The 144,179-nt window shown below is 37.2% G+C and overlaps 2 protein-coding genes across 6 annotated transcripts in view; one reads left to right on the forward strand and one right to left on the reverse strand.

Moving 5' to 3' along the window:
• Window positions 1–38,538: 38,538 nt before the first annotated feature.
• On the reverse strand, window positions 38,539–102,511 carry GABRA4 (gamma-aminobutyric acid type A receptor subunit alpha4; the record flags this gene model as incomplete). Of its 5 annotated transcripts, none has more annotated exons than XM_082837787.1 (9): window positions 38,539–39,072; window positions 73,696–73,955; window positions 81,149–81,301; window positions 82,986–83,129; window positions 85,782–85,864; window positions 86,037–86,257; window positions 87,221–87,288; window positions 101,879–101,997; window positions 102,483–102,511. In XM_082837787.1, the coding sequence occupies 9 exons, from the start codon at window positions 102,509–102,511 to the stop codon at window positions 38,539–38,541; spliced, it is 1,611 nt and encodes a 536-aa protein (XP_082693913.1). The 5 variants fall into 5 exon arrangements, with proteins under 5 accessions (XP_082693913.1, XP_082693912.1, XP_082693914.1 ...); XM_082837786.1 differs by having other exon boundaries at window positions 102,415–102,500; XM_082837788.1 differs by lacking the exon at window positions 81,149–81,301.
• Window positions 102,512–137,300: 34,789 nt separating this feature from the next.
• GABRB1 (gamma-aminobutyric acid type A receptor subunit beta1) overlaps window positions 137,301–144,179 on the forward strand; it is a gene marked incomplete at its 5' end in the record, with an annotated part of 390,560 nt that continues 383,681 nt past the window's right edge. The window contains 3 exons of the mRNA XM_082837795.1: window positions 137,301–137,380; window positions 137,544–137,635; window positions 138,061–138,128. Coding sequence (XP_082693921.1) covers window positions 137,301–137,380; window positions 137,544–137,635; window positions 138,061–138,128 — 240 coding nt within the window. The remainder of the gene's footprint in view (window positions 137,381–137,543; window positions 137,636–138,060; window positions 138,129–144,179) is intronic.

Below are 144,179 nucleotides of genomic sequence, written 5' to 3' on the forward strand. Positions count from 1 at the left end.
GGAATCCCCATAAGGTTAACAGCTGATCTTTCAGCAGAAACTCTGCAAGCCAGAAGGGAGTGGCAGGACATATTGAAAGTGTTGAAGGAGAAAAACCTGCAAGCAAGATTACTCTACCCAGCAAGGATCTCATTCAGATTTGATGGAGAAATTAAAACCTTTACAGACAAGCAAAAGCTGAGAGAGTTCAGCACCACCAAACCACCTCTACAACAACTGCTAAAGGAACTTCTCTAGGCAAGAAACACAAAAGAAGAAAAGGACCTACAATAACAAACCCAAAACAATGAAGAAAATGGGAATAGGAACACACATATCGATAATTACCTTAAATGTAAATGGACTAAATGCTCCCGAGAAAAGACACAGATTGGCTGAATGGATACAAAAACAAGACCCATATATTTGCTGTCTACAAGAGACCCACTTCAGACCTAGAGACACATACAGACTGAAAGTAAGGGGATGGAAAAAGGTATTTCATGCAAGTGGAAACCAAAAGAAAGCTGGAGTAGCAATTCTCATATCAGACAAAATAGACTTTAAAACAAAGACTATTAGAAGAGACAAAGAAGGACACTACATAATGATCAAGGGATCAATCCAAGAGGAAGATATAACAATTGTAAATATTTATGCACCCAACATAGGTGCACCTCAATACATAAGGCAAATACTGACAACCATAAAAGGGGAAATCGACAGTAACACATTCATAGTAGGGGACTTTAACACCCCACTTTCACCAATGGACAGATCATCCAAAATGAAAATAAATAAGGAAACACAAGCTTTAAATGATACATTAAACGAGATGGAGTTAATTGATATTTATAGGACATTCCATCCAAAAACAACAGAATACACATTTTTCTCAAGTGCTCATGGAACATTCTCCAGGATAGATCATATCTTGGGTCACAAATCAAGCCTTGGTAAATTTAAGAAAATTGAAATTGTATCAAGTATCTTTTCTGACCACAATGCCATGAGACTAGATATCAATTACAGGAAAAGATCTGTAAAAAATACAAACACATGGAGGCTAAACAATACACTACTTAATAATGAAGATATCACTGAAGAAATCAAAGAGGAAATCAAAAAATACCTAGAAACAAATGACAATGGAGACACAACGACCCAAAACCTGTGGGATGCAGCAAAAGCAGTTCTAAGGGGGAAGTTTATAGCAATACAAGCCCACCTTAAGAAGCAGGAAGCATCTCGAATAAACAACCTAACCTTGCATCTCAAGCAATTAGAGAAAGAAGAACAAAAAAACCCCAAAGCTAGCAGAAGGAAAGAAATCATAAAAATTAGATCAGAAATAAATGAAAAAGAAATGAAGGAAACAATAGCAAAGATCAATAAAACTAAAAGCTGGTTCTTTGAGAAGATAAACAAAATAGATAAACCACTAGCCAGACTCATCAAGAAAAAAAGAGAGAAGACCCAAATCAATAGAATTAGAAATGAAAAAGGAGAGGTAACAACTGACACTGCAGAAATAAAAGAGATCATGAGAGATTACTACAAGCAACTCTATGCCAATAAAATGGACAATCTGGAAGAAATGGACAAATTCTTAGAAAGGCACAACCTGCCAAGACTGAATCAGGAAGAAATAGAAAATATGAACAGACCAATCACAAGCACTGAAATTGAAACTGTGATTAAAAATCTTCCAACAAAGAAAAGCCCAGGACCAGATGGCTTCACAGGCGAATTCTATCAAACATTTAGAGAAGAGCTAACACCTATCCTTCTCAAACTCTTCCAAAATATAGCAGAGGGAGGAACACTCCCAAACTCCTTCTACGAGGCCACCATCACCTTGATACCAAAACCAGACAAGGATGTCACAAAGAAAGAAAACTACAGGCCAATATCACTGATGAACATAGATGCAAAAATCCTCAACAAAATACTAGCAAACAGAATCCAACAGCACATTAAAAAGATCATACACCATGATCAAGTGGGGTTTATTCCAGGAATGCAAGGATTCTTCAATATACGCAAATCTATCAATGTGATAAACCATATTAACAAACTGAAGGAGAAAAACCATATGATCATCTCAATAGATGCAGAGAAAGGTTTTGACAAAATTCAACACCCATTTATGATAAAAACCCTGCAGAAAGTAGGCATAGAGGGAACTTTCCTCAACATAATAAAGGCCATATATGACAAGCCCACAGCAAACATCATCCTCAATGGTGAAAAACTGAAAGCATTTCCACTAAGATCAGGAACAAGACAAGGTTGCCCACTCTCACCACTCTTATTCAACATAGTTTTGGAAGTTTTAGCCACAGCAATCAGAGAAGAAAAGGAAATAAAAGGAATCCAAATTGGAAAAGAAGAAGTAAAGCTGTCACTGTTTGCAGATGACATGATCCTATACATAGAGAACCCTAAAGATGCTACCAGAAAACTACTAGAGCTAATCAATGAATTTGGTAAAGTGGCAGGATACAAAATTAATGCACAGAAATCTCTGGCATTCCTATATACTAATGATGAAAAATCTGAAAGTGAAATCAAGAAAACACTCCCATTTACCATTGCAACAAAAAGAATAAAATATCTAGGAATAAACCTACCTAAGGAGACAAAAGATCTGTATGCAGAAAATTATAAGACACTGATGAAAGAAATTAAAGATGATACAAATAGATGGAGAGATATACCATGTTCTTGGATCGGAAGAATCAACATTGTGAAAATGACTCTACTACCGAAAGCAATCTATAGATTCAATGCAATCCCTATCAAACTACCACTGGCATTTTTCACAGAACTAGAACAAAAAATTTTGCAATTTGTATGGAAACACAAAAGACCCCGAATAGCCAAAGCAATCTTGAGAACGAAAGAAGGAACTGGAGGAATCAGGCTCCCAGACTTCAGACTATACTACAAAGCTACAGTTATCAAGACGGTATGGTACTGGCACAAAAACAGAAAGATAGATCAATGGAACAGGATAGAAAGCCCAGAGATAAACCCACGCACATATGGTCACCTTATCTTTGACAAAGGAGGCAGAAATGTACAGTGGAGAAAGGACAGCCTATTCAATAAGTGGTGCTGGGAAAACTGGACAGCTACATGTAAAAGTATGAAATTAGATCACTCCCTAACACCGTACACAAAAATAAGCTCAAAATGGATTAAAGACCTAAATGTAAGGCCAGAAACTATCAAACTCTTAGAGGAAAACATAGGCAGAACACTCTATGACATAAATCACAGCAAGGTCCTTTTTGACCCACCTCCTAGAGAAATGGAAATAAAAACAAGAGTAAACAAATGGGACCTAATGAAACTTAAAAGCTTTTGCGCAGCAAAGGAAACCATAAAGAAGACCAAAAGACAACCCTCAGAATGGGAGAAAATATTTGCAAATGAAGCAACTGACAAAGGATTGATCTCCAAAATTTATAAGCAGCTCATGCAGCTTAATAACAAAAAAACAAACAACCCAATCCAAAAATGGGCAGAAGACCTAAATAGACATTTCTCCAAAGAAGATATACAGAGTGCCAACAAACACATGAAAGAATGCTCAACATCACTAATCATGAGAGAAATGCAAATCAAAACTACAATGAGATATCATCTCACACCAGTCAGAATGGCCATCATCAAAAAATCTAGAAACAATAAATGCTGGAGAGGGTGTGGAGAAAAGGGAACCCTCTTACACTGTTGGTGGGAATGTAAATTGATACAGCCACTGTGGAGAACAGTATGGAGGTTCCTTAAAAAGCTACAAATAGAACTACCATATGACCCAGCAATCCCACTACTGGGCATATACCCTGAGAAAACCATAATTCAAAAAGAGTCATGTACCAAAATGTTCATTGCAGCTCTATTTACAATAGCCCAGAGATGGAAACAACCTAAGTGTCCATCATCGGATGAATGGATAAAGAAGATGTGGCACATATATACAATGGAATATTACTCAGCCATAAAAAGAGACGAAATTGAGCTATTTGTAATGAGGTGGATAGACCTAGAGTCTGTCATACAGAGTGAAGTAAGTCAGAAAGAGAGAGACAAATACCGTATGCTAACACATATATATGGAATTTAAAAAAAAAAATGTCATGAAAAACCTAGGGGTGAAACAGGAATAAAGACACAGACTTACTAGAGAATGGACTTGAGGCTATGGGGAGGGGGAAGGGTAAACGGTGACAAAGCGATAAAGAGGCATGGACATATATACACTACCAAACGTAAGGTAGATAGCTAGTGGGAAGCAGCCGCATAGCACAGGGAGATCAGCTCGGTGCTTTGTGACCGCCTGGAGGGGTGGGATAGGGAGGGTGGGAGGGAGGGAGACGCAAGCGGGAAGAGATATGGGAATATATGTATATATATAACTGATTCATTTTGTTGTGAAGCTGAAACTAACATACCATTGTAAAGCAATTATACTCCAATAAAGATGTTAAAAAAATTAAAAATAAATAAAAAAAAAAAAAAAAGGAACAAAACTGGGTCATTTGTAGAGACATGGATGAATCTAGAAACTGTTGTACAGAATGAAGAAAGTCAGAAAGAAAAAAACAAATATCCTATATTAACGCATATATGTGGAAACTAGAAAAATGGTACAGATGAACCGGTTTGCAGGGCAGAAATTGAGAAACAGGTGCAGAGAAGAAATGCATGGACACCAAGGCGGGAAAGCGGTGGGGAGGTTGGTGGTGGTGGTGTGATGAACTGGGAGATTGGGATTGACATATATATACTAATATGTATAAAATGGATAACTAATAAGAACCTGCTGTATAAAAAAATAAAATAAAATTCAAAAAAAAGTAATTTAAATTTTAATGATTCTTTGTGCAACATGGATATAGGCATTTTTGAGATTTTAAAATAATAAGCATAATAATTATTATAATAGCTATCATTTGTGAATTATTTGCTATGTCCCAAGTATAGTGTTAACATCTTTATCCAGCAGAAATGACAGAAAAATCATGTAAGGGATGTGTGGGAAATAAAAGATTTCCTATAAAAAGTCCAATCCTCCTGCCACATGAAAATGAATTCATTATAAAGTTAGGGAATCCTTTCTTTCATTTCTCTTAGAAACATTTTCATACATCATAGGATTAAATCTGTAGCCATTTGCTTCCCTAATGATGGCACTAAATGCTCTGATCCAGAAGGATAATAAAATTTATCTCCTCCAAAGCCAAAGGGTTACATTCTACCATAGGTCTGTTAAGTACTGGGTGAAAGCACTGAGGGGAGTATTCCTAGGTATTTACATTTCAAGGAGGAATGAGACCCAGGACTTAGAGACATCTCTCAGTCTGAGACACACAAGGCTCTCTGGCTTCTGGGGAGACTTTATTTACATACAAAAGTATTATAATTATGAATCAGGCCCATCATGTTTCCAAGGAGACTCTTTCAGGAGGGGAGGAAGACAGCTACCTCTTTACCACTTAATAAGCGGAGAAAAAAATATGTTCTTTGCCTACAGACAGTTTGGCTACTTGAGTGGAACAACTGACTTGGCTCTCATTGTGTCACCAGAAGTATAAGGCAAAGGGCAGAGGTGGGGATGGTGCTTTTATTATTAATAAAAATCTGTCACTGATACAAAGTATCCCAAGGGCTCATTCAGAATAAAATTTATAAAGATGAATGTTAAAAACCCAAAACTCAACATGATGTGACTTTACAGTCTTGGCAGTTCTAAACACTCAGGTGTACAACATATAACTTACTTTATTTCTATGTCTCATTATTTCTGCTTCTAAAAACTTAGCCTAACACAAAACTTTTTAAATTTAGACTTTCCTGTAATTTCACACTTTGGTGTCAGAAAAGGTATATATAGAATTAAGGCATCAAGGGTGGTATGCATATGATCCTTGCTCATTTTTCTGGAGATATCTTGTGGAGATATAACTTGCATATATTCCCTCCACACAGCTATTAAACATAGATTGCTACTGAGCATGTATTGAGTGTACTGAATGGTGATGTCCTTGCTGACTTGATTCCCACCTCAGTTATGAGACACAATATAGCATCTGAAATTTCAGTTCAGTCACTCCATTGTCCTTATCATGGGCTTCCCACCTTGATGGAGTTGGAGGTGAGGAAGGTCAATAATTGGCACTCCTACTCAATTTTTGAAGAACTAAGAAATACAAATTAGTTGGCTTATTGGGAGATCCAAATATTACCTTTGTGTCTGATTAAAGCAGATGGTGGAGAGTGCGGTTTATCCATTAACATGTTTTCTAGCACTGAATCCAAAATTATGCTGTTTCCCTTTTAGTCTCAGTAATACGATATGGAGACAGTCCTTCACCCACCCTTGTAAAATGGAAGAGCAGAGCAGCTTCCTGAGGACAGTTCAATCCCAAGAACAAGCGGAGATAAAGGGGCTCCCAGTTTCTTCTTCTCAATTCAACAATCAAATAACTCCCTGAACTACTTAGGAAGAAGTTGGGTTGAAAGGCCAGACATGTTATGACAATGGACCTTAAGGAAACATCAGAGGTAGGGAGGAAGCATTCTACAATCCCTCCCATACACCAATATTCTCTAGCATTCTGTTCTCTTAAACCACTGAGCTTTATCATTAAGCTTCAGCTCAGCTAGGGGAGTGGCTTCCCCCGAGAGAAAGGAATCAGCAGCCTATCAAGACATTCCTGCTCCCATCACTGAGTCACCCACCCCAACTATGATTCTGGGTATCCTTCTGGAACCACTGTTGGCAGTTTAGATTTTTGAGCCCAGAATACTCCAAAACAGGTCAAAAAACCACATTAACTAAATTAAATCTGTAGTCATTCTAAATCTAGAGCTGAAAATTTATTCCCAATTCTATTTCTTATTCCAAATTTTCTATCAGAGGTCCTGCAATTATATCAAATGGCTTAAATTCTAAGAATAAAATGCTGACATTATAGACATATCCCAAATTTGAAAGTAACCTCTTTAAATTATTAAATTCTCAAGGAGAAATTAAAGTCCAAATATTAGATCACCTTGAAAGTTCAAATACAAAAAACTTTAAGGTTCAAAGGAATTAACGTCTATGGTCAAATTCTCATGCCTTTGTGAGCTGCAGCTTGAAAATGTTAAAATCAGACTGTTAGGAGAAAGTCCAAAACTCATGCTGATGAATTTCTTTTTCTGCTTCCTCTCAGTCAGAGGCATTCCCAGTATCTGAAATGGGTATAGTTCCTTCAGGGATTCATAAATTGTATCATATCAAAGACAGGTTTTTACTAGCCACATTTTAAAGAGCCCAAAGGATAGTCATCTGGAAGAAAATAAAGTTGAATCTATATCATATTCCACGACCACTGATAAACTCAAAAAGAATCAAAGATTTAAATATATAAAGGAAAAACAATGCAACCACAAAAGTACTAAAGCAGATAAATTCCTTTATAAACTTGGAGAAATACATTTCTAAATGTGACTCAAAACCCGTAAAAGAAAATGTTGATATATTTTACTATATTAAAAAAATAAGCAGGGTCAAAAGACAAATGACTGACATGGGAAGAAACATGTGAAACTCACATCAGAGGCAAAAGGTCCATCTCTCTCATATAAAAAGAACAGCTAGATTTCAAACAGAAATAAAACACTAAAAGTTCCCTAGAAAAAGGGCAAACGACAGCCAGTTCACAGAAAAAGAAATTCAAGTGACTCTTAAACAAATGGAAAGATATTTAACTCATTCGTATCTTATTATTAAATAATAAATACAAATTAAAACAACATTGAAGTAACACATTTCACCTATCAGATTGGCAAAAATCTCAACATTTCATAATACTCTGTTAATGAGGCTATGATGAAGCGTATTGTAAGCAGAATGCAAAATGGTAAAAGACTTATGGAATTTGGTAATATATAAACAATGCTACATATGCATTTGTCTTTTTTTTTTTTTTTTTTGCGGTATGTGGGCCTCTCACTGTGGTGGCCTCTCCCGTTGCGGAGCACAGGCTCCGGACGCGCAGGCTCAGCGGCCATGGCTCACAGGCCCAGCCGCTCAGCAGCATGTGGGATCTTCCCGGACCGGGGCACAAACCCGTGTCCCCTGCATCGGCAGGCGGACTCTCAACCACTGCGCCACCAGGGAAGCCCCACACTACTATTTTTAATTGTAAAAGAGTGGAAATCACCCAAGTGTCCATCCACAGGGGAATATTTAAATAAACTATGATACATTCACATAACAAAATATTAATACTACAGCTATATTAATATTTTATACAATGAAAAAGAATGAGAAGCTCTGTACATATCGATATGGAAATATTTCCAGAATTCGCAATTAAGAGAAAAAAACAAGGTGCAGAACAGTGTATAAAATTTGATTTCCTTTGTAGAGAAAAGTAAAAATTAAGAATATATATTCATATTTGCATGCATTTGCATTTAAAAAATGACACAGGAGACATACATAATATAGGACCTACTAAAGAGTTTACCTAACTAGTCTGACTCAAACCAGACAGACTGGGTCTGTCCCCCTTACAAATTAATTAAACTCTTTGAACCTATCTATAAAATAGGAATTATAGGAATTCTTACTGCACAGGATTGATACATAAATACATAAAATAAATAAATACATAAAATAAATGAGTCAACATTTGCAAAGGACATAGGACAGTATTGGGCATTTACTAAGTATTATAGAACTGTTTAAATAAGTAAAACTTACAGGGGATAGAACAGAAGTAAGAGCAAAAACGGAGAAGTGGAAGCAAAATGCACTTAGCATACCATTGCCTCTCTGAAAGAATGACATTTGAAACATTCCTGCCTTCCAGAAAAGTTTAAAAATTTGCACTCAAGATCACCAGATTTTATTTGAAGTACAATTTTTCCCTCTGCGACATATTTTAAAAACCTCTTCATTTCTGTTCCCTTCTTTAACTCCCAGTTTCTGGCTCTCTGGTACTGCTGGAAGTGGAGATTCTAAACAAGCCCTACTATCTCCAGGAAGCAGATACTTTCAATCCTATACCACAGTGACTCTTTCCACTGCCTCTTGTTATAGAATTGCTAAGCTGGTGAAACCTGCCTCTCAGGGATGGCTTCTTTCTTATCCCATTTGTTTTGGCTGGAAAATCACTCTCAACAGATTCTTGAACTGAAACTGCAATTGATGCTTCTGAAGCCGAGACCCTACGGGCCCAGGGAGAACTAATACCCCTTCCATATGCTCCTGTAGGCAGTGTCTTTCACCACTGAATTGTTCAGACCTTGAATAGCATTTTTTTCTGCTACATATTTTTCTGCAGCAATGAAATACGCCTCTAGTTTTTATTTTCTTCTCTCCTTCTCCTATACCTTTCATAAAGTTTTAGTTAATTTTTTAACCATTTAATCTGTTTAGGAAGTTGAGTTTCTAATAAGCTTACCCTGCTTATTAATTTGCTCTCCTCTCCAAAATATAAAGGATTATTGCTGTTCGCTGGAAATGAATACTTGCCTTCCTTTTTATCTTTTCTAGACATCAGTTTTTTCCTCATTTTTTCCTCTGTTTCTTAAATTCCAAAATCATTTCTACCATCAATGATGAAATCACTAAATTCTGAGTTTACTGAAAGTATCCACTGTTTAAACAAATCTCTTTTCCTCCACTTCCCTGAGATGGATAATTCCACAAAAAAACTTTTCTCCCAACAGACTGATACCAAACCCATTCAAGCTTAACCTTAACTCATGTTTTTGCCTTGCCCCTTTCAGTATGCCTTATCTTGCTGAGCCTTGTCTTGAGTCCTAATTCTTGGGCATGTTCCTTTGAGGCACAAACTATACCTCCCTGCAAACCTACAAAAACTGTATTACCTGAAAATCACATAATCATACTTGGTGTATTCTACATATCTTCATAGTTTTCTCACTGTTTACGATTCTGTTCTAATGCATTTTACATCATTTCTTATCTGTGACCTCTCAATGGTTTCCTGTTCCTTGACTCTCTTTGAAGGAGTCATACCATTTGAGATCTTGCTTCTTTCTCTTTTTGATTAATTTGGGACCTGGGGATCCTATTTCAATCTAGTAACAACTAAACACCTCTCCCTTTTCCAATACTCTGTTGTACAGCATTTAGATCCTCTTGAATCTCCACTTCTCTCTTATAGATGTCTACTGGGACTTCAAAGTGTCATTTCCTATGTCACCTTTGTCAATTCACTCCCTAATTTCTCAGGTTTTCTTCTAAAAATGTTTTACTTTCCTCCATCCTATTTTCCTTTTTGTTTCCACTCTTCCATTGTTCTATATTAACTTGAAGCACAAATTTTAAATTACTCTAACATTGCAAACTCCTAAGCAAAATCCATTATTAGAACTAGAGCACCCCAAGAGCAAGCCTTTATGACCTGCTTTCTTAGCCACTGTTTTTGCAATAATTTTATTTAGTTGTTTCTTATTCTGAATTTAAGAAGAAATTATATGCTCTGTAGAGTAAGGGTCCCCATTTTTTTTTAATTTTGATGTCCATCAACCTCCTATGGGTAGAGTCACAGTTTGAATCTCAGCAGTGAAAAGTCATGGTCAGATTGTATAAAATTACCAAATTTAGAGCCACCTGTGATCAAGAGGTAGGAGCAACTTTAAAACTTACCAACAAGTCACAGGATTCCTCCAACGTTCCCTCTTTTGACTCTGAAGGAGACTCAAAATAATATAAAACGGGGGGCCTCCCTGGTGGCGCAGTGGTTAAGAATCCACCTGCCAATGCAGGGGACATGGGTTCGAGCCCTGGTCCAGGAAGATCCCACATGCCACGGAGCAACTAAGCCCGTGCGCCACAACTACTGAGCCTGCGCTCTAGAGCCTGCGGGCCACGACAACTGAGCCCGCGTGCCACAACTACTGAAGCCCGCATGCCTACAGCCCAAGCTCTGCAACAAGAGAAGTCACTGCAATGAGAAGTCTGTGCACCGCAATGAAGAGTAGCCCCCGCTCACCGCAACTAGAGAAAGCCGCACGCAGCAACAAAGACCCAATGCAGCCAAAAATAAATAAATTTATTAAAAAAAAAAAAAAATATATATATATATATATATATATATATATATATAGGACTTCCCCGGTGGTCCAGTGGTAAAAAATCCACCTTCCAATGCGGGGGACTTGGGTTTGATCCCTGGTCAGGGAATTAAGATTCCACATGCCACAGGGTAGCTAAGCCCCCGAGCCACAACTACAGAGCCTACGCACCCTGGAGCCAGCACGCCACGACTAGAGAAAGAGAAAATCCACACTCCACAACCAGAGAGAAGCCCATGCACAAAGAGGCCGCGCACCACAGCGAAAGATCTCGCATGCCTCAACTAAGACCCGACGAAGCCTAAATAAATAAATAATTAATAAATCTTTAAATATATATATATATAAAGATAATCACAATTTCAGCAGACTTTCTCTGTCACCAACCTAAGCCTGGCACTAACCACGTCCTGCAGATACGGCTGGATACAGCAGAAACACTTTGAGACCTAAAAACGGCCACTACATGAAAAGACTCTCTATAATTAAACCCTTGTCTCAGAGAAGGCTTCTTAGAAAAATCAGGTATGCAGAATTTATGGTCAAGCAGCAGCAACTATTTGGCTAGGATGCATTTAATAAGGACATCACAGCGGTACTGGTCAGATTTTGCTTGCTGAGCCTATCAAAGCTTTCCTGCCTTTGCTTACAGCCCAGAGCCTGCAGACTTGCCTCTACAGAAATCAGTGTTTGCTTATATAAAACCGGTCACTCTCTTGTAAACAAAATCGTCACAAACTGCAACAACCCACTACAGCTGAAAATATGTGGTCAGCGCCTAGTCCAAAACTATCCAAGTTTAACACCTCCCACTCCAGCCATGCCATAAGCATGCCCAAAGTTTTACTCCATAAGCACTCTACAGCACAGAATTCCTCTTTTTTTGTTTTCTCTCTATGCCCACTTTACATTCTAGATGTTGTGGTGTGAGGAGGGTCGTGCGAGTAACGTCTCTCTTTTACCCAGGGTGAAATGAAAAACAAAAGAAAAGAAATAACGTAGCAGGAAAAGCAAACTATTTCCTTATAAATGCTAGCGAAGATGTTTAAGACTCTGGCTCATAACGGCAGGTTTGCTCATACTAAACTCCAGAATTAGACAGACTTACCAACTACGGCACAGACAGCAGCCAACGGCAAGATGGCGCACAGGCAAATTCCGCACTTGTCAACTTCACTGCCGGCCGGGGGGCGGAGTAAAGTGGGCACTTTCTAGAGACCGCTCCTCCCTAAGACGAAAGGAAGGGGCGGGTCATACACGCAGACTTTCTTTCAAAACTGACCAATCAAATAGCTGACTGCCGGCTCCACGGGAAGAAGTAAAAAGACGGAGAAGCTTTAGGCGTGTTGTTCTCATATATGTCCCTCCATAGTGAAGGAAACAGCATTGCCAGAGGTGTTCCCGTTCCTGTACATAATGTATAGTCTCGCTGGTGGGAATCTTTTCCCTCCATATCACAGCAATCTTTTGGCAAACTCACTATTTCTGTCTTTCTGTTACATCTTAATCCCCCTGGGCCGCAAGGGAACTTTTCCTGTAACCAGAGACTGAGCTACAAGTCTTGTAGTGTATCTGACCTCTCCTAAACATGCCAGGTTGTTAATTATGGTAACCATATAATGTTTTCCAACCGATGCCCTTGAAAGTGAAAGGGGGCAATAAAATTATAAATTTTGGAGATTTTATATTGATGGATTTATACAGAGGGCAATTCAAAATTCATTTTGTAAAATAAAATTATTTCTAAAAATTAAAGCAGCTATATTTAAGCAAAACTTTTTTTTTTTTTTTTTTTTTTTTTCCGGTACGCGAGGCTCCCACTGCTGTGGCCTCTCCCGTTGCGGAGCACAGGCTCCGGACGCGCAGGCTCAGCGGCCATGGCTCACGGGCCCAGCCGCCCCGCGGCATGTGGGATCCTCCCGGACCGGGGCACGAACCTGTGTCCCCTGCATCAGCAGGCGGACTCTCAACCACTGCGCCACCAGGGAAGCCCTTAAGCAAAACTTTAAAATGTCTTCATTATAATATGAACATTAAAAATAACAGAATTATAATTATTCGCACATATTAATGTATTTTAGTGTTTCAGCCTTTATCGCCCATAATAGTCACTAATATTTTTCTGAAGAATACATTTTTAATACGGTGTTATTGTTTTTAAATTTTTTAAACTGCCTACAGTCTTCTCAAATATGTATTTTATGGTTGATATATAGGAAATTTTGACATCTTTCCTCTTCACTGTGGATGATAATACTTTAAATTAAGAAAAACTCAAAAATTATGCTAAACAAAATCTCATTCCTATTTTTTCTTAAAATATGTAAATTTTTTCAGTCCAAATATTTTCCCAAGTGCTGTCTTTCTGCCTCTACTCAAAGTAACAATCTTCAGCAAACATTCGTAGGACACAAGCTTCATAAAATAAGTTTTCCATTATTTATGATACTTTTGAAGGTTTTGCCAAATTTAGATGCTGCAAATTGGAAAGACTTTTTTTTTTTTTTTTTTTTTTTTTGCGGTACGCGGGCCCCTCACCGCTGCAGCCTCTCCCGTCGCGGAGCACAGGCTCCGGACACGCAGGCTCCGGACGCGCAGGCCCAGCAGCCATGGCCCACGGGCCTAGCCGCTCCACGGCATGTGGGATCCCCCCAGACCAGGGCACAAACCCGTGACCCCCGCATCAGCAGGCGGACTCCCAAGCACTGCGCCACCAGCGAAGCCCCTGGAAAGCCTTTTAAAGTTCATTTTATTTCTCTAAGAACGTGAATTTATCCTGTTATAATAGGAGCGCCATCAAAAGATTCTTCACATGGGTTAAAATATCCCAAGGAACAATTAGAGAATTTCAAAATTAAATTTTATATTGTTAGGGGAATCACTGACTGAAACCGCCAAGCCCTGGCCAGGCACCACAGTAATCACGGCATGAGGTCCCGGTAAGGAATGCAGAACTAACAAGCTATCACCAACCAGAAGAATTCGGGAAAGGTCAAAAGGAGAGAGGAGATGCCAGTCCATATGTCCTACCAACCTCCCAGAATCCTCGCTGGAATCTATCTTGAGGGAACGATGCGCGTGCCACCAGGAAGTACCCTGAGTCAGAAAGATTGAAAGTCAGAGATAACCGGAAACTAATACCATCACCATATAACCTGGGACTGCAAGCCATGGAACAGAGCCGTCGTCCTCCTCCTCCTTACGGTAAGAGAAGCCGACGGTTCTCTTACCGTCCTGCTCTCCGACCCGGTGACCCTTCCCAATAACGTCTCTTGCTTTGTCAGCATGTGTGTCTCCTCGAACAATTCATTTCTGAGTGTTAGACAAGAGCCCACTCTCAGGCCCTGGAAGGGGTTCCCCTTCCTGCAACAATATTATACAAAATTTAAAATCCACTCGAACTTGTTTAGGTTATTCCTTGATTTTGTAGAGGTAAATTTAAATGTCTTTCTTGTGTCACAAGGAAGTTATTTTTTTCAATAACTGCAGTCTACAAATCTTCAAAACCTGAATTTTATTAGCACAATTTTCAATTGTTTAATTAAAATTTCTAAATGATTTTAAAACAATGCAACAAAATTTTGTTTATAAAAAATTGAGTAGCTCTGTAGACCACTGAAATTTATTTACAAAATGTATTTGTAAAGAATTAAATATTCATAAAATCCTATTTAGAAGCAACCAAAGAGAAAAAACATATGCTGTTATGTTTGAGTCTTTTTTTTTCTTTTTTTTTGTACTCAATTCTGGTTTTATCACAGAGTTTTGTAGTTTGGTTCATCAAATTGTTATATACAGTAGTACCTTGGTATCAACGGGGAATTGGTTCCAAGGACCCCTCCACCCCGAAAGAATACCAAAATTCATGGATGCTCTAGTTCCTTATATAAAATGCCATCGTATATGCATATAGCCTAACCTATGCACATTCTCCCATATACTTTAAATCATCTCTAGATTACTTACGATATCTAAAACAGTGTAAATGCTATTTAAATAGTTGCCCGTGCACTGCAAATTTAAGTTTTGCTTTTTGGAACTTTCTGGAATTTTTTTTTTCAAATATTTTCAGTCTGTGTTTAGTTGAATCTGTGGATGTGGAACCCGCAGATACTGACGGCCAACTATATACAGGCATACCTCGGAGATATTGTAGGTTCAGTTCCAGACCACCGCAATAAAGCAAATATCGAAATAAATCAAGTTGCACAAAATTTTTGGTTTCCCGGTGCATATAAAAGTTATGTTTACACTATACTGTAGTCTGTTAAAATATGATAGCATTATATTTTTTAAAAACAATGTATATACCTTAATTTTAAAATATTTTATTGCTAAAAAATGCTAACCATCATCTGAGCCTTCAGCAAGTCATAGAAGTAACATCAAAGATCACTAATCCCAGATCACCATAACAAGTAAAATAAAATGAAAACTTTGAAATATTCCAAGAATTACCAAAATGTGACACAGAGACATGAAGTGATCAGATGCTCTTGGAAAAATGGCTCCACTAGACTTGCCCCAAAGAGAGTTGCCACAAACCTCCAATTTGCCACAAACCTCTACAAAACGCAATGGCGTGAAACACAATAAAACGAGGTATGTCCGTATGCATTATAACAATATTTGTGAAGTTTGACAATTACAGTTTATAAGTCAATTGCAGTTTGGATGCATTTATGAATTATGTACACACCACAGGCGATTTTGCAAATGTAGTCATTGCATACATTTCTCAACAAGAATTTTTATTTTTTACTATGACCTTATGCCCTGCCAAATTTAAAGTCATATTACTGCAAGTAACTTTATTTTAAATATAATCCTTTTAACTTAATACAAAATAACATTCACAAAAATAGCAGACATTTTACTTTTGAGGAATGAATTTTCAAGTTGTAATGTGATTCCATGAGCTGAAAGGGGGAAAAAAAAGCATGGGAAGTTATTTAACTTATTTTCTTCTTGAAGCATCTGATAGCAACAATATAAAACTGGCCTTATTTAACAGCCAATGTCTCAAACTACATGCACTAGAAAATTGGGGATTAAAAATAAGAAAAACTAACTAGATGAATAGTCATTTACTCTAAAGGAAAATGTCTATTTCACAGTGTTATATGCAGATGTACCCTCTGCAATCATGTGTGTGTTAATTTCTTATCTTACAGTACACTCTTCTTAAAATAACCACTAACCTTTGAAGTAGATGCTGATGATTCTTCTGCAAGTCTATGTCTTCCGGTTTTCATAGTGATATCACTAATGTTCTCATGGTGGATGATAAAGAGTCACATATTTTGTGTACTTATTATTATTTGTGTACTTATCAACTCACTTAAAAACAGAAATTTAGTATCTAAAATCTCATTAAACATGAACTTTCCTTTTTTTCAATCTCATTGCTCATAAAAAGGCTTATTGCCAAATTTAAGTTTTACTGAACAATAAAATACTTATGTATTTATAGTATATAGTAAATGACAGAACAACTATAAGAAAATTCAGCTTACTATGTCTGAGCTCAAGAGTAGTATAAGTTAGCCTCAGCTGTGCAGGCATGTTTTGGGTACCCTTATCTGTAGTACTAGTTTCACTGAGCCCACCTTTTGGTATCTTAGGGACGCCCCCTGCCTCTCAAAGGCCTGTGCATGAACCAGGCCACAGCTGGATGGTACCCCAACTGGACGGTAAGCAGAACGGCATCAGATAGTTTGCTCACCACGACCAAGCTTTCCTAGCTGTCCTGAGCTGCTAGTGTCCCAGACCAGATTGCTTTATTAGTGAATGTCTTCCATAATGTTCTTAAGAGAAAGATCCTGGTTATGTTGGGTCTGGAAAGATCAGAACCAGAGCCAATCTGCTGTTGGGTTGTCTTTGAGGTTTGACCATGTGTTAACATCAGAATTTTGTTTATTATACATGTTTCATACATTTCTAAATGAGATCATGGCAGAAGCCAAAAGAATAAGGTCAAGAGCTAACAAATCCACCCTGACTTATTTTAATGCAAATGTAAATACTATTTTTCATCAAAAATTAAAAATCTGGGATAAATACTATATTTGACAAGATGCCAAGAAATAGGATATACCTTCTTTGGTGTGGCATGCTTCTGTGAGCCTGACACCTTCAGAACTCTCCAGATAAGGAGTGGAAGTGAGGCCCATTTGAGAAGATCTTCTCTAAACAAACTACATATATTTTGTTTACTTCCCTCCCTTGACAGTTATTTCTGACTACACAGATTTTGTTTTGTTCAGTCATAGAGCTGAATCTCAGAAGTGAGAAGCGGCACACTATGCTTGCCTCTCTTCTTTTCCCATAACTCTCTCTCCTCTATCTCTGAATACCAACCGCCCCTCCCCACTTCTCAGTTTAGATCCCACTCAGAAATCCATGTTGGGGAGAAGGAGTGATTGGAAATCTCTAAGGAAAATCTTGTCAATTGCCAGATTGGTTCTTTGCTTCATAATGGAATATGAGGAAGAATTCAACTAGAGAGCTAGATGGAAAACAGTAAGGGTAAAACAGATGAGAAGTGCATGATATAGGTCTTGGGGAGGCATTTATGGAGAGCTTTGGAGGCAGGGATAAGGGAATAACTGTGGAATATGGGGAAATGGATGGGACATAAAAGGGAATTTTAAGAAGTGTTCATTTCTATATATGCATACACTTCAAGGTGTTTAAGAAATCCAAGTGAATAAATTAATTTACTTGGAAATTGATTTTTAATTGCTGTGCTGTGATTCTACAACCATCATACTGCAATTGTATGATTTCAATAGGATAAAAAAGGAAACAAACAATGGAATTCAGGAGAAAATGTCATAAAATAATGTCTTGGTCAAGAAATGATTCAAGTTTAGAATAATTATCTAACTATATTAGCACTTGTAAGATGTGTTTAGTCTATTATACCAAGCTACACAGCCTTACAGCTTGACCATCCACACACAATTTCTTGAGACATTCTATGCTTCCTGACAAGTTTTTGTTTTTTTCTTTATAACTAATACTTTGCAGGTTATCTGACAGAACTGACATCTCCATTTATCTAGATCATATGAAATGCTTGTCTAAATTTGTGATACTGCACTTCAAAAACTAATTTAAAAATTTCCTTGTTTCAAATTGCCACTTAACTGGCTCAACTGCCTGCTCACTAAGGTCTGGAGTCAATTAGCTAAATAAAGGGATGGTTAAGGGGAATGGTTTAATAGCAGTAGAAGGCTATATCTCCACGTCACAGTCCCAAAGCTTGGAGTCCCTTTCCTTAATTGTACTGCCATTTTTAGCTAAGGTTTAGGAAGAAGCCACTCTGCCCTGGTAATTCTTTTCCCTGGAACCTGAATGACCTCTAATTTTTACACCCTGCTGAGAGAAACATGTATGATTCTCTTCACAAACTTGTTCCATGTGCTGTAAGTGTAGAGACATGTATCCTCTATGGATTTTATTGAAGGACAAATGTTTCTTCCTCTATGTCCTGTCCTCTGGACTGATTTTTGGCTGTTAGGTAATGGCAGTGCACACACCAGCACACCAAATAACACAGGTCAAAGGGGAATAAGGCTGGGGTTATTTTTTCATAGGCCGAAATTCTGTACTGATTATAAATATAATTATCCAAATACTGTGTTTTTTAAAATATCTCAGTGTGGTGAATCTAGGGCAAATGTATCTAAATTCCACAGAGGTTATCGACTGCCAAGAAGTAATGAAACATTGGTGTTCATTAAATAGGCCACTGAATAATGTTAATATGCATGACAGACTAAAGTTGCCTGCAATTGTTTGACACTCCTCCCATTGAGAGGTAAGGTCTGAGTCCCCTCTTGTTGAATCTGAGAGGACTCTCTTTTGACCTATAGAGTATCGCACAAGTGCCATATCTGTGCCAGTTTGTAAGATGGACATTAATAGACTTGCTGCTTCCACTTCCTATCACTGAATGCTTGCTCTGGGGAAAGCTAGCTGCCCTGTATGAAATGTGACTTATGAGACTGCCATGCCATGGGAAGGCACAAGGTAGCCACATACAGAGAGAAATCCTCAAATAGCCACGACTGTAGGCCTCTCAGCCCATACATCAGGCCTGTGAGTAAAAAAAAGTTCCTGTGACTCCATCCTCACCTGCCACTTGACTGCAACTCCATGAGAGACTCCAAGTGAGAACCACTCAGTTGAGCCAAGAGAACAACAAAGAAAAATAACAAATTATGGTTTTAAGCCACCAAATGTGTTGGGGAAGTTCATTAAGTCTCCATTGTTAACTGGGAATAAAACCCATCATTTATTGAGCATTTAACTCTGAGCCAGGTACTTTTCAAAACATATTCATATGAATCAACTCATTTAAACATCAAAATCACTCTTGAGGTAATTAGCCTTATTTGACTGACGAGAAAACTAAACAGCAGTGAGATTAAATAATATGCCTAACGCCACACACTACTAAGTGATATATGAACCTAGAGCCCCTAGACCAGCACTATGTTAACCTACCTCTAGGTAGTATGTTGTCACCTTACATATCTCAGTTTGTTGTTTCTCATTTACAGTATTATGCGTTTGTGTATGTGTGTGTGCATGCCTGCCTAATAATTTATGCCAGCATGCATTGAACTCGTTGAAAATACTTTCAGCTTCAACGTATCAGATGGCAAGATGTATATAAACTATGAAGACACTATAAAGATTAAATTTAAAAGTAAAAGCATTACTATTAATACAAAAACATATCTATATCATATACATATGTTTCCATTACTTACATAGTACCAGACATGCTTCTTCCCTCAAATGAGAAAAACAAGTGAATAAGAATCACTGCTATATAAGCTCTCATCCATATGTATATCATGTAGTCTTAAGAGTAATACTGAAACATTGAAAGTAAAATAAAATACTAGATCACATGTAGTCTGTTCTTGAAGCATTCGTAGCCAGGGGCAGTTAGAATTCCCAAAGATGAGGGCATGTTGACACAAGGAATACAACAGATCACTTTTTAAATTAAAAGTGTTAATTTTGCTTTTATGTACCTCATATCCTCAGAGTATTTCTTCCCTTACTCTGTTTTTATTCCCACAGTTTCTTTTCTATCTTCTTATCTTTTCTATCTTCAATTTGTATTCTAAGAAAGTCATTTCTTGCCATCAGGTAGGAGAAATGACGGATTTATTTTTGCATTTATATCCACAAAACCAACCAACACTAGATCAGCAACAAAAATGGTATCCACAGCACTAAACACCTATGATTGTGTCCACACCACTAAACACCTATGTTTCTGCACAAACAATTCAGAAATAAGAACAGCAGCAAGCTTGAATATGTATCACATTACATTAATTGAAAAAGACTCTTCTCATTCTGTCTTCTCCAACTTATTATTGTGGCACAAGGTTAACTTTTAATTGTATAAGATTTGAAAACTGATCTAAAAGTGGTAGAATGGCATCCCTTCTTTGTAAAGTATTTCTTTTCACTCTACTCCTGGCCAACTTTAAAAACTATTGTGGAACTTCTTTCAAAATACTTCTTACCACTGTTTCTAATTTTTCTCACTCTCTTATCTCCTTGATACCATTTTTCTCTTCCTACTCTCACCGTAGGAAGGAGTTTGGTGCGCGCTATGAGCAATGCACTAAAGTAAGGTTTTCGTAGAATGACAATGTAATGTCAATGTTCTACTTCTGAAACCAGTGGAACCGATTCTAACCATAGTTACTTATCAGACAATTTATTGCAGAACAATTTGTATTGTCTGCGTAAGGCATGGCTTTAACTCAAAGAATGATTATTGTCAAAGAATCACAAATGAACACTTAAATGGCAAACAAAAGTTCTCAGGGGATATAAAAAGTTTTCAACCATGATATAGTGTGAAGCTTATCCTTTTTGTTTTCTATAAATATGCTCTTACCAAGTGGCAAGTGGGGAAAAGACAGTCAAGAACAGTAAAGCTATATTTATTATTTAGTAAAAATATACAACAACTTTGAAATACACAGATCTGAGTCTCTGTCCAATTGCTACCAAGTAAATGTCAGAATTATAATTATAGAATCAGGATAATACCTTTAATTAAGAGCATTTTAAAATGGTTGTTTTGATCTTTTGCATGTAGCTGTCCAAACTGGACTACTCTCTCACATCATACACAAAAATAAATTTAAACTGGATTAAAGACTTAACTGTAAGACCTGAAACCATAAAACTTCTAGAAGAAAACATAGGCAGTAAGCTCTTTGACATCGGTCTTAGTAATAGTGTTTTGGATTTGTCTCCTCAGGCAAGGGAAACAAAAACAAAAAGAAACAAATGGGACTACATCAAATTAAAAAGTTTTAGCGCAGTGAAAGAAACCACCAACAAAACAAAAAGGCCACCTACTGAATGGGAGAAAATATCTGCAAATACTATATCCAATAAAGTGTTCATCTCCAAAATATACAAAGAACTCATACAACTTAACATCAAAAAACAACTGAATTAAAAACTGGGCAAAGGATTTGAATAGACATTTTTCCAAACAAGACATACAGATGGCCAACAGGCACATGAAAAGATGCTCAACATCACTAATCATCAGGGACATGCAAATCAAAACCACACTGAGATACCACCTCACACCTGTCAGAATGACTATTATCAAAAAGACAACAGATAATAAGTGTTGGCTAAGAAGTGGAAAAAAGGGAACCTTCCTGCACTGTTAGATGGAATGTAAATTGGTACAGCTGCTATGGAAAACAGTATGGAGATTCCTCAAAAAAATAAAAACAGAATGACCATATGATCCAGCAATTCCACTCCTGGGTATTTATCCAAAGACATGAAAATAATAATTAGAAAAGATATATACACTCCTACGTTCACTGCAGCACTATTTACAATAGCCAAGACATGGAAGCAATCTACATGCCCATCAATAAACAAATGGATTAAGAAGATATATACACATACACACACACACACACACAGTAGAATATTACTGAGTGATAAATCATAAAAAAGGATAAAATCTTGCCATTGGGGACAACATGGATGGACCTAGAAGGTATTATGCTAAGTGAAATAAGTCAGACAGAAAAAGACAAATACTATATGATTTCATTTATATGTGGATTCTGAATGACAAAACAAACAAACAAACATAACAAAACAGAAAGAGTTATAGATACAGAGAACAAATAGGTGGTTGTCAGAGGGGAGAGACATGGGGGGAGAAAAGAAATAAGTGAGGAACATTAAAAGGTACAAACTTTCCACCTGCAAAATGAGTCATGGGAATGAAATGTACAGTATGAGAAATATAGTCAATAACTTTGCAATATCTTTGTATGGTGACATAACCAGACTTATCACAGTGACCATTTTGAAATGTATAGAAATATCGAATCACTATGTTGTATAACAGCAACTAACATACATTATAGGTCAATTATACTTCAAAACAAACAAACTCATAGAAAAAGAGAGCAAATTTGTGGTTATCAGGAGTGGGGAGCGAGGTGGAGGGAGAATTGGATGAAAGCAGTCAAAAGGTGCAAACTAGGTATAAGATAAATAAGGTGAATAAGTACTGAGGATGTAATGTAGAACATAATAAATATAATTAACACTGCTATATGTTATTGATGAAAGTTGTTAATAGAGTAAATCTTAAGAGTTTTCATCATAAGGAAAAATACTTTTTTTCTATTTCTTCAGTTTTATATCTATATGAGATGATGGATGTTCACTAAAATTATTGTGATAATGATTTCATGATGTATGTAAGTCATCATTATGCTGTACACCTTAAACTTAAACAGTGCTGTATGTCAGTTATATCTCAATAAAACTGCGGGGGGACCTTTCCACATTAAAAAATGGGTGTTTTAATCATAGTACACAATCTTAAATTGGAATTGTATGAAGGAATTTGTTTATGCTACTTCTTTTAAATAATTATGTATTATTTTATCAAAATGTATAAATAAAGTGAAAGCAATTGTTGGCATACTGTCCTCTTTAGCAGTCAACTAAATTCAAATTATAAAATAAACTAAACCTATAAACAGCCAAGTACTATGCTATGATCCTCAGTTTGTTATAAGGCAATGGGCAAATTAATTTAATCTTGTTAAACTTACAAGATAAAACTGAACTTGTGATCAGGGAGCATAGTCCCTTTAATGATTATCCAAATATAGTCACTTCACAGATAAAAAACAAATGTTATCAAATAATTTCATATGAAAGTTACTACAAAAATAGATGTAGGAAACATGGGGAAATGCCATGAGTTAATTCTACTAATGAGAATCAGAAATGCACTCAGTGAGTGGGGATATTAGTGCTGTGATTTATAGGAGTTCGTCAACAAGACAAGAGTAGAAGAAAGGCAATCACAGCAAAGGATATAGGTTGAAAAGACACCAATGTACAGTCATGCATATGTTCAGAGAATTTCATGTTGTCCTGAGTTGCTAGATGGTAGAAGAGGTGGAAGGAGGGGATGAAGGTGACATCAGAGTTGGATTGTGTTGGGCCCTGAATGTAATGGTCAGGATTAATATTTATTCCAAAGGTGATGGAGAACCAACCAACAGAGACTTAAAGGTAAGTGTTAAATGAACCGAAATATTCTGACATCAGTATGTAGAATGGGTGGGGCTGGAGATGCGAGATCAAGGAGCTTAAATAAGGCCACCACTTGAGCAGAAATGCAAGGAGTAATTGTGTAATGAAAAATGGATTACATATCACTCAACCTACCTTAAATGTGAATGGATTAAATGCTCCAACCTTTATGATGCATGCCAGCATTTTAGATCTGCTCTTTGAAAGATGTATTTGAATAATTCAGTTAGCACAGTCTCTACAGGGCATTTTCAATTCTATGGTTTATTCTTAGAGTGGCCAGAAGGTATTATTCTATTCACAATGCTTCCTTTTCCTAAATAAAAAGCAATAGCTTTTCCCCTCACATTTGCTTTTCTGCTAAAAGAAACATTAGACTGAGCCTTACTTCTGAGTCAGAATGTATTGTTCTCATTTATGGGGGAGTATTATATATTATATGATGGATTGGTTAGAAAATTATGCACTTGAAAATACACAAAAATAGAATGATGACTTTACCCTTTCCATTTTGCATTCAGGAGAAGAGAGGATTTTTCATTACTTTCTCTCCATGACACTGGTAGGAACACCATAAACTATGAGGGAAGGAGTTTTGTCACCATAAGTTTACACTAGTGAGTGAGGAGGCAAAATGCAGGAGACCGAAGGAAGAAATGGAAATGTATCAGAGTGCTGGAATAAATGCCAACTGAGATATCTCCCTCTGTTAAGAGTACACATGTATCAATCTGTTTAGTTTTCAACTGATAAATGCACATGGCACATCTTGACAATAATATTCTACAAGCAGACATATGGGCCTTACTTAATAAAAGATACCACTGATTAGCATTTATCTTAATGGTAATGATACAGATTCCTGAATTCGTTTGTCTAGAATACCAGGTTGATGCATGTTACTGAAGAGTTTTTAAATGAGAACACAATCCAAACAATGTTAAATGAATGACATTATTTATATCCTCCAGAATAAAATGAGAGGGATAACATTTAAGAATTCACATGATGGATGAATATTTGACATCAAGAAAACATACTGGAATATAATAGCAAGAATTTCATATAATTTACCTCAGGAGAGTGATTAATTTTCAAAATGCACAGAGGATGATAATACAGATTAGGTAACATTGTAAGCAAGTTCACAATTACTGAACCAGCCCAGGGTTTATTCTCATAACCAAGTGGCCAGCATTGAGCTTCTGCTACAAATTAGAAAGAAAATTAATGTTTAAATATGAGCTATGTAGAAGTTATTCATAGAAGTTTAAAACAAATGAAACTAGGATAATTTAAATAATTGATATAATCCAATTTGAAAAGTCACAATACCTCTATATGTTCCATTAACTTATTTTTCTTACCTCTCTATTCATGCTTGTGTTTGAGAATAGCTTTGTTTGATGTTGACTTCAACTTTCTTCTACATTAGCTACACCTCTCTATTATCAAAACTGACAATAAAAGGCAGGTACTTTCTAACTAGTATTCAGTTCAGTTGGAAATAGGATCTGGTGATCAGTGAGACTTTCAGAAATTAAAAAAAAAAAGCACAAATCACTACACAATAAAGGGGCTATATACTTTAAATATTGAAAATTTAATAAAAATATTTGCATAAGAGTAGGGAATTGCCATACAATTCTGCAGCCTGTGGAAAGAAACCACATTCACAGAAAGATAGGCAAAATGAAAAGGCAGAGGACTTTGTACCAGATGAAGGAACAAGATAAAACCCCAGAAAAACAACTAAATGAAGTGGAGATAGGCAGCCTTCCAGAAAAAGAATTCAGAATAATGATATTGAAGATGATCCAGGACCTCAGAGAAAGAATGGAGGCAAAGATTGAGAAGATGCAAGAAATGTTTAACAAAGACCTAGAAGAATTAAGAACAAACACCTAGAAGAATTTAAGAACAAACAAACAGAGATGAACAATATAATAACTGAAATGAAAAATACACTAGAAGGAATCAATAGCAGAATAACTGAGGCAGAAGAACAGATAAGTGACCTGGAAGACAGAATGGTGGAATTCACACTGCTGCAGAACAGAATAAAGAAAAAAGAACGAAAAGAAATGAAGACAGCCTAAGAGACCTCTGGGACAACATTAAACGCAACAACTTTTGCATTATAGGGGTCCCAGAAGGAGAAAAGAGAGAGAAAGGACCCAAGAAAATATTTGAAGAGATTATAGCCGAAAACTTTCCTAACATGGGAAAGGAAATAGACACCCAAGTCCAGGAAGCACAGGGAGTCCCAGGCAGATAAACCCAAGGAGAAACATGCCGAGACACATAGTAATCAAATTGACAAAAATTAAAGACAAAGAAAAATTACTGAAAGCAACAAGGGAAAACAAAAAATAACATACAAGGGAACTCCCATAGGGTTAACAGGTGATTTCTCAGCAGAAACTCTACAAGCCAGAAGGAAGTGGCATGTTATACTTAAAGTGATGAAAGGGAAAAACCTACAACAAAGATTACTGTACCCGGCAAGGATCTCATTCAGATTCGACAGAGAAATCAAAAGTTTTACAGACAAGAAAAGCTAACAAAACTCAGCACCACCAAACCAGCTCTACAACAAATGCTAAAGGAACTTCTCTAAGTGGGAAACACAAGACAAGAGAAGGACTTACAAAAACAAACCCATAACAATTAGGAAAATGGTAATAGGAAGATACATATCGGTAATTACCTTAAATGTGAATGGATTAAATGCTCCAACCAAAAGACACAGGCTTACTGAATGAATACAAAAACAAGACCCATACATATGCTGTCTACCAGAGACCAACTTCAGATCTAGGGATACACACAGACTGAAAGTGAGAGGATGGAACAAGATATTCCATGAAAATGGAAATCAAAAGAAAGCTGGAGAAGCAATACTCATATCAGATAAAATAGACTTTAAAATAAAGAATGTTACAAGAGACAAGGAAGGACACTACATAATGATCAAGGGATCAATCCAAGAAGAAGACATAACAGCTATAAATATATATGCACCCAAAATAGGAGCACCGCAACAGAAAAGGCAACTGCTAACAGCTATAAAAGAGGAAATCGACAGTAACACAATAATAGTGGGGGACTTTAACACCTCACTTACACCAATGGACAGATCATCCAAAATGAAAACAAACAAGGAAACACAAGCTTTAAATGACACAACAGACCAGGTAGATTTAATTGATATTTATAGGACATTCCATCCAAAAACAGCAGATTACACTTTCTTCTCAAGTGCATATGGAACATTCTCCAGGATAGACCACATCTTGGGTCACAAATCAAGGCTCGGTAAATTTAAGAAAATTGAAATTGTATCAAGCATCTTTTCTGACCACAACGCTATGAGATGAGATATCAATTACAGGAAAAAAAACTGTAAAAAATACAAACACATGGAAGGTAAACAATACGTTACTAAATAACCAAGGGATCACTGAAGAAATCAAAGAGGAAATCAAAAAATACCTAGAGACAAATTACAACGAAAACACCAGGATCCAAAACCTATGGGATGCAGCAAAAGCAGTTCTAAGATGGCAGTTTATAGCAATAGAAGCCTACTTCAAGAAACAAGAACACTCTCAGATAAACACTCTAACCTTACACCTAAAGGAACTAGAGAAAGAAGAACAAACAAAACCCAAAGTTAGTAGAAGGAAAGAAATCATAAAGATCAGAGCAGAAATAGATGAAATAGAAACAAAGAAAACAATAGCAAAGATCAATACAATGAAAAGCTGGTTCTTTAAGAAGGTAGACAAAATTGATAAACCTTTAGCCAGACTCATCAAGAAGAAGGAGGATTCAAATCAGTACAATTAGAAATGAAAATGGAGAAATTACAATGGACACCACAGAAATACAAAGCATCCTAAGAGACTACTACAAGCAACTCTATGCCAAAAAAATGGACAACCTGGAAGAAATGGACAAATTCTTAGAAAGGTACAACCTTCCAAGACTGAACCAGGAAGAAACAGAAAATATGAACAGACCAATCACAAGCAATGAAATTGAAACTGTGATTAAAAATCTTCCAACAAACAAAAGTCCAGGACCAGATGGCTTCACAGGTGACTTCTCTCAAACATTTAGAGAAGAGCTCACACCCATCTTTCTCAAACTCTTCCAAAAAATTACAGAGGAAGGAACACTCCCAAACTCATTCTATGAGGCCACCATCACCCTGATACAAAAACCAGACAAAGATAGTACAAAAAAAGAAAATTACAAAAATACTAGTAAATAGAATGCAACAACACATTAAAAGCATCACAGACTATGATCAAGTGGGATTTATCCCAGAGCTGCAAGGATTCTTCAATATATGCAAATCAGTCAATGTGATACACCATATTAACAAACTGAAGAATAAAAACCATATGATCATCTCAACAGATGCAGAAAAAGCTTTTCACCCATTTATGATAAAAACTCTCCAGAAAGTGAGCATAGAGGGAACGGACATCAACATAGTAAAGGCTATATACGACAAACCCACAGGAAACCTCATTCTCAACGGTGAAAAACTGAAAGCATTTTCTCTAAGATCAGGAACAAGACAAGGATGTTCACTCTCACCACTATTATTCAACATAGTTTTGGAAGTTCTAGCCACGGCAATCAGAGAAGAAAAAGAAATAAAAAGAATACAAATTGGAAAAGAAGTAAAACTGTCGCTGTTTGCAGATGACATGATATTATATGTAGAGAATCCTAAAGATGCCATGAGAAAGCTACTAGAGCTAATCAATGGATTTGGTAAAGTTGCAGGATACAAAATTAATGCACAGAAATCTCTTGCATTCCTATACACTAACAAAGAAAGACCAGAAGGAGAAATTAAGGGAACAATCCCATTCACCACTGCAACAAAAAGAATAAAATACCTAGGAATGTACCTACCTAAGGAGATAAAAGACCTGTACTCAGAACACTATAAGACACTGATGAGAGAAACCAAAGATGACACAAACAGATGGAGAGATATACCATGTTCTTGGATTGGAAGAACCAATACTGTGAAAATGACTATACTACCCAAAGCAATCTACAGATTCAGTGTAATCCCTACGAAATTATCAGTGGCATTTTTTTACAGAACTAGAAAAAACAATCTTAAAATTTGTATGGAGATACAAAAGACCCCGAATAGCCAAAGCAGTCTTGAAGGGAAAGAATGGAGCTGGAAGAATCAGACTCCCTGACTTCAGACTATACTACAAACCTGCAGTCATCGACAATATGGTCCTGGCACAAAAACAGAAATATAGATAAATGGAACAGGATAGAAAGCCCAGAGATAAACCCATGCACCTAGGGTCAACTAATCTATAACAAAGGAGGCAAGGATATACAATGGAGAAAAGACAGCCTCTTTACTAAGTGGTGCTGGGAAAACTGGACAGCTACATGTAAAAGAATGAAATTAGAACACTCCCTAACACCATACACAAAAATAAACTCAAAATCGATTAGAGACCTAAATGTAAGACCAGACACTATAAAACTCTTAGGGGAAAACATAGGAAGAACACTCTTTGACATAAATCACAGAAAGATCTTTTTTGATTCACCTCCTAGAGTAATGGAAATAAAAACAAAACTAAACAAATGGAACCTAATGAAACTTAAAAGCTTTTGCAAAGCAAAGGAAACTACAAACAAGACGAAAAGAGAGACCTCAGAATGGTAGAAAATATTTGCAAACGAATCAATGGACAAAGAATTAATCTCCAAAATATATAAACAGCTCATGCAGCTCAATATTTAAAAAACAAACAACCTAATCCAAAAATGGGCAGAAGACCTAAACAGACATTTCACCAAAGAAGACATACAGATGGCCAAGAAGCACATGAAAAGCTGCTCAGCATCACTAGTCATTAGAGAAATGCAAATCAAAACTACAATGAGGTATCACCTCACACCAGTTAGAATGGGCATCATCAGAAAATCTACAAACAACAAATGCTGCAGAGGGTGTGGAGAAAAGGGAGCCCTCTTGCACTGTTAGTGTGAATGTAAATTGATACAGCCACTATGGAGAACAGTATGTAGTTTCCTTAAAAAACTAAAAATAGAATTACCATATGACCCAGCAATCACACTACTGGGCATATACCCAGAGAAAACCATAATTCAAAAGACACATGCACTCCAATGTTCAATGCAGCACTATTTACAATAGCCAGGTCATGGATGCAACCTAAATGCCCATCGACAGATCAATGGATAAAGAAAATGTGCCACATATATACAATAGAATATTACTCAGCCATAAAAAAGAACGAAATTGGGTCATTTGTGAGACGTGGATGGACCTAGAGACTGTCTTACAGAGTGAAGTAAGTCAGAAAGAGAACAAATATCATATATTAACACATATATGTGGAAGCTAGAAAAATGGTACAGATGAACCGGTTGGCAGGGCAGAAACAGAGACACAGATGTAGAAAACAAACATATGAACACCACGGGGGGAAAGTGGCAGGGGTGGTGGTGGTGGTGGGATGAATTGGGAGATTGGGATTGACATATATACACTAATATGTATAAAATAGAAGACTGATAAGAACCTGCTGTATAAATAATAAAATAAAATAATTTTTTTAAAAAAAGAGTAGGGAATTACCTTAGTCAGTTCAGGCTGCCATAACAGAATACCATAGACTGGGTGCCTTAAAGGACAGAAATGTATTTCTCACAGTGTGTAGGCTGGAAGTGCATGATCAGGGTGCCAGCATGGTTGGGTTCTTTCAGGTTGCAGACTGCCAGCTTTTTATTGTATCTTCATGTAGCAGAGAGCACAGAGAAGAAGCAAGCTCTCCTGACTCTAATAAGGGTACTAATCACATTCTTGAGGGCTCCACCCTTATGACCTCATCTAATCCTAATTATCTCCTCAAAGCCCCATGTCCTAATACCATCACATGGTGGGGTGGGGTTTCAACATATGCATGTTGGAGGGACACTAACATTCAGTCCATAACAAGAATTATGTTGAACTGAACAAATACAATTAAGTATGAAGGGGACTTAATTAATATATCATAAAAGTGAACAACAAAAAAGGAAACTACTTACACTATGTAATTTATTGGTGTGCATCATACACAAACGTGTGTATGTTGTGGAAAATCTGTGGTCAACTTTTTTTCTCTCAGGTATGTTCTCTGTTTTAAAGATATAAATCAAAAAGCTGAATTTTTCTTCAGAAAACCATTGTTTTAGAACAAGAAAGGTTACATTAAAAATGTTTCATGGTACATTATAAAATATTTTTAAAAAAACACAAAATTTTCATTAAAGACCATCAGAAATGTTCAAAGTGCTTCATCTCATCAAAATAATTACACTAATATTCTGAGCTAGATATTTTAAAACATAAGCTCACAGATTTTTATAAGTTAGCATTCTTCAGTTTCTCAGAACTTTGGTTTCACAAGTTAGGATTAAGTCATAGATATCTATACTTTATTCATTTTGACTCATCAGAAAAGAAATTTTGTATATATATATATATATATATATATATATATATATATGGTACACACACAATTGATACCCCTTTAGTTAATCAAAACCACATAAAGGCTTTTATTGTATCACATTAGATGTCATGGGCCTTAGAAATTTTCTTCATCCACATCACCCATAAAGAAATTTCCCAACCATGAGAATTTTGCAAAACTACAACCTAGATGATGGTATTGGTCATGCAGGGAATTAAAGGTAAGTAAAAACAGAGCTTCAAACGTGAAATATTATGTCAGAAACAATACTGCGACCAATTTAAAGGAAGGATATTTATATGCAGAAAAGGAAGTTCTTAAGCTCCCCAAATATTCCAAAGATATTTATGTTTATTGTTTGAAATTGAAAAATTGCATTAGATGGATACAATGTTTGTATTTTAGTGATTCCAGAGTTTAGCTCCAATATATGTACCTTAAAATATAAGTATCTGTGATCAAATTTTATGGAAATTTTAATCCTTATTACCTTAAATACTCCTTCTCCAGCAGAAGTTGAAACGTGAATTATTTCCCATGCTATGCTCAGGTATAAATTTTGTTTCTAAGAAGCAAAGGAAGTTCATTACCACCAGTAATAGTTTAACTTTGAGAAGGGAAGTTTGCTTAAAGAGATAGAATTTTAAAAAGCACTTTCTGATGAATTATTTAAAAATACTAAACCAACATTTGATAATATCCCTATTTTCAAAATAAATCTGCCAAAACAAAATCATAATGACTATGTGCTCCTCATTATAATTTACCTCATTATAATTTATAATACTCTTACATAGAATAAAATCATCAATTTCAGGGAGGCAAACGTGATTGCTATAAGCCCCAGAAATGTGTAATTTGTAAGAAAACTGTATCCCCATGAAATCAAAACACCTGTATCTCTTACCAAATTTTGAACTGTTTAAATATCATACTTTATTATCTGCTTTCTGATTGAGCAAGAATAATGAAGCTCAAAGGATGACAAAATTAGGTTTTATGATATAATAAAATATGTATAATTATTATTCTTTACTTTCATGATAAGGAATATTTTCAATTGTACAATGAAGCAAACAACTTAAAATTATTCAGAGGTCAAGCAGATAAGATTTTATTCCTTGGTTTGTGAAATATTCCACTTGAAAATCCGAACAGAATACTATATTTCCTCTTCAGTTTTCAACATTTTTAGCAGAAAATTGTTAAGTTTTCATCATTAAGGATAAACCAGAGGAAAATTTAACCTCTTATTTACTATGGCCATTCAATGTCTTGTAACATAGAGCATGGCTTTGCATGAAAACTTTGGATTTTGATTCAATTTACAGTGAAACTTGGTAAAATCATAAAGCCTTACCTCATCAACCAGCAATAATTTGTATGTATCTTGAAAAACAAAAGCCTGGATTTACTGTATGTTTGAACTAGGAAACAGTATACATAATAGTAAAATGACAACAAATATGCTCCATTATATCAGCAAACATCTGCAAAGATGGAAGGCAGACTACCATTCACAGATACAAATGGCTGAGAATATGTCAGCCAATGGTTAACTGCAATAATATTAAATCTTTATTTTCTATTATTATAGTTTCTTTTCCTTCCCCAACGGGGAGTCCTTTCTATCAATTGTATTATCACAGATTTAATCCAGTTTTAATACCTGATTCCAATGACACCTGATAAGCAGAAGGGAAAAACCACATAGCTCTCGTTGTTAGTAAAAGATATCAGCAAAAGATAATCTGGTCAACCTCGATCTAATGGAAATAAAAATGGCAGATGAATTCAATTTAGAAGGGTGAAATAAAAGCATTTAAAATTCACTCCTCTGCTATGAAATCCCTCCAAAAATAGCATAATAATGAAAAATTGGGAAGAAAAATGAAAACCATATCTGTAATTACAAGTAATTGACCATAAACTATAATAAATAGCTTTCAAATGAAGAGACATTTGCACTAACAGGAGAAAGAATATTGACTGGCATACATATCCTGATAGGATATAGATCTTACTGAGTGTTAGGGTCCTGAGATGTTCTCCAAAGACTGAAGCCACCATGACACGGAGTATGAAAAGGCAAGAGAAAAGCATAGGTTTCCAGTTATTTATTCCCAAATGGTAGAATATGGGGGTAAAGAAAAAATTGCCAGTGGACTCTACTTGATAGCTGTGAAACAGCCTGCTGAATGATACGGATTACTGGTGTTACAGTGGGAAAGTTGGAAGAAGTGGCAATAACCATTAAAGCACTAACAACGCAGAGAAAGTAAAACCGAGAGTTCTACACCGTGAGCCAAATAGACCACCCAAATGTCAACAAGAGAGAAATAACATGGTCCCTGGGCAGAAGATAAAACAGATTTGGGGAGGTGGGCTTGAAACCTGAAATTTAAATAGCTGCTGTGGGCTGATCTGATTCACTCTCCCATCACTTCCCACACTATAGTTCAGTAAATAGCTGGCTTCATTCAGTGATTAATAGAAAGAAACCAGCCTGGAACATAGGCAAAGGACAAAAACACAATGGAAAAGCAGATGAAGTTCATACCAGGGAAAAAATTTTTTTCACGAAACAGAGGAAAATTTTTTATAAATAGTTCTCTGTAGTCTCAAATAAATTATAGACATGATCTCATTAAGAGAGTGAGAAGCTCAAAGAAGAGATATTTGAATGAAGAGATTATAAAAACAAGCAGAAAGAGATGAAAAAATGAAGTGGCGCAGACCAAGAAAGCAAGGGAAAAGAAGAAGCCCATTATGAAGATGAAAATTATTTTAGAGGTTACAAAACAGAGTAAACACAACTGAAAACTCACTTGGGTTATGGCTGACAAAAGTTGACAACAAGTTTAAAAACATAAAAGTGATTGTAGAGAATACTATAAGGAGATATGGAAACAAAAGAACATTCTGAAAAAAATCATTTAGACACATAATAGGAAAAAAATAATTCCTGAAATAAAGACTGAAATCTGGGATAAAAAGACATGGTGTCCATCAAATCTTCTGCTTTGATTAAACACTATAAAAATTTCAATAATTTCTTAAGTTTTACCCTTATATTTTTATCTTAAATTTAGACAAAGGTAAATTTAATGCTTTAAAATTATTTAACAGCATTCATATATGGCATATTTGGCTCCTAAATTTACAAAATTCTGTCTTTTAATCAATCAGTCTGCTTTTCAAAACAAACATCTATACAAAAGTATCTGGCATGATACTCATGAAATATTAACAATTTCTCCATGGTGGGATTTTGAGACTTTTTTTAATTTTCTGCAATACCTATCTTTATTTTTAACAATCTCATAGCATTTTTACAAATGACAATGAAATCACTGGGATTAAAAAAAGAATTAGAAGGCAAAGATTAATTGAGAGGGAAAAGAAAAGTTAGACATCCCAATTTTTGTACTACCTCAAGATTCATGGCCCTCCATTCCATAGCTCATACAGCAATCAAATGATTTCTCTAAAACAGAAGCATAGCATGTTCATTTTCCTCTTATTAACCTGAAAGATTTTTAATAAATTGCCACTAATCCAGGATCACGTCTAATCTCTTAGGTAATTTACACAAAACTCTCTCTAATCCACCCCAGCAGGTCTTTCCAACATCAGCAACTCTCACTTCCCACGTTCACCTTCCCTCCCAATACCTTGAACTATTTGTAGTAAGAGTTCCCCTTGAAGTTCCAAATATGTATCTCTTTTCAAGCTTCAGATGGCGGTACAAATGTGCTTTTGTTGCTTGTGGGAGTAGGCAGAGGGGCAAGAACTCCCAGTCATTCTACAAAATTCAGTTACTATCTCTGTGGAGCCTTCCCTGCCATCACTCTTTTTGCTCCACATCAACAGTCATAAAATTACATGCATCCTTTTTTTCCACCATCTATACCAATGCCATGCCAAGTAATATTAGAGCCTGATGCAAAAGGAAAAATTATTAATACTGATCCCATATTTTTTTAAAATTTGGGTATTTTGTTCCTCAACAATTTTTGCATAAATTTTGATTTTTTTAAATGATTGAAAAATGACCTTTCAAAGTTCATTCCAGCTCGGTGCTTTTATCCTTGTCACTAACTTCTCTATGATTCATGTCCATCTGTGAAAAAGGGTGACTCTACTCTCTGCCGACTTGAATTCAAGATTTGTGAGGTCCAATTTAAAGTACACATTATTCAAATGCTCTGTATATACACAAATGCAAGTCATTTTCAACTGTGGATTAATCATGTAAATATATTATCATCCCTAGTCATGCCTGGAGGAAACTAGAAGTTATTATGTAGCAGTTAGTGGCCAACTTGGAATTGAAATCTAGAATATAGATCCTGGTACTAAAGAAAACAATTCTGAATTTCATCTTTAAAAGATAGAGACATACATGGGCTTCCCTGGTGGCGCAGTGGTTGAGAGTCCGCCTGGTGATGCAGGGGACACGGGTTCGTGTCCTGGTCTGGGAAGATCCCACATGCCGCGAAGCGGCCGGGTCCGTGAGCCATGGCCGCTGAGCCTGCGCGTCTGGAGCCTGTGCTCCTCAACGGGAGAGGCCACAACAGTGAGAGGCCCGCGTACCGCAAAAAAAAAAAAAAAAGATAGAGACATACAAAGGTATCATTCTCAGCCATTCTTCTTCACAAATTGCCAGGATTTAGGCTCTAATAATGACTCTTGTGACATTTTCTCATAGTGAAAAGTGACTGGTTCTTCACAAAAGTGTTCCATTTAACGCAGCTCTGAGTTATTGAAAAGATAGAAATGGTGCCCAAAATAAAAAACTTAGTTTTGAATTCATTTGATGGAATTGAGTTAAGGAAAGCAAACTATGCGTTTTTATTACTAACGCTGTGTGCACTTGAAATAATTTCTTTTCATACGAATGAGTAAACATACTGGTCAATTTATTCTTCCAATTCAGAATCCCTGGTTAAGTTTTGTCCTTTCTCTTTGTTTGGCCACCTGATTTATTTTAAAATCTTTTTCTAATACAAAGGTAAGGAAAAAACTGTGAATCCACCTGTATCACTGATCTACAAATCTAAAATCATTTATTTTTATCCCTTTAAAAATCTGTAAAAATTTACAGAAGAATTTCTTTTTAAAAAAGGAAGCCAATGAACTATTTCTTAAGAATAGGCTAACAGACAAGCAAGGAGTATATTCCTTACCAAAGAAATAAGGTCATTTTTTTGGAATAAAGACCAATCATAGCTTCCAACCACAATTTCAAACACTGTCCTCAAGGCTAGAAATCTACTCACATTCATGAAATAATTTATTATCAGCTTTTTTGTATAAGTACTTTTTATTAAATATATACATATATACAAATTTTACTGGGCTTCATATTACTGGCATCAATTTGTAAATGAGGGGTTTGGATTGGATGATTTCTAAAGTATTCTTCAGCCTTAAAATTATTGATGATTCTAAGAAATACCTAGAGACATAGCCAAGAAGGAATTCTCAGATATGACCCACAATTAATATTTGGCGTTTGCACATTTTACAGGTCTCATATACAACCATTCCAAGGCAATGCAACAACTAAAAAACTAATGCCAATTAATTAATATCATTTCTTTTCTAAAAAATAAAGAGATCCTGTTTGCAAGGTGGCCATTTCTACCAAAATGTTCCCCAAACACCCAGAACACATTCATTCACCTACCCCAGATCAGGAAGAGAGAAGTACAGAAGAAAAATCTTGGAAGTAACACAGTAAAAAACTAGACCCAGATTTAGTGGCCTAGGACTGCTGCAAGAAATTCAATTAAGTTGTTAAGCCTACCTAATGAAAAAGAAAAATCAGCTCATGAAAATCCTGATAAATTGCATAACAGAGTCAGCAGTATTCTACGCCCTGGCTATAATTTTTTTTCTTTACTCCAGGCCTTTGTTGTTCTTTTAAAATACTCACCTTCATTATGAAACTATACAAAAACTCCCCCCTCCAAAATAAACACAGAACTGCCCAGAAATACAGAACTATGGACACAAAAACTCCCTAGAAGCTTAGCATTTCACCAGTTGATATAGATCTATGTTGGGAAAAGCATCTAAAAAGCCTTGTACTGGATTCCTAATTCTGATGATTCTGTGATTCCGATCAAATTATATTCTGTGATTCTGATCGAATTTGAGACAGGTAATCTATAAGGTCTTACAGTGCCCAGATTTCTACTTTGAGGTACACAGTGCTTTTCACTTAGAGAACAATCTGTACCACATTTTCGTTATACTCTGAAGTCAATTGGTGAAGTTGTGCTAATGTGTACTAATCTCAAAAGTGGCTCTATGAAGAATACACTTGTTATCCTCTATCAGTATAGGAGAAACAAATATTTTGAATATGTCATCAGACTCTAAATAAATTTCCTCCATTAAAGAATGCAGTGTCTGCTGCTAGTTGATGGTTCATTAGCATGCATTGACTGTTCTACTATTTGAGTAACATTGCAGGTAAAGGTGAATAAGCTTATCTAGAGAGACAGTGTCTAGCATAGTGCCTGGAACGTGGTAGGCTCTGAATAACTATATGTTGAAAGAATACATAACTGAATGAACTATTATCAAAAGGAATTCATACAATAAGTTAAACTTTGGCTCAAAGCACAAATTTTCAAGTCAACTGTTAAGTCCTGTTTGGCCAACATGCAGGGAACACATTTTCCCTGGTCTCTGTCTTTGTTGCAGCAGAGGTTTCACTCTATTGGTCAGTATTTGTTGTGTTCCATTTTCCTTTTAAAAATGTTTCATTTAACAGGGAAAGTCCTTTTCTTGAAGATACTAAGAGGATCTCCAAAGGTCACCGCATATCATATCCGATAATTCTGATTAAGGGCAGTGCCACTGGGAAATTTAGGGTGGCTGGTTGATATTCATAGTGTGTATTAGAAAATGTCATAGTCTGTTTTCAAATTTCAATGCATAACTATGCACCATGGATCTCTAATAGCCCTATTTTTCTTGTCCCAACTTTCCAGGATGGTCTGTATCCTGTCTAATTTGAATGTTGAATTGATTCTATTTAAATCATCTTTCTGAAATGAAAGATGGCTCACTTTCCCTTCACTGAGGAATTAATTAACTCTCCCAATGACTGGCTTGAATTTTTTAAATGGAAAACTTACATGGAATTTTTATTTTAGTGAAGAACAACTGTTTATCTTTAAAAACATTTAAAAAGACATTCTGCATGAAGTTCATCATCTTTTAGGAAATTATTATAGCAACAAAATTACATTAGACTTTCTGATTTCTCCATAGTGTCCTTAGATAAGTAAACAACCCAATAGACCATATTAAAAGCCCCAAATGTTACTGGAAAGAGAATGCGGGCATATTTGTCTATTTTACTTGTGCCAGATCCAGAAGGTGGTGGAGCCGAGGGAGCAGTAGTGGCTGACAACTTCCCAGAAGCCCCTATGCTATTAACTGTGGTCTTAATTCGCTCCAGTCTTGATCCAAACACATGCTGGGTAGAAGCAGATCCAACTGGAACTTTTCGGGGCACGTACCCAGTTCTACTAGGTGGAGAAGGAGAAGCAGGTGGAATTGCTCTTGCGGCGGATATAGTTTCAGCTGCATTTGCATGGCTGAATGGGTTTGGACTGGAAGCTAAGTAAGACTGTGGTGTGGCTTCAGAAGATCCTTGAACAACCGTGGAAGACTTGCTCGAATGGTTTCCCACCTCAGTTCTGTTGCCAACATCAGATTCAGAGTGAACCAAGGCATTGGCTCTTTTTCTCATGTTCAGATTGGCATTTGAGTTCTGAAAAGGTATATTAAAAATTATATTGGCTATGTAATTTTATGTAGAGTTACACAAAATTTAAATGGGTCAAAGAGTTACAAATTAGCTGTTTTCATAAAATAAACCTTTATTAATACGCTATAGTCACTCAACTTGATGTAAAAGCTTAAAAATACCTAACTAAAAAAGGACATACATACATATATGTGAAACTCTGAATCAAACATCTGCTATTTCAAAATATTATCCATTCTTATAAATTATTAGAATTTAAATCTATAGAAAGGTTAGGCTTTTAGGACTATAAGCTAGAGTTATACTTGATTTGACTTTAAGAATTCATGATGATAGCTGTACAACTTCTTTGTTGAGTTTTATTGTAAATAATATTCTCTGATATGCTGTATACATTTCAGTGAGTTTTGTACATGTTTGCTTTATAAACAGGAAGAACTATATCTACTTTGGGCACAGAATAAAAACAATAATAACCATCCCCATGTGTATAACATTCCTTTAAAAATGACAGAAGCTCCAAAAGCTTTAATTTCCAAATCCCTGGGAATTATTTTCATAATCTTACATAGACATTATTATATAAAGTCTAGAAATCCTCATGCATTTTAGTTTTTCACCACAATTAGTAATGCAAATACAAAGGAAAATCATTTTTGGGACTTCCCTGGCGGTCCAGTGGTTAAGACCCCATGCTTCCAATGCAGGGGGCGTGGGTTCAATCCCTGGTCAGGAACTAAGATCCCACATGCCGCGTGGCGCAGCCGAAAAAAAGGAAAATCATTTTTAAATTAACTGTTGTATCATACATATAAACAGCATCACCATATCATTGCATAAATATCTGAGTTCAAACTATTTACCAATAAAGAGTATTTAAATCAAAATGGAATTCACTATTTTCCATAAAATTATTTTATCTGTAGAACGAGACTGCATTTGAATACAGATGGTCAGTATTAAAATTAATTCTTATATTTTGACAGGCATGATAAATAACCATATAGCCAACCATATAGACTGTCCATACTAATAAAGGAAAGTAATTGCTCAAATGATTCCCAAAATAATCATGTCTGTCTTTAGAAGACACTATGATTTTTTGCAACCATTTTTCCGCCTTAATTGTGTTTATTCTGAGTTATATTAAGGGTATACTGTAATTGCTTTTTCTACCCTCTTCCTCCACCATTTTATGAAATAAATGGTGGGTGAGGAGATGGAGAAGTAGGGGAGGGAGAGAGAGAGGAAGAACAGCTCACAAGTGGGTGATTCAAAGGAGCCAGTCTGCAAGGAATTTTACGGATAATATTATATACAATTAACTGTAAACTCCCTTACAGAGAAGTGTTTATTCTACAAGTAGAATCTCTTTTCAATACTACACTTATCAAGCAGGTTGAAAGTGTTCAATCCATATCTTATATACTCGTGAACTATGGCTTCAAGTTCCCTGAGTAGAGAAAGAAGAAAAGGCCTCACAACATGCAGAGCCAAAGCAGGTTCTGAGAGGTTTAGAACGTATTCCTCATGTCAGCCTGAAGTATTCATCTAAACAGTTTGCAGCTGAACTCATGAGAAACTGTAGTCTAAAATATGGCAGCCAATTTAGGTGGAGACAAGTGAAACCAAAATTGACATCCACCTAAAAGTTAAAGGTACCATTATTTACCCTGTACTTTTCCTCTACAAAGCACATTGTAAACACCACCTAATTAATCCTCAGATTTTGAGTCCCTCTTTACAGAAAGGGATAATCAATTAATTAGAATTAATTCTAAAATGTTATACACATGGTGAAAAATATAAAGAAGGATAAGGTATATCCACAACATTTAAAGAGTTTACAATATCACTAGGAAGATAAAATGCACACCCACACACGACACAATCAAAAATATACAAAAAGTAAAACAGAATGATGGGTCAAACTGTGGCAAAATGCTAAATATACCAAGAAGAGAAGGGAAGGGAGTAATAAAGGACCAACTGGATAAGCAGGAGAGAAATATATATTTTCAAATATAGTCTGATATTTGCATATTGCCCTCTTCCACCAAAAGTTGGGTTGCCCATAATCTTTAGAAACTCATATTTTCCCTCAGACTAAATTCTAAGAAGTGGAGATTTCTACTTCTGGCCAAAATGGAGTAACAGGGACTGAATTTACTCTCCTGCACGAAATAACAAAAAAACTAAAAACATTTGTAAAACAACTGTTTTTGAAGACACTGGACATTAGACAACATAGGACACAATCATTGAGAGAGAAGAAAAGAACTTGAGTTTGCATGCTGTAGAGCGGGAAAGGAGAATCCAGGAACAATCTGACAGACTACCTAAATTGAGGAGATGAAGCTGAGAAGGTGAGGAAATCAAGGTGGCTAGAGTTCACAGGAAAAGGTACCAGAGAAGGTGATGCCAAAAAGAAAAGTCCAAAAAATCTGAAGAGTCCCCACTGAGAATTTTGCTAAGCACAGATCCATTTTTGAGTGTAACTACCCAAGGCAAAAAGAACCACCTGAAAGGATTAGAAGAAACGGTACCTAGCACATACCAAGCCAGGAATAGTGCATTTTCCCACCAGACATAATGGAAAATCTCAACATTCATGTAGCATTTGGTAAAGTCCTCAGAAGGGCCCTGCCTCAGTAATATGGAATAATTACCCCCTAAGACTGCTCTAATCCTGCCTACTGAATTTTAAAAGTACGACCTTAACAGATGAAACTAACTCTAAGTGACTTAGCTGCACCCCAGAAGGAAGCACAAGAACACTTATAGGACCCTGTCTTCCTTCCCTCCAGATCAGAATCCTTCTGGAACATCCTGAAATCCCAACTGTGAATGATGTTCTAATACGGCTGATTGAATACAAACATGGTACCAATTTGTCCTCCCTCTCCATATTAATGCCCCTTGTAAAATGAATTTCCCCTTCTCCTCCCATCAAGAAATGGACTCTATTTCCCCACAGACTTCCTATGACTTTCTTTGGCCAACTGGTTGTGGTGGAAGTGGGGGTGAGTTATTTCTGAGTCTTAGCTTTACGAGTCCTTGCTTGCTTCCACTCTTTCTCAAAACACTGCCACCAACACCACAAGAACAAGCTTGGGCTAGCCTGCTGGAGAGATCCTTTGGAGCAGAGCCAGTCATCCTAGTGAGGCTATCCTACATCGCCCAATAGATAGCTGACCACTAGACACCTGTGTTTGTCCCAGCTCAGAAATGATGAACTGCTGAGCCAAGCCTAATCAAGATCAACAGAACTTCCCAGTTGACTCAGACTTGAAAACAAATGTTTTTTTTGTAGTTGTTTGGTTATGCAGCATTAGCGTGGCACTAGACAATGTATATAGACCAATTAAATCAAGGGCCTAACAGGAGCTATTGCCACACCTCTTGTCAGGGGAAGTTTCTCAGACATTCTAGGATAATTAGAGAGCTAGTCTGTCCAGAATTCATCAAAGACCATTAGGGGACCCTATTGTCTATTCCATGTTATTTTAAAGGACCAAGATATTCTGCCCTTTATAATTCCATTCTTAAAGAATAACCATACTGTAAAGCTAGGAGAGATTCTAGCGATCAAATTATTCCAGTTTCTCATTTTACGGTAGAGGAGAATAACAGCAGAAGTGTTATGGTAGATGAAAGTCATAGAGTGAGTGACCTACTGAGTGCTCTGCCATGTTGCACAGCCTTTGGATGCACAAGTGTGGACGAGGCATTAAGGAACTTGATAAACTACACCTATATAGTTGAGTCAGTCAAGTATTTGTAATAGTCAAGTATATGTTAAAAAATTATGCAAGACTTGGAAATCAGAAAGGAGTACAGCGTGTCCCTGCAATGTCAGTATGGAGTATCGTTTAAAAAGTCCACCCAAGGATTATTAAGTCTCTAGGGGAAGATACTTGAGTTTGAGTTTGCTGTTTAATATTGGATTTGACCCCAAACACTGTGAAGTTGCATATTAACTTATAGATTCCTGTTCAGTAGAGAAGAGCCCCAAAGGTTATGGTTTTGATGCCCTGAAGGATATTAACTACTTCTGTATCTAATCTGGTAATCGCATTCTAGTATCCTTTTTTGAAAAAAATTTAATGGCTACTTATAGGCATTTCTCAAAAAAGATTTTGAACCGTTTTACTATTTAATTACTCCTTAATTAATGAGTTAGATAAAACTTTGATACAGGTTCATTCCATATTTGCATGACTCACGTTTTTCATGGTTTGAAAATTATATTCCGACAACATCCACTGCTACACAAGTTACAAGTATCAAAGAAATGTACGCATAGACTTGAAGAATATGTCTGGAGAAAACAGTGATCCCAAGTCAAAGAGAGAGGATCAGTCTAAGGTGGCCAGAAAAAAGAATCCATGAAGCACCAGACTTTATGAAAATGGAGGGAGCAGTATGAAGTGTGCCACTAGGATTAACACTTGAAAACAAAGGTCAAATCTTTTTATTCCCAGTTTTAAAGTATTAGTGAACTGCTAGAGTGTAAAACTATCTTATTAATCATTGCAGGCTAATGCACACAGCAGGCACCTACTTCATTTTTTAATAAATTTCACTGAAATGGATATAATACAGAGTCAAGATTCTTTTTTCAAATTAAAGAGAAAGTGTCAGAAACTTTCTATCCGACCTTCAGATTACTATTTCTTTGTTTATGGGCATATTTCTAGAATATCGCAGGTAGTACCTAAATTATATAAGTTATCCTGACTCAATCCCAAGGCTGACTAAGAATGCCTAAGAAGTCTCAACACTCTAAATATCATAACCTATATATGGAAAAGAGAATTAGACTGATTTGAGGCTTAAATCTTTGTTCTCTGCCAGGCAGCCCAATGCTACTCAAGTTATTTTACACTGATGTCTCAAGGTCTACTATGTAAAAAGTAGTTGTCATTTTCCATGATGACAAACTATGAAAGGATTGAAAAATCTGCTGAGCTACCTGGCACGGGACTCACTGGGAATAATATTCACACAGCCTTCAAGTTTTGGAACAACAAATGCGACAGTCAGAGTGATGTTATGTTTCACACAGAGTGTACAGTGGCTCCATCAGTATTCAGCAGACACACAGTGGTTCCAAACAAGAAAAGCACCTAAGCTTAATTTGAATTTTAAAAGATGATTTAGTTTGAAATCATTTTGTCATTAGTCACGATAGTCAGATGCAAGGGAAACTGGTGGGATAGAGATGCGAGGTGATAGATTCAAACATTAACAACAAATTAAAGCAGCAACAGGCAAACAGGAGCAAATCCAAGTAATTCGTAAATCATGACTGTGATCTGACACGATTTCTAAAGAAGTCTTATCAACTGCAAAGAGAAAACTCAACTCAACTAATTACTCTAGCAGCAGTGAGATAAAGTGACTATGACGAGGTTTGCAGAACGCCAAGCTACATTCATATTGCTTGCTTGAGAAGCTAATGAAGTTTAATAAAATGTAATTTCACCCTTCTAAATTAAAAACAAACAAGGCTAATAATGAACAGGTTTATCTTCTAGAATATCAATGATTTACATACCAAAAAAAAATCCAATAATGCAAAGACATTTATTCAAGGCTGTTCTGACAGGGCTTCAGGGGTTAGCCACACATCTTATTTAATAAGGAAATAAACAACTATGGTAGAGCAGCTGGAACTAAACCCCAAGGTAATGATTTACAGAGGACCAACAGTAGTGTTTTTAAAAGATGCTACCACATAGAAATGAAAAACATCCCCTACAAATAAACATGCTAAATATTTCATCAATTGTTACACACTGAACAACAAAGTGTAGAAATGAAAACGCCGAGTTCTCTACTGTATTTCCTTTCCTCCCAATGTTAGCTTTTAATTCAACATTTGGATTTCCATAAGCTACAGAAATATTACTTTCAATATCTGGCACTGGGATAAGAAATTTATGTCTTCAATTTGGAATTACCAGAGAACAATGTCTTACAGAATGCATTCATTTTGTCTTTACATATTTAGAAGTTGAAAGTTTAAAATAGTAGGGTTTCTTGAAGATATGCGATTCTGTAGTTAGTTTTGCTTCATAGTGATTCCTAGGGCTTCTTTTTATTTGCCAAGGCTTTGTATAAATACATGGCTCTAGGAGAGGAAATTTTTTTGTCGGAGACTTCACCAGTCAGAGCAGAAGTTCTCAGCTTGATCAAGCAGACTTGGACTTGACCAGAATGCTACCTGGAAATGCTCCGGGAGCTATGTTCACCAAACGCTACCAACATAACACTGGAGAGGGTAGAGGGCAAAGCACACTCCACTCACTTTCTCCAAATGCAAACACTGAGCTGGATGAATCTTCTCTCTCTCAAGTAGCATTACAGTCACACCAAGTGTTTATAAGAATAACCTGGGATCAGTCTCAGCGCCTTTTTGGAGGAAGTCTTAATTATTAGTTATGCTATTGTCAGTCATCAGGAATCAGAAGTTGGGAAACATTGGCTAAATAGTTAGGATTGTGGACCGTCAAATCAGACAGACTTGGACTCGAATACTGAATTTGCCATTTACTAGCTGTGGGATATCTGACACGTTGGTCGACCTCTTGAAACCTCAAAGTCCTTGTTAAAACAGGAGTAATAACGGTAGCTCCTCATAAGGAATAAATAAGATAACTCCTGTAAGGTGCTTAGTACATAATACACATCAAAAGAACATTATATAGAAATAACCAGAAGGCAGATAACAAGATCCTTCCTCCAAAATAAAAAAGTATGTCACTCATGAACAAATCATTATAGACAAGATTTTAGAATATTTTTTCTATCTTTCTATAAAAATAAGGCCACCGTTTTGAATAATCAGAAAGGTAGAGGACCACTGAAGCAAAGGACAGTCTGTGGTGAAGTCAGCCACGAAAAGAATGTTGCTGGCTAAAATAAGAATAAACACAAGGAAATATAAAATTCAATTAACAAAATTAAAGTACATTTTAGACATTGTAAAGGTAAGGATTAACACTAGAGTAAATCCTATAACTGATGGCGTGAGACAAACATAAAAAGCTCATCTAGGAAAAAAGCAACAGCAACAACAATGGTTAATTTTTAGTGAGCGGTTCTTCTGCACCCAGCACCCAGCTCACATGCTTTTAACTACCCAGCTGCCACAACCATATGTCAAAGCTACACGGAGGAAATAACCTACAGCCACAGGTATTTCAATGTCCAGAAGAGATGTGGGTTGTCTAAAAAAGGCATCTCATTGTATTAATGTATCACATCACTGATCTCTTTCCGGAACTTTCCACCTATCAGTGAAGTCTAGAAACTGGCATCAGGGAAACAGCAAAGACGGGAGGAACTGTTGTAATCCAACCTACAGGATGATGTTCACACCTCAAGATGCTATGAAAAGACATACACAGAACACTGGTTCACAATTAGAACTTCAGCAACTCAGTTTGGCTGGCCCACTTTCTAAATGTAATGGAATGTTAAAAAGAATTGTATCTGTGGTTATATTGGTCTGGCATTATTGGTCTGGCACTCTTTTTACTTTATCTCTTAGTTCAATTACAGTAGCCAAAAGGACTTTCTTCCACATTTAAATTGGAAGTAGGAAATGGGACAATGAAGGACACCAGACTGGGGATAGTACAAGGCAACAAATGTCAAAGAAGGTTAAAAAAACATTAAGAGGTTTTCATTATTGCTATGGACTGAATTGTGTCCCCTTTTGAGGGAGGGTACTATACTGGAGATAAGATCTTTAAGGAAGTGTGATTAAATGAGGTCATAAGAACGGAGCCCTGATTAGATAGACCTAGTGTCCTTATAACAGAGGAAGAGACGCCAGAGAGTTTTTTCTCTGTGTCATATGAGGACACAGCAAGAAGGCAGCAGTCTGCAAGCCAGAAAGAGCTCTCACCAGAAACCAAACCTGCCAGAACCCTGATCTTGGATTTTCTAGCCCTTAGAATTATGAGAAAATACATTTCTGTTATTTAAGCCATCCAATCTATGTAATTTGACTACGGCAGCCTGAGGAGACTAAGACAATCATCTAACTTTAATATTAAATTTAAACTTAAGACACAATTATCTTAAGATTTTTAAATAGTGAATGTTAACCCTCTCATAGGAAAAAAATAAAACCTAAACAAACTTGCAGCTTTCTCTGCTCAGATATTTTCTTTGTTTCTAGTCTGTTCTCTCTTCTCCAGTATCCTTTTCTGATAACCCCAAATCCTAGGTAGAGTTAAGATACTAGACACGTAGAGAAACTGAGATACTTTTGACAGGAATTAAGCATTGATTTCTTTGTAATATTTTTACTTGTCCTTGGTGAATGAAAACACTTCCATATATCCACCAGGGGGCATCTACATCATCTTTCTAAACTGTCCAAGTTGCCTGCATATAAGTTCTCCCAGGATACCTCTTGAGTTCCTTTCAGCTTTTCTTCACCCAAATCAGAGGACTTCAGTTAACTGGGATTTTCATTTAACCTTCTAATTTGGACTTAGCTCCAGATCCTTCTTTAACTACCCAATATTTTTTCCCTAAATATTTTTGCCTCCCTTGCAGATTATGACTTTTATGTCACAGTGTGTGTACATGTGTTGTGGATTTCAGAGCATGCGTTTGTTTAAATATTGGAAAAATGTCATTAATAGCAATTTATAACTTCTGTTCACATTTTATATTAAGAATATTTTTTAAATCCTTAAAAGTAGGGGTAATATAAGTAGATATCTGATAAAATATTGCAAAAGAAATCTTACTACGTTTCTGAATTCCTAACTTGGGTGTCCAAATAAATTCATTTTTTAAAGCAATCATCCTATGGAAATGATTTGTTTCAGCCTTAAAATATTCAGAAAATTATAGTTGAACTTAGAAAACATTTGGACAATGTTTTTTTCTTAATATAGACTTGATATGACTTGATCATAATGAAACTGTGCTATAATAAATAGCCAACCAGAAAAATTCAGATCCCTGCCAACCCTATAGGAGGCTGGCGTAGCAAGTAGTCTGAGTCATAATTTTATCTGCATCAGCAAAGGCAACAGGGACAATGTCTAAAAAGGAACAATTTATCAAGGCCAGATCTTCGTTATACTTCTGCTTGGGGGGAAAATTCCAAAGCTCAAGAATTATCATCCAAGTCATTTTGTAAAATCATAGCTGTGCTGTGTAAGGAAGTCTCTGATGAACTACGCATCTTACCTAAAGGGGGCTGAATTTCTTTGAAATATTAGATAATGTTTACCTACTGGATCTAAACATTCATGATAGCTTTAATAGATTTATTTTTAGGAAAAAAGGCTCAAGTCCCATGCTTCATCTCTTGCCGGAAGTGAGTAATAGAAGATCCACGTTTAAGCTCAAAAGCAATGAAGGACTTATGAAAGGTAATGATTTACCCAATTCATTCATTCATTCAACAATATGTATTGAGTGTCCAATTTTTCAAATTACTTTGTTGAAACTGGGAATACAGAGGTGAAAAAGTATAGGCCTTGCAATTTCTTCCAGGAATTATTAAAAAGTTATAACAAGCGATAAATGCTATCAAGGAAACTTTTTTTAAGTTAGGGAGTACACGGCATAGCCTGATTGCTGGGAGAGCCTCTTTGTGAAAGTGACACATAAGCTGAAATTCAGGGATCAGTAAGGGGGAAGAGGGACTGTGGGGAAAGGGAACAAAGTGCCTGGTGGTAGGGGAACAATTTTCAAAGATTTCCCTCAGTGGCACAAGGATAAAGAAGACCAATAACTTTCCTTGTCAATTAAAATTTGAGATACCTTGAGGATGTTCTAAAATCTTCCTTTTCTTTTACATTTTTTTGAAATAGACTGTTAAGGCAATGCTTCCCATGCAGGGGCTACTCTAAATAATTAACATCTGATATTAGCACTTGCCAGACAGAAATCTTGAATCTTTATCGATATCTCTACAATGCATTGAGCACTCACTATGGACCAAGCACTACACTACATGGTTTTCACAAATAACCTCACACACCATCTACAACCACCCAGGAAATAGTATTAATATTCTCATTTTTCCAATGAGGACACTGAAGCCTAAGAAAGTTGGGTACTTCTCCTAAGGTCAAACAGTTAAGATGGGTTCGAGTCATGATTTGCATCCCAAACTAACAATTTTAGCCACTCAGGAAGCTCCTTACAACAGCAAATATGTTAATTTGCTATGTTAAAAAGCTACACTAATGGGATTCAAAGAAAGCAAAAAAGAATTTACCTGAAAAATGTCCACACAACCCAAACCAGATTAAGTGACATTTATGAACAGCTTGGTTTTTCAGATTTGGATTTTAGTTACATTTACTTAGTTTCTATTATAAGGTAAATACGGTACTACTGTTTGATCCACATTATCCCGTGAAAAATCTTCCTCTGATTAATCCTTCCTTTCCAGTATCTGTAAAAATTGTAGAGTTTTTATGAACTGTTCTTGCGCCTGTTTTTCTTGATATTCGTTCAATATCTTTGGTGCTTAGTTATCATAATGTGCTTATGGATATGACTTTGTATCCCATATAACTTCTACATTCAGGCCTAAATAAATATTTATAAATAGGTCCACATTTAGATGATTTATTTTACAGAAAATTTTATCTTAACCACGAATGGAATCTAGCTGTGCAAAGTTTCTTTTTTAATTGGAGAAAACTTCTCTTCAGGTTGTTTGAAAAATGAACCAGCATCACCACTCAAAATACGCATCTTGGGCTTCCCTGGCGCATTGGTTGAGAGTCCGCCTGCCGATGCAGGGGACACGGGTTCGTGCCCTGAGTCCGGGAAGATCCCACATGCCGCGGAGCGGCTGGGCCCGTGAGCCATGGCCACTGAGCCCGCGCGTCCGGAGCCTGTGCTCCGCAACGGGAGAGGCCACAACAGTGAGATGCCCGCGTACCGCAAAAAAAAAAAAAATTCATCTTCTATACGATAAATACATTTTTATGAAGTTTTTCTACAAGAGGGAAGCTGTGCCCCAACTTCCTTCCGCAGACTTCCCCTTAATTTTGAATATAGAATTTTCAAAAGATGTTTACAAAATTACTACTCAAATATATGGAAAAACTAAAGCACTCCCCCACCATGCATAGGAAACTGCAATTTCAACTTTAATTGTAACCCAGGGAAGATATCAACATAAGCACTAGCTCTAGTTTCTGACTTGAAAATGATTCTTCAAACATGTAAGTATCTACAAATAATTGAAGTTAATGAAGTTCAGCAACGCGTGCGCCCAATTATGTATAAAGTTAATGTGCGTACACATGTGTATGTAGCAGAAAAGTACTCATTAAGCACCTTTTGTGCATGCTCTTATATTTTAAAAATCAATCCCGTTCCCTAGTCTTTACAAGTGGAAGCACAGTCAATTGGTCATAAAGCCTATGTTGAATTATCCTGTTAACACAATTCATTACAAATCTCCATCCGTAGTAAAACAACATATTAAGTCAGTAGAAGAAATTGATATTCCACCACACCAGTTGTCAAACAGACAACCCCCTAAACAGCTGAAGCCATTTTGATTTTCTCCAGGAAATCATTTGACTTGTCCTGAGGAGTAAGTGTCATGCTGTCAGCTGTAGTTTCCGACGAGGCATTAGCAAAACCAGTCGACATTTAATAAGGCTCTCGTGCTGAAACAGCTGTTCCTCCAAAGTGAAAATTTTAAAACTCTCTCTGAGCCTAGATAATTTTACTTGAGCTAGAAAATAAGGTATTAGACTCTTTTGCATGTTCTACCACTTTATGACAAGAAAGGAAATTTTGCACTTCAGTAAAGGCAGATTGCAAATTTAGCAGGAATTAAACCAGTAGCTGAGTTGCAATTTATGGCAAATGGCTCATCAGCACATTAATGTATATCACCAATGTAACCACTTCAGCCAAGCAGGCCAGAAACTAAGACACAAGTATCTGGTAGGCAGGAAGAGAAATGTGCCCTCCGTAGACACCAATAAAATGAATCCTAAAACCAAAAGCTACCAAATATCTGTCTTCATTTTCATCCTTATTGGCAGTATACTGATAGTTAAAAACCAATGTCAGAACCATAGGTTCTAAAATCAGGTAGATTCAAGCCTTGGCCTCTGCTAAATCCTAGCTGTGTGGTCTTGGGGAAGTTATTTAGCCTCTCTGTGCTACGTATTTCTCCTGGGTAAAATGAGGATAATAATGATAACTACTGAGTTATTGATGAATTACTATTCATGAAGTGCTTAACACCCTACCTGAAGCACAGTAAGTGATCGATACTTGTTCAATATTATTTTGATATTGTTATCCATAGTCTAAGACAAAAATGTAGATAGTCACTGTGAAATAAAATATAATAGAAGTTTCCATTATTTCTATACTCAGCTATTCATTGTATTTTTTCAACAGAACTAAGTGTTAAATTAATACTGTATCTATCCACCTCAGAAAATGCTGGGAATGTGTGGGAACCTTACATTTTGTGCTCTCTTCAAAATTCATCTTACTTTCTATTCCTAGGTGAAAATAATTAGCTCCACTCCTTGCAGCAATGCTAAGAACTAGCTAAAACCCAACTTGCCCAAATCTGCCAACTGTAGGAAGAGATAATTGAGGATTCCCATTTAAGAGGTTTCCTTCTAGGCTGGTGGATATTTGAAGAGAGCATAAAGTCAATAATCCTGTGGATATTGTTCTACTTAATCATATTAGCAATTTAAAAAATATTTGCACTTTCTCAACATATAACATACCAAAACTTTTCTCATATTACAAAGAAGGAAATGAAAATATCAAGTCCCACAACTCCTTAACCTTTGACCCCTTCCAGCTACCACTCTTTCTATCACTGCCAGTTTAGGGAAAAATTGTCTACACTTAATGTTTCCACTTCTTCACCTGTCGTTTACTTTTCAACCCATTGTTATTTATTTCCCTTCCCATCTTTCCCTTGGAACTCTTTGTGGATTAATCCAGTAGACACTTTTTAAAATCTGCATCTTATATACTGTCCTGGCAGCATCTAACACTGCTTATCACTTCTTCCTTCTTTAAATTGGTCCTATAAATTCCATAATCTAGGTATGTTCCCCTTACCCTTCTCAGTCTCCAGTATGGAATGCTCTTCCTCTACCCAATCCTAAATTGTCACCTTTCCACAGGGTTCAACTCTCAGACATCTCAGTTTTTTCAGTCTTCAGGTAAATAAACAAACCTGTCCAGTGGCTTAGATTTACCATCTTTACATTAATATCATAAAATCAATGTCTGCTTCCCAAATTTTTCTCCAACCTGAAGACCCATCTCTCCAGCAGGACATGTACTAGGGGTATAACAAACTTTTAATTCATTCATTCATTCATTCATTCGATTAGTCAACAAATATTTATTGAGTGCCTATTTGTATGTCAGGCACTGTTCTTGGCTCTGGTGATACAAAAGTAGGGGAAGGCTTCCCTGGTGGCGCAGTGGTTAAGAATCCACCTGCCATTGGAGGGGACACGGGTTTGATCCCTGGTCCGGGACGATCCCACATGCTGCAGAGCAACTAAGCCCGTGAGCCACCACCACTTAACCCCATGCGCCTAGAGCCCATGCTCCGCAACAAGAGAAGCCACCGCAATGAGAAGCCTGCACACCGCAAGGCAGAGTAGCCCCTGCTCGCCACAGCTAGAGAAAGCCCGCGTGCAGCAACAAAGACCCAACGCAGCCAAAAATAAATAAATAAATAGATTAATTTTAAAAAAAGGTGGAGGGAAAGCCCCAAATTCTTAACCTTAAGGAACCCTTTTGACCAAAGTCAAATCTACGTACAAATTTATTCATATCCAATGAACCCAGTACATTTATCCAAACAAACATGCTAGATCTTAGAGGCTAGCACATGCTCCAGTTAGCTTTGCAAGCCACAAAACTTCAATGATTCTTGCCTCCTTCTGCCTTATTCTTTTTCATCCAGCTTCCTCAGTATTTTTCCAATCTTCCTATTTTTCTTCAAAGCCATGGAAAGGCATTCAACATAATCTCACTTAGCTATTCAGAGGCTATTAAAGTTCTCAGACCTCATATCCTTATGAACATTCCCTCTCTCTACTCTCTCTTCTATTATGTGTAAAATAATATTTATACAATGTAACATCAATAATGCCACTTCCTTGTTTAAAGTCTTTCAGCTGGCATGCTATTGTTTTTCTAAACATACACACACCTACATGACGTAACATTCTACATGACTTGGATCCTGCCTTCCAGTCCAGCTACATCTCCCCTTTACTCCCGAACCCTCCTCTTAACCACTCTGGGTACCCTAGTGTAGCATATGCTATGAGTGCCTGGTCTGTATTCATTTGGTTTACCCAGACAGACATCACTCCAGACAGGCTGTGTCTTACCAGCTTTTTCTCCCCTAAGGGGAGCTCTGTCTACAGGAGCTTGACTGGAATGGGAGAGAGGGTTTGACCAGAAGTAGAAGAAAGTTAACATCTCCTGAATAAACATAATCAACAAGAGATAAGAGTTGATAAATAAGTACCTCAACTTCTCTGCCACCCAACGGGACAATTCTGAGGTGGGTTCCACACGTATTCTGAGAGAGTCTCTGGCGCAATGAGCACACAGTGGTAAATCTGCTCATTAGTAACACTTTATTGGATTGTCTTCCTTGCCATCTCACCTTCCTCACGGTGATCTTGGGATCAGTTCAAATATAAATTGCTTGCACACAAATCCTTGCAACAAAGTCTGCTTTGGGGGAAACCCAATTAAAACACCTGGGTTCTAGCCAGGATGTCTTCATTTAGCTCTACAAGGATGAGCTGTATTGTCTTGCTTCAGGGTCTTGTCACATCCTCTTCTCACTCACTCCCTTTCCTCTATCACCTTTGCCTCCCTTTTGCGTTTTCTGAGATAGTACTTAGCCATCGCTTCCTCTGAGAAGTTTAACCGGACAGCCCCTCCACCCTCATCAGAATCTCCCACCACAGAGACGCTAATCTGGACTGTGACATCTTCACACAGTATCCTATGCTTCTTCCTAGCCTAACATCCAGCACGCTGCGTGAGTGCCCCTCCCAATTGTGAGTTTCTTTAGGGCTGCAACACTGCCTTACCAGTTTCCTTTCCCCACTGACCAGCACAGTACCACAAACTAAGAAGCATACAATCAAAATAAGTCCAATAACTAAATAATATTTAAATAAGTGATGAGTAAACTGTATTGAAATAAATCAACAACAAAATCATTCACTCCTATACACTCAAAACAGCAAAAATGAGTCTCACACAATGTGTCCCTAGAGATAAGTAGTTGGCAAAGCTATATAGCTAAAAGCAGCCCATTTAAATCCACTTGAAAACCAGATGACAGTCATTTATTCTATCCAGATTATACTTCCTGGGCCACTACAGTAGTTAATGGACTGTTTAATGAGTCAATCCTGGAATATTAACTGATAACCAGAATTAAATGTCTTTCCTCTCCCATTTCATGCATTTGCCTGTTTAAAAGTATGGCTGAGCGATCGTTATGGAGCAAAAGAGAGTCACCTCCCGGATCTAGCCCCACCTTCTTCGTGCCCTCTGCTGCCACACAGGAAATGCATGAGGCCCACGGGCACCAACCTGCCTCTCTGGGAGCAAAGTGATGAGGTTGTAAGCCACTCTTCCTTCAAACTGCTTGAAACACGGAGCCAGTGGCTGAAATAGCTTGTTTAACAAGGACTGGATTTTTCCTCTCAATCACAGTTCTAAAGCTATCAGTTATTGAAAAGCTGATTTTCAAAGCACACACCAGAACAGCTTTTCTGTACAGCTGCAATGCTATTTAAATCTTCCATGAATATATCCACAAACCCAAGAAAATTCTAAGCTAAAATATTGCTCTTAGAGAGGACATAGTAAAATAAGACCCTAGGGAGGAAAAATCCAGGAAATGAAATCTGATCATTAATTTTAATACTGAAATTGTAAAATCAGCCATATGGCTTCGACTCCTCAGAGCTAGAACACCTGAAATCACTATTTAGAACAGTCAGTCTAGAAGGCTTTTTTGTGAGGCTCTTTGGTGGACATTAACTGTCTATTTCACAGTCATTCTTTTGCAGGTCTCAGAAACGTGGATAAATGCCTCAGCTTCTGCTGTGATGAGGTTGGGAGTGGATGTAGAATAAGCAAGAAAGGCCATGCATTGGAGACACTAAACAGCTTAATGAAAGGCAAGATCATCCTTGGAAAGAACTGACTCTTGAATCCAGGCTTCTGTTCCACAGTGAATCTCAAGTCCTTATCTCCAGCACTACTGTGGAAGAATTCCCAGGAGCCCATTGGTAACACTGGCAACACCGAGGTCATGCTTTAATCTCACCTCACCAGCTGTTTCATTCTCCTACTGTGATCAAGCGGTCCCACTGCAACCATGTGGGCTGCCTTTGCAGCATCCGATAATGTCGATACTTCTTTGAATTTCATCAAGGTGGAAACTTTTAAACTCTAGCCAGCTATATTGCAGTCTGAATTTCCTTCATTTAAGACATTCATTTTCATCAAATTACCTACCAAATGAAATTATATTGAGCATGAGTCGTTATCATAAATGTTTTGGAGCCATTCACTTGGAAGCTGGCGATGAAAACAAGCTGACTGTACCTAGGAAAATTCACCAAAATCACTGACCAAAGAAAAGCCATGATGAGAACTGTTCTGTGCCCCATCAAATATCACGCAGCCATGTGGTTCATTTCTGCTATCCCTTGGCTCCAATATAATAGGCTCTCCAGGCCGGGGCTAAATGAATGTTTTCTAAATTATTGATTCACTTCAAATAAAGAACTACCACAATATCCCATGGATGTGACAAGATGATGATAAGACATAAGGCAAAGGGTCTATGTAGCCTCAATAACCCAGCACAATGCCTGGCACAAATTAGACACTAGACAAATATTTGTTGAATGAGTAAACAAATGAACGTGCGTAAGCTGACGTCCTAATGTTTCTGAAAGACCTACTACACCCCAGGGCATTGAAAGTTCCACACAAAATGTCTGGAGTCATCATTTGACCACAAAGCATGAATAAAAAGCTCAGCAGGGCCAAAGCAAATTTGGATCTCATCCATATTCTAAAGCACTGTGGAATTAATAAATGAAAATTTAATGCCATTTTGAGTTCTGGTTCTGTTGTGAAAGGCTGCTGGCCCCTCAGTTTTAAAATACTTTCTCAGCATACTAAAATCAGAACTCTTTTTCTCATGTTGTTCTTTCCTTTGTTTCCATAGGAAACAGTGACTTCCAGGCATCCAAGATGACACAACATAGATTGCCAAATTGCATGCCACCCTGCAGTTGCCAAGGAGATAATGTATGTCATTCCTACAAATAACATGTTGCTCATGCCTTCATTCCCTTTATCTAGCTCTTTAAGATATTCTTCGCCTGAACTGAATTCAGATAATGTTCACTGTGAACTGATGGAAACATTTCCTTTTTTAAAAATGTATTTACCCCACTCCCCCAAGGCACTTGATCACACCACACACACTGTCTGTGGAAGGTCTGAGCATATTTTATGGCGATTTTGGAACAAGTGATTCAGCAGTTTTCACCGAAAAAAAAAAAATGCCTCCTGAATTCTGTCTGCTTGCATTCTAAGTAAAGGTCCAATTAAATCCACACCTGGTACTAACATATTCCAGTTTAAAATGGCCTACCACAAAAGCAGCTGCACTCCATTGAATTTACATGGGAAGGAAGGGGAGGAAAGGAGTAAGCAAGCAAAAAAGGAAAAGATGGAAGGAAGGAAGGAAGGAAGGAAGGAGGGAGGGAGGGAGGGAGGAGATTGGGGAAACTCATGTTGATTGAGCACCTGCAGTATACCAGATTAAACATCTGTAAGATGAACAAAGAGAATTAGAGAAATTTGAGATCTTGGCTGACATTATCTCATTAGCAGCAGGAAGAGTCAGTATTTGACTTGAGTATGTCTGACTTAAAAGATGTGTTTTCCAGCCATCTAGTGATGCATAACAAATCACCCCAAATGATCATGGCCTTAAACAACGGCAATCATTTTAACACCATCTTTCGTGGGTTTGGAGGTTGGCTGGACTCAGCTAGGCAGTTCTCATTCATTCCATGTCTCTCATGTGGTTTCAGTCAAAGCAGCTGGTACTGGAGTCACCTCCCTCATATGCCTGGCCATTGATGCTGGGACTGTCAGCCGGAATATCCTACCTGTGGTCTCTGTATGTGGCCTGGGCTTCCTTATAGCATGGTGACTGGATCCAAGAAAGCAGTCCTGAGTCGCCAGCCTCACAGTCATAAAGCACTACTTCTACTGTGGTCATAGGTCCACCCAGGTTCTAGGGTGAGGGAACAAAGAGTCCGCCATACATTGTAAGAAATGCATGTGGGATGGATAGCCTGTGGCGGGGTGGGGTGGGGGTGGGGTTTCTCATTGCAGCCGTCTTGAAAAATGATTTCTGGCACAACACAATTTTTGCAATATTCATTAATTTCTTAAAAAGCCTGGGAGCCAGGCTTCACAGGCTCTTTTTCTCTGCTTGGTGGAGTAATTAGGGAGGGAACAGTTAAAATGATCAGTCTAAAAAGAGGACTGGAGCAACTTTTAATGTCAGCTTGCTGAATTACTGAAAAAAAACCCCAAAACTGAACACTGAAATTAAACTTTGGAATGAGTTTCTGATTAAATTTTTGTCCTTAACAGAGAGTCCCTTTTTACTCATGCATTGTCAGCTTTCGAAGCATTAGGGTATCATAAAAACTGGCTTTGCACTGAAACTAAATTTATTGTGGCATATTCATATAGGTTGGCACAATACAGTATACCAAAAAGTGCTTTTACCTAATTTAGCTTTTTGGTTCTTTTTGGTACCTGGATAACTGGGATTTTCCGACCTGAATTACAGGTATATCTGCTCAGCATGGGGAGTGCATCTATGGAAATGGTAGCACCGAATGAATTGTTACAAGGGGTAACACAGTCCACTTGGACATATGTTCTTGTTATCTTAATCTATCATCTACCATCAGTATATCAGGAGGCTTCTGGCTAATGTCTTTATCATCTCAGCACCCTTTAAAATGGTTCTAGTAGTGAACCTAGCTGGGGCCTAGGCCATGAACACAGCTGGCTGATCTGAAACAGCCATAAGACCGCCACTCCACTTCCAAATTGTACTTGAACCATTAAAAGAATCACACTTGTTTATCCTTTGGAAACCTATCAAACTATTATCATAAATAAAGAGAACCTCAGCCAGAAAACAGGATATTAATGACATGAAGAAAGAACACCACGGAGTAAACACGATAATCAGACTGCAGAAAGCATTCAAACTGGGGAAGCACATTATGGCGAGCTAGTGAGAAAACAACAACAAATTCTGTCTCATTGCTTGCCTTGCTGAGAGTGTATGATTGTGCTAGCTCTACTGTGCTGGCAGATTGGCCTGGAATAAACATATACAATGTTCATATTTAATGTAGCTATTGCTGAGATGAACAGCTCTATAACGAGTCAGGTTCTACTACTCAGTGCAAAATCAGTTCGATCCAGCAGAATCCCAAATAACAGCAGTGTTCTATCCAGAATGTGACAACTGGATTTGTACCCTCTCTTCCCAGTACAAGTCCAGCATGTATTCTCATTCAGGCCAACATATATGCTGAAACTTTAGGATTTCCTCGATTAGTGCTTCACAGAAAAAAAACCCTAAAAATTGAAGTGCTTAGGTAATACACAAAACAGAGCCCAGCAAGTAACACAGAAGAAGAGATATCTTATTCAGTATTTCTCTTCTAACTTTGATACTTCTGATTTCATCCTACATATTTCTGCCCAAATTTTACATCTTTCTGTATCTTTTTTTTCCAAAATGAGGAAGACACTCCAATAATAAAATCTCTGAGAATAAAACAACAGTATCTAACTGTTCTACATTATAGAACAATGCGCCCCTACTTTGCACAAACAATGAAGATTTGAGATCCTTTTTACTTCTCTGTTTTCTTCAAGTTTATGAGTCTTGGAAGTTAGACACTAAGATTTTACATAACTTAGATGCTCTAATTTCTAATACTGTGAGTGGCTAGTTCCACTTAATGGCTACAGAATGACTAGATAGTAACAAGGAAGTTAATTGTAGCAAATAATTAGATTGCCTCAGGAGGTTCTGAAATTCCCTATGGATTGTAATTTTAACCTTTGACTCCATTTTAGCATGCATATTACAGTCATATACATTCAGATTGTTATCTGGAAAACATTTAACTGAAATACTTTAGCAAATTTTCAGTGCTAGAGGAAGACTTCTGCTCCATCATTAGGGTAACCATACACTCCATTGGTCAAGCCAGGATGTTTTGTCCAGAACAAATGTTTACTGGTAGGTCAACAGGCAGAAACTTGTGTAGTTACAGGCAAAGAGAGCGTCAACCTATCCATCATACATTAATTGAAAAAAATAACAAAAATTTCCAATTTGCTAGGAACTTGAAGATCACATAGAAAATAACTGCATGTTCCATTTAAAAAATTATTTTTAAATCATCCCAAATTCTACCTCATTTGATGCTTCCATACATGTCTTTAAAGTATATGCAGTAATGAGTTTGATAAAATAAATTTGGCTACGGTACAAACCCGTTGCAAATGTGCAAAAATGAGTGATTTATGGAGTTTTGAAAGATGAATGCAATTCAACAAATAAACACTGTGGAAAAATAAGAGAAAAAGAGCTTAAATATTGAAAGCTACTAAAGGAGAGAGTTTTTTTTTAATAAAAAAAAAAACAGGATTCACCACATAAAACCTCCTCTTTTTATGAATTGCTTAGGGATACTAATATAACTTTCTGTCAGCAGATCAAGCCTCCATTGACCATAATCTATTTCTGTCCTGAAATGTATTCTTGTTCTGTGGATAATAGGTAACCTCCTTGGTGCCATTTTTAGATCAGCCCGATGGCAAACATTAAGCAGAAAGCATGTTAACATTTTTCAGGATCAGCTAAGGCTTTAGCAAAGTGGGTTTCTTGCTTGCAGAAGCAGCAAGAATGAGCTCAGCACAGGAGAAAGTGCCTGTTGAAGCTCCTCTGGCTTCAAGTCAAAATTAAATAAACAAACCAACAAAACAATCCTACTGAGAGCATTAAGATGCCCACAGGGGACGTGCCCCCACCAGGCACCAGGAGTACAGCTCCAAAGTTTTGACATTCTCAGCTCCAAAATCAATCTTTGTCTTGAAAACAAATAAACTAACTAATAAATTTTAAAATGCTAATCACTATAATCACTAGCACAATTTCTTACTAATTACCTGTTTTGCTGTCAAAAAGAGGCAGCTGATAAAGGAAATTAAAAGTCAGATCTTGGCCTCATCTTCATTTCAAAAGACCAGTTTTGACTTTCTAAAAATTGTTTTTAACCAGCAAAAATGGTGTTTTTACATGGTTCAACCAAATAAAACCTGGCTTTTCTCAAAACAAATCACAGGCTCATTGCTTCATGGAAGGGGTAGCCAGGGAAGGTCAAGTGCCCAGCTGTCCACTCATGGCTGCTGTCGACATTTCTTCAGTTAAGGATCTGCTCTGAGAGTCTAACTACCAAGTTACTAAATGGTTATCCAGCTCTCTCACTTTCCAGGGAAGCACCTTTCAAGCTCCACAGTGGCTTCTTTTTTTTCACCTTCCAAGCAGGATGCCCTTCCCAGAGCTTCTCCATTCAAACCAGTTCTCAGAAGACTATCGATTAGATCCTTTTTCCACATGCAACCAGAGAACATTTTCTTGTTTTCTAGATATAGCCTCAACAGCAGAGTTGAGCATGACTCTCATCTCCCATCTAGTAGCTCATCTATGTTAAGACACAGAGATAACCCAAACAACAAAACTAAGAGTCAAACGCACAGACAATGAAAAGGCAGGGATAAGCAGTTCCTTCCTAGGGAAGAGTTCCAAAGAAATCAGGTAGGTTCAGGTTAATAAAAGAGTTATCTAGATTTCCTTCAGTAATCCCAAAGCTCTGTGTGGGCCTCAAAAATAAAAACGCAGTGCTGGAATGGGTTTATGGGAGTTTTCTCTGTTACTGTTGTCATCTAGGACTTCTCTTTCCGGTCATTATTATTAGTAGTAACATTTCACAGAGACCACATTGCATTCATTCTTTTATTCATTGATTCAGTCAACAAATATTGGAAGGGCATTTATTGGGTGCCAGGCTCTGTGTTAAGCATTGGTCTTACAGTTTGTATTCTTCAAATTGCTTTCTTTTAAAATAAAAATCTGTTCAACAGACTAATAATCCCAGATATACACAAGTGTTCACAGTTGGATAAGCTGGAGACAATAATACACTCATTTTGTATATGAAGAGTTGACTTTCTGCTCTTTGGATACAGAGTTCTCACCACCTTTTGCCAAGAAATGTTGGAAATGTTAATCCTCAAATGCCAACAACCTGGCCAAAGAAAAAGTGCAGATGTGCTAAATGGCGGGCGTCCTTCTTATTCCCTACCTCCTTCCCTTTATCTAAAATTTTCATGGTACAATTTTTTACCTTCAAGTGACCCCTCGATATCTACATTAAACTTATTGGACTTAGTAAAAACTTTTTAGGGAAGCAAAAAATAGGAAGCATTCACAGGGAAACTAACCCCCAACCTCATCTTCACACCCCCATTGTCCTCTTTGAATTCCCTAAAGACAGACTTTTCTCTGACTATAGAACCTACAATTGTTTTCAATTAGCCAAACAAAAAGTAAGTAAAAAAGTCTGCTTTAGCCAAACTACTCCCAAAAGAGAGAGAGTTTGAGAGAGAAGCTAAATTCACTGGACTACATCATTAGGGAGTCATGACGCTGGAGAGACTAAAGAAACGCCCATGCTAGTTGTCTATATGAAGACAGTAGATTTTAAAAATTAAAGTCAAAGTTCAAGAAAGAGCTAATGAAGGAGAAAGAATAGAATCCTACAGTATAGCTAAGCAAGAGTAATGTGAAAATTCAGGCTCACAAATAAAAGCCGCAAAAGAGGGCTTCCCTGGTGGCGCAGTGGTTGAGAGTCCGCCTGCCGATGTAGGGGACACGGGTTCGTGCCCCGGTCCGGGAAGATCCCACGTGCCGCGGAGCGGCTGGGCCCGTGAGCCATGGCCGCTGAGCCTGCGCGTCCGGAGCCTGTGCTTCGCAACGGGAGAGGCCACAACAGTGAGAGGCCCGCGTACCGCAAAAAAAAAAAAAAAAAAAAAAAAAGCCGCAAAAGAGACATTGTGAAAGAATATGATGTATTATTCAAAGTTAAGCAGGGTAAGAAACTCCTGGAAGGTGAGATACTAGAAAATATTAAGAAAAACACACCATGCCATACAATCTGAGTAGAAAATGCCCTCTCCTTAAATTGACCAAAATACATAATAATCTCCTTCTGCCAAAGACATTTTTATGCATAATATCCTCTGATTTTATTTAAATGAAATGAAATAAGTAATACCCGAACTCATGCATCTTGAAACTTCTAAATTATCTGAGGCTGAGAGAAAAGCTGGAGATTTAGCGATGTATATTATGTTGTGGGAAAATTAGCCCCTCAAAATAGCAAAAGGGAAATTGGCAGCTTAGCCAAATAAACCAGAAGGAATGAATAATCTTACTCAGTAGCTTAGGGAAGAGAACTTGCTGGAAAATATAGCTAAACATTGAGGGAATTTGTTTCAAGTGTCTGTATATTTTTGAAGCTGACTGAATTTTTTTCCCCTCTAAAAAGAAGTGCTGGCCCACTCACATTGCTAACACAGAAAAAGATCACCAAATTAATAATAATTCGAAACACCATTAAGAAAAAATTTTCATAACAAAAATTTCACCTGGGGAAACGTACAGTTCCTTCATATACTGCTATCCCTGACAATTGAGCATCTATCTCAGTTATAGGAAGAATGAAACCAATCAGTAGGTGTTTCTTGAGCAACTGCTAGATTCTTAGCAAATTTGAGCCAGGTGTGCTGGAGAAGGAACAGAGTAAATGGAGAAGTAATAAAAATTCCAACAATGCGGTAAAAGTGTATTAATTGTATAGCAATTCTAGAGTGATCCTCAAGCTAGCCCATAAAAATCACAAACCAAACTAATGATATTTATAGTAATGAGTTGGCTTATTTCCTTGCTACTCTCCTTTGTCTGCTGACCATCAGTAAAATACACCTCACTGCCAGACTGAGTTCTCCTACCAGCTCCTCCCAAAGTTCAGCACATTTTTTACATCTCTTGGTCCCTACAGAATACCTATTCCTTTTGATTATTTACATCAATATACTGTCACCTGACACAGTATAAATTCATTTAGGGCAAAAACTATCTTTTGAAATTCTTTAAAATTTTTCTCACCACCTTGACAACAGAATTCTTTTGAACATATGTTGTAAATAAATATTGTTGACTGAATATATTAATGCATGTCAGATCGGTTATTTCAAGACAAAAAGAAAAGAAATTCTTTTTAACATTTTTAGATGTTTAAAATGTCAAAAAATTGGGAAAACTATGGATTGGTCTACAGTCAAAATGACCTCAATCAATTGGTGATTTCTAGCCTTGAGAAAATCCACATATATTTTATGCAAAACTAGAAATTTGGAGAGTGTGGCTAATTTTTTGAGATTTTGGCTTCTATGTAAGCTGAACCACCAGCTAAGGGATAGGGCTTGTTTATGAATGGGGTAGAGTTTTATAGTACGGCTTACACTTTCAACAATGTGAACATTAAGACAACCTTCAGAAAAATGATGAATGGGCTGGGGAGTGAGTATGTGAGGGTAGGCACAGCAGAGGCTCAGCAGTGTGGGATGAGGTTACAATGGAGGGGTGGCAATTTCTAGGGGCTGTAAACCTAGACTTTGGAGCCAGACCATCTGGGTTTAAATCTTGGTTCAGTTACTTAGGAGGTGTGTGATTGGACAAATCACTTAGGCCACTCTGTGCCTCAATTAGTCATCTATAAAACAGGATGAAAATGGGACAGGATTGCAATGCCAATTATATAAGTGAATATATGTAAAATATTTAAAATACTCTCTGGTGCATACTAAACACAGGATCAGTTGATGCTCTTATTGCTGTTGGAACAGTATGGATTTTTGCTGTGTAAGTGAGCATAAAATAATCTGAATATTTAATTTGACCTGTCTCAGTGAACCCCAAAAGAACCATCCTCACTAGAATCCATTCTTATGAAAGTAAGCATATGTTAAAGAGTATAAAGCAAGATGGCATTAGTTATAGATAGTGGATGAGCTTGTAGTAACAGGTTTTTAAATTAGAAGGGAATTTGGATATAATCTTGCTTAACTTTGTCATCTAACAGAGAAATTCAAACTCAAATATTGGGTTGTGTGATCAAAGCTACACTGGAAAACTGAGAGTAGAGACAAAATCCCTCGATGCCTGCCTGTTTTCTCTAGGTGAGAGACAGCACAGTGCATCTGAAAGTGTCCAAAACACTTCACCAAGGCTCAGTGTTCTCAACCATAAAACTATGTGTATAACAACACAACAACTCATCTCAGGGTGTATTGTGGAGATTAGAGATAACACATGTAAAGCAACTAGCACCATATATATATATATATATATGGCACGTAGAAGACAATAAATAAATAACAATGATGGTGATGACAATGATGGTGACAAGCTACCTCCCCCAATCTATGTACTATGTAAATACACTTCACAGCTTCTTCCTTTGTCATATTTGTAAACACAGAATACATGAAAATAAATGGACACGTTTACTATTAATCTGTATCTATATCACACACCCACACACTCTTAAACTGTGTTATACTAGGTTTACAAGATGCCTTACTACTTCCTTGAACACTAGCAATGTATCAAGCCTTCCTGATGCAGCACTGAAATTATGGCATTCCCCCTTCTGGAGGAGAAAATAGCCATTCAATTATGATGCTAATGTTGGCATTTTTCTTCCCGTGTGATGTTATTACCAACAATTACCAAGATATGCACAATATTGCTTCAATAAGCTACTAAAATTGATCGTTTCTCCTCCCTTTGTCATTTTGAATGACATCCCTTACCTTGTCACTTTTTGCATTTCAAAGGCTAATTTGAAGTCTCAAATTAACTCTCTGATATAATTTATCATGACCCTCTCTACCTCTCCTTCATAGCATTTTTCACATTTATCATTATTTAACTATTTGAAGTTAATTGTTGAATGTCAACTTCCCCATTACCCTCAGAGTAGTCTCAGCCTACTGTCACTTGATAGGTATTCCATAAAAGTAGCCATAAATAAAATAGGTTCCCAGTATGTAATTGGATATATAGATCTGTATTTCAGCACATAGGTCTAAGGTAGCAGTGAATACTTGAGAGTAAGATTATACTGCTATAAGCATGCCTGAAGTATTCTAAAACCAAGATTCAGACCATACTTCTATATACTACGTATAGTCACTTTCAAGATTAATAACCTGTCTCCTTCACTAGACTAAGTGCCCAGGTTTTGTCTTCTTTGAATCCTCAGTGCCTTGCATGGTGACTAGTACATAGTAGTTGCTCAGTAAACACTTGTTAAATTAACTACCTGAGATTTGCTCTCTTGCCTTAGCAAAATGACGATTTCTCACGAATCAGCATGTGACACATAACAAAACTACCATATGAAAAATATGGTTGGAAATGAAACATAATTCTGATATTCCTGACACTTAAATCACCCAGTTTAATAATTGTGCAATTAAACAATTACTCATTGCCTAAAGAGCATTACTAACTACAGAACATTCTGTACTGAAAAAGGTATGGCTTCCGGGAGGTACAATTTATATGGTTCAAAGAACGTCATTAAACTTCTGTCACCAGCACACCGAAATGTCAAGTGAACTGACAATACTTCATCATGTCCTTGTTCAAACTGCCAAGGAAAGAGATTTTAAACTAAGTTAAGAAATGAGAGAAATAAGGATAAATGGAAAAATGAAAGTTTTTTGCATGTTAGCTTAAACTATTTAAAGCACAGCATTTCTAAGAGGAGTTTTGAGAATGACTGAAATGAAAATCTGAAACTGACCTAGTTTGTAGAGCCTGTTAGAATGGAATGAAGCTTGTGTATTACCATTTACTGGGATATCACTGTATTTAACACTGGTGTCAAAGGCACTGATACCTGTGTAAGTGAGGTGACTAAAATGACCCAAGGACAACAAACTATGCTTTTCTCATAATGCATAGCTGCACTTGTAGATTTACAGAGGCTTTTTGTTTTGCTTTCTTTTGTTTTTCAAAGTGTCGTCCTCAGTTCCCTGTTGTTGTCCACTAGCAAAGTCCAACCGCTGACAAGTGTGTCTCAGAATGAGTAGCTGCTGTTCACAATCCTCACAGTGACCCAGCTCTAGCTCACTACTTAACATCCACCTAATGTTCACATTTACAGAAGAATTTTACATAAAATACAAATGTTTTTGGAAATTGTTGATAAATATATTGGTTTTTAGAGGCCCCACATTTCCTATTGTTCGATTCCTATAGTCGGCTCATTATAATAAACAACTGTGACTATTAAACACTGTGCTATGGGCTGTATGGGAAGACAGAATGAAGCCATAACCAGTTTTATTAAGAAGCTCACCATCTAGGTAGGTAAATAGAGCAATCACATATGAAACAATTTATGCAAAATACTTCAGGATATTATAAGTGATAAATTATGTGATGCAGACTTTAAATGTTGAAGATGCTTAAGGAAATAAAGGATAATAATAATCACAGCTACAGTAATCATCAGGGAACTGCAAATCAAAACCACAACGAGATATCACCTCACACTTGTCAGATGGCTATCATCAAAAAGACCACAAAGGGCTTCCCTGGTGGCGCAGTGGTTGAGAGTCCACCTGCCAATGCGGGGGACACGGGTTCATGCCCCAGTCCGGGAGGATCCCACATGCAGCGGAGCAGCTGGGCCCGTGAGCCATGGCCGCTGGGCCTGCGCGCCTGGAGCCTGTGCTCTGCAACGGGAGAGGCCACGACAGTGAGAGGCCTGCATACCGCAAAAAAAAAAAAAAAAAAAAAAAAGACCACAAATAACAAATGCTGAAGAGGGTGTGGAGAAAAGAGAACCCTGTACACTGTTGGTGGGAATATAAATTGGTGCAGCCAGTATGGAGGTTCCTCAAAAAACTAAAAACAGAATTACCATATGATCCAGCAATTCCGCTCCTGAGTATACTTCCAAAGAAAACAAAAACACTAATTTGAAAAGATACACACACCCCAACGTTCATAGCAGCTCTATTTACAGTTGCCACAATAGGGAAGCAACCTATGTGTCCATCAATAGATGAATGGATTAAAAAGATGTGGCATACATATACAATGAAATACTACTTACCCATAGAAAGAATGTTGCCATTTGCAGCAACACGGATAGATCTGGAGGGTATTATGCTTAGTGAAATAAGTCATACAGAGAAAGATAAAACTTTATGTTATCACTTATATGTGGAATCTAAAATATAAAAAAAATGAATGAGGGACTTCCCTGGTGGTCCAGTGGTAAAGAATCCGCCTTCCAATGCAGGGGACGCGGATTCGATCACTGGTCAGGGAACTAAGATCCCACATGCTATGGGGCAACTAAGCCCGTGTGCGCCAAAACTATTGAGCTCACACGCCTCAGTAAGAGAGCCGGCATGCCGCAAACTACAGAACCCATGCGCCCTGGAGCGTGTGCGCCACAGCTAGAGAGAAACCCGAGCAGACCGTGCGCCTTAATGAAAAGATCCTGCATGCCTCAACAAAGATCCCATGTGCCACAACTAAGACCCAATGCAGCCAAAAAAAATAAGGAAAATAAATAAATAAAATAAATATTAAAAATAAAAACAAATGAATGAATAGAACAAAATAGAAACAGACTCACAGGTATAGAGAACAAACTAGTGGTTACCAGTAGGGAGAGGGAAGCAGGGAGGGGCAAGATGAGGGTAGGGGATTAAGAGATACAAACTACTATGTATAAAATAAGTAAGCTACAAGGATATATTGTACAAAACAGGGAATATAGCCATTATATTATAATAACTTTAAATGGAGTATAATCTATAAAAATATTCAATCACTATGTTTGTACAAATGAAACTAATATAATATAGTAAATCAACTGTACTTTGATAAAATAATAATCACAGCTATTATTTACTGGGTACTAAGCACTGTACCATGTACTTTACATGCAGGATGTAATTTAATCTTCATTATCAGTCTTTCTGGCAGATTCTATTATTATTTTGTAGATGTGGATACTTGACACCATATCCTTGGCATCCTTAAGTTCTATCAAAATGATCCTCATCTGGGAAATAGGGCTAGAGTTTGACTTTGAAGAATGGATAGTAAAGAACGAGATTCTCATGAGTACAGTTGAATTATTGAATCCAAGGTCTATCTTGAATTATCTATATATTCTTTTTTGTATCATCTTTTTGTTAAAGACTCTAAGCAGAGCAAACAGCTCTTTAATTTTACAAATACCCTTGTAAGAATCTATGAACGCTTTAATATTGAGAAGTCTATGAAGAATAGTTCAGTAAAATGGAAATAGACAAAGAAATTAGGTAGATGGGAAAGGAAAGGTGCACAGTGGAGAAATGCACTTGTAGTTCGAAAAAAGTAAGTCATCGTTATCATGGGATAGAAGAAAATGTCCCACTCTGGAAATTTCCACGTGTCTAAACGTGAACTAATTAGCTTCTTCATTAAACGTGCTTCACTGCTCTTCTCTATTCTATTTGGTCTACCATTTCTAGTTATGTTACCTTGATTACATCACTTAACAACTTCAAGACTTAGAGGGGTGGGATAGGGAGGGTGGGAGGGAGACGCAAGAGGGAGGAGATATGGAGATATATGTATATGTATAGCTGATTCACTTTGTTATAAAGCAGAAACTAACACACCATTGTAAAGCAATTATACTCCAATAAAGATATTAAAGAAAAGACTCAGTTTCTTCATCTATAAAATAGATGTGAGCTTGAAATTAAGTAGCACATGTAAAGCATATCACATAGTACCTGACACAATTTAGAAGTCCAAGTAATTTTAGTCATTATATCATTGGATTTTTTCACAACATACAACATACATACATTAATGTATACTTTCTGACTGAACAAGGGCTACAGAATATATTTTCAAGTAAGTTTTAAGTATGATTTTATTAAGAAATCTCCACGTTTTATTTTATAGTTATTTATTTTCCAAATCATCCTATTAATCCAAATCACCTGAGTCAGTGAGCGAGTAGGTACTCTAAGAAGTAGTGAGGGTTTGGAAGGATAGAACCACGGGAATAGAGCTCAACTTCAATATTGGAAGGACAGAGTCAAAGGCAGAATTATGGTGATGTTGAGCAGAAGCAAAACAGCTGCTTTGCCTCCTGAGATGCCTAAAGACATACCCAAGCTGCCCATAGCTGCTCTTAGAGTCTTCCAGTTGGCCTATTTCTCCTTGCTTCATGAATATTCCATAAACCATAAGCTTTCCAATTCCCAAGAAATAAAAATGGTCACCATGAACCTCTGCCAGGCCATTAACAGTCCATAGGTCACATATGCTGACAATGAATCAAACCACTAGTGAGCTAACCCAAAGGACTATTGAATTATCAAGTATTGTGCAGACTGAAGGCAATTTCAAATGAGGAGTTTAAACACAGTTTAAACAAAGCAGCATCATTCAAATCAGCAAATAGCCATACAAGTTGGAACACATTAGAATAAGCACATTTCAGCTGTTTGATTAGAATCTCTACTGAAACTGCAAACTTCGTAAGATTACTAGAATATTTCCTTCCAGTAACATGTTTTAAAATTTTGCTCTTAACACACTTTTTCCCCATCTTGATTTCCTTCTCCCTATTTATCTCTATATATTTTTTTCTCTCTTTCTCTCTCCCTTCCTCAATTTTAATGTGTTCTCAACCTTCAAAGTTGAACTATTCAATGACAACTGACGCTCCAAAGCCAGCTGTGCTCTGGCAGCAATATGTACTCTGGAGGATGTGTGGGCCAACCCATTAATCACTGTCCTTAGAACATAGATATTCTTCAGGAAGCTGCCGTGGCAATCTAAGTTATGATACATATATGGTTACATACCATATAGGACATGAAACATATGATGAATATTTTGATGAGATTTATTATAAACTTCTCAACCCTTAAATACTATGACTCTATGCCCTTCACAAACAAATTTCATCTTCTTAATCTTGATTATGCCATTTGCACCCAGCATGTGGCCCATGCTGCCAAAAGTGGACTTAGCCAACTGGATGTACTCAACCTACCACTCACCAGTGATGCTGTAGTAGTCAAGAGATATGTTTCCAGGAACTATTAGTTCTCGTCCCACCTTTGGAAATTCTGCAGAATGGTCTTTCGCTGATTAAGGGGTACTTTCAAGTATTTATACTATTATAACACTAGTGCAAGGAGCCTTATCACCTTGCAAAAATGAAAAGGGAACTACATCAACTCATTATAAAGAGAAAAAAAATTTATATATAAAATATTTCCAAATGCAGACTCTTTAGACTTGAGCAATCCTGGGGTTGGGGGGAGTTAACAGCTACATGGAAGAGTCAGTATATGTTATAATTTCAACACTATTAGAAAATCGTAAGTTACAATATGTCATTTTAAAGCTTAAAGATAACCAGTGGTTATATAATAATATGATATATAGCTTCCAAAGTACATGAGAAAAGAAAAAATAGGAAAATTTAGCAATAAAAATATACTACAAAAGTTAATATTAAGAAAGAATAAAAAAATAATAATAAAATCAGATCAAATAGAATTCAAGGGGCATTATATGGAACCTCCCCAAAAAGGTTATTTTATGATTAAATTAATAGAGTGATATGAAAATAGAGCTGTTATAAATCTTTACATGTTGAATATCAAAGCATCAAAACACATAAACCAAAAATAGTTAAAATGCAAAACACACTAACACAATCTCATAATATTTGTGGGAGAATTTTTCATAACTTTCTTGGTATTTGAAAGATCAAGAAGTGACTTATTAAGAGGGTGAAATAAAAATGTTTTAGGTAAAATTAATTTAATAACTAACAGTCAACTCCTTTAAATTTCCATCAAACATTTATAAGCTTTTAGCATAACTCAGGGCACAATGAAAATATCAACAACATTCAAATCTGTACAAGTAACATTTCTGAACATAAAGTGATACAACGAAAAATACAATGGAGACAAATAAACAAAATCCCATTTGGAAACTTTAACATTATCTTCCAAATAATTCTGAGCTTGTAGAGAAAAATAGCAGCATAACTGCAGTATACCTAGCAAATAATTACAATAATATAACGTATCAAAAGTTATGAATTGGCTAACGCTATATGCAAAGCAAATCTCATTGCAATAAAGGAAACTTTATTATTAAATAAGAAACAGTGAAAATAAATGAATAAGAATTAAACTCAAGAAGCTAAAAAAGAGTAACAACATTAACTTGCAGAAAGATGAAATTAAAATAAATCTTGTCAGTAATTAGAAAAAAAAGTAAAGTAAACAAGTAAATACAAGATAATTTTTTTAAAGGGAGAGTAAATAGAATTCTTCTACCAAGGCCTCAACACAACAAAGCAAAGCAAATGAAACAACAGTAAAAGGCAGAAAGGGCATAAAATTACCTATGGGGAATTGGAAAGGGGATAAAACTGTAGATAATCAGGGGGGTTTTTTTGACTGAAAATAGTATACAAAATTCATTCTAATAATTTTGAAAATCTTGTTGAAACTGATTCCTTCAGAGGAAAATGTAAGCTATCCAAGCTTACTTAATGCAAGGACAATAATCTTCCCATCTGCCCACATGCCATTCTTAGAGAACCAGTGTCCAGAGCCCTGTGGGAGGAGAGCTATAAACTGCAGGAGACTTAACGGTTAATCCTTGCCGGGTTAAATCCCTAACCTAATTGTTCTACTGTCATCTTCTATGGCAGGATTTCCCTGCCTGCCTGGTCTCTGAACTGAATCCCACCCCTATCACAAGGCCCCAGCACTTCCTTCCCACTTTGGTGCTTCAGCACGTCATAGCACTATCACCATCTAACACACCTAAGTGTTTTAGTACATATGTTTTTAAGTTGTCTGTCTCCCTACACACTGAAAGATAAGTTATATAGAGGAAGATATTTGTCAGGGGGCTTTGTATACCCTTGCTTTTCAGACCAAACACAGTGCCTGGCTCATAGTTGGTACTAAATGTATGTTTGTTAAATGAGTGAAGAAAAGGAATGAATGCGTGTATGAATAATTAAGGGAATGAGTTATCACCTATAGAGAATAAAGTTGATGATTTATATATATTTTGATTTGGGCACATGTAGACAAAAGGAGTTTTAGACTACCATTTGTGGTAACCGCAATAAGGTTGTGCATGTGACCACTGACATTTTGTTGATTCAAGGAGGAAGCCAAGTAGAGTGAGAAAAAGAGAGAGAGAGCAGAGTATCAGAGGAAGAGGAGGAGAGGGAGGAGGGGATGGCTGTTAGCTTTCTCATTTTCATGAGGATCTTGCTAGTTTTGTACAACTGGCCTCCATGAGGAAAAAGTCACTTTAATTTTTTAAATCACAGAATCACTTATGTGCCCAATGTAAATTACAGTAGCTCTTATTAGGCTTTCATATCCTTTTAGATATGTCTCTTTAGGACAAGAATTCTCAGTCTTGGATGTGCATAACCTACAACTATGGGTCTTTTTTTTTTTTTTTTTTTTTTTTGCGGTACGCGGGCCTCTCACTGTTGTGGCCTCTCCCGTTGCGGAGCACAGGCTCCGGATGCGCAGGCTCAGCGGCCATGGCTCACGGGCCCAGCCGCTCCGCGGCATGTGGGATCTTCCCGGGCCGGGGCACGAACCCGTGTCCCCTGCATCGGCAGGCGGACTCTCAACCACTGCGCCACCAGGGAAGCCCGGGTCTTTTTATTTATCGGTTTTGTTTTCTTCTTCCATACAAGGGCACAGCCCCATGGGATCGTTCTCATGTGGAGCTATGTTAAGAACTGCTGCTTTACTTTGTTCAATGAACTCTACTGAGATGCCTTTCCAACCCACTTAAGGGTATCCACAGGTTTCTTTTAAGCGCATACATAAGATTTTGCCCCTCTCTATAAAAATTTTTTAATCCTGAAAAGAACTTTCAAACAACTAGCTGTGTACCTCAAGCTCATCCAGAGCTGTTTAACTTTTTTTTTTCGGTACGCGGGCCTCTCACTGTTGTGGCCTCACCCGTTGCGGAGCACAGGCTCCGGACGCGCAGGCCCAGTGGCCATGGCTCACGGACCCAGCCACTCCGCAGAGCTGTTTAACTTTTAAGCCACTAATCACAATTTTAAAGTATAAATGCATGATTATCCTTTAATATTTTTCTGGATTTTTAAATGACTTACAGATTGTCATTGGGATCTTCAACTTCTTAGCTTTTCCCCGGCAATGCAAATTTGACCAAGATGCTGAAATCTTAAAGGATATTAAGTCAAATACCTGCAGAGGTGCTTCAGGATGCTTTTCTCTCAGCACTGGAGCGGCTGGAATTTCCTGGGGGGCTTTTGATGTCTTCCTTTTGGCTTTTGCCATTTGAACATTGGTAAAGTAGTTGACAGCAGCAAACTCAATAAGGGCCGAAAACACAAAAGCAAAGCAGACAGCTATGAACCAATCCATGGCAGTCGCATAGGACACTTTGGGCAAAGAATGCCGTGCACTGATGCTCAGTGTGGTCATGGTGAGCACTGTGGTTATTCCTTCAAAGCAAAAGAGCAAAGAGACAAAATACTTTATGGTTACTTCAATGCATAAAAACAAACAAAAAGACCTGGAAATTTGGTGGGGTGAGGGTAACAAAGTTTACAATAACTCAAACCAAACCATCTTTGATGTAAGATTCCAGTCATAGTGGTTCAGTGAAATTAGCACAGGCTTTGGAGTGAGAGACAGAGATGGTTCAAATCCTGGCTCTTCTAATCACTGGCTCAGTGTGAGTTGGATTAAGTTAGGAAAACTCACTGGTTTCATTTGATACCCACTTATTGGGTTTACAGTGAAGATTAAAAGTATGTAAGGCACCTAACAAATATTGGGTTCATGTTAGTACCTGGGCCAATGTACCTGAGAAACTCAACACACACCTAACAGAAAGTGTGACTCATTGAAGCACTGACTCTCAACCAGGAGTGGGAAGATGGTAGCAATGAAAATTGAAGCATCAGAATTCCTGGGGTAGGCATGGCCCACTGCTGTTGAGAATCTCTATCAGAAAAAGCACAAGTTATATGTATTTATAGTCTTTACCTGAATATTACTTATTGAATTAAAATAATAAATTTACTAGTTGTAGAATAGCTTAATTTATATAAAACAACATAGGTATACTCCTGAGAAATAGACTTCTAGAATAATTTGGCTTTAAAAATATTGGGCATCTACTGCCCATCAGTTTGTGGTTGGCAGGAAAATATTGGCAACAAGAATAGAGGTACTTCTCACGCATCAATAGGCTTCTGAAGCATATCATCTCCAGAAAAGGCTTCTCCTCAGCCTGGGAAAAAAGTCAGTCCCCATTCTCAATGGAAGAATTCCACTTGCCACTGAAACTGTAGAGAAATGCATTACATAGGGATGCTAATATGTGCACAATTGTCCCTTTCTGAATCTTTGCCTCTCTGTGGATCTAATCAATGTTATGTAGTTAAGCTTGGAAATGTACATGGAGATTTACCATATCCATTTAAACTCATTCTATGTAATGCCTAGGAAATCTCTTGAATTGACACACCCAGGTGTTTGGGGATGGTGAGGATGACAACAATAACAATGATGAAGGCATAAACTATATCCAGTCCATGCCAATCCACAGCTGAAAGCCAAATAACACATGTTAAACTGAAAAAATAGTGAGTCCCATGCAATAATAAAAGAATAATAATATTTTGACGTAGGGAGAAATAATACTGTCCTCTCAACTCAGCACTTAATTATGTTCTGCCTTGTATTGTTCCCTAATTGTTCCATTTGAGTGAGCTTTGTTTCCACTACTTGATTGAGCATAGACTTCTTAAGGGCAGAATGTCTAACACTGCTTCAGGATTTACCTTATTTCACGTAGTGCCGAGCACATGATAAATGCACTGTAAATAAAAATACATTTTTCAGCTCTTCATCAATCTATTTTCTTTCTAGTCCCTTCTGAATTGTCAATGTTTAGAACATGAAAAACTAGAGCAACTGTGTAGCTTCTGAGCTATGGATCTTTCAAAAACATTCCATAAACTATACAGAGGAAGAAAGTTGAGAATTTGGTTGTATTCCTTTAAAAAAAAGTTTCATGCTATTTTTAGCATTTCATTAGTCAAAGACAGATTTTAAAATGTGGTTTTTCAGCCAAATATATAAATACCTAAATGCCTATGAAAATGCAATCTTGTGAATTTAGTAGACTTTGTTTCGAAAAGAGACCTCAGGACTTTTAGAGTCTCTACCTTAAATCTCAGGAAAATGGCACCATTCCCATGCTCATTGTGAGATATGTGAATAAACCCTAAATTAATTCTGAAAAATTTTAGCTACAAAACTTAAAGATATATCAAGGTTTTTCTTCTTATTCATAACAACTTAAGTTTAATGGCCTATTAAGAATTCAAAAATGTTCTACAACTTTATTAAGCATGTTTCCTCTAACAGCATAGAAATTGTGCTGAGAGCACTTGAAAATAAAAAATGAACAGTGCAGTGTAAATAAGAATACTGCTCAGAAATCAGAAAATTTCACAGTGACCATACTGTGATAATCCAAAAGGAAACTGAAACTCAAATATAAGCAACTTAAGAGTCTCCATGTTGCTGTGAACATTTTTTTGGTAATAGAACGATTTCTCCTGAGGACCAGAAGTAGTGGTCTTCGTCTTCTCCTGCAGTATGAGAAGAAATTCCATTATTAATGCCAAGTAAGCAGAGTATTAGTTCAATTATTGAGCCATGAATCCAAAAATTACTTTCTGAATGTTAAGGAGGGTGGATCACCAGGTTTATGAATATGTTAAATAACGTATGGACATCTACGCAAAAACATTGGCTATGTGGCCGCTTTCCATCTCTCTTTCATTGTCTAGGGTAAACTTGATTCTAAAGTTTGTAGAAAGACCCTTCAGATATTATGGCTCCTATTCTATGACTGTTGGCAAAATTAGGAAAGTAACTGGCATAAACAATTGGCTGAGTGTTTGAAGTTGCCATCCCTTTAGACATTAAAAAGTTTCTCTGCCTGGAGTTCAAATTTAAGAAAGCACTAGCACAACAGGAATGAGCTTATTACACCTGTTTTTAGGTGGAACATTTGGTTAAATAAACACCAACACAATAGCAAACAGATGCCAACTTTTCAGATAAGAAGCCATGCTTCCTCTGCATCGAGGAAGATAGTACATCCGTTACCACATCTACCGTGAAAGCACCTTAATAACCATGGAATTTTTTTGACACGTTCAAGTATTGACGCCAGTTCCTGTTTTTAGAGTGCTGAACATGCACCATATTGGTTGGCCCAGAAGCTGGAAGAGGACATGTATGAGTAGGCTAAGACTGTACACAAGAGTGAATTTTTGGCTAGCCACTCCTAGAAAATGAACTAGTAATGATGTACATATGCCAGCTGGCATTTACTCAGATTTCATGTTTTACTATACTGGAATAATTAGAAAACTTAGAGGCACACAACTTTAGAGAGAGAAGCCCTTGCCAGAGAATTCAGCACACTCTACTTCTCATATTTACACTGATTTTTTTTGGTTTTGTTTTTGCATGATCTTGAAAGACACCCCTGATCCAGAAAATTCTCTCCTTGAGTGAAGAGGAAAATGAGAATTTGGAAAGGTAAATACTAGACCAGAATTAATTTTTTTACCTGAATCTCAAATGAAAGAGTGCTTACGTGCCCGCAAATACTTAAAACTTAACTTCCTTAAAAAATACCATCGAAAGCATCAATAAACAATTTAATAATTACCATTCTGACACATCTTAGGTCTTAGAAGACTTAATTATTGGGCATAATTTCCCTGGTCAGTCAAAACCAGTATCTTGGTACATGAGCACAATCAGAAAGAAACCAATGGAAAAAGCTACCCACAAAGTATCCTCAGCACACAGCCATACAATTTCACTCAGCTGCTCTGGAATTCTCCACAAGCCCCCATGTCCCCAGACCCCCTGTAAAGAAAGAAAGGCAGAGTAGAAATGGGAGAGTTCTCAAAGTTAGGCAGAAATTGTCTTGGGTCTATCGCTTAAATATATGACTTTATACAAGTTTCTTAATCTCTTTGAGTCTATATCCTTAGCCATATGAAATTAATAATGCCTACCTTGCTGAGTTATCGTGAAGATTAAATAAGATGACACCTATCAGTACACGGCAAATCTTATCATCATTATTATTAGTGTTACCGGTATCCTTACCACATGCTACTTAGTTTCCTTACAGTATCTTATCTGGATAGGAAATGTTGGGTGGGCAATATAATACATAATCAATGCTATCTCTCCCCATACCACTGGAAATTTCTATTATTTGCGGACAAATGGGACAAAACAATGGCTATGAGTTTATAATGAACCAAGAAAGCATTCAAAGCTTATCAACCAATCACAATAACTAGAAAATATGGAGAACATTCACATTAGAGTATCAAGTAGTGATTCTCAAATGAGGGAGATGGCAGCGTGATCTGTCATAGTAATCAATGACACTAAAAATAGTATTTACTGTGTGGTAGGCATTGTTCCAAGGGCTTTATCCAAATTTACTCATTGAGGGCTTCCCTGGTGGCACAGTGGTTAAGAATCCGCCTGCCAATGCAGGGGACACGGATTCAATCCCTGGTCCGGGAAGATCCCACATGCCACGGAGCAACTAAGCCCGTGTGCCACAACTACTGAGCCTGTGCTCTAGAGCCTGCGAGCCACAGCTACTGAAGTCCACATGCATTAGAGCCCACACGCCACAACTACTGAGCCCATGCACCGCAACTACTGCAGCCCGGGTGCCTAGAGCTCGTGCTCCACAACAAGAGAAGCCAACACATTGAGAAGCGTGAGCACCACAACGAAGAGTAGCCCCAGCTCACCACAACTAGAGAAAGCCCGTGCACAGCAACAAAGACCCAACACAGCCAAAAATAAATAAAAATTTTAAAAAAAGCAAAAATCCCAAAATAAACAAAAAAAAACAAAAACAAATTAATTAATTGAATCCTCCTAGCAACCCTACGTAGTAGCAACACTGTATCCTGTTGTAACACATGAGGAAACAGGCAGAAATAACTCACTGAAGGTTCACAGCTAATAAGTGGTAGACTTTGGGGTTACAACTTTTGTCTCGCTCCAGAGTCTGCACTTTTGACATGACTACCTCTTAATCAAAGGCATCATTAATGGGTCAATATTATCTGTTCTAGAAATTATTTAGGAACATAGAAAAAAGATGGTATATGTGTAAAAGTAATTTTATTTTTATTTTCAATGATGACAGTTCCTGAAATATTAATATTTTTTGTACGAGGAAAAGTTAAGGGACTTTGATCTGGTTCTCAGCCTCAGCAGATACCTCCTGCCCAGTCAGGCTGCCTCTGGACATGATGTGTAGACCCAAGGTTAATCATTCTCTCACTGCACTCAATGAGAGAATGGACATCAAGCATTTAGCAGATTAATCCCTTGTCGGCAACATGGATGGACCTAGAGATTATCATACTAAGTGAAGTAAGCCAGACAGAGCAAGAAAAATATCATTGGATATCAGTTGCATGTGGAATGTAAGCAATGACACAAATGAACTTATTTACAAAACAGAAACAGACTCACAGATATAGAAAAGAAACTTATGGTTACCAAAGAGGAAAGTGGGGGGAGGAATAAATTAGGAGTTTGGGATTAATATATACACGCTACTATATATAAAATAAACAACAAGGTCCTACTTATAGCACAGGGAACAATACTCAATATTTTGTAATAACCTCGGAGGGAAAAGAATATGAAAAAGAATATACATATATGTGTGTGTGTGTGTGTATATATATATATATATATATATGACTGAGTCACTTTGCTGTACACCTGAAACTAACACTGCAAATAAATTGTATTTCATTTAAAAAAAAGAATTTAGCAGAGTGTCTGGCATTACATAATAATGCATATTTTCTTTTAAAAACAGTTAATAATCAAGGAAACCAGGTCATAACAAAATAAATCTCCCCTACGCAATAGAGCATATGGTAAAGAGTAACTAATATGGGCTAAGTGCTCCATATACCCTGTAATGAGTACTGCACATAATTCTAAATCTTTACTAGTCTGTGAAGGAGAGATGTGTTACCACAGTTTTATGGATGGAGAAAATAAGTGGCAGATGTGGGTTTTAAAACCTGACCTACTGGAGTCCAAAGCTTAGATGTGTTTTTTTCTCTTTCATTTTCACACCTATTTTTAATAGCTAAAATTTACTCAACACTTGCAATGAACCCTCGCAACTCTACGAAGTAGGTAGTGCCATAACACCTGTTCACTGCCTTCGTGAGGTCACACCCTACCCTCAGCACTGACCCTCCTCTAAGAGTATCCCTGGTAGGATTCCAAAACCTTCTTGAGTGAACCTAAAGGGGTGGGGGAGGGTGTCCATGGCAAACACCCCACATTCAGGTCCACTGAGAACACTAAGATGCCCTTATATCAGAAGTTCTCTAAATGGATCAGGGGTGGGATGAGAAGTTCCCATTCTCTCCAGTTCCTTCTCACCAGCATCCCTTTAGCTATTGTGTGATGAGGGATATTATACCATGGCTTCTATTTGGCTTTCTACCAAGTAGAAAAAGCAAAGGGAAATTGGCATCTCTTGTGAGGATTATCCCTCCATTCCAGAGCAATTCTGATCATTTTCATCCCATAACTGAATGCTTTTGTCACTCACAATCAATAGAAAAAGAATAGAGAGATATGTTAAATTAAATAAATATCATTATAACTAATTTTAATATTTAAAAGCAAGCCTGATATGCAAAAGGCTTATTTTCAGCTACAAAAATTGAAAACTCAGGTGTTCTGGACCTCATATGGTTAAGAATATGATATATAGGAAGCCACTGTAAAAACAAAGAGAATAAAATGTGTAGTATTCTGAAAAAAAAGATGTAGGTAGAATATAACAATAAGCTAATAAACTAAGCATATAATACTTCCAATTCCATGCATTTAAACCATTTGCCTTTTGTTCCTCTTCATTAAAAGGCAAATTATTCTAAGGTTTTCATATTCATTCATCCATGACTTTTGTTTTATTTTAAGCTCCCAATGCATTTCATTTCAACACATAGATATGGTTTTTAATTCAATTACACAGCATTAAGCTAGGAACCCAAGAACATCACCCAAAGTGAAATTATATTCAGATTCACACTTGGTCTTCACCTGCCAGTTCTCAATAAAGGAAATCTGGTGGAGCCCCAAAGGAAGGGATGGACTGCCCATATCCTCTCAAGCTTTATTACTTTGTATTGGCTGATAAAAATGAAACCTTAGGGGCTTCCCTGGTGGCGCAGTGGTTGGGAGTCCGCCAGCCGATGCAGGGGACAAGGGTTCGTGCCCCGTTCCGGGAGGATCCCACATGCCGTGGAGTGGCTGGGCCCGTGAGCCACGGCCACTGAGCCTGAGTATCCGGAGCCTGCACGTCTGGAGCCTGTGCTCCGCAGCGGGAGAGGCCACAGCAGTGAGAGGCCCACGTACCGCAAAAAAAAAAAAAAAAAAAAAAAGAAACCTTATGTGATTCTTTACTTAGCACAGCCAGATATATTACTGTTTAATATTTTGTTAGGGATGATATCTAAAGGTTATTCCCATGATCAAAATGTAAGGTGGACAAAAATACCCAAGAAATGATTATAATTACCGAATACAGTCCTAGCTGGAACTGATTCCTTATTTATCCAGAATGAAACTTGAGAAAGAATTACTGTCATAATACATGGAATGTACGTCTGAATCATAAAATAACCCATCTTCCGTCTGAGGTGAAAGTAAACCGTCATAACGATATATTCACCTGTGAATGAAACATGAGGAAAATACGTTATAGGCTCTGCGGGCAATTATTCAATGGCTTTATAATCATATTTCAGACTAACAAACAGTATTCTAGGCAAAGAAAGTATCGGATTGTGTAACAACACAAGCACTGAGAAATATGTAGCTCCCAACTAGGGGGGGAATGATACTGCACGTCATTACACAGAAAAATATTTCTGTTGCATGTAGTAATTAAGCAATTTAATAAGTTGGGCTATAACTTTATAAAAATTCTTGCAGTGCTTTCTATTTTAAAGCGATTAGCCTTCATTTTCAGCATTTTCTAGAGCAGAATTTAGACCTAACCTTTATGGAAAAATCACTAGAAAAAAATGAAAATACACATACACATGAAAATATAAAGCTTAATTTTAGAAAGAATTGGAATACAAAGGCATACATTATATATACATATATGCTTAGGGAAAGGTTACCTTACTGTCTTAGTTTTAGGAAAGAGCTTTATTTCTAAATGTGGCATATGTGAAGAAAAACACAAAGAAACACATATAACATACAGCCATACGTAACATCCCTGAGTTCAGGCATGTTTTATTGGCATTTAGACAAAAACCTAAAAAAGCTAATAAGTAAATATACCATAAGATTTCTGGTAGCTCTTGATAATATTTTTAATGTTACATCTGAAAGTAACGTATTGAGAAAGTTACTTAGGAAGCAGTAGCTTTATTCTCAGACTGTGAAGCCCAAGATTCAGAAGCCTCAAATCCTCCCAAAATGTATTTTTAATCTCACTTACAGGCTGGAAAAGAAATGTCTTAAAAAAAGTAGTTTTTCCTGGTGATATGTGTATGTAAGGAATAGTTTTAGAACAAGCAATAATTAGCTGCTTTTCCCCATTGAATGTGACAAAAACTAAATCCTATGTTTCTTACCATTCACATCCCCAAAGCAAGTAGAGACCAAGAATCATCAATAATAATCATCCATCTACTCATGTGACAGCTTTAATATACACCCTTAATATATTTTATAATTAAGCTTTATATTTTGCTTTTAGTTTTGAAAAGAGGGTAGTGTAGCACCACAAAAATTGGGCGAGATTTAAAAAAAAAAGATTTGGGGAAATCACCAAAAACAGGGAAATCCAGTGCTCAAAAATCAATGGTCAGGGCTTCCCTGGTGGCGCAGTGCTTGAGAGTCCGCCTGCCGATGCAGGGGACATGGGTTCGTGCCCCGGTCTGGGAAGATCCCACATGCCGCGGAGCGGCTAGGCCCGTGAGCCATGGCCGCTGAGCCTGCTTGTCCGGAGCCTGTGCTCCGCAATGGGAGAGGCCACAACAGTGAGAGGCCCGCGTACCGCAAAAAGAAAAAAAAAAGAAAAAAAAAGAAAAAATCAATGGTCAGATTTCCCGTCTCAGAATTCTGTTGAAAACAGTTTTGATATATTTGATTATTGGCTTTTGTTTCTGAATAAGAAAACCAGCTCACTTCTCATATGTCACCAACTCAGAATTTATTTTAAACTAAAACAAGATTTCAATACAAATAAAGTCTGAACTGTGATTTATGCATCAACTCTATTTCTGGAAACTTTTAGTTGTCCCCTGAAAACACGAGATATTTCAATGAAGAAGCTAGGACAAAACTCCATTGCCAATGCTAGGTAGCATATTGACTCAAATTGTTAAACATCTCACCCGTGATGGATTTGATAGTTTCACTTGATACAGTTTGCCCAATCAAGTCATACTGAACTAAGCTGGAAGACTCCTTTGGAACTTCTACTGATTTCTCAGGACCTTTTGTCCACGTATAAATCATCTCACTCTTCGGATAGGCATCTGGATGAGAGCACAGAATGTGGTTAGATTCAGAGCTCCTTTTCCATCAGCATTGATGGTCAACGATTAAGAATATTACACATGTTCAGGAAAGATGTAATAAATGAAAAAAAGAATCATTATGATTTATTCAAACACGTTTAAGATTGAGAAGACTGTAGAGATTAAATAAACAGCCTTGCAACTGGGCATATTTCTTATTTTTATGCCAAAGGTTTGGAGGGGAGACTACAACTAAGGCAACTAAAATGCTATGTATGCATCAGTGCACTTGGTATGTTTCCATACTAATAGGATAAACAGTTGAAAAGCAGAATAAACCCCCCAGAAGTACTGTCCAACTGCTACTCCCTTTCTAACTCACTGCCAGTATTTGACCAATATCGACTTCTTCCATCCTAATGCAGCTCTGTCAATTAGAAATGTACCAGATGCTGCGTATAATAATACAACAACAAAAACAAAAAGAGCAAATCCTACTGTTGGGAGAGCTCTCCAGGGGCCACCTATTCCAGACTCTGCCTCTGGGCAATACCCATGCTTTTTGGGAACCACTCTGCGGTAACAACTGGCTATGCTGTTTATAAAGCTCTCCAGGGAATGTACTTACACAACCAGTTGCACTACCTTTAAACTCTCACAATCAGAACATTTTCCCTTCTATCTTCAACAAATCCCTCCCAGCGGCAATTCAAGCCCATTTTCTATTATTTGGTGTTCAGTACAAATGGAGACCAGCTGCTTGCTTACCAGTCTACCCAGAACAGATAGCTTGGCTCACACACAAATGAGTTCAGAAGAACAAAGATGAATTGTATGCTACCCTCTGCAAACCTTCCTAAAAGGCCTAGAGCACAGTAGGTCCTCAGTGAAAGTGTTTAATTCTACAAAAGGAATTGATACCTAGGGAATCTATCTTTATAAGCAACTTTGCAAAACAAACTATAAGGCTTGTGTTGTCATTTAGCACTACACAATTGTGTGTCAAGGTTTATCTTCTGAAGTATATTTATGCCTAATCATACAGTTAAAGTCCCAGAATGCTATGATCCTGCATGATATTTTAAATCAGGTATCCTACTCTTGGCTATCTTATAACCATTTTTCCCCCTGTTTTTTCTCATGCCTATGAATTGTAAACATAGTTAAATGTTATTTTTCTCCTTCCAAAGTAATTAAGTATCTTTATTTGATAAGTATGATGGGCCTCTCTTTTCAGTTCTCAACCCCAAATCATCAGCTTCCAAGGAATAATTTCTTTATTTTATACAAACCCTGATGGAGGACCAACTATGTTTAAGTCACTCTGAAGAGTGTTCCATGAGATCTGGGGGCGGGGGGCGGGTGGGTGGGTGGGAAAGGACTTTCCCTAGATTAGAGCTATCTTGGGTGAAATTTAAATTATAGCACAAATAGTTTTAAATTCTGGCCCCAGTAAGATCGACCTTTCTGTCCACGTATTTTTTTCTGTTTTTATCTTCTCTCATTAAATCACTGGTGAGGGAGCAAAGGACCCTCTCTAGATTCAAGTTAGGCCAACGGAATATTGTGATTACTGGGGGTATAAAAAGAATGGTGACTGCCGAGTCTCATTAAGTTAAGCAATGAGCAATGATAACAGCAGGCAACAGTTTCACAATCAGTGAGACTAAGAATGTGAAGCAATAGTAAAAGTCAGCATCTATTTTTGGTAGATTCTGATTGAGTCAAATATTTGAGGCAGACGTTAGAAGAGACGATCACATTTTGCTGCCATCTCTGAGAAGGCAGCTTGGGGGAAAGGAACTCCATAGTCTGTCCTACCCATTCATTTTATCCTCTTGCCTTCACGTCCACAAAATATTCCAAATCCATCTGTCTCACATCTCCTCTGGTACCATCCTAGTCTAAGCCACCACCATCTTTGTATCAATATTAACACATACAGCCTCCAACTCTTCTCTGCTTCTCTCTAGCAACTCTACAATCCTTTCTAGGTAGAAAAGCTGAAATGAAATTGTGAAATGTCAATCAAAGAGTGCCACACCCCTTAGTAAATCCTTCCAAAGGTGTTCTAAAGCACTTAGAATAATATCCACACTCCTTAATGTGGTCTGTAAGGCACTATACTGTCTTGCTCTGTCTACGTATCAGACCACACCTCCTACTCTGTTTTGGTCATGCTTTGGCCGCTTTTATACTAACAGTGCTGCTTATGCTATTCTAACCTATGTCATGTCAGGAAGCCCCGAACCTTCTTCTGCTTTTTTCAAGTCTGCCATAAAGGATTCTGCTTGTAACAGAAACTATTAAATTACAAAAACAAAAAGATCATTTATACTTTTTATGTTACACCACCATCACATGGAGTTCAGAGGCCCCTAAATTTCACCACGGATCACCAACCTATTAATTATGAGTCAATCTACCTAGGCTATCTAGGTAGGCTAGGTAAGTAGAAATATGTTTTTGCTTTTTGGGGGAAAAGGGGTTGTTTTTACTTCTTTATTTAAATATATTAGACAATAAGCAGTCTCCTGTAAGTCAAACCTTGGACAGTTGTCGTCAGGGACAGTGATTTAAATGTTGGACTATGGAAAATCATGCACATATAAAAATATCAGCTTGCGTGAGATAATCATAAATTCTAACAACATTTTTATTGTAACTTACAACTCCCAAATTTCAAAGGGCATGCATGACCATCCATGGGGAAATCCACCAATCTCATGGGACACTCTGCACTTATGGTGAGTCTATGATGGAAAAAGGCAATTAAACAAAATCAACACTTTCTTTAAAAGTAATTTAAAGATCCCTCAATGAGGAAGCAGGAAGGAAGGAAAAAAAGAAAGACAGGAAGGAAGGAAGGGAAGAAAGGAAAAAAGAGAGTTAAAACGATAAAAAGCAAGAAAGAAAAATGACTACCTCATTGTGTATAAAATAGTGCCATTTCTCATAATTCTAAAAAGCTTATTTGGAGCTGTCATATTATGTGAGACAGATTTCTTTCCATTCCTGAAGAAAGTATCAGGAGTCCATACTTTTGTTACCATCATATTGTTCAATCTCAGAATTTCAATGGGGCCATCATATTTTAGTCTTTTGTCAATCCATGTCTGTCTGAAGAACACATCCATTGTGTATTCCTAGGGAAATTAGTTTGTGACATATTCAATCACAGATGACTACACATAAATATGCAGAAAAACGTATTAAATTCTAGCCTCTTTCCCCCTCCAAAAAGACTACCCCAAATAAAAACAAATAGGAGCAACATTTTTTTTAAAAATCAGTGGAGCAAAAAAGAGTGTCAGCAATTAAAGCATATTATGTCCATCTTTATACCTTAATCTTCTACATTTGTTAGATAATCATACATATTAATCATTCAAGAATAATTACTATAATTTAATAAAACCACCAGCACCAGGTAATTACGTTGTACTTTGTTTTAAATGAAGTGGCAAAATTAATGTGTAACAAATATCACTGCATAATTCATCATAAAATTGTAGGGATCTCTTTAAGGCAAAGTAAAATATGTAAGAGAAATTTTATGACCACAGAATTTATTAACATTTGCCTAGAGTCAAGGAGAAAAGTAAAGTAGTTTCTTTGACCTAGAAACTGAAAATCTTTAATATTAGAGAACAGAACTGAATGGACAAATTTATCTTGACCAGTGCTTGATAGTCTAAGCTCTTTATGCCTGAGAGATGGAAGTGGGGGGAGGGGTAGTGAGCAACTGGGCCAACAAGGAATTCTAAATGCAGTTAGGATTACAATATAGTTTCATACCAAAACTAATTACACTCTCTAATTTTCTCCTCTTCAATAATTTTCTAAGGGAAAAAAATATTACATACATGTTGTACTATGAGGACTAGTAATAGAACGTTCTTTTCTGTGTTGAGAGTGATTCCAAACCAAAAAATACTCAAATGTTAGAGCTGAAATGCAAGTTCCACGTCTTACTTTTGTAAACTTTTTAGGCTGTTCTTTGACTTTCTAGCTCTGTGTGATCGATTACAAAATAAATGCTAATTGCCCTCTTTTCTCCATGTTTTTTTCAAACCTCAAAAAGTACATTTAATTTCCCAAATACCTACCATTTCAACATCAGAAACAGGTCCAAAGCTAGTGACATATATGTCAGTTTTCACTTCTGTAACAGGACCTAGTAAGTATGAAGTAAATAAGTGTGAAAAAATAATTACCAATCTTATAGGCAAGGTGGGTTTGATAATTAAAAAGTAAAGACAGGTTATATATCATGTTTTCATGAGCATCTTAAATTTTCAATGAGACAATGCAGCTCTACAAAAAATGAAGACAAAAGAACAACAAAACCCGAAAGCAATGTTTACTTACGGTCAAAAAGAAACCCCAATTACTTACCAGGAACCTTATTTCTTCAAGATACATCACCCTGAGCACTGCTACAACAGGCAGTGCAGGGAACAAAAGCTTTTAGCCTTTGTGATTTTTTTTTTAGTCCATCATCTGATTGGCCTTTAGTAAAGAAGTGAGCTGTTAAAAAGAGGGAACTTAACCACAAGATTGAGGAGGAGAAAAACCATAATGGCTGTAAGGAATGCATCTTTGGCAAGTTAAGGATATTGGTAAAAACTTAAACACAAAAATGAGTCATGTCACCTTTGATAGGTAAACCATCCACTGGTAATTAGGACCAAAGTCAAGCTCTCCTAAAAGTTAGACCTATTTATGCTCTACCACCTACTTGTTGTGTGATTTGGGGCAAGTTACTTAACTTCTCAACAGCAGCAACCGTAACTATCAGGCAAGACTGTTGACGGAGATCAAATGAAATTGCTCCTATGAGACCCTGACCACAGTTACTCTCTCATGAAAGTACTTAACAGGTATTAGTTTCTCTTTTCTTCCAATAATGGCCACTACTGAGATTCTTTCCTACGTCTAAATAAAACTGGTTCAGGAACAAGTATATGGGTGTGTCTGGCAGAAGGGGAACGTGGGAGCATCATGACAATGGGCTGACACAGATTTTAGACAAAGGAAAGTTGCTGCAATCTGGGTTTAGCACGATGCTTAAAATCAGAAATTCTGGAGTTCAATTTTGGCTCTAACACTTTCTAATTGTATGATCTTGGTCAAGTCACATATCATCAGAGGTAAAGGTTTTAATGACTATTAACTGAAATAATACATGTAAATCACCTGTCCCAGTCTCCAGAACATAATGTGCTCAATAATGATAGCAATTATTATACATATCAATTTTAATTACTAATAAAAATTTAAAATTGTTGCAATCTTGAACATCATTTCTTTTTTTTTTTTTGCGGTACGCGGGCCTCTCACTGTTGTGGCCTCTCCCATTGCGCAGCACAGGCTCCGGACATGCAGGCTCAGTGGCCATGGCTCACGGGCCCAGCCGCTCCGCGGCATGTGGGATCTTCCCGGACTGGGGGCAGGAACCCGTGTCCCCTGCATCGGCAGGCGGACTCTCAAGCACTGCACCACCAGGGAAGCCCTGATTTCTTAAATGATGGTTTACAACACTGTATGTCCAGGGGCTACCTATTCCACACTGGAAAGAATAACATCTGCTATCAAGATGGACTATTTCCCTTGAATAATGGTTGGGCAATCGGACTTAACGCCAAAAAAGACAAAGAACAATTGGGATAGCTTAATGCCCTAGGTCTAAAGTTACCTTCATAAAACAAATGAGAATATCTCTCCCTCTATATGGTGAAGATTGAACCACAGAAAGAAAAATAGTTTGAAGGAGAAAGAAAATTCGTTTTTTGAATAAGTATCCTACGAAAAATATATCCTTTGGAAGTATAGTGAGAGAAAAAGTAGAGATCAGGCTGATCTGCCATGAGTTTTCATTTTTAAAAAATAACACCTTTGGAAAACAGAGAGAATAAGTGTGAGAAGTTAAGTGAATTTTTATTTGAATGAGAAATTGAAAACAACAACAAAAATATGATAGTAAAGCCAAAGTGTTTCAGGAATAGCTTAGGTAATCCAGGAAGCAAGTCATGTGTGTTAAACCCTAGTAGTTGGAGATTTCATTCAAAAAGATTCAAAAGTGGGAAAAATCACTCTGCTTGTTTCTTAAGGACAACTGCTAAAGTGTTAAAAACACTACTTCAGTGCAAGTCAGGACAAGGAGAGATAAGTTACTCAGAACAAATAAGGTTGAGTAGGTCCTGACGACAGGACTGTTTGATGATAATCTTGAGAAATCCAGTTACTTTGAAGATCAATTTAGGATACTGGTTCTTAAACTTTAACTGGATCAGAATCACCTGGTAGGTTTGTTAAAGTACAGATTGCTGGACTCCACCCCAGACTTGCTGTTAGATGAGGTCTAAGGTGGGGCCTGACAATTCGCATTGCTAACAAGTTCCTAGGTGATGCTGTTCACTTCAGTTCACAGAAAGCATTTATCTGTTTTCTAGAACAGTATTTATTTACCAAACCATGTCCTGTAAAATATTAATACCATAGGTGTTCTATTGAAGTGGGGGAAGGGTAGGAGAGGGAGGATTTAGGCCAATCATATTTTTCCTTATACATTTATTTTAAGGTGTGTGGGTTTATGCTAATCCTTAAGGTTATAATGATTCCATGATAATAACGAATCTTTTCAAATTCTTACATAACATACTACTTTTTCAATGATTCTTGAAAACTGCTTGGTATTTGTGACATTATTTAGTATTTGCTTTATAAGATCACAAAGGTCTTTGAGATTGAATGAGATCCTAAAAACGTATAATTGGTAGAGAAATTTCATTCAGACACCCATTCAGTCAACATTTATTGAGTGACCACCTGCTGTATGCCAGGTTCCATGCTAGGCCCTGGTGATACAATGGTAAACCAGACTCTCAAGTTCCCTGCCTCAGGGAGTTAACATGCTACTGGGGGAGTGAAAGTATAAATAATAAAGAAATGAAGTAAATGGAAGAATGCTGTCATTCATAAGAGAAACAAAAGAGGCCAGTAACAGAGTGAGAGTCTGGGAAAGCCACTCTAGATTATTTAGCCAATCTTCCAAGCAGTGACTTTTAAACTGAGATCTGGATGATGACCACGAGACTTTGGAAGAGCTGAGAGAACGCATTTCAGGTGAGGAGAACTTCAAGGCGAAAGGCTCGGACCTACTTCTCTGGCCATATTCTGAAAGTGGTATGTTTTAAGCAACATATTTATCATATATGTTATTGTCACTGTTTTAAACTTGTATAAATCTTCATGAGAGAGGTTGTTAAGGGCTGAATTATGTTCCTCCTAAACTCATATGTTGAAGTAGCACCTAGTACATCAGAATGAGATCATATTTTGAGATACGGTCCTTACAAGGGGAATAAACTTAAAATGAGGTCACTAGGATGGGCCCTAATGTAATAAGACTGGTGCCCTTATATGAAGAGGAGATTAGGACACAGAAACATACAGAAGAAAAACCATGTGAAGACACAGAGGGAAGATGACCATCTACAAGCCGAGAAGAGAGAGCTTAGAAGAAACCAACCCTGCTGACATCTTGATCTTGGACTTCTAGCCTCCGGAATTGCGAAAAAACAAACTTGCTGTTATTTAAGCCACCCAGTCTGTGGTGCTTTGTTACGGCAGCTGAAGCAAATGAACCCAGAGGTTAATCATCTGTCCTGTGTTCTTTCCCCAAGTGTTCTCCCTTCTGATATGCAGTCCAGCTCTGCCTCTGTTTATAGGCTGTGGTAAGAAGTTTGACTTGTATCCCGTAATCATTGGGAGACCATCAAAGGTGTGATGTAAGGAAAATATATGATCTAAATATATGATCTGAATCACTCTGGCAGTTGTATGGACAGCGAATTATAGGGAGGCAAGAGTAGAAGAAGGCTTTTCTAAGAGGCTGCTGTACCAGGCCAGGTGAGAGATGACGGTGTCCTGGACTAAGGATGTGGCAGTCGGGATGGAGAGTGGACAGATCAAGGGGCATGTATGTGTGGCCCTGCTCTCAAGAAATGGGGTTCTTCCCAAAGAACAATAAGCAGAGATACTATTACTATTTATTTAAGGCCTACCATGTGCCAAGCAGGATACTAGGCTCTTCCTATATGCTATTTCATTCAATCCTCACAACACCCTCCAGGGATGATATTTCATGAGAATTTTATGGACATGGAAACTGAGCTCACAGAGGTTAAATATTATATTCCAGAGCCAGAATTATAAGCCCCTGGATTGATCTACAAAGTATGTTCTAGATTTAACGATGCTAATTATATCATTAAATAATAAATCAACCATTAATTACTTACATATAATTTTCTATCTAGTACATACCATGCCATACCTACCTCTCCCATTTTGTTTCATAAGTAGTTTCTGAACTACGTTACTACTGCAGCTCTTCCTATGCATTGCTCTTATTATTATGGCCTGCTTGAGTCTTTCTCTCCTTAACAGCAAAGACCAATCTTAATCCTCTTGGAAATCCCAAACGAGTATAGTGCTTTACACATACTAGGTAGTGAAAACTATGTATTTGATTGTGTTCCTAATATCATTCCAGCAGTGATTTTAAAATCTCCCCAAAGGAAAAAGTACTGGAATTCATTTGTTACATCAGTTAAGCTAAAAATATTTCCTGATTAAAGTAGAATTCGTGTTTTATTTATATTTATATCCTTTCCCTGAACAAATCCCAGGCCTTACATGTAATAGGTTTCCAATAAATCAGTTTTCAATGAATCACGGTCGCTATGCAATTAAGAATAATTCTTAGAGACGCTTCCTCTAACACTGCTGTTTAGGATGTTCAAATCAACCCTCCTAAGAGCATAATTACATAGAAACCAGATAATTTTCAGCTTGGAAGGACTTCTCATAATTTTCTATGCATTTGTGTAACATAAAAGACATCTTTTATTTTAAAACCTTACTACTTTGCTAATAGGGAAATAGTTTTTAATCCCCCAAATATAGTGGACAGTTCCTAAGGCAAAGGGATCTTCAACAGTCTTTGAAAGAAGGAGCCAACACCACCAGGATCAAATTCAGAGGAATACTCCCATCTTATTAATGAATCTAATAACTTTATTATTTGCTTGAAAAGTGGGAAGGCAATTAACATTTCAGAAAATTTCCCACTGTTTACTTCAGCTGTAGAGACCTGGACAAAAATATCACTTTTTAATTTCTTCTCCGGTAATAGGATCCAATTTGCGATCACACCCAGGAAAGAGACTTAAACACTTCTGCAGATGCTGAAACGACTCATTCCCTGCTCTCCACATTGCCTCCCCAGCCATGCGCTTGAGGAAAGATTTCTGGGTTTTCAGCCACCTAAATCCATGCATCCAGCTACGTCTTACAAAACACTATTAATGTGTCTTCCCAAATCAAGAGACTTAAAGTACTTAAAAGGTACAACAGCAGCAAGGAATCTTAGTGAAATATTTAAATAAGGCTCTAATGCTCTTTGTCACTTACAAAATATAGAAAAACTAGCGTTCCTGCATATTAAACAAGGAACAGATGTCTATTGATATTGTTGAGAAAGCAAATAACTACAGAGCTTTATTTAGATGACCTTAAAGATTAGTGCTTCCTTTATGGTATGATCCTATCAATCCAGCTCTACTTTTTAAATATTAAAGGCATCAAATAAATGAATAAATAAAGTACTAAAAATGACAATAAAATGTGAGCAAAAGATGAAAATGCAATTCACAGAAGGAAAATTCTTGTAGGCAACAAAGATTTGAAAAGATGTTCAACCACATTAGAAATCAGAAAAATACAAATCATTTCACATTAAAATACCATTTCAAGTATATATATACACACATATATATTTATATATACATATATATGTGTGTATATATATACATATATATTATATATATACACACACATATATATATGTATGTATACACATATATATATTCTTTTCCAAAGTGTTCAAGGGTTTGTGGATCCTGAATCTCATATTCACTGTAAATGGGAGTTTGAATTTGTAAAACTACCACAGAAAACAGTTTGGCATTATCTCATCAAGTTGAACTCCCACTTACACTAAGATCCAGAAAAATCCATTCTTGGATATATATGCAAAAGAAACTCTTGCACATTTACAGCAGGAAATTTGGGCCAGAATATTCACAGCAACACAATCCTGGAAACAAGCAAAATGCCTATTGCCAACAGAGCAGATGAATCAGCTGGTTCCTGTGCAACGAGTGTATCACACAGCAGTCAAAATGAATGATCTATAGCAATACACAACAATAAGAAGGAGTCTTAGGAATACACAATTAAGTGAGAAAAGCATCCAAAGATTGTAAATAGCATGTTCAAAACAATTAAATTTTTAAAATTTCAATTTATTAAAGAGTAAAGTTGAGCTAAAATGATATTCAAATAAAGCTATGCAATAATTTATTTTCTTTTAAGTTTTTTTTTTGATGTGGACCATTTTTAAAGTCTTCATTGAATTTGTTACAATATTGCTTCTGTTTTATGTTTTGGTTTTTTGGCCATGAGGCATGTGGGATCTTAGCTCCCCAACCAGGGATCGAACCCGCACCCCAACCTGCATTGGACAGCGAAGTCTTAACCACTGGACCTCCAGGGAAGTCCCATGCTATGCAATAATTTAGAAAGGACTCAGAATGGTGGTTACTTTGAGTGGGGAAGACAGGCAAATAGGATGAGGGAGACCGTATAGCAGAGTAAGTTGTCAAGGTTTAATTATTTAAGTGGGTTCTATTTTATTAGAGTAAATAAATGAATAGATGGATAGATAAAAAGAAGGTCCACAGATATGGGAACCAATCATGGGAGTGTGTCATGAACCATGGATTATTAATTCAGAATCCAGTTCTGTGCAGCAGAAGCTTTTTTAAAATAAATACATAAAAAAGGCCTAGACAATAAAGTAGCCATCTGTTTAATGATATACAAAATGCAAGCTGATGTATTTTTTTCATCTAAAAGAAAGCTAACATCCCAGTGAAATATCATCTAAATGTTCACTAAGTTATGGATAACCTATATCTAGATTTTTAGTGCTTATTTTAGGAAACAACAAATGCATTTTGCATATTCTTGCCCTAAAGAACCTGTAAATATATATTAGCACCAGTACATCTTTTTTTTCTTAAACTAAGAGCATAAGAAAGTAAATTTGTGTTCTGGATTCTACAGTCTCTTCTTGTCACACAGGCATCTTTCTTTCAGTTATCCCCTCCCTCCACTCTAATATTATTCTCTACTTGTCTATTTCCAGTGGTACACAAACAGCTTTAAAAAAGGCAACCTTCCCTCTTTCTCTTCTCTTTCGTATTTAAACTTCTGGGGGAGAAAAATACCTATGCCTAGTGCCTGGAATTCTCCCCTTTCTATTCACTCCATCATCTATTATAATCTAGCTTTCACGCTCAGGATCCACTAAAATTCCTTTTGTCAATATCACCAGTTTTTCCCTATCTACAGCACTTTTCCCACAAACTTTTTAAAAAATCTTATTTCTCTAATTTTTAAAAAAGCTCTCTCGATGCTACTTTCTCCTTCCATTTACCAGCCCATTTCTCTGCTCCACTGTACGAACGTCTAGAAAGAAACTCCTCCCATTCTTTCTGGAACCCACACAATCAGACTTTCACCTTCATCATGCCACCAAAGCTACCCTTGTCAAACTCACTGAAAAATGTAGATATTGCTAAATCTGGTGGTCCATTTTATGTTCTTATCTTTCTTTGTCTGCCAGGAGCATGAGACATAATCGACCAGTCCTGCTCCACACTGAAATACTGTTTTCTTTCTTTCTTTAACGTCTGGTATGTACATTCTCTTTGAGGTTTTCCTCCTACCTCAAAGGTCACTACTTTTCAGTCTTCCTGGGACAGAGATTCCTCCACCTCTCTCCCCACCTCTTAACACTGGGGACTTCGGAGCTCAGTATTCGTACCTTTTCCCTATCACCATTAATTCCTTGGTGATCTCTTTAGTTTTATGGCTTGAAATACCATACATTATTGACATACCCAGTATCCCTGAATTCCAAGCCTATCTTCACTTGACATCTAATGAGCAGCTCAAACGTAACATACTCACATACAAATTGTTCAGCCACATCCCTAAGCTGCTTCTGCCACAGTCTTGGCAGCTCCATTTTTCTAGATGTTCAAGTCCCAAACTCTGGAGTGACACCTGACACCTCCCTTTTTCTCACATCCCATATTCTAGCTGTCACCAGTAGACTAGAACTTTGAAAAATAGCCAGAAGCCAACCATTTCTTACAATTTTACAAACTTCTCTGCCACCAACTTGGTCAAAATGTCCATCATCTTTTGCCTGGTTGATCCTAAACTCCTTTCTGCAGTTGCCCTTGACCCTGACTCACTGTTCCCAATCCAGCAACCAAGGGTGAGCCTTTGAAAATTAACCAGTTCAGGTCTCGCCCCTAATGGAATCCCTCCATTCACTTCTGATACGATTCAGAGTAAAAGCAAAGTTCTCACCAGCCTGCAAAGCTTTATACTACCTCATCCTTCTATCACACTGACCCCTTCTTACTCCTCAGCCCTGTTACCTTCACTGCAGTGACAATTCCATGCTTACCATATCTGCACGTGGAGTTACTTCTAACCAGAAAACCCCACCCAAATGCAGCCTATGCTCTTACCTACTTTGAATCATAGTTCAAATATCACTTCAGGGACTTCCCTGGTTAAGAATCCGCCTGCCAATGAAGGGGACACGGGTTTGAGCCCTGGTCCAGGAAGAGCCCACATGCCACGGAGCAACTCCGCCCGTGCGCCACAACTGCTGAGCCTGCACTCTAGAGCCCACAAGCCACAACCACTAAGCCCGCGTACCACAACTACTGAAGCCCACGCACCTAGAGCCTGTGCTCCACAACAAGAGAAGCCACTGCAATGAGAAGCCCACGCACCACAACAGAGTAGCCCCTGCTACTAGCCCCTGCAACTAGAGAAACCCTGCACCCTCCAACGAAAACCCAAAGCAGCCAAAAATAAATTAATTAATTAAAAAAAAAACAAATATCACTTCATTCAAGTCTCTCCCTCCTAACTACTCTAGTTAAAATTGCAACCTCCTCCCCAGCTTTGTATTACTCGATAGGAGTTATCAACATCTGACATACTCTATATTTGGCTTATTTCTGTTCTCCTTTTCTGTCTCTTTCACTAGAGTATCAGCTCAGGAGGGCAGAAAACAGCGTCTCCTTTGTCCACCAGTGTATCCCCAGTGCCATCCTAGAACAGTGCCTGGCGTATATTATATGATCAATGAATTTTTGATGAAAGTGAATAAAATGAAATATCTCCGTGTGGCCAGTTCTTATCTTACTTAATATCTTAGAAGAACTTGAGAGGTGTCTCATACCTCCTTCCTAAGATATTCCATTCTCTTGACTGTAACTGACACTCTCCTAGTGCCCACATATGTCACAGCCTACTCCTTTTCATTCTCCTTTGACAACTCTACGTTTTCTGCCCTTATTTCAGTTGTCAATGTTCCTTAAGGCTTGGCTGTGGGCTCTTTTCTCTGCTCTTTCTATACTCTTCTCTAGACATCTATTCTCACAGCATTACATACTGATGATCCCAGACAGAACTCTCCTCTGATATCCAGACAAGTACAATCACTAGGATGCCACACATGTATCCTAAGATTAACATATCCAGGGATGTCTTGATTTCACCCTCCCTCCCATTACTGTTCCTCCTCCAATCCTCTCCAATTCAAATAACACTATTCTCTGTCCATTTTCTTAAAAAAATCCACGAGTCATTTTTGATTTCTCCCTTTCCTTTACCACCTATATGGAATCTATCACCAATTCTTTGCTGAATTATACCTTCAAAATATATCTCACTTTTATCCGTTTATATTCATCTTTGCTACATCTACCGTCTTATTCCAAGCTACCATTAACTTAATGGAAAGAACCAAGGAAAAAAGTTTTTTCATTGGTCTCCTTGCTTCTAATATTGTTCCAACTTTTATATCTAAGCCTTTCTTTTTCTTATGTGGCAGCCAGAGGGATCATGTTACAATCTAAGTCATACCACGTCATTCCCTCCACCTAAAAATCTCCAGTGATGTCCAGGTTCATAAAAGGAAACTCCTTTACCAAAGGTTTTGTATGATCTGGCCTCTGCTAACAACTCCAAGCTAGTCCCGTGAGATTCTTCCTCTTGCTTTTCGATTCCAGGCACACTGGACACCCTTCACTGTCTAAATCCCACTAATTTATTATCTACCTTAGGATCTTGGCACTTGCTTTTTTTGCTGCCTGAGAACAACTTTTGCTTACTCTTTCCATGTCTGTCACCTTTAGGTCTTAGCTTAAAAGACTTCCTTGTCCACTGTATCTGAAATAGATCTCTCACCCGATTTATTCTAGCATACTATTGGATTGTTCCATAGCATTGTCTTTATTTACTTTATTATTTGTGTCCTTGTTATTTTTATCTCTCTACACTGCTTAGCCTGTATCTGATTCAGAATTATATCTTCACAACTTAACATTGTTCGTGGCACATAACAGTCTCTCACTATCTATTAGTTCAACAAATGAATGAATGAATGAATGAATGTGACAAGTCAGAAGAGAATGAAGCTTTATTTTTCTGTTGCCCTGGGCATTTCAAGTGTTCATTTCATCTATATACTTAAAAAAAATATATTCTCTGTCAATGTTCAATTAATAAAGCTAGCACATGGCACATCAACTTAATTTTTAGGTTGAGATATAGATCATCTGAAAACACTGCAAAGAAGTTTTTATTTCTGTGGGAAAATTCTTCCAAATTTACCTAAGTGTTTGCTTTTCCATTTTAAAATGTTATTAGAGCTTTAAAATAAAAGTTCTCATTTCACTCCTCTGGGGGAAATGTAGTTTTGCTTATTTTAATGACCTACTTAGTAACAAGAAGGTCTGTTAATGAAAATTTGACTCTTTTTCAACAGAAGGGTGCAAAAAACCCTTACAAGTGGTTGTAGCAGAAGACCAGCTGCCTGTGATTGTAGCAGAAGACCAGCTGCCTAAGGGTTTAAAGAGTGAGAAGTGAGTTCTGGCCTTGTCAATTACTTGTCAATTACAGGGTTATTGGGTAATTCATTGCAACTTTTCTCAGCCTCCTCTCTGACAGAAGGATGATGCCTGCCCTGCTTATCTTTTTGCCTTGTTGTGATAATCTTATTAGACACTGTATGTGAAAATGTTTTCAAAATTGTAGAAAACCCTACTCATCTGAAGTCCTGCTGTGTTGGAGAACAACCTTGCAAAACTGGCCCTAGTGCTCCATTGCCATTTCAGAGAGATTGTAGAAGATGATCTAAGGCAATCATCTCTGTTTATATGTATCTGGAAGCATTTATTATTCCAGATCATTTGCCTCAAAAGACTGACATGCACAAAAGGTTGTCTAATCCTTCAATAAATGGAAGTGGGTAAGGGCTGGCTTCCTAAGCTATTTCCTGGTGGTTAGTACCTTAGCTATGCATTTTTAAGACGGTGTGTAACAGTGTTGAAAGTGGATACGAGCCAAGGGGATGATTTTCTAGCTCCTTTGTGGAATGGTTTACTGTGTGCTGCTTCTAAGCAGGTGCAAGCTACTTCTGAATGGTAGCAGACTGATTTGTCAACGGCTGGAAGAACTCTACCCCTTCAGATGTCCCAATCTAGTTTCTCTCACTCTGCCTCCTTCCTTCCCTTCTCACCTTTCCCCTTTCCTTCTCTAATGGAGAATGTGGGAGACAAGGGAAAGGAGATCTTGGAGGGATGAAAAGCAAGAACCATTTCAGTTCCTTTTACTTCCCCATTGCAATCTGTGCTGCTGAGTTAAAAATACATAATTTCATTTCCAAATCTATTTCAACCCTTGCCTGGCCTACTGAGCAATCACAAACCTTCCAATTTCAATTCAGATCTTTGCTTTTAGCTTTATTTTATATGGAACACTGCTAAGTTGTATAAACAGCTATAAAGTAAATGCTTTACAGAGAGCAGAAGTAGGATTAAAGGAACCAGGGAATAAATCTGTATTTATAGCACACTGGTCAAAATCTGAATTGTTTTCATTTCATTTATAAAATGCCAAACTTTCCACAAAGTATAAAATGTCAAAGAAGGGATCATACCTGTGGCATCCAAGAGTCTCTGCTAGCAATGATTTTTCTTATTATTTTCAGTGGTGCTCATTTATAACATCTTGTAAACAGATTACACATTTTCTGCAGGTGAGAATTACTATTCCTCTGTCACATTTGGCATACTACGTATTTACAGAGAATGACCCACTTCTAAAAAATGAATTACATATATCACAAATATTTACGAGCAACAACCCCAAAAACTGTGCTACATGGTAAGTTATTAATAATTAATCAACTGCTAACACTTAAAGTAACGTGAATTCAACCCCTTCCCATAAAGCTATAAAAGGATCTCCAGGTGGGCAATGAAGATCACTTGGCAGAGACAAATAGGATGACTAATATTGCCCTTGAAACATTTTAGCAGTACTGCAGCTAACCAAAATCCAGCAATGTCTTATATAGGTTGATTTCATTCATTTTATTGTCTATATATTATCATGGGAGAGGGTAGTTGGTAAAAAAGATGCAACTCCAATGGATCCCTTCTTCTTTTTGAATTATAACTTGCATTATAACCAACGGCATAGATATGATTTTAATTTTCAACATTAAATAATAAAACCATATGATTTCAATAACTTTTAATTTAGGTTCAGGGACATCAATCCACTAATGAATATTTAAACTACATGTGGTTGCATACTTCCATCATTTTTTTCTTTACTTGAAATGTCAAGCTTAAAAACTTTATGGGCAGATAAATCGACTTTTATTGATATAATATAGCCTTAAATGGCATCACATCATCTGAAACCTTCTCTACAAAATTATTTTTAATCTAAAGTGATAATTTCCTAGTCACTTATGAAAGATCGTGCATTGACAAATGATTCACTTCTGTAAGGAAGCCTCTTTTCAGATTTGCATGAAGCCAAATGCGGTGCTGAGCAGCCTACCCCTGGAGAGGCAACGTGAAAAGAACCAAGAGAATCTTTCATCCTTCTCATCCATCTTTATCTCTGTCAACATGCAAAACCTGAAGTAAAACCTTCAATGGCTCCCTGTAACCTTCTCAATAAAATCCAGGAAAAAAATGGCTCCTGATTCCAGAAGACCGGATTCCAGCCTATCATTAATATGCTATGTTTCCAGTATAAATCACTTTCTTGTTTGAATCTTCAGTGTTCTCCTTTGTTAAATGAGGAGAACAAGACTAGACAGACTCTAAAGACTCATCCAGCTCTAATCTATCCACTTCTCTTTTATTTCCAACAATTCTTTCTAGGCTGGGACCAAAAACTTGGAAATAATGTCTAATTCTGTCTTCTTTCCCAGGAACATGCTGCTTCCTTTTACCTTCTACACTCCCCATCTTCTTAGCTCTTAAACACCCTCCTTAGGAAGCTTAAATGAAATGCTTCAGTGCTTCTAATATTATGATACTCATCACAGAATATCTGATAGCATCCCAGTCTTCATGGGTTTGTCTTTTAAATACGCAACCTGATCTGGGTTCACATCCTGCCCACGCCAGTTATTAACTGTGAACTTGGACCAGCCGCTTATCTTTCCAAGCCTCAATTTCTTCCTCTGTAAAACAGGAATAGTAATAGCTTTCTCTTGGGGCTGCTGTGAGGGTTAAACAGTAAAGTATCTATATCCTTTAAGATAGAGCCTATGTCTTATTCAACTCATTTCCCAAGAGGGTAACTAGCTCAGAGTACTGGAAAGAACAAGAACTTGGTGGTCAGAAGCCATGGGCCAACACTTTGGGTGAAGACACATGTTCTCTCTCTGAACTGGACTGAGACGGTGTTTGAGGTTAAGAATAATATCTTGAGATTCCTGTGAACCTGGTGCCTAGCACAATGCTTGCCACATAGATTCTCATTACATAAGCAAAGGGACTATGAATATGGAAAAGAACAACAGTGCTGTTAATGGATGTGCCTCTATTAGACCCTTTATACACATTTACTGAAGGAAGAAATAAAGCAGAAATACCCGACTCCAAAGTCTTAGGAGGGTAGTAAATGCCACCTCTGCAAATAAAGTAAACTTTCATCCCAAGGTAGAAAAGAATAGGAAAGGACTGGGTTCTCTAGGAGAGCAGGCATCTTGTGCCCCTGATTCCTGTCCTAGGCAGAACAGGGTCGAGGTTTTGGCAGAGGGACTGATTCCACGTGGGAGGACAGGGAACTTCGTATCAGCTGTGTCAAGTGCAACCTGCTCTGAGCAGTGACCAGGTTAGGGGGGCGTACATTCTCGGGGCACAGCGCACCAGGGCAGCTGCGCCTCCAGTTCCCATTTTGGACACTTCCCCTTCAACCTCGCCCACCCGGCAGTCAGGTCCCGGAAGGTAATTGGTGTTCCGGAGAGGCCAAGCTTCTGAGGGGGCAGTGAGATGGGAAAGGACGGGTGAGGGCGGGTTTCTGGTCAGAGGTCTCATCAAAAGAGGGGAGAGAGAGAGAAAAGAGACATTGGGAGAGGGAAAGGGAAAGAGGGAGGGAGGGAGAGATTGAGAGAGATTGAGAGATTTTTCATTTTTGCACGCGACGCATACCTCATGATATTCTCACAGACAGACAGACAGACGCAGAGAGAGACACACAGGACACACTTGCGCGTTTGAAATCGTTCATACCCCCAAATCCAGGACGCAGCCTGTTGTCATAACCATCGAGTAAACTGTCCAGGATGCGGGTAAAATTTTCCGGGCATAATTTCTCCTCCTTTTGGTTCTGTCCTGGGGATTCGTTTAAACTGCAAACGCACACACACACACACACACAAAAAAAAAACAGGGGCGGATGGGGTTATTTTAAGAATTGATCAGCGAACAGGTGGAAACAGATTTATCTTCTAGGAAAAGAGTCTCTTGCCCCAAACTAAAGGAGGCAGGGCGGAGGGATGGGGGACAGAAAGAAATGGTCAGGAAAGGCGCACCCCGCGCACACGGACCCCAATATCCACACTCTTCTTGCACCCCGCGCCCCTTCTGCTCTCGGCGTCTACGTGGTCAGAGCAAAGCCCGGCTCCGGGCCGCTGACCTTACAGCGGAGACCAGAGGGTCTAATTCGCCCTTGCGGGGGGTGGGGGGGGGAGGCTGGCAGCCAGAGGGGACCCAGAGCTGGCTCCTTCTCCACCTTCCCCAGGCCCTCAGTACCTCGGGGAACTCACCAAGCCGCCAGGCACAGGAAGTGCAGGAGGGCGAAACTGGCCCCGAAGGACGTCGCGATCGCGGGTACCTTCTTGGCAGAAACCATCTTTGCAACATGCCATACTTTAAGCCTGTTCAGGTTTCCAGGCTCTCCAGATGCCCTGAGCAGGGTGCGAGGCGAGGGCAGAGGCTCTCCGCGGTTGTGCGCACACTCGCGCTCACACTCGCCCGCGCTCACACTCGCCTGCGCTCAGCCAGCCCCAGCCGCGGTGGGCGCGTGTGTGCACGCGGGCCGGGGAGGCGGTTCCTGCCTTGCCTCGCCCCCTCCTTTCCTTGCCGAGCTCTCCAGTGTATAGAGAGCTGTGTATCTCCTTCACACCCTTTCGTGCCCGCACCCCGAACCTGCTGGGGTTAATCCTGGGACGCTGGCACAGAAGGACTGAGCCAAGTTCTTTCCGACCTTTAACCCTGGGGAGCAGAACCAGGGGCTTCCGCCCCTCCTCGCGCTTGCAACGCCCCACCACGGTTGTGTCCCCGCCCACAGCAAAGCTTAGCCTCCACTTCTCCCTCCCGCTGGGATGTGGATTGAACCCCTGAAGCTCCTCTCTCTTTAGGTTGTTTGAGGACCTGTTTGTACCCATTTTCAAGGCTGGAGGTGGAGAAAGGGAGACATGGCAGGGCTTGCTGGGCCTGGGGAGTGGGAGACCAGGATAGGGAGAGGGGATCAAATCTGGACGGACACAACCTCTGGGACTCTCCCCTTCAGGTGTTGGGGGGCGCCGAAGGAAAGAAGATTCTTCCTGGTAAAAGGGGTTGCAACTCACTGGGCAGACTCTCGCCAAACTGTTAGGAAGTGGACTTGAGCCTCATTCTGTAGTCAACTCCTTTGCCAAGCTGGTGCTGCAAAGATACCAAACTCCTTTATGATACCCATAGCCGCCTGGCATGCACAGACCCTCTGCTTTTTGCTCCATCCTTTCTCTGGAGGGCAGAAAAGAGGTGGAGAAAAGGGACATCTGGTCAAAATCACTTTCACTTCTTGAGACAGCTGACGCTCTTTTTCTTTCACAACAGAGCTGACTTGACTTCCAGGATGCTTCAGGGAGGGGGAAAGGATGGCTGGGGGGAGGGAGAGAGAGAGAGATTAAAATAGAAGGGAAGCCTCACAGTTCACTAATGACTTGCAAAGGAACACTAAGCACCATAACTTTAGTGTTTTATTGAACACAGATAAGCACTTCCAGTAGAACTTTCAGAAATGTTAATTATTGGTTCCAAGGGGAAAAGGTGTCTTTCACCTTAATAGTGATGCATATGGAAATGTTTATATGATGGATCAATGACCTAAAAGTTAAAGTTAGGTCCCTGGAACCAGTCACTACCAATAATTATGTTCTGTTTAGGACTTGGACGGTTTGTTCAAAGTTTGATGACTGGTGGACTGATTTGATATGGAAACAATCAAACCAAGGGAGTATGGGGGTTTTGTTTGTTTATTTTTGTTTGTTTGTTTCAATCTCCTGGTTAAAGTTTTTCTTGCAAAGACGAAGCCTTTTCTGATTGCCAAAAGTGCATAATACCCAGAGGTATGTACTCTCATGATATTGTATATTGCTTCCTTCATGGCATTTATTATACTTCATCCTAATTCTATCTGTATCATTCTTCTCTTAAAGACTAATCTCCTTGAGGGCCTGGGCTGGGTGATTTTTGTTTATCTGAGTTTATTTCTTCTCTTATTACAGTGCATGGCACCTAGTACAAGGACAATAAATATTTATTGAATGAACAATTAAACGAATAAATGAATTGCTTGTTTCCAGATCCATCTTAATTAATTTAGATGAAATTCAAGCTCACTCTCTTGGAGGAAAAATGGAAATACTAGTGTATTCCCCAAATATGCCGTGAAAGCATTTGTCTCCTCAGATTATCCACATAAAAGCTGCTAATACATTATAGTATTATTATATCGTACTATATTATTTCTCCAATCTTAGTGCTTTCCTATACTTTCTAAAACCTAATTCACTATTTTCTACTTTTCCTTACAATTCCACTTAAATATATATATATATATATATATATATATATATATATATATATATATATAATAGAAAACAATGGCCTTAGGAAAAAAAGTTCCACATAGTTAAAGACAAATTATCTTTAAAATTCCAATTTTAAGTATGTGAAACTAAAACCTTCAAAGGGATAAAAAGAAGGTTCCTCCTTTTATATAGCTATTTCCAATTATATATATTTTTAACTGGTATATAGTACTTAAGATCAGCTGAAGATAACAATAGAGACATTTATATCTCATTTTATTTTATAACGTAGCCTTTCATTTATGCTACCTTTGTATTATTAAAGTTGTATGTTGGGTTTTACTGTCTAAAATCTTTAAAATATATATATATATACATATATATATGTCTTGTCTCTATGAGTTTTAAAATAAATCCAGTATTCAAAAAAATTACAATTTACTTTCACCTACAAATATCATTAAATATTCTATTATTTTCCATATAAACTCCTATCCATTATGGCCTAGATTGTGAGTGAACTTTTCCTGTATATAGCTGTGTAGAAGTATGAAGGTATTAAAATTGTACCTATAACTTCCTTCTTTAAAGTTGACATAAGTCTTTGATTGCTATATTCAAGTGCACTACCCCCAAACATTATTATGTTAAGTCAGCAACATATTATAAATGTATCATGAAGGTCTACATTTGATATGGTGGGATGCAAGTAATACAGATCACCTTACTGCTAAAGTCTTAGGATGGACACTTCGTCCACAATGCCTATGAAATGTCCTGAAAATTAATACAAAATTTTGTATTCATGTAAGCATGTGCATTTTTTCTGTGTGACTCTTCAAAACTGTTACCAGATTCTCAGAGGCTATGAACACCCATAGTATGGACTAATGTTTTAATGTAAAAGATGACATATATAATAGAACAGTCAACCAAACAGGCAAACAAACATTTGTAACTAATATGTGACAAACATCTCTATCCCATTTGATAAAGTTATCCATTGCCAGTTTCTATAGACTATTATGTAGATCTTGAGTCTCCTTTGAAAGTACTCAGCCTGATTTTTATCAATTTATTAAATGGCAACTAGATTGGTACACAAAAATTTGGGGTGGTAATAAAATGAATAATTTGTAAGAGTTCAACCTGTTTCTCTTTCTATAATTATTTTTGGTAAAGATTGAACCAATTTTAACTATTGGAAGAGGGTAATGATGTGAATTACTGCTTTAAATTCTGAAGGCTTGTGGATATACATCTAGTTGAAATAGTTCAATTCTGAGACTATAGAAGCTATTGATTATCTTTGCATTAATGCATTTGTCTGTCCTATATATTTAGGATAGGTGAGAAGAATTGATTTGATGCTCTCTAATCATGCCTTTCCTCATTTGTATTAAAACAGCACTTCTACGAAAATTCACCTGTTTGCTAATCTGTTATTATTGTCTAGTTGTAGATTTTTATCTCTATTATTAAGACATCCCAATACTGTGTCTATTGTTTTAATGGTTACTACATTAAAAATGACATAAGCTGGGGTACCTTAACAGAATCTATTTGAATAAATATTTCATAATTGATTACTACTTTCAGAATAAGTGTTTATTTTTCTTGGCCATATAGTTAATGCAGATTTAGTTGTTCCAATGTGATTACTTGAAAGAAAATAACATTTAAGCAATATGTGTATCTTATCCAAATAATTTCTATACATGAAATTGGAAAGTCAGCTATTATAGTAAATATTTTAAATTATTAATTGAATATTTCTGTGATTGTCCATGACCAAGTTGGACATTGAAGAAAGTAGATCCACACTTAAGAGTCTCCAAGATCCCACATTCATTTAAACTATAATACGAAATACTAGCTCTCCAATATCAGCTTTTGCATCATTTGAAAGTCCAATAGTTTATAATAAGTAGAAAGAATATATTTTAAGGGCTTGGAATCCAAGTAATGAATTTAATAAATACTTTTAGGCTTATTTGCAAATAACTAATGATGCATGAAGCATTCTTTTATTTGTTAGACCTTGAATTCTGGAGCGAGTTCTCAGAGTAATTACAGAGGTACTATTTTATACCAGACTCCAAAAAGCCAAGATTGTTTTTTGTGTGTGAATATTCTATAAACTTTATACAAAGTACTAAGTATTAGAAGGAAGATTCCCTTTATTGCATTCACGTACATGTGTGTATTTTCAAAGTTTCTGAAAAAAAATACTGAGTGATAGTTTTTTTTTCAGCATCTAATAGTAATGATTAGCAAGGTCAATTTATGCATAACCAATAGGGCTCAAAATTAAACATATCGTTACACTTGCTGCCAAGTGCCTATCGTATGATAAGTATATTGTCTTGATTATTTTTCTTTTCTTTTTTTTTTTTTAACTAAATTAACAGAAGTTAACTTTCTGTCAATTCTGGAGGCTAGAAGTCTGAGATCTAGATGTCAGCTTGGTTATTTCTTCTGAGGCCTCTCTCTGCAGCTTATTGGTGGTCGTCTTCTCACTGCGTCACATGGACTTTTCTCTGTATGCGTGTGCATCTGAGTCCTAATTTCCTCTTCTTGTAAGGACACCAGACCTTACAAGGTCCACCCTAAAGACCTCATTTTAACTGAATTACCTTTCAGGTCCACCCTAAAGACCTCATTCTAACTGAATTACCTTTTTAAAATGTCTATTTCCAAGTAGAGTCACATTCTGAGGCATTGGGACTAAGACTTCAGTGTATGAATTTGGCGGGAACACAATTCAGCACATAACAGTGGTGATCTGCCTTCAACTATATATAGTAAACAAAATGAAAGTAATGTGCATGTAATGATTTTTTTTAATTCATTAAGCCACAGAGACATATGTGATTTTTTATGTCAATAGTAATAATGATGATAATAATAATCTTTATTATAATAATAGCAATTATCCTTTATTAATAGTTAATCTCATTTAAATCTTCAGAAAAATATGTTTACAGTTAGGTATTATTTCGCTCATTTTGTAGATAAGGAAACTGAGACTTAACAATGTTAAATAATTTTCTCGTGGTTACGTGACCAGAAAATGGAAGGGTCAAGATTTTATTCCATTTCCTTGAAGAACGACTTGATAAAATTTATTTTTGTTGTTTTATTTTGATATATGTGTATATTGTAAAATGATTACCACAATAATGTTAGTTAACACATCCATCACCTCACAGAGTTACCTTGCGTGTGTGTGTGTGTGTGTGTGTGTGTGTGTGTGTATGTGTGTGTGTGTGGTGAGAGCATTTAAGAACTACTCTCAGCAAATTTCATGTGTACAGTATGGTACTGTTAATTATAGTCTTCATGCTATACTTTAGATCCTTAAAAATTATTCTTCTTTTAATGGAAAGTTTGAAATCCCTTTGATCAACACCTCCCCATTTCCCTCACCCCCAGCCCCTGACAACCACCAATCTACTCTGTTTCTATGAGTTCAATTTTTAAATTCTACATATAAATGAGATCATACAGTATCTGTCTTTCTGTGTCTGCGTTGTCTTGTTTCAAGAGTAATACGGGATTACAACCAATTTAGAAAGCTGTTTGACAATACGTGTACATAAGTTGAACATGATCATAACCTATGATGAGGCCATCCCATGCCTCTTTTATAGCCCATAGAAGCTCTTATACATATTCACAACAAGGGACCTACACAATAGTATATTGTTTGTAATAGTGGGGAAATAGCCACAGATTAAATATCCTTTAACAGGGAAATGGATACATTATACTGTGGTGTAAATGAAGCACTATAAAGCAATTAAAATTAAGGAAATCAGGTATATATCAATATAGATATATGCCAAGAATATAATGTAAGCAAAATAAACAAGTGGCAGAATAATACCTTCAATAAATTATCATTTATACAACATTTAAAACATGAAAAATAATGTTTTACATTATTTATGGGTATACACGTAGTGATAAACCTGCATGAAAAAATAAACACCAAATTAGAGATAATGGCTATCTGAAGAAAGGAATAGAATAGGAAGAGGAACATTGGCTACTTCAATTATTTATCTAATGAGGCAAATTCGGCAAAATGTTAAATATTGATAAATCTGGTTGTAAGGACGTGAGTCTTCATAATATTACTTTTTGGTATTGTTCTGACCATCTATTGCTGTATAATAAACCATTACAAAACTCGCTGGCTTGAAACAACAATTTATGATGATCTCTCAGTGTTCATGGTTTGACCAGGCTCATCTGGTGGTTCTCCATGGAGGTGCCTCACCCTGTTGCAGTTAGATGGCAACTGGGACTGTGGTCCTCTGAAGGTTTGACCAAGCTGTCTATGAAGATAGCTTAATGCTTCACGTGCCTGACACAACAGCTAGGATACCTGGAACAGTTGGAGGGTTGACTAAATCTCTCTCAATCTCTGTCTTTTGCCTCCTTACTTAGTTAGCTTGGATTTCTTCACAACAGGTTGGTCTCAGGATAGTCAGACTTAGCTGCAAAACTTCTTAAGAACAAGCCTTAGAAGTTAGAGTGTCACCACTATTGCATTCTATTGGTCAAATCGAATTATAGGACCAAACCACATCCATAAAAAGAGGATACACATGGGAGGCATGGTTCATTGGGTGGCTATCTTTGAAGATTAGTTATCACATATACTTTTCTCTGTGCCTGAAATATTTCATAGAAAAATTGAATAGCATTTTATAGGAGTGGTGTGAATGTTAATTTTATGTGTTAACTTGGCTTGGCTATGGTATCTAGATATGTGGTCAAAAATTATTCTATATGTTTCTGTTAAAGTACTTGTTAGATGAAGTTAACATTTAAATCAGAAGTCTTTAAGTAAAGATTACTTTCCCTAATGTGGGTGGGCCTCATCCAGTCAGTTGAAGGCCTTAAGGAAAAAGACTGACCTACCCAGAGGAAGAGGGAATTCTACCAGCAGAACTTCAGATTTAACCTGTAACTCTTCCCTGGGTTGCCAGCTTGCCAACCTATTCTAGATTTTGAATTTGCCAGCCTCCATTATTGTGTGAGCCAATTTCTTAAAATCTCTTTCTCTCTCTCTCTCTCTCTTTCTCTCTCTCTCTCTCTCAATCCCTATTGGTTCTGTTTATCTGCAGAGTCCTAATCTGACACAAGTGGTATGGAGATATAAGACTAAATGTTTATTGAATCTTTTGGGTATGAGAAAAAATTAATGCTGTGTCCATTCAACAAGCAATTATTTTCTTACCTTTCAAATGCAATTAAATCCTTCCCCAAATAAGTGGTATGAAATTGTTATAGAATCCTGAATGTTATCTTGTAATAACTTATTGCCATTGTTGTTCTTAGGATAGGCAGCTTTTTGTGACCCAGGTAAGGACTCACTTATGATATGTGAGCATGTATAAATGTTAAACACACATGAGCCATAATTGAGGTTCTAAATGGATCACTATATTTTAATTTTGTCTTTTTGATTTTTTAAAAATTTTTATTGGAGTATAGTTGATTTACAATGTTGTGTTTTGATTTTTTAATCAGCCAAATAATATATGTTCATTATAGAAATTTCGGAGAATATATAACACTAGCAAAAAAGGATATGTACAGTACAATTATTCAAATAAAACGCTTTTTAACTTTCTTTAAGGAGAAAAGGGCTTAAGCCTTTGAAGAAATATCTCTATTTGCTTTGCAAACTTTAAGAAAAACAGTATGTAGTGAAAATATTTGGCAATTAAATAAGCCCAGGTAGTAAAGGTGTGGAATACATTGTGTATTTTATGCAATTTTATTGTATCTATTTGCATTATTTTTATCATTTTTTTACTTGTGATATGAAGAGACTCCTACTTCAAATATATTCCTAACCAGAAGAAAAATTAAATTAGCCTAAAGATGTATTTATTTTCACTAATCATTATAGACACAAATATTTTGCCCTTTCAAATTGTTTAAATAACAAAAACTTTTGAAGAAAAACATAATGTCAGGTAGTTGTATGTCTTTTTCAGTATTTTTTTAAATCCTCAATACGGAATCTAACACACAAATCAGGTTCACACAAAGCAAATAATCGAAGTATCACAGGTATATACTGGCTGACCATCAAACCAACACAGCATTTGGAACTAAATTTTCCAAACAAGCACAGGAACACATAACATGACACAGTGGTAATATATTTGGTCCTCAGAAGACTACGAAGCTACACTGCTCTTCATTACCATCTGGTGGCTACTGCATGGAGTGGCATTAACCATAATTTTAAAAGAAAGTTAGAGGAACTGAATACAGTACTTAAGAATAGGGAGAACCTCAGTGTTATTGATAAGTATTAAAAATCCACGAGGATAAAGGCCAAAGAAGGATTTGGAACTTTCCTTACAATAAAAAAAGTATACCATAAAAAGTTATTTATTGGAAATAATCTACAATGGACAAAAGTTGAACGTTTGACAAATATGATTTATGAGTAGGATAAGATCTCCAAATCACATATTTGTTTTGCAACAGTAAAAGACAATGCAATTTTTTTCTTTTAGTGATAAATTAGGTGGAATTATTTTTCCAGATTTACTAAATATTTTGGTCATCCATGTATCTTCACATGCCATTTGCCAAAGAAATACCCTTTTCCATTTTATCTGCCTGGTAAATACTTACATATCTTTAAAATTTTAACTTAAATGCCACCTAACTTGCAAAGTCTACCTGTGCCATCCTAGCTGAAGATTCACTTATCCATCCCTACAGACTGTTGCTCATCTGCTAATCATTTGCATAATGGTTTTTATTCATGACTGCTTGAGTTTCTCAAGAGAGGGGATGGAACCCTACTTATCATTGTAAGACCCAAGTTCTGAGCATTTAATATGTATTTCTGTAAGAAATGAGTCCAGGAAGTTCATTGTTCTTTAGCAAATGTAAACCAATGGAAACCTCTCACATTTCAGGCTTACCAGACAGTTGCAACAAGGACAGAGGGAGATTTTGGAGACTGTAAATGCCCACGTTGACATTTTAAATTTCCCACTTCCATCACGGAATCACAAAGCCAAACGAGAACCAGAAAATCACCTAGTTGTGCCACAAAATTTTAAGTATGAGACTGAGGCTCAGAGAGAATATTTGACTTTCCCAAGTTTCTACAACTAATAACTACTAGAATAAGTATATGAACCCCTATCACCTGACACTCATCAGTGAGTTTTTTATTCTACTGGTTTAATCCCTGACTTCTGTTAGGAGAATTCTTAGTTCTAGAGAACTGGACTTTAAAAATTAAATGCCCCTTTAGGGATCTGAATTCTGTACTTGGCCCATGACCTAGACTACACATATTTATAGGCAATTTAGGAAAACATTAATTATGTTATAGGACAATATGATAATTCAGTTGAACCTTGAACAACATAGTGTGAACTGAACGCTTATATGCAGGGTTTTTTTCAGTAAATACGTTCTGTAGTACTACAAGATCCGCCTTTGGTTGAACCTGCAGTTATGGAACTGCCATATACGAGGGCTGACTATAAAGTGATAAATAAATTTTCCACTGCGTGGGGGGAGTCCATGCCCCTAAACCTCTCCACCCAATCCCGTTGTTCAAGGGTCAACTGTATATTTAAATTTTTTAAAGTGCTTGATTTTGTGCCAACAGTTCTGGGAATTTACCCTAAGAAAATAGTAAGGTATGCATGTCAAGATTATGAGCACAATGAGCTCATAATTTCTGGCATCTTTGACTATTAAGGGGTATATCATTTAGGGCTGAGTAGGAGGTTTTTGAGATGCTCCAAGCATACCTTGTTTTTTAATCAAAACCATGTGATACCACTATAAAAATAGATGACACAGTCTCTTGGAATGTGTTTGTTTTTGTTTTTGTTTTTTGCCTTTCACTGTTGTGGCCTCTCCCGTTTCGGAGCACAGGCTCCGGACGCGCAGGCTCAGCGACCATGTCTCACGGGCGCAGCCGCTCCGCGGCATGTGGGATCTTCCCGGACCGGGGCACGAACCCGTGTCCCCTGCATCGGCAGGCGGACTCTCAACCACTGCGCCACCAGGGAAGCCCTGGAATGTGTTTTTAATAAGATATGCTGCTTAAAATCCAGAACCAGTTTTCTTCTGTGAATATGTATTTGATGCCATATCATCCAGTTTTTTTCAGCTTTAGAAATTATACTTCTAGGGAAAAAAAGTTTTTGGCATTTTCAGGCTTAACATTTATAGTTTCCATAATTTTGCATTTCCCACGGAGTCTGGCATGTAGTTATTTGTAATTTCTGCTAAGGCATAAATATAAATAGTGGATGCTTAGAGGCCAGGAAGCAGGTAGAGCCAGTCCCTTGGCTAGTCTAAGCCAAGGGCAGTCCTGGGCTGAGGCCAAACACCACCTGGCTTCTTGGTTCCAGAGGTTAATGTCCCATAGCCAGAAACTCTCCCCAAGTGATTAAAAGAAAAAAAAAAAAAGTGGTTCTTGGTGAAGAATAACCATCCAGTAAAATTTTGAATCTGGTGAATGCTGAAAACATAGCCAATGTGATTTGAGCACAGTCTCTGGAAAGGAACCCTTTGATACTAAAAGAAATAGGAATTCAAGTGAAAGCAGTGAAGCAGTGCAAACATTCAGTACTCATAAAGTAGAGACTATCAGTGATCTATCTTAACTTACAGTCAGCTTTTTAAAAGGCTTTCTGAAGATACAAGGACTAAAAATGCCTTTTTTTTTTCTGTCACAGAGAACATTGCTTCTCCCTCTGCAAATTCTCTAAAATTAGGAACCAATGACTCTGAGATGCCTATCAAATCTCCTTACCTAAATCTTAAGGTAGGCGAGCTGCAGCATATGGAGCTCAGTTAAGCAATGTCTTCATTTAATTTGCCCTCTATTCAACTTATTTACAGCCAGCTCTCAGCATTTTAGCCCTTTCTAAGAGTATAAAGATTCTCTTCTTTCCTTTCTTCTTGCTCTTTTTTAAAAAATTTATTTGAAACTTTTAAGTATCTGATTTGGGGAAATGTCGATACGTTTTTTCAAGTCATCTAATGAAGAAGCAATGATTTCTTTTTGTTTTCTCCATGCTTGCTATAATCAAACTATTTTTCTTTGAAATGGAATCCTTTCAACTGAGTTGTTTACAACAAAATTATAATAAAAGGTGTGTTATTGCTATTCCCTTCCATATCAAATAATGACAATACATTTTGATTTTAGGTTAGGATTGGCTTCCAGAAATTTCATAAGGCTTGCTAACCCTCACAAACAGCCCCCTCATATTATACTGAAAGAGTCTGGCTCTTGGAAAAGATATTTAACATAGTATAATTTATTTCATTATTCCAGAGTGTATAACCCCACAAAGTTTGCCGTAAAAACGTATAAAAATTACCTTGTAATAATCATAAAGATAGAACTCTGTACTTTTATGGGTCCGGTACATCTACCACCTCTATACTTTGTCTTACATTGTGAATACAAAATCACTCCAAAATCAAATTGCTTCACTTGGTTTTGATTACAATGACTTTAATTATGATAAAGAATGTGTCCTGTAGGCAAACTGCTTCTAAAATAAGGCATTGTAAAGGCTAAGCATTGAAAAGTATTATATCTGTGTTTTGCATAAGGTTCTATAATTAACATGCTGTTTTCAACATATTTGACTTTGCTTGTAACACAAAATATTGCAATATGTGAATCCAAGCAGAAACATAGAATAAGTGGGACAAATAGAAAAGGTAGTAAGATGATGGATTTAAACCCAATATTCCAATATTTACATTAAATTTAAAAGTAAATATTGCAATTAAAAGACAAAGGTTGCCAGACTGAATAGCAAAAATAAAGCTTAAGTGTATGTCACTTAAAAAAGACTAACTTTAAAAGTAAGAACACAGGGCTTCCCTGGTGGCGCAGTGGTTAAGAATCCACCCGCCAGTGCAGGGGACATGGGTTTGAGCCCTGGTCCAGGAAGATCCCACATGCCATGGAGCAACTAAGCCCGTGTGCCACAACAACTGAGCCTGCGCTCAAGAGCCCGCGAGCCACAACTACTGAGCCCACACGCCACAACTACTGAAGTCCGCATGCCTATAGCCTGTGCTCTGCAACAAGAAGAGACAGTGCAATGAGAAGCCCGTGCACCACAATGAAGAGTAGCCCCTGCTCGCCACAGCTAGAGAAGGCCTGTGCACGGCAATGAAGACCCAACACAGCCAAAAATAAATAAATAAAATAAATTAATTAAAAAAAATTTTTTTTAAAAAAGAACACAAATAATTTTTAGGTAAAGTATACCCCCATATTTTCACATGTCATAGTATCACATAAAGGAAACAATCTCCAAGGATCATCATTAGAGAAAAAGGTGGATGCTTCATATTGCAAAAGACATATATACACCAGAATGATATAATAATTCTGAATTTGTTTGCACTTCAATTTATAGCCTTAAAAAACACTATAGGATTGACAAAACTAAGATCCAATTATAGTGGGAGTTTTTAACATACTTCTCTTGAAAAATAATGGAACAAACAGACAACATACGTAGTAAACATATAGATGATTTTAACAGCACAGTTAAAAAACTGGACCTTATAAACATAGGGAACTGCTCCACCTAACAACTGCAAAGTATGTATTCTTTTCAAATGACATGGGACATTGCCCCAAGTGACCACATGCTGCGGTTTAAAGCAAATCAAAACAAATGTCAAGGGACTGAAATCATACCAACTGTACTCTTTGACCGTTGTGAAGTTACGCTAGAAGTTAATAACGAATAGATAACAAGAAACTCCTTCTAGAGAAAGGAGAAAAATTGAGGGAGATGGAACAAGAAGCCAGAGAGATGGGCAGGATCCAGGTCATGGGAAGACTTAAGCTGTCCTAAGTTATTCATATCCTAACAGCATTGGGAAAGCATTAAAGGAATTTATCTCGGGATTGATATAATCAAATTTGCGTTTTGAAAAGGTCATTCTGGTTGTGACTATGGTGATGGGAGGTGAGGAGAGTTAGCCTGGGTGAAGAATGGTGTGGAGCAAGGAAGCTCTAGAGGCAAGGAGGCCAATTAGGGGGTGCTTGCAATATTATAGATGAGGCTTGTTTTCTGAACTAGAACAGTGGAATGGGAATTGAGGCTGGAAATAAGTGGAAAGATTAGAGAAATATTAGGTGGCAGGATAGGCACTGTTAGCATTTGTTGGTGACAAGAAATGACTCCCAGATTCTTGTCTTGGTTAATGCTGGGGTGTGCTGCTTAATACAGAACACGGGAGGTGGGAGGGCAGGAAACTGGACATAACAGCTACAAGACATCCAAGGGGATCCAATTGTCACTTAAGTTCAGAACAGTGTTCTGAACCTAAAATATACATTGGAGATTTTAAGTGGTAAATAAAGCCATGTGAGTAGATGAGATTGTACAAAGAGGTGAGTAGAAAGCTTATGTTAGAACAAAAAGAATGGAAACTTTTAAACTTCTGATATGGACTATCATTTGGGAAAAAATAAAATATTTTTCCTTACAGCTAGACTTTAAAAAATACCATTAATATAATGTACTTACTCTACGGTTTATTTATGTAATTTTAAGGAATAACACCTAAAGCTAATGTACTCAACACTATTAATCAACACCGTCTACTAAGATTAACAAGAGACATATAAGATGAGTGGCCCTGATGGTCCAGATTATGTCAGAGGTCATATGTCAGTAAGCATACCAATCCACATAATTATGGCTTGTCACTAATTGTGCTCTGTAATTTGACTGTAGAAATGGAAGTTAATTAGTTGAGGTGATTTAAGTTAGAGGGTTTCAGGTTTGGTCTGCTGGATAAGAACAAGTGAATTAAAAACATCATGTGTTGACAGAGACAGGTTGATATAAGAGAGGATGGGTGGTCTCCAGGATGGACCAGAAAGAAAGTAAAACCGAAGTTGTTAAGATACTGTAGGTTTCATCCAAATTCAGTATATTTTTAAAAAAATAGATGTGTGTCCTTTAAAAGCTTTTTTAAAAAATAATTTGCCTAGTAGCTCTCAAAACAAGACATTGGGATGGGCTGCCCAAGCCCTTGCAGGTAAACCAAGAATTATGTGGCTGCTACTGCTGACACTTTAACCAGGCTTCTGCTTACCTCGGGATAAATGTGGCTGTTCGGTTCCAAATTTTTAGTCTGAGATTTGGTGCATACTCAAGGAAGCTTTCTCAATGAGTGGTACACTCTATCTCAACCTCCCTTTCATAAGTAGCAAGGCAATGTAGCAGGAAGTGCATTGGCATTTCTCTTCCATAAACCTTGCAAGCATCAGGTTCACATTCCTTCCTCTGACATAATGGCTGCAACAAAAATAAACTCTTGCTGGGCTCTCACATGAGGAACTAGAAGAAAAAGGAGTGCTTAGGTCTGAAAGTACTGATGAGGTTGAAAATCTCTCCTTTGAAAGAATATCTGAGGCAAGGTTCATGTAAGGAGCTCCATCAGAACACTCTGGGACCAGGCTTCAACTTACCACGCAGTTTATATGATTCTGAACTTACTCCCAAGTTCTGCCTTATTCTCTGAGCCTCAATTTCTCACTAGTAGCGTAGACTTGAACCTGAGTCCTGTTCTTATTCTCCTTGTCCAGGGAGTAGAATCCCCCCATGCATAATTTCCAGATTCCTGGGCTAGAGTTCCCCTATTTATAGATTTCCCTGGTACAACTCTCAGCATGTCAACTTGGACATTTGATGCTGCTTCTCTTTCAGCCTCACAAGGACGTGCCCTGATTGTTTGTGTGAACACACTCTTCTTGATGTTAGGTTTCACTACGATGCTTGTTATTCGTCTTCACTGAGACCAATTTGTTGTTTACACTTCCTGATGTTCATGTCCTTCTCCTGCTATCTGGGTTTTTCTTTCCATCTCTGTCCCAAGCCTATTTCCACTTCCCAGTGTCTTCTAAGCTTTGCCACCTCACTGCTGCCAAGTGGGCTATTCTTAGCCCTTTCCACTGGACCCCAGATGCCTCTCATCTGAATACACACTAACATTTCCAGAGCTGAATCAGCACTGGAGTCCCTGTCTGAAGTGGAATGACTGTTCAACAGGTATCTAGACTCATGAGTCAGCTCACAATCAGCTGAATAATAGGGCTCAAAACTAAGACACTGAACAGTAGACATTAGGGGCAAAGGCTTTCTTTTTTTTTAAATGTGTAAGATGTGATCAGCTGATTATGTTATCAGAGCAACAAACTATAATAAAACATAGCCAAAAAACTAACAGGACCCTTTCACAGACTATTAGAGCAGAAAGAACTTCTAAAATTATCTAGATCAATTCCCCGTCTCCTACTCCAGTGTTCCTTTAATGATTACACAGCAATCATTGTTTTGCATACTAATGAAGGAAATATGATAAGCAATGAAGAAATTATTTTGTTAGTATAAGTTAACTAATCAATTGAAATATTGGCTTATTTCCCTCACACCATTTATTGTGGTGAAATTATCATGCATCACCATGTTATATTTTTATGTAGCAAAGTTCCTCTTTCTTCTTCCCCAAAGCTGGAATATTAATATCTGATCTTTTCTAATTCTGGCTCCCCCATTGCTTAACTGTTTGACCTTGGGAACGTTGCTTCACTACTCTGGGCTTCTGTACTCATCATTTGCAAGATAAGGGTAACGACAGTGCCATTTTATAGAATTGCTAACAAGGATTAAATATGTGTTAATACATGTTAAAACATTTCAAAGAGTGCCTGGAACAGTGAGCACTAACAAAGTGTCAGCTAATTAATAACTAACATATTCAATTTTTATATTAATAACTAACATATTCAATTTTTGAAACTGACACTTTTTTTTTTAACTCATTGCCACTGATGGAGAGAAAGTCCTTCTACAGCGAGAGGTCAAAAGTTTAAAAGTGTTAAAACATTAGGGAGTTAACATAAGTTTTAGTCAAAGTGAAAATGAGGGCTTTAGACAATTTGCAGTTTCAGTGGTGAATGGAGTTCAAAGGTGGCTGAGGCACCTAAAAAAATGAAAGGAAATGTAAGAGTGGGGAAAGCTTCCAAAAGAAGATGCAGGAGGCTTGGGCAAACTTCAAAGACTTTCCAGTTTGTTGGAGGAGGTCATGGAGAGGACAGGACTGCTAGTTGACCCGGGCTTCTCCCTCCTTCCCTGTCCTTGAAATGTACATTCTGCCCGCTGTGGGCACACTGGGAGCTGTTTCAGTGACATAGGCTTGAGAGAGTAAGGGGTTGTTGAGACCATTTGGATGGAATACGTGACTGAACCCTGTTAAGACCTCTGTATAAAGTTTTAAGATTCTGGGGGTCATGTGCAGAGATCTACTCATCCTGCAGCACCCAAGACGAGCCTCGCATGTAAGTTCCCTTGCTTATTAGCACTGCCACCTACCAATCTGGAGCACTCTGCCTTTTTCTTGAGCCTCTCCTTGCCCTCCTTGTAAGGGGGCCAGTTTGTGAACCAACACAGCTTTATCCATTGCTGCTGCAGGAATAAACCCAGAGATGTGATCGAGGTCCTCTTTTCCTGCTTGTTTGTGCAGACACACACCAAGCCTGCAACTGTGGTCCTGCCCTGGACTGAGGGGGCTGCAATAGGCACTCAGCCCAGCTGTGAACTGCCTGGGCAGCAAATACTAAGAAAACTGGCAGCAAGACGGATGTGGGGCTGAGCCAAGGACATCTGCATTGTGTGCATCTTGCCTGGGGCTAAAAACTAGGTGCAGGAATGGTGAGAGTAGGTCGTAGATGGGGCCAAATGATCATGCTTGACTGGAAAGCAGAGATGTCCCAGACGCCAGGGCCAGGCTGTTCCCAGGGAGATCTGTTTGGGGCATGCATACCTCTTCTCTGTGGTGAGTATGTTCCAACTTGTGCTGGGATTTCTGAATTGGACTAATCCCTGCTTCACTTTGTATCTTTAAACTGTTCCAACTCTGGGACAGCTCATACGTTTATACTTTCTAAGTAAAATATATTTCTCCATTAAGAGAAAAGACATCCTTTTTTTCAAGTTTTATGATTTGTGCTTACATCTAATTTTATATGCTTGATGAATATGTACAAATTTTCTCCCCAACTCTTCATGATTTATAGACTTCTCTCTGAACTCCGCCCAATCATTAAAAGTTGATTTTTGGATATTTCAAAATACAGGAAAAAAATCATCATATAACAAACATCCACCGCTTCACACTCAGCTCTATTAAATTCTAACATTTTGTCAAAATTGATTCAGATCTTGTTTGATAAAATCAAAACATTACAGTTGAAACTTCCTGAGTATGCCACTACAACTGTTCTTCCATCTTAAATGTAGTTCTCTTTCCATGCATATTTGTGTATTACTATTGCATATGTATACAAAATAACATTATTTATCATGCTTTTAATATTTTTATATATAGTATGCAATTTGCTTTTTTTTTTTTTTTTGCGGTGCGCGGACCTCTCACTGTTGCGGCCTCTCCTGTGGCGGAGCACAGGCTTCGGACGCACAGGCCCAGCGGCCACAGCTCACAGGCCCAGCCGCTCCGCGGCATGTGGGATCTTCCCAGACCGGGGCACAAACCCGTGTCCCCTGCATCGGCAGGCAGACTCTCAACCACTGCACCACCAGGGAAGCCCCTGCAATTTGCTTTTTATACTAACATTATGTTTTTGAGATTACTCATTTTTATACACTGTCATGGTAATTAACCCTAGCTTCTATAACAAACAAAACACAGCATAATAAGCTAAAAGTTTACTTCTCCCTCATGTAAGGTCCAATGTTGTTTACTCATTTAAATTCTGAGTAGATTTCCTCCAGGTACTGACCCAGGGATCTGAGCCTCTTCCATCCTGTGGCTCCTCTATCTTAGACTTCTGTTTTTCTAGGTTCTTTGAAGTGGGAGGAAGAGGAAAAGAAAGGAAAGCACACTAGATATTTAATCATCTTGGCCAAAAAGTAACCCATAACGTTCTTCATGACATTGTATTGCTTGGGACATGTCACAATCACTCCTGAGTTACGAAAAACAACAACAAACGGTTTCAGAGCATTAGTTAGAAAGTGCTGCCATTAATTGTCTGCTTTAATTTGTGGAGATTTGTCTGCTGTTTATCAGTGTACTATACAAGCCAGGAATAGGCATCGGTTAGTTTTGCAATATGTTTACTCTCTCTGATTAACAAGACAATTCATTAAGATTTTTCTATTCATTCATATGGCCCTTTCTTATCTTTTTTATTCATTCCATTCTTCATTTATTTGACATATTTTTGATCTCCTACAATGTATCAATACCAGGATTTCTTGCTATATACTATCACAATATTTTTCCTAGAGGACACAACCTAGCAGGGAAAAAATATATCCAGCTAACTATAGAGCTATGGCAAAAATATTCAAATAGAGGTTTTAACCAAATACTACAGCAGCTGGAGGAGTACTAGGGAGAATTACATCTTGCTATTCTCCAGGATGAGATGGGCAGAAAAGCACTGCAGTGATAGAATCCAGCATGTAAAAGTCTTGCTGCTGTTTATACAGAAAATGGGAACTGTTCATCATTAATTAAATATCAAGTACATGGTAATGGAGGAGGAGTTCAATGAAGGAAAAAACAATATAAATAATATAGGCAAAAGATAGGGTCGTGATTCCCTATGTCCCCAAATGTAGCATGTTGCCTTCCATAAAATATGAACCAGGCTGAAAAAGCCAAGATTCTTTTAAAATGCTTCATATTTTGCCCTATAAAAATTCATATTATTGGGTATTGAGTGAAAAGCCAAGCCTATTATCTCTATTATTTTTTCTACATCATTACAAATGTTCAAGCTCTTTTAATAATGACTTAATAGCAATTTTTGGAAAACCATGATCATTTGAATTGATCGTTAAAATGACATAATGACACATAGTGAATTATAAAATTGCTTAACAATTTTCTTAAAAAAAGGAAAATCAAATCCAGAAATGTTCTTTACCATCCCCTAGGTGACAAAATTTCTATTATGCAGACAATTTAATGAACAAAATGATGTTCCTTGGTCGATATGATGTGAGAGTAGAATCAGTTTTTAAACTAGGTGCTAAAATATCCAACTTGCTATTATTAGAAAATTTAATTCTTAGTAAACAGCATAGACTGTTTTAAAAGCAGTTTGAGTAGCACCAAAATTAGTACCATTTTTTAACTGAAGAAAGGATAATGAGATGTTTGGAAAGAGTGATGACTGGAGTTAAATGACCTGGAATGGAATTCTAGGTCTGTAAGTTACTAGATGCCTTCTGCATATCATATAGTTGCTATATATCTTACTATTTCTCACCTTAAAAACAGAGTTTTGGGTCGGATTGTTAAACTCCCTGCTGGTGTTAGCATCCAACGAGTCTAAAGGAGTATTTGACATCATGCTTCTAAATATGACATAACTGTCAGAGAAAAGTTTCATGACTCTGGCAACTACTTAATATTATGCACACCTTCCATAATACTTTCATAAGTATGATGCTTTGCTGATGGTTGCATTATTCATGCATTTACTCAAACTCTTGGGAAAATAAAAAATGAACATTTTCTTAAGTGAATACTGCATACAGTATTACTTCAGGGAAATATTGAGGAAATATGAGATAGCCTTTTAGGAGAATTGTACTTTGAAAACCACTGTTAGGAAACCACATAAGGGCTAAATACAAAGAAATAAATAAGAAACAACTGGAAGCAAAAAGGAATATGAATAAATAAAATAAGAAAGAGTATCTATAAATAGCAAAAATAAAAAACTTTAAAATCTAATAATGTATTCCTTACACAGACACACACACGTGCACACACATACACACTGACTTCTGTTTGGCTATTAACTCTGTGGAATATTGGCAAGATACTTAACTTCTTGATGACTTAATACCTTTGTGATTATTTCACGCATAGCACCTGACTAAACTCTAAATCAAACGTTTGCACACTGCTATATTAACACTGCTTTAGGGCCCTGTGTATATTCATCATAGATTGCTAATGAGAGGTTAAAATAAGGTTGGAATAACTACTTATTCTCTCTCAGAACTGAAATAATTAATTTGTTGTTAAGTTCAGATTTTAATTATTGACTTTTTCAAAATGGAATCTCTTACCACTTTCCCTATTTTTTACCCATACCTTTATTTTTCCTGTTATGAATATAAGTTGCCTTTTCCTCTTTAACAAAGAACCACTTTTCATGTAATCAATTATTGAATTTTTTTTTTTTTTTTTTTTTTTTTTTTACCATATGCGGACCTCTCACTGCTGTGGCCTCTCTCGTTGCGGAGCACAGGCTCCGGACGCGCAGGCCCAGCGGCCACAGCTAACGGGCCCAGCCGCTCCGCGGTATGTGGGATCCTCCCAGACCGGGGCACGAACCCGTGTCCCTTGCAACGGCAGGCGGACTCTCAACCACTGTGCCACCAGGGAAGCCCAATTATTGAATTTTTATTGTTTCTAGTTTTTAGCAATGAAACATGCCACAACAAGATAATGTGCTAATACTGGATATTTACGATTTTAGAATATGAATTTTCTTCATCTTTTGGCTCTTTACTGTCAATTTATAAAATTTATATACATCACTAACTTTTAAAAAGGAAAATTTATTTTCTCTGAAAAGAAAATTTTAAGACTTGCCATTCTGATATTGGTTTTGCTTTAAAATATTAATTAGATTGAATCAAAATAATTTGAAACAGACCTCAAAATTCACTAATTTTGGAAAAAAAATGCATTTCTCATCTGACTAATGAAAGATTGGTTGTGGCCTCATGTTGGTTAGCAGTAACTGATACTGTTAATCATTTCTTTTTCCTTGACATACTTTCCTACCTTGGCTCTCAGGACACCAAATTCTTCTGGTTTTCTTCCTACCTGCTGTTCCTTCTTAGTCTCTTTTTCTAGTTCCTTTCCATCTACCTCAAACTCAAAAGATTGAAAAGCCCCAGGGGACCTTGAATTTCTTCCTTTTCTACTATACTCACAATGTTGGTGAAATTATGCAATCCACGGCATTAAATGTCATCTTAGTTTGCTAAGATTGCCGTAACAAAATATCACAGACTGGGTGACTTAAACAACAGAAATTTATTTTTTCATGGTTATGGACCTGGAAGTTCCAGATCAAGGTGTTTGCAAGTTTAGTTTCTCCTGAAGCCCCTCTCCTTGGCTTGCAGATGGCTGACTCCTTGCTGTGTCCTCACCTGGCCTTTGTGTGTGAACTCCTGGTGTCTCTTCCTCTTCTTATAAGGACACCAGTCCTATTAGGTTAGGGCCCCAGTTTTATAAACTCATTTAACGTTGATTTACTCTTTAAAGTACTGGGCCTATCTCCAAATACAGTCCCATTGAGGGTAGGGCCACAACATAAAAATGTTGGGGGAGCACACAATTAAGTCCATAACAAATATTGTCTACATGTTGATGGCTTTCAACTTTATACATCCAGCCAAGACTTCTTCCTTGACATGAAGTCATCCAAATAGATGAAAGTTAGCCTGTCCCAAACTGACTTAGGACACAAACCCCCATTCCCAAACTGTCCTTCAACACAGTCCCTGTCTCGGACAATGAGAACTCTTCTATCCGCTCAGCTCAGAGACTTTGGAGTCATCCTTAATTCTTCTCTTTCCCTCACACACCATATCCAGTCAGCAAGTTCTGTTAACTCTAGCTTCAAAATGTATCTAGAATATAACCACTTCTCATCACCACCACCCCATCATAGTTTTTTCACCTGGATTAGTGATATAACTCCTTCCCCCCCTACTCTCCAGAAGCCTGTATTCCAGAGTAGCTAGAGTGATTTTGTTAAAAAGCAAGTCGGACTGTGTTATTCCCCACATCATATTCTTCCACAGGCTTTCCATCTTACTCATCCTGTAACTAACCCACCTCCCCTTGCTTTTCCTGCCTCTCACTGTGCTCTAGCAACACTGGCCTCCTGAAACACACCAGACACACTTCCACTTCAGGATCTTTACACTTTCTGTTCTCTGTTGGAAAGGGTTGTCCTCACTAGATCTACATGGCTCACTCTGTCTCTATCTGTAGCTCTTTACTCAAATGTCATCTTTTCAATGCGGTCTGCCTGCCGACCATTTCTAACATTTCAGCAAACACATCCCTTCTCAGGTTTTCATTCCCTGGTTTACAATTTTTTTCTCCTGTAACTGTCTAAATATACAGTGTACTTTACATATTTGCTTATGGTCCATTTCCCTCACCAGAATATAAACTCCATGATGGCAAGGGTGTATTTTTATCTGTTTTGTTCAGAGCTGTATACTCAGTATTTAGAATAGTACTTGGATCATATTAGACATTAGATAAATATTGTTGAATTTATTTATCCATTCATTCAGCAAATATTTATTGTACACATATTTTGTGTCAGACAAAATTCTAGATAAGGGATATGCATTGGTGAATTAAAGAAAAAGCTTCTTTTCCTCATAGAGCTTTGATTGAGTGGCTTTATTGTAAGAATGGATATCATAGTGATGAACACAGAAATCCCAGCCACAATACTGGGTCATGTGGGCCCACAGGAAATGCTGAAACCACTAGTGATAGCAGATATCATGATGAACTTGGAAGTGGAAGGCATTCATGGCAGCCCACAGTATGGTTGTATTTTTAGCTTCTCTGCAGGTGCGTAGATATTCAATCATATGCGGTCTTATCTCAGGTGTCCTACCCTCATTATTACTCAACTACTACCTTAGTTACTGCTTGTCTTCTGGGGAAATTCTTCATTATCTGTTCACCAACTTTTGGATATTTCACTGTCTATGCTCCACCTTTTCTCCATCAGAAGCACTGTAGCATAGTAGTTGATAATACTGGCTTTAGATTTTGACTTTGTGAGCTTGAACCCTGGCTCTGTCATACCTAAGCTGTGTGACCAACAGCAAGTTGCTTTTCGCATCTGTTCTTCCTTTAAAGAAATCTGAAATGAAGACAATGTTGCCAGAGTTTAAAGATGTTAGGTATAAATGACTTAATAAAAGACTTACAGCAGTAATAGACATGTAGTAAGCGTTAAATAAATTGTAGCTTGTTTTAATTCATAATTTTTTTTTTTTTTTTGCGGTTCGCGGGCCTCCCACTGCCGCGGCCTCTCCCGCCGTGCAGCACAGGCTCCAGACGCGCAGGCCCAGCGGCCATGACTCACGGGCCCAGCCGCTCCGCGGCATGTGGGATCTTCCCGGACCGGGGCACGAACCCGTGTCCCCTGCACCAGCAGGCGGACTCCCAACCACTGCACCACACGGGAAGCCCAATTCATAATTTTTAAAAGAAGTATGGCTTATTCAAAATATCTGTTCCTTCTTATTTCATCACAACCAGTCAACGTCATGGCACCTCCTCTAACTCATAAATGTTTAATTTCTGTACTTTTTGCCTATAGCTTCAGAATAATTGCTTAACAATTGCTTTCAATTTCACTGCATTTTAACTGAAAAATTAAGGAATAACTTAGTTTATTGGTTTATTTGCATATCACTTAATTTTGTCTTAATTTCCTCTTTTTTGTATTGATGTTTTTGTTTTGCTGTAGTATTCCTTAGGTAATGCTTGCCAAAAGGATCTGTAGGGGGCAAACTTTTCTCAGTCCTTTTATGTCTAAAACTGGCTTTATATTGTCAACACAACTGAATGCTAGTTTGTGAGAGTACAGAATTAGCACTTGAAAATCATTTTCACTCAGAATTTTAAAAATATTGCTTCATTGATTTCTGGTACTAAATTTGTTGATAATAATTTCAGATGTACAGGTTAATAAACTTTGTTTTTCTCTTGTTAGATAAAGAATTTCTGGTACTAAATATGCTGATAAGAATGACAAATTATTTTCTTTTCCATGAAAATAATATGGTTTTTCTTAAGACAATCTTGAATTTATCCAAGATGCTCTGAAAATATACCAGAATATACTGATTAATGCTGTTTAACATTTAATGAGCTTGTTCAATTATAAAACTAGTAACTTTTGTCACTTCTGGAACATTGTTATTTCTTTTACTATTTGTTCCTCTTTTCCTCTATTCTTTCCTTATGTAACTTCTGAATCTCTTTTCAATGACTCTTTGTCTTTTTGCAATGCAATCTTGATAATTACTTGATTCTATTATCTGACTCACTAATAAAATCTTCAGTTGTGTCATTCGTCTATCAAATTTTCTTTTAAAATTTGCAATTACATTTCAAATGCCTAGAGCCCCAGTTTTTTATTTTTGTTGTTATTATGGACCTTTGTTTTTGCCTAACAGTTTATTCATTTTATTGGGTATTCTGTCTATACTTAAATCTTTTTCAAGCTATTATATTTGCTTTAAAGTAGTTTTACTTTCCATTAGGATTTAGTTTTCTGCTTGTGGAATTTATTCCTTTTACTTCATGATGCTTTACTTCATGCTTTCCTTAAAGATCGGCTGACCTTTGATTATCTAGCCACAGTTATATGTGAGGGTCCATATTAAATAGTATTTCATTTCTTAAACATTAGAACCATTCCATGTCTATGGTTAATACATTTCTGATTATAGGAAGTGAAGGAGCCCTGCAACTTCCAGATATTCCACCCCATATTTATTCAGCTTTAGCAGAGAGTACAAGTGACTTTTGACTGAAGAAAACATTTTGTTGCTTAAAATGTTGGATGATTTAGATTTTATCTCCAAGAGGGAGAGTGGTTTTGTAAATTTGGCTTCTTCACTCAGAAAATGATTAATTCTTTAATTAATAAATTACACTGTCTCTGTATCATTCTAAGATCGGTCCAAATGTCTAGGTTTTCCCAATTTTCCTTCAAATTCCTCTTAAAATAATTGGAAGAATTTTGATAACAACAAAATAAAAATATGTTAGTAATGTTTTGATCTCCATTTAGTAATGGTGAGTGTATTTAATATGGGGCAGAAAAATACAGTTTTATTTCCCAACCATATCTCCTTTCCTTTTCTGGTCTCATTCCTGTTCTTCCTCCCCTTCCTCCCTTCATTCTTCCTCCCGTTACTCCACTCATCTCACCACAATGTTCAGTTCTCCCCGAAATACCACCAGTTCCTTTATTGCCATAAACTGTGTAACCTGAAGCCTTTGCTTGTGTTTTCCACCTGCCCCAACTTCTCCCATGCGCTTAACTCAGTGAATTCAAGGTCTAGCAGAAAGTTTCAATTCTCTAACACTACAGGGTAGTATGGAATGCTCTTTTCTCATTTATAGTAATTCACATGGGAAGCCTTGTTTACCTTGTTAGTTTTTATCTTTTATTGTTTTATAATTTTTTTAAATTTTATTTATTTTTGGCTATGTTGGGTCTTCGTTGCTGCACATGGGCTTTCTCTAGTTGCAGCGAGCAGGGGTTGCTCTTCATTGTGGTGCGCAAGCTTCTCATTGTGGTGGTTTCTCTTGTTGCGGATCACCGGCTGTAGGCATGGGGGCTTCAGTAGCTGTGGCATACGGGCTCAGTAGTTGTGGCTCGCGGGCTCTAGAGCGCAGGTTCAGTAGTTGTGGCGCACGGGCTTAGTTGATCTGCAGCATGTGGGATCTTCCTGGACCAGGAATCGAACCCATGTCCCCTGCATTGGCAGGCGGATTCTTAACCACTGCGCCACCAGGGAAGCCCTTGTTTTATAATTCTAAAAATATTTTTGAGTAAATGCATGAGCCCTAAGGCTATATGTTTAGATAGAAAACTGTTCACCTGGGTAATAGCCTGGCTTTTGTCCTTCAGTTAATTCCAGGTACTAAAAATTTAGTCTATGAAATAAGTAAGATGAAAAGTATAAATAGTTCCTACTAAAAAAATAACAACAGAATCTCTACATATTAACAGAGTTATGAATGGCAAAATTTAAATGACTGTCTAAAGCAGTATCTCCTTGGCAGCAACCTGAATAGTCATTCTGTTTGATTTTCTTCTACCCAGAGGTCCACATTGGTCAGCCAGATGTCACAACATGCCAAGCACTTCCAGTTTTTAGAGTGACTCTTTACAACATTCCACTTGGGGAGCATAGGTCTGTTGTGCTTAAAGAAAAAAATATCTCTAATTCTGGCTTGTTCTAAAAATGTAAATCACTCATGTCATAGGATAAACCCTAAATGCACTTAATTACATACGAGAATTTGCAAAAATCATGTAATTATATCAATAGAGGTTAAAAAAGTATTTTATAGTGGTAATTTTTTTAATAATTAATAGTGTACTGGTAAAGAGTATAGATTGTCTTTAGACTACATAAATTTGAATTCTGTCTTTAACATTTCATTGTTTGATCTTGGATGTATTAATGAACTTTCTGTGTCTCAGTGACTTCATCTGTAAAACAGAGCTAATTATAGTATCACTACCTTATAAGGTATTATAAACACTAAAAAATGTCAAGTGTTTAAAATAGGATTGGTAAGTAATAAGCCTATAGAAACGTTAACTCTTCTTACTAAAACATATAAAATTAGTATTTTTAATAAAAGCAATAACTTGGAACAACTTTATTAGTAAGATTGTATATTTTTTCTTTCTTTTTTTCTTTTTTTGCGGTACGCGGGCCTCTCTCTGTTGTGGCCTCTCCCCTTGCGGAGCACAGGCTCTGGACGCGCAGGCTCAGCGGCCATGGCTCACGGGCCCAGCCGCTCCGCGACATGTGGGATCTTCCCGGACCAGGGCACAAACCCGCATCCCCTGCATCGGCAGGCGGACTCTCAACCACTGCGCCACCAGGGAAGCACAGATTGTTTTTTTTGTTTTGTTTTGTTTTGTTTTTGCGGTACGCGGGCCTCTCACTGTTGTGGACTCTCCCGTTGCGGAGCACAGGCTCTGGACGCGCAGGCTCAGCGGCCATGGCTCACGGGCCCAGCCGCTCCGCGGCATGTGGGATCTTCCCGGACCAGGGCACAAACCCGCATCCCCTGCATCGGCAGGCGGACTCTCAACCACTGCGCCACCAGGGAAGCCCCAGATTGTATATTTTTAAACAAGAAATCTAATATTTATTTGGGAGGAATTCTGTTTAAAACAAGAAGAGAATACCCCTGTAGTCACTCAAAATACTGGAAATAGAAGAAATATTGGAAATAGTAGAAATATTGAAAATAGTAATTTGAGAAGAAATTAAAAAGAAGTATAAATATAAGAAAAGAATAAAATATGAATTTATTTTCGATAAAATAATTTTAAAATTGTTATAGCATGATGATTAAAAGTAAAATGAAAAAGAGATAAAAATGTACCTGGCTGTATTACATGATATCAATTTTAATCTCAGAAGTCCACATTATGATATATGTATGAATAAGAAGGGTGAAAAATACAAAGTTAAAAAAAAAGACATTTTTCATATTATCAGCTAAAAGTCTGTTAAATAACTGGCTATTAATATAGCCTGAAACAGAAGACCTTTTTATAAGAAAATAATAAACTTTTAGAGAATAAATACATATGCAAAAAAAATGAAATGAAACTATTTCCATTAGCACAGATAAAAATACTAAAGTTAATTAGTAGAGTTACTGTAATAAAGTTACACAGGTTTTATACTCTTAATAAATTAATACAGTACTTAATCTACAAAATAAAGTGTGAAAGCATAATAAAGGATATGTATTTCAAAAATAGTGTGGCTACCTTACCAAAATTCAAACCTTACTAATAGTGATTGTAATAAAAATATATCGTGAATGAAAGTTTTTACCCTTTCACCAGTTGTAAGATGAGCAAGATCTGGGAATCTAATGTATATCATGGTGATTATAGTTAATAATTATTGTATTGTATATTTGAAATCTGCTAAGAGAGTAGATCTTAAGTGTTCTTAAGTGATCTTCAGTGCTTTACAAAGTATTCAGATCCATTTATATGCCTCCTGAAAGTATATGAGCATCTCTAACCAATAGTTGACATTCTTAAATTGTTCATATCTGATACGTTTGAAATGGCATATCATTGTTTTAATTTGCAATTCCTCATTTAGAGGAATTTACACACATACACACAAAGGTAACTATGTGAGGTGATGGATATGTTAACTTGGTTGTGGTAAGCATTTCACAATGTATACATATATTAAGTAATTATTATATATAATTGAATGTGATATATATATATAACTAAGTTTATATATTATATATGATACATATATCATTCATATAAGATACTATATATATATATATATATAATATTAGGTTAAATCAGAAACCCTGATCAATTAAACAATACAAATTCCACAGATTTAGAAAATTGCATATTGTATGACTGCTAGTATTACAAACTATCCTTAAGATAGATTGTGGTAATTTATCCTGCCTCCAAAGTGTATGAAATTATATTTCTCTACAGCATTCATGATGCTTGAGGTTAAATCCTTTTAAAATAACAAACTAGTGAATAAAAATGGTACTTCATATTTTTTAAAATATTGTATTAATTTGATTACTACTGAGGTTGAAAATTTTTAATATAACTTTTGGAAACTTTCTTTTGTGAGATGCCTGTTACAATCATTTGCACATTTACTTATTAAGTTTATTTATTTCTCTTATTGATGTGTATCAATATTTTAAAAAATATAAATTGTAAATATATCTTCCAAGTTTGTCACTTATTAGTTTTAATTAGCTTTTATAAAATATTTCAAATACCTAGAAATGTAGAGAGAGTAGAATAATAACACCCATTAATCAAAACATATCATGTTTTTTTCTTGGATAAAGTATTATAGATTCAGTTGAAGTATGTTTTATATCCTAAAACCTAGTACCCTTCCTATCATTGTTGTCTATTTTTACAATAGAACTCTGTCTATTTTTCTATCTATTATCTACCTATCTCAAATCTATATCTATACACATAAAATAATATATATGCTGATTTTTGCACTTAAATATTTTAAACTTTACTTAATGTTATCACACTCGTTTCATTCCATACTAGCTCTTTTTATTGTTTTGTTTTTGCTTAATGTTTTATATTGAGATTTATCTGTGTAAAAGCATACAGATATTTATATATTTTGAGTGTTGCATTCCATTATGTAACTATAGCTTATTTATTTATTCCCAACCGATAAATAAATATTTAGGTCGTTGCCAGTTTTACACTATTAAAAGCAACGCTGCGATCAGCATTCTTAGACTGCACGAGCATATCTTTATGGTGTGTTCCTAGTGGTAGAAATTCTGGGTCAAATGGCATGTGCGTCTTTGACTTTATCAGATATGCACAGATTGCTTTACAAAGTATTCAGATCCATTTATATGCCTCCTGAAAGTATATGAGCATCTTTAACCAATATTTGACATTCTTAAATTGTTCATATCTGATACGTTTGAAATGGCGTATCATTGTTTTAATTTGCAATTCCTCATTTAGAGTGGCTATTTGTCTTTATTTTCTTTCTCTTTTATTTACTTGTGGGAGATTTTTCCTTTTTGATAAATTCTTCATACCAATCTTTAGGCAGTTAAATTTGCTGAAAACACCTTCTTTCAGTGTGTGACTTGACTTTTCACTATATTAATAGGTTCTTTGATTTAAAGGTTACATTTTTATGTGATTATCGCTATTAACTTTTCCCTTCATAGTTTATACTTTCGTTTATCTTTAAATCTTTCTCTACACCAAAATCATAAATATATTTCCTATACAGGTTTCCTAAAATTTTGAAGTTTTGATTTATGTTTGAATTATGTATCCACCTGTAATACGTTTTCATGCATGAAATTAGGTAAAAATCTACTTTTTTCCCTTTTATAGACAATAAATTGTCTCCATAACATTTATTGAATAGCTCATTCTTTCCCAGTTTTCCTAAAATAGAGGAATATTTTTATGCTCTTTATTTGGTTGTGCTATTTTGTTTTTACTATCTCTACATGAATCCCAAACTAAACACAAACTCTTTCAATTTCAATAGCTCAATAAGTCTTGATATCTCAAAGACAAGTGCCCCCATATACTCCCTCTTTTTTTCTTGCAGATTTTATTGTCTTTTTTTTTTTTGGATGGCTTTATCATACTGAATCTTCCAGCCACACATTTTTCACTTATCTAAGTCTTATTTTATGTCCTTCAATAATGTTATACAGATTCTCTATAAAGCTCTTACACTTTTTTCAGTTATTCCTAGATACATTAGAATTTTTTTTTATTACTGTAATAGAATACGTTTTCCTATTATGGGTTTTTTTTTTTTTTGGTAACTGCTGTGTATGAAAATACTACTAACGTGTATTTAAACGTTATTTGATTTTGATGTCAGAAGGTTAGTTTAACTCTCTTACTATATTCTTATACATTTGGAGACTTTATCGGATTTTCTCTCTAGACAAACTCACCATGTGGAAATAAGGAAAGTTTAACTTTTTCCTTTTCTATTTTTTTAAAAAAGTTTATTGTCTCATTGCAATATCATACCTCTATTATAGTGTTAATTATTCCTACTTTAATGGAAGTACCTCAAGTATTATGATTAATTACTTTACTTTTCAAGTATATGTTTTAAAAATAACTTTAAAATTATATATTCACCTCTATCAACATTGTCTCTTAATTTTTCTCCTTTTGTAAGCATACATCCAAGAGAAAAGATGTTCAATAATCATTTATTAAATGCTGAATGATTATATTATAGGTACCTATCTTTTATTTTTATGGTTTAATTTTTTTTTTTTTGCGGTACGCGGGCCTCTCACTGCTGTGGCCTCTCCCGTCGCGGAGCACAGGCTCCGGACGCGCAGGCCCAGCGGTCATGGCTCAGGGGCCCAGCCGCTCCGCGGCATGTGGGATCTTCCCGGACCGGGGCACGAACCCACGTCCCCTGCATCGGCAGGCGGACTCTCAACCACTGCGCCACCCAGGGAAGACTATGGTTTAATTTTGTACCTTTAAGTCCTTAACTCAAAAGTGTTAGAAAGTTCTATTTATTATTTTCCAAAGATATAATTTTGCTAATATTTATTGGAAAGACTATCATTTATCCACTAATTTGAAACATTAATTTTATTACATACTTAATTTTTGTATACTGAAGTCAATTTCTAGGGAATGGAAGATAGCTAGGGTGGGCATTTATTTCATCCTCACTCATGGGAAGGAAGCTGCTTTGTAGTATTTCCAAACAATTACTATCACCTTCATTCCACATATATCCAGCCTGATATATCCATTTACATAAGATTTTAAGCCAACTGGAGGACAGGTGATAATGGATTAATTATGACTGCAGAGTCTCATACTTGTTGAGCACAAAATAGATGCTCAATAAATTTGATTGAAGCAAGACGGAATGAAGGTAAACTTTAGTTATATTCTTAAACAATAAATAAAAATGTTTATTATATCATTTTTAACAAAATCTCTATTAATCCTCCCCTTAAAGTGTGCCATCTACATTAAAGTTACACAGTATTTCTGATACAGCTTATCAAAACCAGCTTTAGCCTGTACATAATTTGTCTGGACTCAGTATTTACGAGAATAAATAAACAAGCGAGACTAACTTCAAAGTGAAACCAGCATTTTCAAGTTTGATCCCAATTCAAAGTAGCAATTCCAAGCTGCTTACTCTAAATTCTTATCAGTAAGCATATTCACTAAGAATATTCGTAACGTGTAACGTTTCTTGATCTTGAGACACTTCCATCCTAGCTGGATGATAATTTTTTGTTTCAGTAAGAGTTAGCAGGAGAGGATAATAGGATGACCAATGGCTCTCAGGAGCAGCTTTCACGGAAAAAAAAAAAGGAAATTGAATTGATTCTTGAAGGGGTGAAGGTCTTATTTAAGAGGATTGGTTTGGGGATAAAACAAGCAACTTCATAAGTGGAACTTCATAAGAGGAAATAAGTGTTGGCTTTTTCAAGCCATAGCAAATCCTGCACTATTTCTGGATCTGTGATGTTTAAAATTTTTTTAGTTATTTCTCAGTATTATTTTGAATTTATTCTTTCCCATTTAGTCCTGAAAATTATTCAAGGCAGCTTACACACTATATGTATTTGTGCAACATATCTGTTTTTCAATTAGTGACAAAGGAAAATTAAATTTAGAATTCTAAGGCATCAGGGAGAAATATAATATATCAATATGCAGGTCATTAAGATCTTACATAATGATTAAAGCTGAATTGTACCAATAATTCTAAGATTCCCAGTGACCAAAGCAAACAGGGAAGTGAGTGAATTTTAGGATTCAGGAAACAAAACACTTTTCAGAGTACTAGGGTCTGGGAAAAATTTTCTCCCAGAGGTCTTCACACATATGATACTGAGTGGTACAGTGGGCTCCATCCTCAATAGTATCCCAATAACAGATGCGATCATGAGTATTTTATGACTTCTTGTAGTATCCTTCTATATAAGTGGAAGGCATAATTTAAATGCGAAATTCAGTGAAACTGATCCCAACTGGGGCATGCTAAACATTAGAATTCAAGTATGCAAAGTCACCAATAGTCTTCCTTAATTCTAGAATAAAATCTTGACCCTTTGGCAAACACTGCTAAATAAAATCCTGGTAGTTATTAAAAATGAATTATTGGGGTTTATGACCACCTAGAAAACATAAAAAAAAAATTAAGAAACATGATTAACATTGGTCCCAGAAGAAATGGCCATAGTGTTTAAGGTTGTCATGAGGCTCAAATGAGAAAATGAAATTGATGTATATGTAGAATGTCAAGGTCTATACATGTGTAAACATATGTACAATTCTTTAGGCACCTTTCAAAAGTCTCCAAGTCCTGATATTTCCAACTATTTTATGTCTGCATTACATTTCTGAAATCTTGCACTAGTCTATCACCTCCTGTCTATGCTAAACATTATCTGACTTTAGTTCCTTTTGCTTAGGGTATTGTGATATCCCTTCTTCTTCCTTGTTCTTTTCGCTCTCTCTGGTTCCTCCTCTTGGGGTCTATGCTTAATAGCATAGAGCAGATAGGTTGATAGATTCTGGGTTAAAATGTTGATTCCACCATTTATTAGCTGTTTGGTATTAAATGAATTACATTACCTTGATTTGTTCTCAGTATCATCTATAAAATGAGAATAATAATAATAAATAATCATAATAATATCTACCACATTTGGATTGCTACAAGGTTTAAATGAGATCATCTATGTAATGTGCATGATAACCAGCAAATAGTCCACAGTTGATGAATGTTAATCCTTTTTATCATGATTATTCTATCAGAGCATTTTAAAACCTAAATCTGACCCTGACCCTACTTAAAACTGTCAGTGATTCCCAGAAGCTTAAATTTGCATAGTGGAGTATGTAACTTTCTTTGTAGTCTGGCCTCAGCTTCCCTTTGCACACTCACCACCCTCCGTCACTACCTCCCTCCTTTTATATTCTGCTCAAGTATTTCAGGGTTCAGCTATCTAAGCAGACCATAGGCTTTGAAGTCTCATAGTTTGTCAGTCTCTTTCAAGTCATTTGGCACATGCTGTTCCCTCCTTCTGGAGTGCCCCTCCCTCCCTGCTCTGGCAAAAAGCTTTCTCCTCCAGAAACCATATCTGCCTCTCTCTGGTAGAAGTAACAACCTGCCACTATATAAACTATATAGAGAAATATTGAATTTACTTATGTTTATGTCCATCTCCCCTATCAGTCTGTGAATTTCTCTAGGTCAGGAACCCTTTTTAAGTCATCTCTGAGTCCCAAAATACCCAGAACATAGACAAGATTTAATATATACTATTAAAGAGATGAACAACCCCCTGGCAAAGGGCCTCCCACCTCACATGTGCTCAATGGCTTCTATCGAATTGCGTTGACTGAATTTAATTTAATTCAAACAACTCTTTCTCCTACAGAACCCCAATCTAATAGCAAACAGAGGCTAGACCCTCTGGGTGTTTCAGGGTCCTGTTTTGGGTTATTACTACATGCTAACACGCTGGCAATTAAAAAAGAGGTTTTCCTCACTAGAACCTAGAAGAAAAGTGGGACTTGAGGCGAATGGCTCTAGGAAAAGGATTGCCTGCCCGAGATGCTGCCTCTGGCTTGCTTTCACCCCACCTCTCTCCCTTGGTGAGACAAGAAAGGCGGAGGGAAGAAAAGTGGGAGAGCGGGGGAGCGAGCACGAAAGTCGACCCTCTCCTCTTCCTCCTCCCATAGAGAAGGACGGCAGTAAGCCAGACGTGCTAAGACTCCTCTCAAGCGGACCTGATTCCTGGACTCTTCAAATACATCCTGAGTTTCCTTCTTCTGTGGCTCTCCCTCTCCACTCACTTCGCCCCTCACCCATCTCTCTCTCTCTCTCTCTCTCTCTCTCTCTCTCTCTCTCTCTCTCTCTCTCTCTCTCTCACACACACACACACACACACACACACACAGGCAACCAGAGAGAACCGCCTCGCCTCTAGACTCCCGGTTCTAAGACCACCGTGACTGTCAACGAAATATGCCAATCACAGGCAGCCTAAGCCATATCCCTGGAAACTGAGTAAAAAAATTAGGTGGAAGGCAGAAAGGAAATGAACGTAGAAACCTCCAGTGCACAAAGAAAGATCCGTATACACAAGCACGGGCAAGGAAACAGCAGGGTATCTTTTACTACACGGAGGACGCGGAGCACCACAAACAGGAACTTTAAAGGGATTGAAATCTGTTGCCTGTTCCACTAGGAATATTGTTTGCAAGGCACAAGGTGTCTTTTGGTAGTGAGCACCCTCTGCGCATGCGCAGGTCCATTCGGGAATTACTGCCCGGCCGCCGACTAAGTTGCATTCCTTGAATCTTCGCAGAAAAGACAATTCTTTAATCAGAGTTAGTAATGTGGACAGTACAAAACCGAGAGAGTTTGGGGCTTCTCTCTTTCCCTGTGATGATTGCCATGGTCTGTTGTGCACACAGGTGAGCTGCTGTTGTTGAATGTCTTTTTTTCTTGGTGTTTTTCTTTTTACATGCTTGCTGGATCATGTAGCTCGTTATTTGGGGGGTAGGTGTGCCTGTCTATTTTTATGTCTGCTCGCAGTTTGTGCTCATTCTGAATCCGGTCCCTACTTCTTCCCTTCAGCGCCAATGAGCCCAGCAACATGTCATACGTGAAAGAGACAGTGGATAGATTGCTCAAAGGTTATGACATTCGCTTGCGGCCGGACTTTGGAGGTAATGTTTCATCTTTTTATTCAACCTGTAACCCATATCTAGTTCTCCTTTCTTGTCAAAGACAAATGTCAAAAAAAAAAAAAGAAGAAGAAGAAGAAACATGTCATTTTGGTAAGCGTGCCTTACGCCCTACGCTCTGGCCACACACACACACACACACACACACACCACGCCGGAGCCCCAGTCGCAGGTGGATGAACCCCAGGCAGAGCCGACCTTCCCCCGGCCCGACACACCCTCTGCATAGTCACTGCATCACTCGTGTGCCCACACCTGTTTTCCCAGGCTGTCCCCGGCAAGGGGGTGGAGGGCTGGGGGTAGCGGAGCCCATTCAGAATGTAGTAAGCGCAGGGAAGCCCCCCGACCCTCCCCAGCCTGTGGCCACTCTGAGATTATGCCCATAATGTGTCCCACCTCCCCGGTAGGGCCCCCCGTGGACGTCGGGATGAGGATCGATGTCGCCAGCATAGACATGGTCTCCGAAGTGAACATGGTGAGTGGCCTCGCTACTGGCCCGGCAGCCGGGCTTACGCAGATGCGAAACGGACCGGTCCCCGTGCCCTCTGCGTTTCGTTGGCGGTCACCTCGCCCCGGCCCATGGATCCCGCTCCGCGCCCGCTCCCCACTCTGGCACACACACACCCTGCTGGCCCTGGTTTGTATTTTCGACACACACACACGGGCTACTGCGGTGTTCCGGAGGAAACGTGCTCCGCACTATTTGGGGAAGGACGGTGACTGTGGCGCCGGCAGAGCCGGTGGGGCGGAGTCAGCGGTACTTTCGCTGGGTTTCCTTCGGTGTTGAGAGGCGTAGGGCACCACCTGCCGGTGGCCGGGCGGCCTGCATGAGAGGGTCCCCGCACGGTGGTCCGCGGCCGCCTACTCCGCAGGCACGGTCCCGGCAGCCGGTGAAGCGGACCCACCCACGGCCCGCCACAAAGCACCCAAGCACACAGATGAGGTTTCATAGTGTTCCCTCCCTCTTTCCAGGCTCTAGCACACCGAGTGGCAGGAGCAACAGGCTGAGACAACGGTGTCAAAGTGCTCAAGCCAGATTCTGGGGAGAGGCTTGTATTGTTCCCACGTGAGGGTTGATGAATTTGTCTTGCTGCATCTTGCGAGTTTAAGTTCAAACCGAATGGATGGAGTTATTGCTTTGCTTTGCCTTATAAACCCAAGCATGCCGAAAAAGCCTGATGATCAAAGAGACTAGAAAAGGGAGGGGGGAGGAGAGGGCGATAGCAACATAGGGAGCATAGCGCAATCTTTTCATTGCTAAGAGTTAACATTCTTTTATTTCATTTTTCCTCCTGCCTTTCTGAAGCTGTTGCAAAATGGATTGAAATCATAGCTGTCACTATCTCTGTTGGCGCTTTCCAACCACTGTGGGGTAGCAGTTTTCTAGTTAGAGTTTCCAACTGTTGCTTCTTGTAAGGCAGGGGGAAAAGCCTGTCGCTTTTCTAGAACCAACCACCCAGGGAACAGCTAGATCTACCTGAGCAAAATGCCATTTTTATTCCACTTGCGAAAAAAAATATTGTGGCAGCAGAAATTTAGACATGCTGAATAATTTAAAGACTAAAGCCTCTGGGGGTTTTATCACTCTATATTTGTAAAGGCTATTGAATTGTCATTTCATTTCATTATTAGTGAGTCATTTTATTTTAACACGCTAAGGCTTAAGAATTTTTCTTTTTTTTTTTAAGGTATGTCAGGGAAAAATACGTATATTTAAAATATATTGAGTGGGATTAGAATAAAAAGTGTGACTATTAAATTTCTGTATTTTAAAGTTGCACTTTCCCCTGCTTTAAATAGCTTATTTTAAATATTATTTTAAATTAATATCTCTGATGGCTGTATTAGAAAAACAATTTTGAAATATCAATGCACAATGAATATTCTCTGACTTGGAAAAGATTTTTAATAGACTCATTTATAATATTCTGTCACATACATGTCACTACCACAAAGCACCCAAGATGAACTATTGACAAACACTGGGGAATGTAATAACATGGGCACATATACAAATCATACCCAATCCACGCCATTGCAACTGGATAAATTAGGCAATGAATTAGTTTAAGTTGTTTGTATCATGTAGATAAATGATGATAATAATTTCCTTTTCAGTCATTTATTTTGGCACCTTGTAAGTACCCACACAGATAATTTATAAAATAGGAGAAGATTCAGAAGACTCAAAAGGCAAACAGTGCCTTTGCCAGTGGTCTGCTTTTAGAGTACTACGCTTTTCAGAATTTTTAAAATGTATAATTCTGTTGACTATATTTACAAACAACTTTTCAGTTTAAAACCAAAGACAAAACCAAAACTGAATCGAATAGGGAAGTTGCTGTTTAACTAAAACAACCACCATAACAAAAAAGCTCTGTATAATCAGTTGTTCAACTGAATTCATACAGAAGCTCAGAAAAAAAAATAATTAATTTAATTGCTGTACCACTGGAAATAGCTCTTAATGATGGAATAATATAACCTATTTACTCACTGTACCGTGTGTATATGTACTTGAGTTTTTAAAATATTCACCCAACAGATAAACCTTTAAAAAATATATTCTACTAAATTACCCATTACCTTTCCACAATAGTGTTAGAGACATGATGGGAAAATAGAAACCACTGAACATAGGAAAATAATAAACCTTGATTTACTTATTCTTCCTTGCTTCTCTTTTTAATGAAATCTACCAACAAGACCCAAGGTTTATTTTTTCTTCTATCATCTATAACAAAGCATGGGAATACATAGATTGGAAATAACTCCAAAAAAATTGGAAACAAAGAGGAATTTTAGGATTGAGGGTTCTATATAAGCAAAATCTGGATAGTAAGCCCTGGTTAAGAGCACTGTCTATGGTATGCTTTGATTTTTAGATCATAAAGTAGAGTTGAAATGTCAATGAGAAATAAGACTTATTGCTTTTATATTAAGCATGTTTCAGAACCCTGATAGGCAGTAACTTCTGAGATTATTTAATAGGAAATTTTCAACAAAATTAACAACAAATAAAAATGAACATCAAATATAATAAAATAGTTTTAAAGAAAATTCAGATTAAAATCCATTGCTAAAACAATGCTCATTTTTATATTTTTATTCATTACCATTATTATCCACCCATTTCCACATGTGGGAAAATCACATAATTGTACATTACATTAATCGGTTTGAAAACTAGACTTAATTTTTGTTCTTTTCCTATGCTACGCTAAGTGAAATATAATTCCAGATTGGTTTCTAACATTGTCTGTTTTATTAAAGACTAACGTCACATCAAGAGTATTTTCTGATTCACGTCCTTCAGGATTTAAAATATTTTTCCCAAATTTGAAAGAGAGAGAGAGAGTTTTTATAGAATCTCTATAATCAATAATTGTTGGTTTTGAGCAGTGAATGGAAAACTGCTGAAGAATAATTCTGACACAGGGAAAAAAACCATACTTGAGAGCAAGAGTTTTCTTTTCAGGCAATAATATTGTTCATTAAATTAGGAAGGATTTTTCTTTTGGCATCATGGGATGTATTGTGCCTATGATAGTGACTACATACTATTATCTTCTATCATCTTAAAAAAATGACTGTGATTTCCATATATTTAAAATTAAATTCCTCAAACCTTCTCTCTTAACAATTTCTGCCAAGCTGTATACCTACACACACACACACACACACACACACACACACACACACACACACACACACACGGATGACTGAAGAGGAATAAGAGGCAGTTGGAACAAAAGGAGACAGTAGCCCCCAGAAATTGCCTTAAAATAACCACTAACACCTGCTAATATAAGCCCAATAAAACACAGATAATAGTAAGTAAGTCTTCTCTCAGAGTAGTGGATTAGGGGAACAAGATATTAACTACCTGAAAACAAAAGGTTGAACCCTTGTATTTCAGATTCCAATGACTAGCCTTTCTGTCTTATTAAAGAGGCAGCTCCTGATCATCAAGGAGGAGTTCCAGCCACAGAGCTCTCTGTCTCTGAACTAAAGACGTGATGGTCTGAGTGGCCACCCCCAGAAAACTTGAAATCTATTGAGTCCTAACTCAAAGTAGGTCTCAACCCAAGCTGTTGCCAGGAATGCATAGCTACTGTGTATTCATTGTTTCCTTCCTTTATGCATACATGGATGCCATAGTGAATGTTCTTATAGGCATTAAAATTAACAATAAAAACACCCACCCCCCCAAAAAATAAAAACTAAAATGAGCCAATTTTCTAAATAATACCCAAAAGAAAAAGAAATTTTATTTACGAAATGTCCACTCTTGTTAAAACCCACTGTTATTTTAGTATTTGATTCCAGAGGTTTCTGGTATATGCTTCAGTTATGTCTAATTATCATCCTCTTGGTGACACCGAACAATAACCACCTGTCACCACTTTCTCTAAGCCAGTGTTTCCCATTCTTTAATGTGTATCTGAATCACTCTGGGATCTCAACATGTTAAAACGCAGTTTTTTATTCAGAGGTTTGGGATGGGGTCTGATAGCCTACATTTTTAACAACTCCCAGGTGATGCCGATTGCTGGTATATGGACAGCACTTTGAGAAGCAAGATTGTAGTACATTATTCTAAGGGTTAGCATTATTAAGAAATGAACCTTTTTTTCCCTTAAATTTCTCTAAAGATGATATTTTTCAAACTAAGTTTCAAGTTAACTCCCAGGTAGTTAAACAGGTAGCTGTGCTCAGAGGGGAAAATTGAGTGTAACAGTTGATGACAAGGCTGATAGGGCTTGACTTAAACTAATAAGCAGTCCTCCTAACTGTGCCAATACTTATGAGTCCACCAGCCTTTAATGATGGCTATGAAAATGTTGCCAAGCCCAGTAATTCGGACAACACTATCCTGCTGCTTTACAATGACTTTTCTTCTTCAGAATAAAGAACATTGCAAACTGGCTTTCACCCCACTAGGAGCTTGCAATAACTTTGTAAAAGAGCCTAAACATACTCTTGCTGCTGTCAGTAAATTCCCTGAGGCTATAACAGAATTCCTTTGCAAATAGAGCAAATAGGTCAGTACCATTTAAAGGCATGAACAGATATCAGCAGTTAAAGATATAAATACGTTTTTCTCTTATATGAGTAATCAACCAGGTCTCACTTTTAGGTGCTGGGTTACAACATTGTACCATCTGGAGAAGCTAAGAGAGCTTCTCCTTTGCCTTTCTGTTTGGAGATAACAGAAAGATCTTTTTGTACTCTAAGCCACATCAAAGCAAGCCTATCCAGGTTTTTTAAAGTTTGCAGTCACATTTGAAAGACTGTGTTCTTAGGATTACGTGACCAGACTAGGTATTACACTGTGTAGTACAATGAAAACAGTAGCATTTATTGAACACGTCCTATGTATAAGGTACGGCTATCAAATGCTTTATATTAGTAGCTCATTTAAGGCTATAGAATTATCATTCCCCATTACAGATGGAGAAACTGAGGTGGAGAGAGGGAGAAACATGTTAAGAGAGGTTAAATAACTTGCTCAGAAGTTATAGATCTAGTAAAGAGCAGAAGAAGGATTTGAACCCAGGCAGGCTGCCTGCAAGAGTCTGACTCCTATCTATGAGGCAAGTAAAAAAATATTCCTGGCATTTAGCTTTGAGACCTTAAGTGAGTCACTTGACTTCTCCAGGCCTCAGGGTTCTCTTATGTAAAATGAAGGTAATTGATGCAATTGCTAAACCTCTTTCTAGTTCAAATATCTACCATATAAACTTAGGCTGTTAAAGATTTTAGACTCTGTTAAAATCAAGATTCTTCGTCTTCATCATATTCTCCTGTTAGATTCCATCTTATTCCATTTTGTTCTCCTTTTAGATGTGTCAGTCAACAAGCATTTATTAAATTCCAACTGAGTGCGAACTCTGGTAATCTCCTGGGAACATTGCAGTAATGATTGTGTGCAGTCTGGGGCCCCTTGGATTACCATTTTAATTGGTCATAGCATTATCATCCATTTTTTCCTAAACACATTCCCAAAGACAGCAACAAGAAATGTTGAATCCATGGTCTTTAAAATGAGACTTGAATGATGCCTGGTTTATATCGTATTAAGCGTTGGAGCCAGGACCATATTTGAAGTATTTCCATCTGGTACTGTCCATTGTATTCAAACAGGGAACATTGCTCAACTATTGCCAAACTAATAAATGTTTCAACACTTAATGTGAAACAGAAGGAAACCTTTAGTTTTCAAGATCTGGGTATCCCAAAGATTTGCCCAACCCACCTAAAATCTTTCCATCAGGTGGTCTGGGAGCAAGGGGTGAAGGCACAGTGCTCATCTCCGCTGACCATCACTTAGTATCAATTCTGTAAATGTTTGGTGCTTTTTGTCATGGCAGGCCCCCAAAGTCTTGATAGTCCCCTCAAAACACACATGAATCAAATCTTGCCTTATAGGGAAGGTAAAATATTACAAAAGAAAAAAATGGTATTAAGTATTTCCAAATGATTTGAGTTTCAATAACTCAAATGACATTATCACACTTGAGGA

This window comes from Leucopleurus acutus (assembly GCF_964270905.1).
Source record: "Leucopleurus acutus genome assembly, chromosome: 4".
Lineage (NCBI taxonomy): Eukaryota > Metazoa > Chordata > Mammalia > Artiodactyla > Delphinidae > Leucopleurus > Leucopleurus acutus.